General features: G+C 54.4%; 11 protein-coding genes across 23 annotated transcripts; 6 read left to right on the top strand and 5 right to left on the bottom strand.

Moving 5' to 3' along the window:
- Window positions 1-3,891: 3,891 nt before the first annotated feature.
- On the bottom strand, window positions 3,892-5,065 carry GPX1 (glutathione peroxidase 1). The gene is made up of 2 exons (XM_058845104.1): window positions 4,765-5,065; window positions 3,892-4,483 (listed from the first exon to the last, which is right to left on the bottom strand). The coding sequence occupies exons 1-2, from the start codon at window positions 5,002-5,004 to the stop codon at window positions 4,133-4,135; spliced, it is 591 nt and encodes a 196-aa protein (XP_058701087.1). The 5' UTR covers window positions 5,005-5,065; the 3' UTR covers window positions 3,892-4,132.
- A 3,441-nt stretch (window positions 5,066-8,506) lies between these two features.
- Window positions 8,507-32,016, bottom strand: RHOA (ras homolog family member A). Its single transcript, XM_058845105.1, has 5 exons — window positions 31,868-32,016; window positions 14,793-14,950; window positions 11,968-12,088; window positions 10,613-10,743; window positions 8,507-9,772 (listed from the first exon to the last, which is right to left on the bottom strand). Exons 2-5 carry the CDS (start codon window positions 14,946-14,948, stop codon window positions 9,599-9,601), a joined length of 582 nt encoding a protein of 193 aa, XP_058701088.1. The 5' UTR covers window positions 14,949-14,950; window positions 31,868-32,016; the 3' UTR covers window positions 8,507-9,598.
- Window positions 32,017-45,556: 13,540 nt separating this feature from the next.
- TEX264 (testis expressed 264, ER-phagy receptor) lies at window positions 45,557-84,687 on the top strand. Of its 2 annotated transcripts, none has more exons than XM_058845216.1 (6): window positions 45,557-45,668; window positions 46,578-46,645; window positions 47,797-48,088; window positions 53,307-53,528; window positions 76,816-76,987; window positions 83,846-84,687. In XM_058845216.1, exons 3-6 carry the CDS (start codon window positions 47,831-47,833, stop codon window positions 84,157-84,159), a joined length of 966 nt encoding a protein of 321 aa, XP_058701199.1. In that variant the 5' UTR covers window positions 45,557-45,668; window positions 46,578-46,645; window positions 47,797-47,830; the 3' UTR covers window positions 84,160-84,687. The 2 variants fall into 2 exon arrangements, with proteins under 2 accessions (XP_058701199.1, XP_058701200.1); XM_058845217.1 differs by lacking the exon at window positions 45,557-45,668 and adding an exon at window positions 46,052-46,207.
- A 5,425-nt stretch (window positions 84,688-90,112) lies between these two features.
- GRM2 (glutamate metabotropic receptor 2) lies at window positions 90,113-97,346 on the top strand. Its single transcript, XM_058845327.1, has 5 exons — window positions 90,113-90,571; window positions 92,274-93,111; window positions 93,806-94,869; window positions 95,583-95,757; window positions 96,215-97,346. Exons 1-5 carry the CDS (start codon window positions 90,113-90,115, stop codon window positions 96,286-96,288), a joined length of 2,610 nt encoding a protein of 869 aa, XP_058701310.1. The 3' UTR covers window positions 96,289-97,346.
- RRP9 (ribosomal RNA processing 9, U3 small nucleolar RNA binding protein) lies at window positions 97,282-100,845 on the bottom strand. The gene is made up of 15 exons (XM_058845328.1): window positions 100,722-100,845; window positions 100,511-100,593; window positions 100,267-100,382; window positions 100,114-100,187; window positions 99,957-99,998; window positions 99,642-99,768; window positions 99,324-99,448; window positions 99,037-99,129; window positions 98,837-98,937; window positions 98,589-98,723; window positions 98,346-98,408; window positions 98,123-98,268; window positions 97,949-98,028; window positions 97,751-97,824; window positions 97,282-97,655 (listed from the first exon to the last, which is right to left on the bottom strand). The coding sequence occupies exons 1-15, from the start codon at window positions 100,794-100,796 to the stop codon at window positions 97,550-97,552; spliced, it is 1,440 nt and encodes a 479-aa protein (XP_058701311.1). The 5' UTR covers window positions 100,797-100,845; the 3' UTR covers window positions 97,282-97,549.
- Window positions 100,846-101,821: 976 nt separating this feature from the next.
- HYAL3 (hyaluronidase 3) lies at window positions 101,822-106,907 on the top strand. Of its 2 annotated transcripts, none has more exons than XM_058845303.1 (4): window positions 101,822-101,840; window positions 105,203-106,132; window positions 106,232-106,321; window positions 106,470-106,907. In XM_058845303.1, exons 2-4 carry the CDS (start codon window positions 105,236-105,238, stop codon window positions 106,821-106,823), a joined length of 1,341 nt encoding a protein of 446 aa, XP_058701286.1. In that variant the 5' UTR covers window positions 101,822-101,840; window positions 105,203-105,235; the 3' UTR covers window positions 106,824-106,907. The 2 variants fall into 2 exon arrangements, with proteins under 2 accessions (XP_058701286.1, XP_058701285.1); XM_058845302.1 differs by lacking the exon at window positions 101,822-101,840 and adding an exon at window positions 104,887-105,005.
- Window positions 101,853-104,029, top strand: NAA80 (N-alpha-acetyltransferase 80, NatH catalytic subunit). 8 transcript variants are annotated; one of them, XM_058845310.1, is made up of 3 exons: window positions 101,857-101,922; window positions 102,325-102,410; window positions 103,294-104,029. In XM_058845310.1, exon 3 carries the CDS (start codon window positions 103,302-103,304, stop codon window positions 104,019-104,021), a length of 720 nt encoding a protein of 239 aa, XP_058701293.1. In that variant the 5' UTR covers window positions 101,857-101,922; window positions 102,325-102,410; window positions 103,294-103,301; the 3' UTR covers window positions 104,022-104,029. The 8 variants fall into 8 exon arrangements, with proteins under 8 accessions (XP_058701290.1, XP_058701293.1, XP_058701287.1 ...); XM_058845304.1 differs by having other exon boundaries at window positions 103,079-104,029; XM_058845311.1 differs by having other exon boundaries at window positions 101,910-101,944.
- A 389-nt stretch (window positions 106,908-107,296) lies between the features above and the next one.
- On the top strand, window positions 107,297-109,300 carry LSMEM2 (leucine rich single-pass membrane protein 2). The gene is made up of 4 exons (XM_058845336.1): window positions 107,297-107,375; window positions 108,539-108,679; window positions 108,763-108,972; window positions 109,068-109,300. Exons 1-4 carry the CDS (start codon window positions 107,354-107,356, stop codon window positions 109,202-109,204), a joined length of 510 nt encoding a protein of 169 aa, XP_058701319.1. The 5' UTR covers window positions 107,297-107,353; the 3' UTR covers window positions 109,205-109,300.
- Window positions 109,301-109,423: 123 nt separating this feature from the next.
- On the bottom strand, window positions 109,424-113,163 carry IFRD2 (interferon related developmental regulator 2). Of its 2 annotated transcripts, XM_058845333.1 has the most exons (12): window positions 113,092-113,163; window positions 112,867-112,983; window positions 112,690-112,774; window positions 112,434-112,558; window positions 112,201-112,358; window positions 111,926-111,976; window positions 111,414-111,583; window positions 111,195-111,300; window positions 110,829-110,966; window positions 110,560-110,688; window positions 110,390-110,485; window positions 109,424-110,245 (listed from the first exon to the last, which is right to left on the bottom strand). In XM_058845333.1, exons 1-12 carry the CDS (start codon window positions 113,117-113,119, stop codon window positions 110,165-110,167), a joined length of 1,284 nt encoding a protein of 427 aa, XP_058701316.1. In that variant the 5' UTR covers window positions 113,120-113,163; the 3' UTR covers window positions 109,424-110,164. The 2 variants fall into 2 exon arrangements, with proteins under 2 accessions (XP_058701316.1, XP_058701317.1); XM_058845334.1 differs by lacking the exon at window positions 111,195-111,300.
- A 2,153-nt stretch (window positions 113,164-115,316) lies between these two features.
- On the top strand, window positions 115,317-119,543 carry LOC131582201 (2'-5'-oligoadenylate synthase 1-like). The gene is made up of 6 exons (XM_058845127.1): window positions 115,317-116,350; window positions 116,506-116,803; window positions 116,882-117,057; window positions 117,140-117,381; window positions 117,467-117,602; window positions 117,687-119,543. The coding sequence occupies exons 1-6, from the start codon at window positions 116,156-116,158 to the stop codon at window positions 118,188-118,190; spliced, it is 1,551 nt and encodes a 516-aa protein (XP_058701110.1). The 5' UTR covers window positions 115,317-116,155; the 3' UTR covers window positions 118,191-119,543.
- Window positions 119,500-131,111, bottom strand: SEMA3B (semaphorin 3B). 3 transcript variants are annotated; one of them, XM_058845124.1, is made up of 18 exons: window positions 130,948-131,111; window positions 124,099-124,226; window positions 123,148-123,305; window positions 123,007-123,069; window positions 122,799-122,918; window positions 122,631-122,724; window positions 122,423-122,542; window positions 121,972-122,117; window positions 121,765-121,879; window positions 121,618-121,687; window positions 121,389-121,533; window positions 121,061-121,280; window positions 120,880-120,971; window positions 120,666-120,707; window positions 120,414-120,571; window positions 120,247-120,302; window positions 120,031-120,170; window positions 119,500-119,947 (listed from the first exon to the last, which is right to left on the bottom strand). In XM_058845124.1, the coding sequence occupies exons 1-18, from the start codon at window positions 131,094-131,096 to the stop codon at window positions 119,507-119,509; spliced, it is 2,457 nt and encodes an 818-aa protein (XP_058701107.1). In that variant the 5' UTR covers window positions 131,097-131,111; the 3' UTR covers window positions 119,500-119,506. The 3 variants fall into 3 exon arrangements, with proteins under 3 accessions (XP_058701107.1, XP_058701108.1, XP_058701109.1); XM_058845125.1 differs by lacking the exon at window positions 130,948-131,111 and adding an exon at window positions 130,402-130,941; XM_058845126.1 differs by lacking the exon at window positions 130,948-131,111 and adding an exon at window positions 125,800-125,866.
- Window positions 131,112-134,301: the final 3,190 nt, after the last annotated feature.

Here is a 134,301-nt window from a genome sequence, read left to right as displayed (position 1 = left end):
GGCAGTCTCTGACAAAACAGGTGGCAGAACTGTTTGGTTGGACTGTGGTTTCAGTTTCAGACGCTCCATTTTCTCACATGGAGCACACTGGCGAGGGTGTTGGACCTCAAAATGTTACAGAAATAAGCGGGAGAACGGGTGTGTGTGACCGACTGGGGAGCGCTCAGGAGTTTGGGTATTGTCTCAGGAGAGAACTGCTGGAGGGGATTTAGGCATTGATCCTCGAGTAGCATGTCCTGTGCTGTTGAGGGAGCCTGTCCTTGAGAAGGAGGCATCTTGGGAGGAATTCAGAAAATCTGCATTGAACGGATGCACCAAGGAAATCCCTTTACCTTATGTGAAGAAAAGGCAGGGGTGCTGTGACTGCCTGTGCCAGGAGTGTTCTGGCAGCACCACGGGCAGGGGGGCTCTGCCAGCCTGGCACTGCTGCTGCAACCAGGGCAACGTGATAAAAGCCTTTATCTTCCTGACAGCAGGGCAACTCCATTCAGTTAACACTGAAAGAACCATTTTCTCCTTCCAGTAAGAGTTGAGTGTTGTTACTTCAGTTTTTCTCAGAGGGCAGGGCCCCTTCGGGCTCTAACACACCCTATTATGGCAAGGCTGGGTGTGTTTTTAAAATGAGTCAGCTATTCTGAGATAACGCTTGTGTGGCTGACCTCACTCTGCTAATGAATTACTGACTGCTCATAGAAAGTGCGGTAAAAAATTAAAAGGTTTAATTCTTTCTGATTCAATGCAAGAAAATTACATTGTGACAGTTTCACTGTAGACAGAGGTGTCTGTGTTCTCCTGTCTCCTCAAGCACTTTCCTTTCAGCCATTGACTTCTGCCCTGATCTCCAGCTCAGCCCCAATGGGTGTGAAAAGTGCCACTGACAGCAGCAAAGCCCCCTCAAGGGCTCCCCTCCACAGGACTGGAGGCATGATGAGCCTGTCTTATGATGGCAATGATCAAACACAGTAACTGAAAGCTGCTGAGGAGAAAGGAAATTTAAATAGCTGAAAGAACCTTGTACAGAGTAAGAGAGGTCTCAGACTCAGGGTGATGGCACTTACGTAGAGTAGAACTTCTGAACACCACATCTCATCAGACAGGATTTCAGCAGATAGCCCAGAGTTTAGTGGGCAGAACACTAGTGAAGTAATGAAGAGAGGGAGAAAGGGCCAGGAATTATAATTTTTCTTGGAATTAGTAACACTTCTGACTGCTCCAAATATTTGAATTTGTTTAAGGATTTAAGAAGTTGGCAGCAACTATCAGCAGCTAAAGGGGGGAAGAAATAAATCACTAGGAAGGGGGACAAGTAGGGGACAAACACTTTCTAGGAAGGAGAGAATATATGAAACTTTGTTGTGCAGAAGAATGGAAAAGCAGGAACACTAACAGAGGGATTAATTGTTTGCAATTAAAGTGTGGTGTAGGAGTATATATGTGACAGATGGGAGATGTTGAACGGACAACATCCTCAAGCCACAGAAGCAACCAATTGTGATAAAGTAGTATTTATTGTAAGGTTTCCCTCTGAGTCAGTCTGTTTCTCTCTGGAATTACAGAAATTACAGAAATAGAACTGGGCTGGTTTATAATCCCTGAGGAATTCCCTGGGATTCTTCATGCCTCCTCTCAGCACAGAGCTGCTGCCTGTGGTGAAACATTCACCTCATCATAACACCAGCCAAGGTTTGTGTGTGAGATCCTGTGTGGGGACCATGCTCCACTGTCCCTGTCACTGCCAGAGAGCTGCAGCTGGTGCCTTCTGGGACACAGCCCCCTGGACCCCGGAGCCAGCTGCTCCAGGAAGTGCTGAAACCAGACCGGGAATATCAAGGCTGGGCAGCTTTCAGCCGTGCTGCAGAGCTCCTGCTGGTGTGCTTACACTGGGATTACACTCGTTTTCCTGCTGGCATGGCTCATTTTTGTCCTGGAATCACGTCACTGTACTGCTTCTGGCACGGCTGGAGCTGTTCTGGAGCTGTTGCTTTGTTTTCCTGCTAGCACAGCCCCAGCAGTCAGAAGGTAAATAAATCTCTTGGCCGTAGGCACAGAATAAGCACAGTGCAAGGTGCTCTTCTGACCAGCAGGCATGGCAAGAGACCTTTTTAGGCAGGATGGAACTCCAGCAGGTGTTTGGTTCTGCTCCCTGTAGCTGTGAGCTTTGACCAGAGCCAGAGGTTGGTTAGGAACAGAGGAGGCCCCACTCAAACGGCTCAGGTTTGGTGAGTCAGGAATAAGGAAGTGCCACAGTTTACGTTGAGAAAGATTTTTCAGTGCCCTGAGTTTCTGCAGCTCATGGTCCCCTGTACTCTCCACCTATTTCAACATCCTGCCTTAATGAGGGAAGTAGAACAACTGAAAAAATAATTCCCTACACCATGCATCATCTGCTGCAAAGCTTAAATAGCTGCTGAAAACATCCTGTTTTTTTCTATTAAGCTGTTCTGGGATTTAAGAAAATAGCCCGGTGAGGATTATGCAATCTGAGTTCAAAGCTCGATGACTCAGGGGTAGCGGCAAGCAGGGTGGTGCTGGTTGGAGAATTTACCCAGTCTCTCCTCAACCTTGAGGGATCCTTGGATATAGGTGCAATAACAGAGCAACTATGAATTTGTGAAGTGAAAAGCTACAAATAAAAAAAAAAAACCACACCAAACCCTCTAATCCTGAATGTTTTTATTATGAAAATTGTGCACTAATGCCTGAAAGCATTATGCCTTCCCTTGGAGAGACCAAGTTTCTAGTCTGGGTAGGGACTCCTCAGTCCCACACCAAGTTTATGCTCAGTGCTACAAGGCCTTGTGAGGAGTGGCTTATAATGAAAATGTGCTTACAGAGCCATTTCAGGAGTGAAAGTTTTCCTGTTGAAGACGTTGAGCTACTGGGCAGAAGGATGGAAGGTGAAATTTGGCACAGGCTCATGATTTGCCACAGGAAACCAATCACAATTCCAGCCATTTAGCAGCAGCCTGTAAAGCCAGGATTGCTGAGCAGGGCCAAATGTCAGAATTATTACTAAATCAGAGAATCATTAAGATTGGGAAAGACCTCTAAGATCATTGAGTACAATTGTAGCAACTTCCCATTAAGTACTTCTCAGCTCCATAGTTGGCAGGAGTCAAAAAAACTATTAGGGAAGAAGTGAAAAGAAAATATTTCCTGGCACATGTGCACTTGGGAGTGTCATATACAATTCCTGTGCCCAAAGGGAAACAAGGACACTTAGGCAAGGCACAGTTTCCATGTGCCAAGTGTTTGAATGGGGTGGTATTGCACTGGGAACGTGAACAAACTGGTTTGTCACATGATTCCCTGCATTGTGAGGTGCTGGGGATGCACAAAGGTGCTTCAGGTCTCATGGAGGACTGCAAAGCATGTGAGGATCTGTGCTGGGCCACCACTGATGCGAAATGGGTAGAGCCAGTGAGGGGGCAGTGGCTCTGGAGCAAGGGGAGGGACAGTGGTTGCTGCTCGTGGTCGAGGTCCCTCCGGGCTGCAGGATTGCTTATCTCCCTGCCCCAGTAGCTGTTAGCCAGTTATGGCCTGTTGCTGGTAGCCACACTTGGAACTCATCAGCCTGTGTAAAATCACCCCCTGGCCATGTGCCAGCGTGTTCCCTCTGCAGGAAGCCTTAAGGAAGGTCCAGTGAGCAGCGGGGCAAGGTCTGTTTGTTCCTCCCTCCCGTTCTGCCAGGCTTGTTACCCGTGGGGCAGGACACGGTACTGATTGACAGCTTGCAGAGCTCATGCCCTCGGTTTACTTCAGCCTGACTGCAGAGCCCTGCTCGAGTACCCCAAATCTGCCCCTGTGCACACCCACATGGGCTAATGAACAGGTAACAGACCCATCACGTTCTGCCCAACTCACCCAGATTTATCAAGCCACAGCCTTAAAGAAAGTACACATTTTTTTTTTATTCAGAGAATCACAATAAACTACTGAGACTCACAGCTGCTTGCCCTGGCATAGCTTCCCAAACATTCCTGTGCAGCTTTTGAAAACATCAAGCACACTTCAAGGATTTAGAACATGCACCATCATAAGCAAAACCTGCACGAGACATTGGGATTTCTGCCTGAGCTCCCTGCAAGAAAAATAGGCAGGTGCGCAACAAGGGGAAAGGGCAGAGAACATTCTAGGCAACCTTCTGCAGAAGCAACTCAATATCATCCTGGATCTTGATGGTTTCGAAACTCCGGCTGTAGCGTTTGAAGGGCACGCCGTCGGGGCCAATGAGAAACTTCTCGAAGTTCCAGGCGATGTCGTTGCGGCGGACCGGGGACCAGATGATGTACTGCGGGTTGGTCATCAGCGAGGAGGGGTCGTCGTGCGGGAAGGGCAGCGCCTCTTTCAGGAAAGTGAAGAGGGGGTGCTCGTCCTTCCCGTTCACCTCGCACTTCTCGAACATGATGAAATTTGGCTTGTACCCGTTGCCAGGACGAACGTGCTCGAGCATGGGAAGAATCTCATCGTTGGTGCAGTTTTCCTAAGGAAACAAAGGTAAACCCGCCCCGAGCACGGCCCGTGAGAGCCCGGCCGCGGCGGGCGGCTCCTTCCCGCTCCCCGGGCCCGCTCCCCGGGCCCGCTCCCCGGGCCCGCTCCCCGGGCCCGCTCCCCGGGCCCGCTCCCCGGGCCCGCTCCCCGGGCCCGCTCCCCGGGCCCGCTCCCCGGGCCCGCTCCCCGGGCCCGCTCCCCGGGCCCGCTCCCCGGGCCCGCTCCCCGGGCCCGCTCCCCGGGCCCGCTCCCCGGGCCCGCTCCCCGCCCTACCTGGTGACCGAACTGGTTGCAGGGGAAGCCGAGGACCTGGAGCCCACGGGGGCCATAGCGCTGCTGCAGCTCGTTGAGCTGCAGGAAGTCGCGCCTGGTCGTGCCTCAGAGCGACGCCACATTGACCACCAGCAGCACCTTGCCCCGCAGCGAGCCGAGCGACATCGGCTCGGCCGCGCCCAGGGGCCGCGCCGCCAGCCCCGCCAGCCTCGCCGCACCGCCCGCCGCCGCCGCTGCCATGCTGCACACTGCCGGGACAGCCGCCCCGCGCCCGCCGCCGCCGCGCTCCGCCCGCCCCGTCCCGCCGGGAGCCGCCTCCCACCCCGCCCCGAACCGCCCAGCGCTGCCTGCCCGGGCATCGCCCCCGCCCGCCCGCCAGCGCCTCCCGGGCCTGGCGGGGCGGTACCCGGGTCAGCTCTGAAAGGGCTCGGCGGGCTTTCATCAGTGAAATGAGCAGAGCGGGGTGGTTTTAAAACCCACGGCTAACCGGGATGTATCACCGATCCTCGGAAACGCTGTGGAAAAGCAGTAAAACAGAGTGGTCCCAGGAGTTCCACCCTTCGTAGTGACACGGCCAGCCGCGTCCAGGGGTGGCACAGTGGCACCAATGCTGCAGCATTTTCCGAGGACACCACTGCCACAGAGCATGGCTTTGGGGAGAGAAGCACCTTCAGTTTGTGCATCAGGAAGAGAAACGGGAGGGGCACAAGACAGAGGGGCAAAAAATTCCCTTCTTCAGACTCCTGTAATTTTTCCACCTCTTTGAGGCTGTTGAAGTCTACACACAGGACTACAGCTTGGTATATCCTCATTAGAAGAAGAGAAGTAGACTCCTTTTTCAGATTCAGACGTTGCTTTTCCCCATCCTTGACTTTTCCATTTCTTCTCTAATTTGCTTTGTCTAACTTGCTAACTGTTTGCAGGAGTGGTACATCAAGCAGCATTGACTGCTCTGTTCCCCACAGATTCCCCACAGCCCTAAGTGAACTGAGCTGTTTCTTGTGCTCACACCAAGCAAGTGGCCTGGCTGTCCCTGCAAGGTCTTTGTGAACCACTGCCCTCCCCCAGAGCACCCTGTGAAGAGGCAGGTCGGGGTCAGGCCTTGTGTCCATGTCCATGGGTTGGACCAAAAAGGACTGTGCAGCAGCACGGCAGGAACAAAGAGCCAGGGCCTCAGCTCCAGGGCAGCTTCCAGGGGGAAGCTGGGAGCCCCTGCTGAGGCTCCTGCCAGCATCTGCGCCAAGTGAGCTCCATTCACAACAGCCCAAGGTCAGACAGCTGCTTATCAGCCCTGGCCCCCAGCCAAGGCAGCCTGGGCCCCCGCACGGGGGGATGCGCTCAGCCCCCCCTTGCTGTCTGCTCTTTCATGCTTGGGAGCAGGGACTTGTCACGAAATGCCAGCTGTCACCAACAGGCACCACATAATGCTGCCTCTCTGGTCTGGGTGCCCAGGTGACTGCAGGATCTGGGGGGTTGCTTTGAGCTGCTCTTGGCACCTGCCCCAATGACTGGGAACTGGAATAATTCCAGTTCCCGGCTGTGGCAAGTTTTGGGGATTTTCCTGATTATTTTGCATCTTTGGGGACCTGCATGTGTTGCAGCAGTGATGGCAGGAGCCATGTCAAGTGTCCTGAGAGAGTGCTGGAGTTCAGCTGATGAGCAGAGGCACATGATCCATGTTTGCTCTTGAATAGATTGACGGTTACAGTCAACACAGACTCCTCCTCACCCACCCCTGGGCACAGCGAGACACAGTACCCGAAGAAGAGGAATTTCCCTTCAGGGTGACCTCTAGGGAGGGGCCACATCTCTGCTGCCACTTTTGACTTCAGACTGGCACCTTCACTCCTCTCTCTGGTCCCAGGAGTTACTCTGAAGTAGGGGAGTTTACTTCTGAGGCCCTGCCCTCTCCAGAGGAGCACAGGTTAGGCCTTTCCCTTCCTTGATGAGCCAGTTTTAAGGGCAGAGAATGAACTTCCTTGTTGGCTCAGAGTAAGGCCTGTGCCTGGACACAGTCTGTGCAGCCTACACAGCTGGGATTCAGTTGATCCAGTGCCAGAAGCTCCAGGGGGACCAAATGTGTTCAGGGGACCCCTTTTGGGCAGTGTGACAAGTACCAGTTGCCCTACATGGTCAAAAAAATTGCTGTTTAACAGCAAGAACAGTAAGTAATCACAAAAGCCACACAACCACATCTTCTGGCCTCCTGTTTACATCATGTACCCACTCTTGGTACTGGACTCCCACCCCTGTCCAGGGGGCTGGCACTTGGCTCCTTGCTTTTCCCCTGCCTCTTCCACAGCTCCCTGCCTGCCTGGATCACTCTCCATTAGTGCTTTCATTTCCCAGGTCAGGTCTGGCCATCTGTGTCCTCAGCTCAGTTTCATCCAGAGTAAATATGTCTTCCAGAGGTGACAGATGTGGCAGGAACCCAGAGGGAGCCAGGCTGCCAGTCCTCAAAGGCAGGAAAGCTGACTGACAACTGAGATGATGGTGTAGGTCAGCAAGAGCTTGGAGTCAGTCACTGCTGCATGGAAGAACAGCAGCAGATACTCAGCCACAGGCTTTGAGCAACAGGCAACCTGACTCCAAACCCCTGTAAGAGCTGTTCTGTAACTGTGGCCATGGCAGACTGCAACCCCACATCCCTGCAAGACTGAAAACCCCTGGATTTGCTCAACTGCAACATCCCTCCAAAAAAGGGAACTGCACATGAGCAACTCATCAACAGGCCAGAAAATTAAAACCTCTCTGGCAGCCCTACGGCTGCAGTTGAGAACTTCCTGCTCTGTTCAACCCAGTCACCCTGCAGGGGGAGGACAAACACCCAGGAGAGGAAGGAGGGAAGGGTGGGGTGGGTGACACCACTGGGCTTGTCAGACAATTCACTCTGGATGTCTGTGGCTGAAGAGGAAGGACAAGGACCAGAGGTACAGGGAACTCCTACGGCTGGGTCTGTTCCTCCTTTGCTGCAGGAAAAGCAATCAGAAACTGTCCAAAAAAAGAAAAAAAAATGACACGAGTGTTTTGTATGCTATTATGGGATGCAGCCAGGTGCTCAGACATGGACTGTCATCAGCAGCTGGACTCCCTCCAACCCAGCCCAGTGAGGAGGCTCTCAGCTCAGAGGCAGCTGCTGTAAATACCAGTGTGAACATGGAGATGCCCACTGCTGTTCCCTGGCCTTCCCTCCCCAGGAGCAGCACAATCCACTCCCCAGCATGGGTGCAGCACAGGGCCCACACCTCGAGCCCAGCCTGTACTGCAGGGCTTGAAGGCATCCCTCATGCAATGCCATGGCACACACCCTGCCACGTGCAAACTGTGCTGCTGCTCCAGCGCAGCCTGGCTGTTGCAAACCATCACATGCTCCCTCAGCAATGCTGCATCTGCTCCTCCCTTCCTCCTACACAGCCTCCTCCTGCTCCTCTAGTCCCATGCTCAGGACTGACAAATCCAAGTCAACTGATGCACTCCCATCTCGCTGAGTACCACAGGCTCCTGGGACGCTTTGCTGCTTACTGCAGGGGCCAGGTGAGATACTGCAACTCGGCTCTGCTGCAGCGTTTGGAAACCACCGCGAGCAGCAGATGGGCATCCCTTGCTGGGAAATAAAAATAAGTATTAAAGCACTTGCAACTGCTCAGCAAATTCTCTCTCAGCTTTATCAAAAATGGTATTTCTAATTCAGGCTGTGAGATGCTGGGACAAAAACCCAGAGTGAGGAATACAGACACCAGGATACAGGGAGCTTAGAAAACTGCCTTTATTCTATTAGTTCTTGGAAAAATGAGAATACAGAAAGAGTTTAGTTGGCTGCAGAACAGCAAGAAGTTCACAGGTTAGGAGTCTGATCACTACATGGTAACCAAACTTACACAAAAAGTTTCTTTTTTGTTTTTTAAAGTTTTGAAACTGGGTCCAGCAATGAATTTAAGGCAACTGAACAGTTCAGAAGCTTTGAGTGTGAGCAGGCTGTCTTTTCTCATCCCTACAGCACGTTATGGAAAAAACTCCTTCTGGGTGTACAGACCACTCAAATCATTCAAATGGGTCAGACTCTTACAAATGAACAGGGGAAGAGGATCAGCTGCTTTCCACCGGACTTTATTTTCAAATACAGTTTCTTAAAAAACCCAGAACACCTTAACGCAGAGGTTACAAGTAACAGTATTAGGAAATCCAATTATACAAAAAATACTACATCTAAGCTGGGGTAAATAGATTTATTTTTGGTAACATACATTTAAACTGGCACTAATTACACAGTAACTAAAAGGTAACTAACATGAAACCACAGAACCCTCACTTTTCTTTAGCTGAATGGGACTTGGTCATTTCAGAGTGATCACATTTTCAAACTAATGTTTTACACCAAGCCATGAAAATCAGATCTTCCTAAATGTGATAGCACTGAAGCTACTCTCGATTCCATACAGCCATGTAACGGTTGTACTCAATTAGAATAGGACGTTAGTTATAAAGTAGTTACAGACCAATCCTCTGTGTTGACAGCTTTTTCTCTTTCTAGAGAGAAGAAAGAAGATAGAGAATTGTCTTCAATTAGCGCCTGGCATATCCTGTGAGTGCAGAAAAGGTTTGTTAGAGGAATGTTGAGGTTAACCTTGGGTGCACAGATGAATTTGATGCAGATTGTTATAAAAATCATGGTTGGCTTCTAAATACTGGTAGCAAGATGACTCGATTTTTAAATCTCTTAAGTAAATTATAGATAATGAAAAAGGCCAGTAATCATACACTAAGATTAATAAACAGCACTTCAAAATTACTCAAGTGCAGGGTGCTGCTTTGGCCATCTTCCTCTGGCCACGCTTTATAAGAGAAGGCACCCGGACTTTTTCTTGCCACGCCGGGCTTGCAAAGCAGCTCTAGTGGCCATTTCAAACACCTCCCTCACACCGTCTTTGGTCTTTGCCGAACACTCCATGTACCCGAATGCACCAATGCGGTTTGCCATATCCCGGCCTTCCTCGGGTTTGACAGGCTCCTGGAACAGCACAAAAGCAGCAGGTGAGAACAGCCCAAGCCCACACTACTCTTCCCCTTCCCATCCAGCTTCCCAAAAAATGCAAAGGAATTTCTGGATTAAGTACACGTAATGAACTGGTTAGTTAAAAATCTAATGCCAGAGGACATGATCACTTTTCTCATATCTCTGAGCTTGAAAGCTGCAAGACTTTTTGAAACTTGAGCAAGTGATTGCCTATTTCTGATGAAACATTTATGCAATTCCTTGCTACCATTGCAAAAAAAGCCTATGAACAAATCACCAGATCAATGCCTCAGTCTTTGTATGAAACTCCCAAACATTATGCTACAGGTTCAAGAATTCCGGGACAGAGCAGAGCATCTGCAGTCCCATACCCAAGCTGTGGGTTTCAGGCTCAATCAGAAAATGATTGATGCTCAAGAATGAGCAAGAGCACCTGTGGTTATTACCTCAGAACACCCACCAATCAGTGTTTGCTGTCACATAGTGAACACACCAAATGAAAAACAGCTTCAGAGTGCATGCACCACTATGCTGATGACTCCTAATCAGTTCTATTCTACCTCAGGGATCCACCTCTCCAGCACTGAGAGAAGCTGGCTATTAGGAACCTAATACACCCGTTTTCATGGCTGAGAATGCCTTTTTCTAGAAGTACGTCTCCAAATATGAGAATCCCCACTCAGTTAAAGGCAATAGAGACTCCCTGGTGTCAGGGGTAGGTGTTGATCACACAGCCCACAGAAAGCAGCAGCCAGCTGTGGGTGCCTGTTCAATGCTCTGCTACAACCACCACACACTTCTGCCATTTATTGTAAGACTCGGAAAGGAACCTGCCTGCTTCATTTTGGCCAGCTCTCGTCTTGTGTGCTCGTCATTCCTCAGGTCCTTCTTGTTTCCTACCAGGATGATAGGCACGTTGGGGCAGAAATGCTTCACCTCTGGGGTCCACTTCTCTGGGATGTTTTCTGAAAAAAAGAAATAGAGGCATGATTGTACAAAACCCCACTTCTGGGGAGAGTTTTATTTTAAAGCTTTTACACTCTGCCTGAGTCATTACAGCTTGAAAATCCACACTGATGCCCTTCTGTCTACTCTCCATGAGGAAGCAAATAGGCCTGTTCTGGTGTTACCAAAAAAGACAAGCCTGTCTGTGGTAATTTGAAGGCTGAAGGACACGTAACATCTTGGCTTCTCTCAGCAGCTACCTGACAAGGGTTAGCAAAAGGGACTTTGAAGAACAGCATGCACAATTCTGGACTGGAAAGTTAAGGAATATTTTGCTTCAAGAGAAACATTTTAATTATCTCCAGAAGCTAGAGATGGGGACAACACTGAAGCCCACTGAAGCCTCACCTCTTTTCCTAAAGCAACACAAAACAACCCCTTTCACCCCTCCCCTTACTGTAACAGAACTGTACAACACACTAATTACAGATACACAGAAACAAAGGTCGGGGGTAAGTAATTTCCAATCTGTCATTTCTCCCTACATGCAGCAAAGGAATTTGTTCTCATATACAAGCAACCTCCTCCTCACATCCCTACATGACTTTATTTTTTAGTGAAAGGAGGACTTGGGGGCTTTTGAAAGCAAAACCTTGACAAATTCTATATAGCAGGAAGTGCTGAACAGCCTAAAACATCTGGCTGTGCTTTCATAAGCTCTTAGACATTTGAGATTCATCAGTGGATGTACCTGCAGGCTGCATAACCACCTTTTATCTTAATGAAATTCCATTCAGCTTTTGAAGAGACATTCACTATTAGGTATTATGGGATATTTTCTTGCTTGAAGAAACAACTTAGACAAGGATTTTAAAGCCAGTTTTTGCACTACAGCCAAAATATCAATTCTGCAGCTGCACCTGGAATGCTCAGGTGTGCTGGCCTCTAGATGCTGCACACCTGAAAAACTGCCTGGCAGTTCGCTGTTCCCAGGGACCCTAGCACCCAGATACTGGTAAGCAGGAAGGGAGGAGTGGGGAGAGAATTTTTATAATCTGGACAGAGTGCTTCTGATGCTCAGCATTGCTGGAGAGTTCCCTAATGTCTGAAAACTACACACTCAAACCAGCACCAATTCTGAAACTAGGAAAGCTCCCAAGGGAAAATATATTCTACAGTGCAATTTCTAAGGAGAATATATTGATATAGAGAAGTGGTTCTGATTCAGTTAGAGATCTACTTACCTAAACTATCAGGACTATCAATTGAAAAACACATAAGTATAACATCAGTATCTGGATAAGAAAGCGGTCTAAGTCGATCGTAGTCTTCCTGTCCTGCTGTATCCCACAAAGCCAACTCAACCTGCAAAATTAAGATAAGGGGTCAGTCAGATCACCAGGCAAGTTCTGATTCAGAAGCCAGGAACTCAACAGGAGTGAATAAAATATTTCAGTCAATACCACTCAAAAGGAGACTACCAGTTCTCCTTTGGCAGGAGAATTACTAGGAATTTTACATTCTGTAACTCCAAAAATCAACTTATTGCTGCTTATGACTCTTTTCTTTCTATCTGTAATCACTGTCAATTCTCTAAAAGGACATAAAAGCTACCAGCAGAAAGCAAGACAGAAGAATCCAAGAGAATCAGCTCCAAAGGGCTGGGAAACTCTCTGAAAAGCATCCCAGAAATACCAGTTTGAAAGTAGACTAAGTATATGCTTTTTAGGATTATGCACATTTTCAGTGGGTTTACAGTTGGAACCTGTAGTGACTAAGAAATGTCAAGATTGTACTTCTTGTGCACAAATTTAACAAAACTGATCTGTGTGTAAAGCTTCTTGTTACTAAGAAGTAAAGTACTTAATGTTCTCAGTATTTCTACTTTTGCTGGATCTAGGGGAGAACACCCCAATAGGATTGTTTAAAACTCTAGAAGGAATAGCCAGCATTTAAAGCAAAGGACTTTAAAAACTATAATTAAGCTCTTTAGGTATATATATTCTTGCTTAAGATTCTCTGATGAGTCTGCCTTCACAATGGAGTGGGTGTCTTCTTCTTTAAACTCTTGCATTCCAAAATTCCAGGAAAAAAGTCCACAGCAGCTCAGATAAAGACAGATGGGCAGAACTGGAACCCAAACGTGAGCCTGCATGTGCAGTGCAACTGTCTGTTTAAATTGTGAAGAGACAAAGCCTTAAGTTGCACACATATACAAAAATAATCTTCTGTATTTCAGTCAGAAATATTCTGAGAGAGTCACCTCTGCAGTTGCAAATGTGAATTCTGTGACAAACATTCATATTTTTAAAGAGATGCCTGTTGACAGCTCCCTCACATGACACTGGAATCAGCTCCTAAAAAACCACATCTCCTACTATCATCTCTTTGTCTTCATATGACTTCTGGACATTCCTGGTAATGCTTTTCTATGAAGACAGAGGTAAGTGGCTGTCAAACAGAATAGGCTTGAGCACTGCTCTCCTACAAACTTTTGTAATCAAACTTTCTGAAGACCAAGAGCTTAAGTAAAATATATCCTCAGTTACAAGAATAAAATCAGCTGATACTGCTCAAGCTGCTCGTGCTATTTTCCTTTAGTTACTGGCTGCATATAGCTGATAGGGCATGACTCCCTGTTCACTCATTCAGAGATGCAGAGATTCAGGCAGAAAGGAATGAGGAAGTTATCCCGGTGCTATAAGAGAGAAATGGATATCATACATATTTCAAACAATAGTCCTTAGAGCCTAAGATACAATACAGAAACTGTAGAACCTGTCACTTGGGGAAAAAACATGTCCTAATATTAGTCTAAAAGTAAATTTTCTTTTACTGATTCACATTACGGGAGAGGAAAGCTTTTTAGACTCAAATTGCATGAACTATCATGACTAAATCCATAAATAACACATCCCTGCAACACTAGGAAATCAAATTTAACATAAAGCCCAAAACTAGCTCAAAAACTCCTTTTTCTCCAGTCAGGATCAAAAAGTGAGCAATTTCAGTCCATCAGTCACTGCATCCGAACTAGAATGGACTGAAAAATGTTCTGGCTGTACATGAGCCCAGAGCAAGGGAATGTCACACAGGGACAAAGCAGGGAAGCTCAGTACCATCAGCACCATCCCTGCCACATGCCTGACCTGCAGTCCCAGGGCAGAGCCAGCTCTGTGTGCTTACAGTACCCAAACAGACACAGGCTGTGACTGCCTGAGAGGGTTTGTGGATGGCTGAGCTTTCAAGGTGCAAAGTTCCTGCTTTGTTTGCATCTGGAGTATCCTGGAAAGTGATAATATTGCACATCACCCAGCACCCTGCTGACAGAAGTGCAGAAGGCAACCCACCCAGGGATCAGCAACTACAGCTGCCCATTGGAGCAGGTGTCTGGCATGTCTGCTTGTATGATAAACAAAAGGACTCAAGAGGGCCCACTGATTAAAAACTGACTTTCAAAATATTTAGAACTAAAATGAAATCTTTTAATAATTAGTTTCCTGAAGTACAAACTACAGATGAAGCTCACTGAGCTGTGGCTACACTTGGGTGCTAAGATTTGTGTCCCTTCAGACAAGCAGGGCAGATGATGCTGATGTACACTACAAAAATCAACCCCCTTGATCAACCGTCATCTGTTCTCAGAAGGATGCTGCATGTTGCCAGGAGAGGGTATGAAAAATAAACTCTCCAGGAATTAGTTTCTGTTAATTACAATACCAGGTCCCTACCAAAACAGGGACTCTGCCAGTAGCCCCAGTGCCCTCAGCATCTTTACACTGCTCCATCCCCTCCCATCTGCTGCAACATTCTACTTAAAATGCACGGCTTTTAGAACCTCAGCTTGTGTACAGTTAGAAGCACCTTGTTAAACAGACACTGGATATGAGCATGTTCTAGCAAGACCAATATTTTCTTTTTCCCCTCAGGAACATACTCTATTTAAAAGTATACTTACAATTTAAGCACTAAGCATGTGTGCTAACCACATATTAAGGAAGTGTAGAGATGTCCATGCTATTCTGAACAAACACAGTTCATTCTGGCTCTTAGAGAAGTGTTCACATACCTGCTTTCCATCCACTTCAATATCTGCTACGTAATTTTCAAAGACGGTGGGAACATACACTTCAGGGAACTGGTCTTTGCTAAATACAATCAGCAGACAGGTCTTTCCACAGGCACCATCTCCCACTATAACCAGCTTTTTTCGAATGGCTGCCATAGCTGAAAAACAAAATGATGACTTGTTAATTCAACCACTACAGCTTTTAACCGAGAAACTAATAATTAATAAACCCCAAGTCTTCAATTAATAAGATCTTTTAAATTGATTATACATGTCCATTAGAGAGACAGACATATCTGCACTTGGGTAAGTTCAGATTCCCATCCTTTTAAGAAAAAATACTTTCCAGCAGTTAGCAACATACTGGTGAGCTCACTAGGTGCAAGAATAATAGAAAGGAGAGGAGATGGGCCTGGTTCAGCATTTATTGATCTTTTCTAAAGGCTGAGATAGCAGCACCCAGAGGTAACGAGTCATTGAACAGCACTGTCCCAGAGCACCCTCTCAGAAGTGTATTCAAGGTAATCATATACAAGATGCTTCAATTTAAGGGCAATAACATTTTCTTATCACACTGGATGTCAGTCAGTTGGACTGAGGAGCACCTGCTGCCGCCTCAGAGCAGCAACAGAAGGATGTCCAGGTAACCAGTTCCTCAGATTACAACCACCACTCTGCAAAGGATTTTGGCAGGACGCATCTCACTCCTCAAGCTGCTTTCCTGGGCACCACTGCTCCCAGGTTAACAAACCCTGCTGTCAGCTTGCAGTAAGTGAAGGGGGCACTTAGAAGTGGAGACCCCCGTGGTGCTCCACACAGATCTCTGCTGTGCAATGAACTGATCTGCATCAGGACCATACAAATCCATGACCTGCTCATAAGCAACTCTGGCCTCAAAAAGACAGCACAAAAGCTTGAAAAGGTTTAAGAAAAGCCTGGAATCAGGGTGGGGCCAAAGGAGATAGTTGTTTTGGATCTGGCAAAGCAAACAAAACCAGCACTATGTATGTGCCTGCTCTCTCTTTTTTCCCGGTGTTTATTTGTTACCAATGCAGGGACAAGCCAGAGATTTAGGGAGTGACCTGGATACACAGGAGTGCAATGAGGACAGAACCATAATGACTTTCTTCTCCATAACATAAAAGCACTCCAGGGGAAGCTGCTTAGTCATCCCATGAAGCTTCCTGGAAATGGAGCAAACAGCAACACCATCACAATACCTACAACTGCACGACCAAAATACCACAGAGGAAGCACCCTGTGAGTTAACTTTTGCCATGACAAACTCAGAACAAAGTTCTATGAGGATGACCAGGGCTGCTGGCAAGGGGAGGAGGCCTCAAAGAAGCACAGAAGAGATTTAAAGGACACAGCAAAAATGTTTTATCCTTTTTAGCTCTTCTCTTGCCTCATGAAATTAAGTAAAAAGGTAACATTACCATCTAAAAGCAAACTTTGGTACTGTTGGGTGGTGAAGAAGCAGTGGATATTACAGAGATTCTGTATTTCTGCTCCAGGTACAGAGAATGCTCCAGGTACCATTTCAACCCACCAAGCAGCAAGGATCAAGGACAGCCTTGTCAGACACCACTGCTCAAGTGATCCAAATCCATGTCTAAAGAGAGTTTCTTTCACCTTGCAAATATATATGTACACAAGTTAAAGTTATTTACCTTAGGGACTTGGGGTTATTTTTACATCTGTGTGAGGCTTTAAATGATCCAAATGATCCAAAGAAACTTACAAAAGTTTTCTTTCCATCAGTTTAGATGGTTTTGAATATTTTCTAGCAAAGGTAGTATTTGAATTTTACAGAACTGGAAATTATCTGTCTTCTGTACCAACTCAAGATCAACTACTTGTAACTTCTATTTAATGTCAGTTTTGGCTAATCTGCCCTTCAAGTCCTACAAAACCTCTGAAGTCACCTACTCATGTGCTCCACAATATTTACAATGAGAAAATTACCCTCACCCTTCTTTGATATAAGCCCATTACTGTTTATGATGTTTTTAGCGGCCATAAGGAAATGGATTATTCCCTTTCCCCGTTCAGCTGAGAATACATGCCTTCATTTAGTCTTCGGACAAAACAATGCCAGTTTATTCAAGCCTTCTCTGTAAATCATATTTCCTAGACTTTCCCATTGCTCCCTTCTGGGCAGAGTCCAATTGGCACTAATTTACCAAAGTGTAGAGCCCAAAAGCTGAATCCAGTATTTCACCTAGGGCTCTATGAAGAGTGCCCAGAGCTGAAGGATTAATTTCATTGACCTTCAGGGATATCCTGCTGCTTAAACACCAATCTGGAATTATGTGTCTTTTTCTTTCTTCTTCCCCTCCCCAGAAGACAACAATATTGATACACTTAGCTTTTAATTCCTAATAGCTCACAGACTTTTTTTCATTCAGATGTCTATACAGTGAGTAGTTCTCTCTTCACACAGCTGAATAGCCACTGCCAGACTTTTATTTATCCTTACAGTGAATGATTTATTCTACCTTCAGGTTCTAGCTCTGTCCTCCAGTTTAATCATAGTCTGTCAGATGCAAGTTTAATAGTAGTGATTCCCAGATAATTATCTAGGCCATTGATGAAACTGCCCTGGAGACACAGTGGGCGGCTGACGGAATGGGATAACCTGTCCTTCCTTGCTATCCTCCCTCCTTCTCCCTTCTGTGCTGGTGCCAGGGACTTGCCTGTGGTGCCTTGAGTTACCTGCAATATCACCCAGGGTAGGTGACCTTTTGGCATCACCTATGGATAACTGTATTTTTCAATGGATTATCAGATCAACTTTATCTTTCTCTAAATGCTTCCATCACTCTGATTATTTTTAAGTGTCCCTTGCCAGTTGAATTTTATGCTTTCTACATAGCTATGCCTAAGGTCTATAAGGAAACTACAGTTGTGTAAGAAAAACCCCAAACCCAATATTTAATGTAGATCTTTCTACAAATCCTTCCCAAAAAAAGCTTGAAAAATTTATGGATATATATATATATATCAAAATTATTTCAGGAGTTTTATCTTATCCCCTCAGTATCTTTTTCCTGAGAAAAGCCTATCATGAAACTCTCTGCCTGAATGCTTCCTGAGATGTGTTGACATCATTTGGACCCAAGATGCCTTTCAGCAGTGTGTGCTCAACCACTTCCTTCCCACTGCTCAGGACCCACCCCATGAGGCTCTCAAGCTCACAGAATTCTGTGCAGGACCATCACCAGGACATATCAAACCTGCCCAACAGTCCCTTCCATCTAGTACATTCAAAATCTAGGGAATTAAAACTCCCTTATCATCAGCTTCTAGAGGGTCCTTATGGACTGTCACAAAAAGCCTCAACCACATTATCATTTTTTGGTGGCCCATGGCATCCTTGTACTTTTAAATCTAGTTTCACCTTCCACAGTATTACCACAAAACAATTCCTTCTAGAACAAGCATGTTGTATAAAATTCAATCCAAGAGACAAAGATCATCACTCATAATCTCCAATTTTCAGAAGCAGCCCAGATTATAAATGCTGGGTAGATATAAACACCTCAGGATGTCAGCTCTGATGATCAGACAGACACCTCCATCCATCTCAGAAGGAAGTCACCAAACATCACAACCACTTCCTTCTATTTATCATGATCAATGAACCACAGAATGGTTTGGGTTGGAAGGGACCTTCAAGACTATATAATTCCAATCCCCTGCCATGGGCAGGGACACCTTTCACTAGACCAGGTTGCTCAAAGCTTCATCCAACCTTGAACACTTCCTAATTTGCGAGTTCCTTGAATTTCCTAATTTAGAGGATTCAGTGTACAGATCGGCACCTTTCAGCTAGTTATTTTTAGCTAAAATAAATACATTCCTCTCCAGTGGGCAGCTGTAAGGGGTTGTCAAGTCTGGCAAAGACTCAGAAAAACAACATCTTGGTAGCACAATAGAGAAAAAAATGGATTGTTAGAATGGAGCTCCATCTTTGTGGTGCATGTCCCAAGGACAACACTAACAGCATTCACAGCAGTGGGGTCTTTCTGCTGCATTCTGACATGCTCTGGTTTTCTTCATCAAGTGTTCTGAAACATGGAAATACATCAAATTTGTACCAGCAGTATGTGGGAATCAAAGCACTTTGCTGGCCTAAAGAGTTTCATTACACACAAATCACTATTTGCTGCAGCACAGCTTTTCACCAGTGAGTACATGCTTACATTTAGAGCTAAAAAACCTCTATGAACTACCTGAGATGGTATAACAAACAGACCAAACCCAAGCTACTACTACCTCACTGTAATTGAACACAAGTACTACACAGTCATCCCTTTACACAAAGCATAGAACAGGGAGAGCCCAATAAACCCAGAAAGCTGCTGGAACTGCATCACCGATGATGCACACAGAACACGGAGTAAGAAATATTTTATTCCAATTAGTGTAGCAGAATGGCTGCAGTGATCTTCTAGGAGAATCTGTGCTGTCTTCTGCAGCAAGGCAAGAGATCTGCAATTTTTCCTACTCTTAAATGAACCACTCCTCCCACCTTTGCATTTATAGGATTCTCAAAACCAGCTAGTCTGCTAGATTCAAAGTGGAAACTCTCACAACATGACTCAAGTGACTCATCTGGATGGGAGAGATTCAATTATGACATTTCCCCAGCCTCAGCCAGTGTCTTTCACAGGTATTACAAGAGCTTTAGACATCATTTACTCAATCCCACTAACATCACAGGAGGTTACAACACAAGGAGCTCCTGTTTGCCGAGTTGCCACACTGATATCCTTGTTACAGGAGGCTGCTGTTTCTAAGTGCAGTGACGCTCCGAGACTCCTGCAGCATAAAGCCCTGCTTGTTAAGGGAATCCACCAAGTACTCCAGAAGAATTAGAAATGGGGAAAATATTTTTTTCCCATGTTTTAAACATACTCCCCCCAAGTATTACTCTTTACTGCAAGGGAATTTGCCTCTTCAGCATGCTGTTTATTTTTCCAAGGAACAACTTTTCCAGTGCCTCCTCTCCTGCAGGTCCCAAGGCCACACAGCATGAGTGAGGATTGTGGACACACTGTTGACATTCTGAAGTTGGATAGGTTGGCAACAAACATGGCAAGTTTGTCTGTCTCAATGTGGATCTCATCCTGGAGAAAGTAACTGATGGTAGAAACAGCTCTTTACCATCACATAGGTATCACAACTACATTTAATTTCAATTACCAATTAACTACTAGTAACTATGTTGCCTGCTATGCTATACAGACAGATCCTCCGCATAATGCAAAATTTTGTAAAAAGAAATAAATTCTGGATTATTGCATGTTAACAAGAACTCAGAAGAAACAGTTCAGAAGCAGTTCAGCACGCAGTAAGGATGTTGCAGGGGATGGGGGAGAACATCCTTTAAATTCTTTCCCACCTAATCTTGCTGAAGTCGTTAAAACCAAAATGTTGGAAGGTAAAGGTTTTGAAATCTTAGAAATACTGCCTTGCTGCTGACTCCTCTACACAGCACTGAAGCAGTTTGCTGCTGAGTGAATTACAGCCTGGTACTCTTCTCACTTTATTTCCCTTCCTTCAGTCAGCCCTGCCCTGGGCAACAGGAGGAACAAGAGTAGGGCTGAGGGACCAGAAAAGGAAACCCTGCTTAATTGTCTCCCACCCTGACCAGTGAGGCCCTGCCCTCTACCTACCACAGGGGAGAACTGACTCTGTCCCAGTCCCTCAAGTGCCTCTGCCTCAGAACCTGCATTTACTCTTAAAATATACTCACTTTTGTTCACATCTGAGATGGAGGAAGAGTTTCCCAAAGACTCCAGGGATCAAGAGGGGATGAGCAGGCTTTTCTCAGTTTTCTTCTGGCCATTCAGCAAGGTCAGGCATCAACACAGAACTAGCAAAGCAGTTTGGAGTCCAAAGATGATCAACCCAGATGCAAACAGGTCTGATTTTAGGGCAGCTGTGTACAGCCAGTGAAGAAAGAGACTGAACACAGAGCATCTGAGAGGGTGAAGTGGCCCAAAGACTATGACCAGGGAAGGGGTCAGGCAAACAGGCCTGGAGTTGAATGGCAGAAGGATGTAACTACTCCTCTAGAACAGAATCCAGGATTCCCACATCTCCCGGCAGGAGACAAGCATCTCAACCTTCTCCTCCTCTGAAGTCCCAATGGAAAATGTCAGCAACTATACATTCTGTAATTCTTTTTTTGCTGCTCACTTCTCATTAGTGAAAGCAGATATAAACATGTAACAAAAATACTGCAGCTTGCTGCTGAAATTCTAATCCTGCTACCTTAAATCAGCCTCCTTCAGCATATGTAAGACTATGTGTGCTATCATGCCATTTTTCCCCACGTAACCAACACAGGATGGCCCTGCTCTTACTTAGCAATAATTGTGAAGTAAAAGAAACTGTGACCCCAATCCACCTCTTAGAGAAGCTGCAAACTGGGAAGCCAACAGCCCTGGAACTGAAATACAAGTAAGAAAAAAAATTATGGAAAAACATGACTCAATCACATAAAGGGGTCAGATACAACCCATGTTTCTGCTACAGGGTTCCTAAAAGATCCTGGAAGACGTATACACCCCAAAACATGGAAAAAGTGACCACTTATTTATTGTCTGAACTAATCTGTACAGCCACACTGACAGTAAAGCCAAACACACTGAGGTCAGAGTGATCTGCTCTTTTGACACCATAAAACCAACCTGAAATCATGCATTACTGGGATGGAAACTCAGTTCAATTCCAAGCCACCAGAATCAAAACACTAAAAACGTGAATGCGGTTATCTCTATCAAGGGGACAGTCAACACATTTCATTGCAATGACTGAGACTTTCTTAATTCTGTGCAAGTTTGTCTGTGGACACTTAGGCTCATAAACCAAAAAGCCACATTATTTAAAGTGTTGCTAACAAGGCCTTTGAGAAATAGCTATATTTATATTCCTTACTGCAGCCAGTACATAAAGCAGTTTGACAGTACTGCAAAATAGACCTATTTCTAACTACAGCGCTATGTGGGAGCAGTTGGCGAGAAAAAGCTCTCTGCTGGGGCTTTTTGGGAGGGTTACATATGAAATCTATCACTTGAAAAAAGTTTTAAAGGTGGCAAAGCATAGAGCAAGCTACTGATGTTGCACATTAAATTTAATCCACAGAGAAATGGAATTTTTCTGTCGTAAAACTGAAGTACAATTGAAAATCTGACACAGAAGGTTGGCATAGTATCCAATGGGATTAAGCACTGAACACAGGTCCTTTGGGAACGTCTTTGGACAGGGCAGTGTTCAGCTTTCTGATAACAGTTAATTCAGCCTATGTCAACCAGGCTCAAGTCTGGTAATTTTACTAGTTTGGAAAAAGTGCCGTGCAAAATATTTTTAAAACTTCCAGAGCCAGCTTTAAATCAGGAGCAGTGTAGCTGTGTTCACCCCCAGGTAATAAACCTCCCCAAGTCTCAGCTAACTCCACAAATAACCAGCTCAAGCCTCTTTGTACTACATCACCAGAACTGGGAACAGGGTCAGCTTAACTGCATTAGGTAGCCAGCCCCAGTGAACCCTTAACGACTGATTAATTTTATACAGTCATTAAGAGTTATCCGAAAGTACACAATAGGTGTTTAACAGGCATGGGCATAAAGTGCATCTTAAGGACACAGAGTGTTGTTCATGCTGCCTCTGCAATGGCTGTGATGGGGCAGGAGATTCCTCAAGCAGTATAAAGCCTGCCAGTGCAATGTTTTGGAGGAAACCTGAATCAGCTGTCAGCACTAGATCCATGTTGAGTGTCATGCGGACACAGTACGTCTAATCCGAGATATCATGTGAAGTCTCAAAGTAGGATTCATCCTATCAAATTACAGCCTTTGCCCTTGCCTTCCTCTTCAGGAAAAATCCTGTGTGACAACACACAATTCACCTTCCTCTCAGAGAAGAAAACTGTTTTGGATTCTAATAAATTTGCTTGATTTTTAAGCACCGCAGCAAAGAGCAAAACATTTGGCTTTGTTCTCCTTCCCTAAAGCACCTGCCTGTGCTTTACAGGAATGATGCCTCAGCCCTGCCAAGTGCTCCCAGAGAAACACAAACTGTCTTTTGTTAAAACACCCGAATCATGACCTGTGCAACCCTCTACACTCAGCACTGTGTCCCACAGGCAGCTCCAACATGGACACTGACCACTGGACAAACTTGTTCCTGCACCTAAACTTACACCTAGAGACTCACAGACCATCTGTTACTGTTATCTGGAAACAGGGACATTGACTTAGGAGTTAGGTCTCTCCACCTCAGTGCCTGGCATTTTGGATAAGCTCAGGAGTGGATTCTTGCACTAAAGGAGAAGAGGAAAAATGAACAAGGAGCTTCTCACTGCACGCTCGCCAGCCTTCAGCTCAGGAGCTTCTTGGGTCAGATGTGGTTCCCATGAGTTTGGTAACCTCAAACAGATTTCTCCTCCATGAGCTTGTCCAGACTCCCTTTGAACCCATGTAAACTTCCAGCACACAAAACATCCTGCGGAGGGAGTTCCCACAACTTAATTACACATTGTATTAAGCCACTTCCTTCAAATTCAAGATTGTCCCTATTAGTTTCTTTCACTGCCTCCTAATTCCGAAATGGAAAGGGAGTGAATAATTTGCCTCTGCTCACCCTCTTCCTGCTGCTCACATAACAGCCTTTCCAGACTGAAGCACCCTAACACATAGCTAGTTGTTTTTTCTTTTAAATTACCTTTACACATTTGACAGTAGCGACTGTCTATTCCTGGCAAAGGAGTAGCAAAGTGCTAGAGGTGTCACGGTGGAGTGCTTCAGGCAGCAGGGCCTTTGAGAGCCCAAGAGCAGAGCACCTTGTACCTTCCCATCCCACATTGTCCACCACAGCTCCAAATGCCCCAGGGCTGCTGCAGCACAGCTCCAAGAGCAGGAGCCTTAAACCCATTCACACAGTATCAGAGAACCACACCCTGAGAGATGCGTTTCAAGTGCAAACAAGCCACTGCTTGGTCATTCCCCAGTACATTTCACCCCGTGCATTAATTCAAGTGCAGACCATCTTGACTTTAAAACAGCAAGAATCCCACACTATGCTCCTCACTCCAGCAGTCAATTACATTTTCTGCATTATGATGAGCTTTTCCTTGTCACTTGCTCACTACTTCAGCCTCTGCAAATTTCCCATTACTGGCATTTTGCATTTCTCTTCATGGTGACCACTAAAAAACACAGCCCAAGAGTCCAATTCCTTCATGTTCTCACTACACACAGACTCACTTGAACCTCCATTTGCCTTTCACAGCTGCCCTCTTTCTACTAAATTTAATATGAACCATATTGATTTTGTTCTGGCTTAGTTTCTCACTGAAAATGACATGCAATTATTGTCGAGTACTAACTGAAAGCTAAGATGAACACTTGCACTTAAAAACCAAGCTAAAACAATTAACATTTCTTGTTTCTATTTCCCCCAGTCCCAGCTGAGTGACACTGCCTTAATTCTTTCCTGAACACTTTGATACTTATTCCATTATTGTACCTGGGATTGATGTCTTAGTCTGATGGGATTATAATCATTAAGATTGTCATGCTTCTCTTTATTATTACTGCATATTAGCATTCTTTCAAATTCAAACTGCTACAGTATGTAGAGAGCTTTCTGGAAAAAAATTACATAAATTCCCTCCGTTTTCAGGCCAGAGATATTTAGAGCTAAGATACATATCAAAACAGAGGTGTCAATTACCAAATCTGGTCAGATTAGGTGTGCAATATCATTTAACCTTTTTTTTTTTTTTAACTTAATGAGATAATCAGAATACCTGATTACACGGAAGTTCTTTGTGTATAGATAAATAACTGCCAAGAGATAGGAAAGCAGGCAGAAGGAAATAGTCAGCGCTCTCAGAAAAACACCCGTTGAACCCGCACAGCTCAACATTCATAAATGACCTGATAAAGTGAAGAAAAATGGCTATATAACAAAATTTACTGATGATGTCAAGATGTAGAGGTAATAAAGGCAAGGGCTAACTGTGATGGATTTCAAAACTTCAACAGGCTCTATGCCTTGGCAATAAAATTTGAAAGAGAGAAATGTGAAGTGATACGCAATGTAAAAACCAGATTCAACTTCCTATATGAAATGATGGACTGGGAGCTGATCACTGCCACTTAAAGACAGTATTCAAAGCTAATATAGTTAATTCCTTTAAAATACAAGCTCAATACTCTGAAATGCCACAATTTTAAAGATTCCAGTATTATGAACTCGGATAAAAGGAACAAACCAGAAACCATTAAATGATGTCAGAATCCATCGCATGACTGCATCTTCTGATGTGTGCAGCTGTGATCCTCCCATTCCATGTCAAAAGGCTATAAATGAACTGGAAATGACTCAGAGCAGGGCACGGATGATTAAACTACACAACAGTGACCATATGAGGAACAACTTCAGCAGAACTGGAAAAAGGACAGTTTGGAAGAGGTGCAACGACAGAAGAAAACAACTGGATGCTTCTTTCAGACCCTAAGGAGTGGTGAGCAAGGCTGGAGCCTGAAACAAGGACAAGAGCACACAGGACCAGCCAGCTTGAAAGCCAAGGCAGGCCTCCCAGCAGGACACATGGCAAGGCCTCACCACATTTCAACTTTTTAGATCCATAATTTCATAGTTATTTGAGCTCCTTTTTCCTCCCAGTTATTTTCCACAATTTTGAGCTTCTGTTTTCTATTTTCTACATTCAGTTACTACTTTTCTCTTATTTCATCTGTAGGGCTTTCTTGCACTGTTTTTTAAGTGTGAACAAAACAGATGCTTTCATTTCCTTTCCAAGCCAGGTTATTTAATTCACATTCAACACTTGGTAGGAAAAAAATATTGCAAAGGAAGGTTCCTGAAAGATCTTTTTTAAGCATATTTAAGTCAAATTCTTAAAAAACTAAACCAGCAATACGTGCAAGCAAAACTCTGTCTTAACATTGTCAGTGTGCATCCTGTTTTGTTAACACCAAACTTAGCAGGGTGCTTCTGATCAACTATCTGCAAAGTTCACCCCTATACTGCTCACCTCCCTACTGCTACATAATTAGTAAATTAACACCACTTCAGAACCCTGGGAAGAAGACTAATTTAAGCATTTCTCCCTTGTCTTCCTCTACCATGACAAGTCCCTCTCCAAGGCTGAAGGCAAAGTCTGGATTTTGGGGGCAGAAAGCAGGATTCTGTCTTCAGGATCCGTGGCTGCCGTTGCTGTCCTTGCCTCTCCATGGAACATTCTTGCTCATTTGCCCCCACTGACTTTATCACTGCTATCTGTAGGCACAACCACTTACGAGAGCACTTCTCTTATGCAATACCGAGTCCCAAGATTACTCTGCACAAAATGAGATTAGGGCTTAATATTGAGGTAATTATAGTAGATCTGTGGATTTCCATGCGTGTGTAATCTGCAAGATGCTTTGCATTTGGTCCAGTTTTTTCTCGGTGTCCTCTTCCCAGACACCTCCTGCATGTCAGATGGGATGTGGGGCACCTCATACTGAGCAAGGCAGACTTCTGCTTGGGTGTGGTGGCACTGGCAGTAAAGCACATACCAACAAGAAAAACTATCACAAACTTTCCCAGACAACTATCTTCTTGTACCCACAACTGAGGCTAACCTGTGTTCCTTCCTCCTCTTCTCCCACCACAAGACATCTGTTGAAACTGCACTGGTTCAGATCAAACACCCAGCAAGCCCAACACTGCCTGGCACATGCAGGTACCTCAGAGTAAAAGAAGGAGCAAATGCACTGATACCACTACAAGTGTATTTTCTCAGTTGACAGCTTGGGGGTGATTATTTTTTTTCTTTTTTTTTTTTTTTTTTTACTCTTTATGCCCAACAACCCATTTGGCAGTGTTTTCTCCAGTGATTCCACCTGTTTGGTTCTGAAGCCACGTAAATGGTTGTCATTCAAAGTACTCTGTGGTGCTGCATTCTGCGGTCTCAGTGCAGACTGAGGGAGAGGCACCATCAGTTTTGATCTAGACCAGACTGTGCTTGGTCATGTCTTTGCCAACCTGAGCAGTTCAAATCTTTTTAAGCATCCCTTGTATGGAATCCATTCCTTATCTCTGATCACTCTTTTCAGCCTCATCTTTGCTTTTCCAGTTGCGATGTATCTCAAAGCACATCTTTCTTTGTGCCAACCCACTGTAATCAGTGTGTTGAGGACTAAGAACCATGATGCTATCTATCTCTCTGTTTTCCTTTTTTTATTCCTTTCCCAAAGCCCCTCATACAAACTCATATGATCACTGTTGAACACTAAACTTCCATTTTAACAGAATTATAGCAAGCGCTTCCTTCTAATTGGCAATAATTAACTTTCACCCCATCAGTGCACAAACAAATTAAGATTACCCCCTTGCTTTGTATTTATCTGGAACAAATTTCATTTGGCATTCTGCTGCCTGTAATTCAGTGTCAGAAGGACAAGCTGCAATTCTTCCTAATCAGCTCTGGTCTTTTCTTCCCCTCTTCCTCAACAGCTTTCTCACCAGATCATTTATAAATATGCTAAACAGCAGAGATGTAACACAGATCCCTCTTCTTCTCTTGTCCCAAATTTCTCTTCTTTGTGCTTCTCAAGTCGTTCAAAACCTCCAATAGATATGAGCTGCACTATTTCCTTTGCAAAAGCCACACTAGCTTTCTGCTACTCTAAATTGTTGGTCCACCTGGTTAACTTTTTTTTGTCTGTTTAAAAAGGCACTGAACTGTGATATCCTGCTGAACTATCTTTAAGAACTGCTACCACATAACTCCTATTTATGTGGCTTCAAGGTATTGAGAAGTTACACAGTGTAATTAGTAATTCAGTCATTTCAAGTCTGTGTTTCCTTTGGAACCCTTGGGCAAGCACCATCTGGTCTTGGCATCTTGTAACTGTATTTATCACTTTGCTCTATAAATTACTTTGCTGACAATTCAAGCAGAGACGTATCTTCCAATGAGTCCTGCTCTCCATAAAGAGAATATCTGGCACAGGGAACCTCTTCGGACTCCTGGACTCCTCCACAGGAAACAGGAATGCACATAAATCATCTTTCTACTCATGGCTTCATCATCAAATATTTCTTTCACTTTTCCATCTATTGGCCCTTCAGAATCCTGCACCTTTCTCATTTCTGATGAACTTAGAAATTTTTTGGTTTTTTGCTATTAGTATGATGTTTCTCAGAGTCTCTCTGGCAGGTCCTTGTATTTTTCATTTGACATGCCGGAGTTCACGTTCTTATTTACTTTTCTGGTCAACTTCATGACTTAAACTTTCTGAAGGCTGTATTCTTATTTCGAATACTTTCTTTATCCCAAACTGCATGCTCATTCTCATCTGTCAACATTCCACAGTATAATTTAAAATCCTCCCAACAACATTTTCAATTTCAAGTGCAGAAGCCCAGCTTGCTGTGGTTTACATGGAACCCAGCCTTTCCAAACAGCTCTTGGACTGAGGTTCAAAAAATGAGCCAATTCACTTGGTCAGCACCCAGTCAAGATCCCACTGTGAGACGGACTTCTCACTTCATGCAATTTCAACAGAGCAGACAGGAGGTGAAGAATAAAGAGCCTCCAGGTGTAAAATATAAGAAAAATGAAATGCTAGCAAAGAATGCAAACAGAGATAACTGGTACTTGGACAGCTGCTACTTCTTTCAAGCCACTGACACATGCAAAGACAATCTTTTTTAAAAGTGTGAAGATGAGGAGAAGGAATCCCTTTGTACACATCCACACTAGTGACCTGCTCCAAATGAGTGACAGTTCAGGCCAGGTGAGACAGAACTATTTATGGCTGCAAAGCACTGCTAATTAACTGAGCAAAGAGACTGAACTGAGCTCTGTTTCTGATTAAAAAACAACAATAAAAAAGCAAGCAGAAAACCCACAACTGTCAGAGCCTGAGGAAAGCAAAACCTCATATTTGGTGTACTGCCCAATTTTACTGGGTATACTTGTGACTCTCCATCTGTTCGTTTTACAAGGGACCTTGGTCATGAAAAGTGGTCAGAGAAAGACAGTAAACCTTCTGATTAGTTGAATTAGATGATTCACTTAGGAAAGACTGGCTGTTAGTTGTGTGGATGGCAAGTATCTTAATTAAAAGGTGGTCTACAGATATTTTAATTCAACTTTTATAGTCTCAAATGTCCTTCCCGGATGAAAATATGGTGACAGGAAAAGGACAGAAGAGAGGATGGACAGGGCAGTGTCACTCTACCAACTCAAATTAGTTTTTGGTACTTTATCCACAGTTCAGAATGAGTGGTAACAGAGATCCCACCAAGACCAAAAGGCACCCAGACCCAGACACAGTAGTGTAAAAGCAGCAGTAACTTAACCAGTGTACCACAGACAGTATTTTGGGATATTACTGCTTATTTTTGAGATCTACCGAAAAGTAATAAGCAGCTACCTCTTTCTATTTAGCTACCCACTATTTATAGCAGGAGAGGAATTATACCAAAAGGCAAGGAGCTGAGCATTTTCATCATGCATTGAGGTGTGTGCAGGTGCATAGCTGTACCCTGGGAATGGAATGAAGGTCAGCTGTCATTTGGCACATTTATTTTGCATTGCACTGTTCTGTATTACAGAGTTTCACCCTTGTTATGTGTTTTACTAGGACAAGCTCATCATGGATTAATTTAAGATTTCAAGGGCACACTTGCTGTACTTTATCAACACGCTAACTTCCCAAACTCACCCAAATACACTTCTCCGTGTTAGTTCAAACTGCATTTAAAGACACATTGTAAGGCAACAGAGCAGAACATGAGAGAGATGAGATTTAGTATTAAAGGTAAAAGATGGAGACTTGGAAAGAACCTGACGATACTACAGCAGCAGGGAATAAAATGTTAGAGAAACTGAGAAGGTACACTAGGCTAATGAAAAGGTAGCCAAGGTCAGAAATGTGTAGCACAGACCACAGACATGATGTGAAGAAGAGCCCACAGGGTTCCTAGGCAACTTAAATACATTGAGAGAAAAAGATTAAGTGTAAAAACCAAAAAAACCAAGAATTATTATCAGAAAAATGAGGAAAGATGATGCTACTTCCAAGACCCCTCCAAAACGCTTTCATTTGGAATTTGCTTATCTGAAAAGCCATCACCAGTCCTACATCCTGGTGGCGGTTAAGATCATTTAGGATGTTTTTACTGTCAATTCCTGGCTCAGAGAACTCCCCGCCTCTGGCGCTCGGCTGCTGTGGCACTCAGCCAGAGCGTGAGCTTGGTGAACGAGGACGGATAACATGAGAGCTGCTCAGCTGAGCTCTGCTGTGACTGAATTTATTTTGCCCCTTGTGTGAAGGTGCATTTATGTCTTGAAAAATTATTTTAAAAAAATCCATGTATTCTAGTGTTAAATGATACAAATCACCCATTCAAACGAATTTATGTCAAACATTTACGCTGAATATGCTGTTAAACATTCCAGTGAACTAATTAAAGTGAAATAAGGCTAATGTTTTTCTTTTTTTAAACATACAGCCTTGGTCCAAATCAGTGCCAGAATTAGGCTCTGCATATTTGAACGAGAAATGCCAGTGCTGTGTGGCTGGAGACCTGGATACAACCAGAACAGGGCAGGAGGAAAGCACACATGTATCAGAAGAGCCTTCAACAGCAAGCAAATATTTTCACAAACAATCTTTTCAGGGAGGGAAAGACTTCATATTTCCACATTGGATCCCCAAATAAAGCCATCAGAGAACCTAATACTTTGAGTCACAAACAACATTTAGGGCACATAAAATTAACTTTTGAGATTTCTGAGTTAAAAAGAAGATTAACAGAAGTCTGCTTCTGGAGGAAGTTCACCATTTCAAAGTCACACAGATGGCAGAATTGACACTTAGGCTAAGCTCTGGGGGGAAAAAAAGCAACAACAAACTTAACATTACCAAGGGAGGTCTTACGGTTTAATTTTCTCCAAATACTGTATCACACAGAGAAAGGGTGGGTGGGAACCACTGCTCAAGAAGGGTTCCCTGCAACAAACAGGTGAACCGTACCAGGAGAAAAACAAAAGCTGGATATGAGGCAGCAACTAAAAACAAACAAACCCCCGTTCCAGACACCTCTTAAAGGCATATCAAAGTAGCTGTGGTATCATTTGACTGGGAACAATACTTCATCCTGAGTATCTGTAATAACTAACTCTCCAGACCTCTGGGAAAAGTTTTTGGGTCTTATTTTTAAAACCCAAACAGTAGTCTCGGGGTTCCTCTCGCCCACGAAGGAATGGGTTTCCTGGCAGAAAAAGTTTATGCAGGGTGTAGTTGAACACCGGGCACTTCTCAGCCCAGATGAGGCTGTCGGGGCACAGGACTCCGGCCGTGTCAAACCACCCCCCGCGTTTCCTCGGCCTGCTGCAGCCGCCTCACCAAAAAAAACGCCGCCCAAACTTTCCAGTTTCGCTCCGAAGGCCGATTCTTCCCCAAGATAAAAGTTCGACGCCGCACGAATCCCTAGCAACCCCTCGGCAGCTGCCCCAGCACGGCCGCGTGTGCTGCGGGGGGCCCGGGACGACCCCCAGGTGCGACCCGCGGGGCGCGGCCCCGGCGTTGGTGACGTCACACAACAAGCTGCCACTCACCGGGGCACCCCCGGTGCCGCCCGTGTCACCCCGCGGGGCCGGGGGGGCAGCGCCGCCTCCGCCTCCCTCCGCACCGCCCACGGCAGAGCGGCGGTACCGGGTCCCGGGCGGGGCGCGGGCGGCTCCCGCGGGGGAGCCCCGGGGCCGCGCCCCTTCCTCCCCTCCCCCGCTCCCGCGGCCCGGAAAAGGCCCCGTTACCGGCCCCGGGAACTAGCGGAGGGGCCGCCCTCGCCAGCCCTCCCCTTTTGTGCGCGGCGGTGGCGGCGAGAGGCCCAGCCGCCCCCGCCCGCAGGCCGCGGACTCCCGGCGGGGGCGGGCGGGCCCCACCCGGCGACGGCGGCGGGAAGGGGGAAGGGGAGTAGAGAAGCCGGTGATCCGCCCTCCCGCGCCACCCGGTCGGCAGAGAGCCCCCCGGTACCTGCGGCCTGCGCTGGTCCGGCTCCCGCCGCCTCCTGCTCCACAGGCCCGAGCGCGAGCGGCGGCGGCGGCGGAAACGGGCGGGGCGGGCCGTGCGCGCTCCCGGCCCCGCGCGCGGCGCGCTCCCGAGCCGCCCCGCCCAGCCGCGCGCGCCTGCCCGCCCTGTGGCCAATCGGCGCGGCCGCGCGCGGGGGCTGCCGGGAAGGGCCGCTATAAAAACGCCGGTGCTATTTACGCCGTGTGGGTTGGGGAGCGGCAGGGCTTGGGTGTGTGGCTGGTGAGGCGGAGCCGTTGATTTCTTTGCGGCCTTATCGATGCCTGCCCCGTGAGGAGCTTTTGCTGCTGGGCATGGTCCCTCCGCACCTGCTGTAGGAAAGGCAGCTGTGGCAGGGACTTGAATCGCGATGCCCAGTTCGCTTGGGGGTGGTTATTTTCCCCCTTTCTTTCGGTAGAGTCACACCTCGGGTCCCGTGCATGGTTCTGGGCCTCTCAATTCAGGAGCGACTTGGAGGGGCTGGAGTGGCTCCAGAGAAGGGCAGCGAAACTGACGAGGGGTCTGGAGCACAAGTCCTTTGAGGGTCTTTAGCCTGCAGGAAAGGAGGTTAAAGGATGGCTTTGCCACTCTGCACAACTCCCTGATAGAAAGTTATAGCCAGGTGGGGAATTGGCCTCTTCTGCCTGCTAACTAGTGATGGGGTGAGAGGATGTAGTCTTAAACTGCTCTGTGTTGGACATCAGGAAAAACTTCTTTGCAGCAGGGGTGATCAGACACTGGAATGGGCTCCCTAGGGAGGTGTGGAGTCACTGTCCCTGGAGATGTTCAAGGAAAGGCTGACTGTGGCACTCAGTGCCCTGGTCTGGCTGACATCAGGGAGTTCAGTCATAGGTTGGATTTAATTAACTCAGCCCTTGTACAACCTACTTGAGTCAGGTAAGAGAGGGCAGTGGTACCAGAGAGTCAAATAAAAAGTTTCTCTATGGGCCTGCTTGTTCCAGTACAGCAGATGAGCTCTGCTACTAGCAGGCACTGTGCTGTTGGGGCTGGAGAAAGCTGAAGGGCTCACAGGCAGCACAAGGCAGGGGCTGGAAGGGTTTGGAGTCACTGACAGCATCTCCTGAACGTGTCTGTGGTGAGCTTAATGGCAAGGATTGTCCTCATCCCAGGATGCAGAGCCCTGTGGTTGATGCACTGGAGGAAGGGTACTACTTCATCATTGTTTCCTTCCTTGCCCACCTGAGAAGGTTCAACATGTGTAACTAGCCTCGGGGGACCTGGGGGGCATCACTGCCAAGGGAATGTGTGCAAGGAGAGGGTTGATGACAAACAGCTTCTGCTGTCTCTCAGGGTTCCCTTGTGAACAGGCACAGCAGCCTTTAGCTGGCACTTGGGAATGGCCTGTTTAACCTGGGCACTGTAAGAGAAACTGGTGCTGTGCTGGTTCTGATGCATGATCAGTGTTTCTCCCCATTCCCTCATTTGACAGCATTTGCATTGCCAGCTAACTTTAGCCTGACCTTTTCATGGACTACTCTGGTGCCTGTAGAGGAAAGGTTCTGCTTAGCTCCTCTGAGTAAGCAAGTCCCTGGGACTGGCTTGTTCTGTAAAGCGTTGCAAGGAAGATGACTTTTTCTTAGCAAGCAGATATTTGATCCTACCTGGCAAATGGTTTTTATAGCTTGGTACCAGTTCTTGACAGATGACTGACAGTGTGCACAGTCAGAGGCCCATGATAGTTTATTCTGTGGCTGACCCGTACACCTCCACCTCTGATGCTGAGACAGAAGTTCATTTGCCTGAAGTCCGTAGGGAAATTACCTGTGGTTTGGACACCGGGTTGGTCGGGCTTGAACCAGAAGTCAGTTATTTCTAGGCCATAGGTTCTTTTCATGATTGTTTGATAGAGATCCTTGTCACCTACTGTTTTTTTTCATGATCCATTGGGGAATTTGGCCTTTGTGTACAAAACACTGTCAGGTGTTTTGATCACTGTGTGTGCTTCTCCTAGAAGTAGCTTGTAGCCCAAGGGAGAGCACTCATTGAATTTGGATGGGTCTGTGGCCTCAGGTCCTGCTCTGTCAGGTGGGCACTGTTTGGGCATGATGTTAATGAAAGTACTTCAGGAGCTGACTGTTACCAATTTGGTGAGTAGGCAGCTTTTAGTGGATTCAAAACTGATGTTAATCAAGGTAGCCAACAAGCTCTACTGCCAGCAATGACGATCCTCAGTCTATCTGTAAACCACACCTTCCGAAGGTATCTATAGTATGAACTTGCCACCTTCTCTTGTCTTGTGTGTGTTACTGTTCAAAACAGTCTTCATCCCGACATTCATGATGGCCAAAACCCCAGTATGTTTTCTGCATCAAGGGTGAGGAGGTGCCGCAGAAATGCAGCTCTTCTCAGACAAAATGTGGGGACTTTGTTTATGAGTTAAAGCAATGTATTCTGAAATGGTTAGTTTGGTCATAAACATAAACCCTTCCCTCTCTCCTTTCCATTTATTTTTTGCCAAGATAAGGGCCCATACAGGGGAAAAAATTGTTTATTAACTGAATGGTATGAGCAGCTAAAACACCCCATAATATCTTTTGCAGATATTTTTATTGCAGAGATACCTTTTGCAATCAATTCCACTTAAGTCAGACAGTCTTTCAAGTGTGTTTACAGCTGTCAGGAAAAAAAAAAAACCAAGAACTGAGAAAAAATAATAGGAAGCAGTAGCTGGTAATTTATTTTTTTTTTCCCTTAGGGAATATACCATGGGTTTTATTTTTGGTCAAGCTATACACTTGACTGAAGAGTGAATGTAGTTGCCATGCCAGGAAACTGAGAGTTTCTTCAAATACCACAGCATTGACATGATTTACTGAGAGTCCTTCCATAACTTACCCATTAGTTAATTGCATTATAATTTGCTTTTAAAAGCCTTGTCAGAAACTGGGAATAGTATCTAGAAATGTTTGCCAACCAACCATGATGGTATGTCAGTGTTGTCTTTGTTCTAGAGCTATAAGCTGAGTGATATAAAGCATCTATCTACCACAATAAAAACATGGGTTTGTGTTTGCTGTAAAAAAACCAAAACCAACCCAAAAATCCCCAACAACTTATCCTTCCCAACTGATTTGGATATCCAGCTCCTAATGTCAAGAATGTTTATCTGAACCCAGAAGGCTCAGATTCATAAGCAGTGAAAATTAGCAGGTCAAGCCAAATGTGCCAAGTGTCTTTCCTGTTTCCTCTTATGTGGCCTAATTAAGCAAATGGGAACTCTCCCAATGGTGCCAATATAAAAAAAAAAAAAAGTAAAACCAGCAGAGTCCAAACCAAAAGGAGATCCATTTCTTCCATGTAGGACATCTCTGCATAGTCTACACTGCATTTAGGCCAAGTGCAGGCCTTGATGAATTTAGTTTTTGATCTGCCTTACAGATAAAGAATCCTGAAGGGCAAGTCACCTGTCTGGAGTCCAAAAGGAAGTGGCCACCTTAAAAGCCGGACCTTTAGCCTCCTCCTTTCCTCTTGCTGTAGCAATTAACTCCCTTGTGTTTGTCCACAGGTGGTAGTTTGCAGCTGGGCCCATGGGTGTTTGACATGTTACTGTCATGACAGCCCTGATGAAGGGGAGAATTCCTGTTGTGACCAACAATGCTCGCTTTTAAAAATTTTAATGGCTTATTAAAAACCTTAACGAAGGGCCGAATACGGAAAAAAAACCAGCATGCTGTGAATTGGTAACCCAGCAGCCACCAGCTCATGTACAAAATGGCTGCTCCACCTTTTATAGTCCTGGGGGGCGCCTCAGGCAGCCCTGGCCCCCCCAGTGCCTGTCAGTCAACTCTTCCTCGCCGCTCATTGGTGGAGGCTGCTGCTTGCTTGCATTGTGATTGGAGGCCAGGTGTGGCTGTGCCACGCCCCCGTGCCAGCCTTGCCCATCCCAGCTGCCCCAGCCTCGGGCCCTCCCTCACGGGCCCGGCTACCAAAGCTCGCCCTGGGCAACCCTGCGGGGAAAAGGGACTGTGGGGAGAACAGGGGACATCCAAACAACAAATCACAATAATGTAACCGTACATCAATAAAGCTGCTCTTAACATACAATATTCATCCCTTAATTGTGGGAGCCAACCATCGCACCGCCCATCTATAACACTGTGCTCTGGATAGGATTTTCACAGAATGGAGGCCTGCCTGTTCACACAGATAGGGAAATCCAAAGCCTTTGATATGCAGAGGGGGAGCAGAAGCTCCAAAGGGTTTCTGGCCTCTAGCTGTGGTTGGAGAAAGGATGTCTACAAGCCCCATATCAGTGCAGCTGAAGTGTCTGATGCAGGCATGGGTTTGTGTGGAGCACAGGCACCTCCAAGGTGGTGTTGGTCAGGCATCCCTGTTGCAGAAGAAAGCAGCTTTGTATTTCTACCGAGAGAATCCCTGGTTGGAAGGCCTTGAGGCTCAGAGGAACATTGCTCTTCCAAGAACTGTGTGTCTCCAAGCCTATCCTCTGCCTCCATGGGTGCAGCAAGCATTCTTTAAAATCCTACAGCAAAGCCATCAGAACACTCTGTGGTCTGTGTTCCCTGTCCACATGTGCGTTCCTCCTGGTCTCCTCATGTAAAGGTGATTTACTGCCTGAACTGAAAGTTTATCTTGCATCCTTACCTGAGAATATGTATCCAGGAGGCTGCACCTCTCAGAGACCCTGGCTGGCTCTTGGGCACAACAGCTCCAGACTGCTGTGACTTGCACAAGCTCATCTCTTAATCCTAGTGTGACCCACCTTCCTGTCTTCCACAAATAGGGCACAAGCAGCTCCTCCTGCAGTCCTGAAAACCTTTCCTATATTTCACTAGCATTTCGTTGCAAGTCATTTATTTTTCTACACAATTCTTTAAGCTTATGTCTCAGTTGAAAGCTGAATTGTTTAGTTTATTTCACACCATCACAGCATGTGATTTGCTTTAAGCTTGCACTTGGCATTTTGCTGACTTTAAATGAGCAGTAGCTGCTGTGGCAAGAAAATGCAATGGAAATAAGTTTACTTTGTGATATGTTCAGAGAAACTTAATTGAATTAAAAGCCCTATCAGAAAATTGTAGTTTGACTAACAGGAAGCAAGCAAGACCAATTAAGTTCAGTTTATGTTCGGACCCTAAATTATTCCAGAACTTTGAGTTTGTAAATGGAGCAGAACAGAAAATTCAGAGATGTTTAGTAGAATCCAGCAATAACTCTATTAGACAAATATTAATGCTTTGTAAAACAACAGAATATAGAATAGAAAGGGAACAGAGTATTTAAATTGTACAGTAAGGCATTTAATATTAAAATCTTTCTGTGCACTTTGAGATAATTTGTTTGCTTCCTCTTTTCTGAATTGAGAAATATTTGGAAGAGCTCTAGTAAATGGTGCTAGAAATAAAACCCCTTTCCCTTTTGAAGGGTAAACAGAAGATAACACAATGAAGCAACTTGATCCTGAAATAATTAAATTTCTCCAACATTTTACAATGTCAAAACTGTTTTTTCTGTGAACTGCCCATGCTCCCTTTTTCTAGTTTGTTTCAAGAACCAAAAAACCCCTTGGCCTTAAGCATGGGGCACAAACATTCAGCACATGCAACTTCACTTAATGGCTGGCTTGTTAGCAGAGGGAACACATCAGGGATAACAGCTAAGTTCTTATATGTGATTTTAACCTGCCATTAGATGCTCAGTAAATCAAATATTTTCCTCACAGTCAGAAGTGAAGGACCAGTGGGTACCCCCTCAGTGTGAAACTGTGTGGGAAGGACAGACAGAGCTGCCAGTGACCTACAGGAGCCTGTGGTCTTGCCTGAGCAGGACACTGCCTGTGCTGTCTCCTGCTGCATCCCGGAGAAGCCAAAGCACAGAAGGACCACAGCAGGACACCTGGCATGTGCTGACACAGCTGGAAGTGCTGGCTGTGCCCTGCTGTGGTGTGAGGTTCCCTCTGATCAGCTGCAACACGGCAAGATGAGAAGTGATGTTTTAATAGTGCTGAGGAGTCCTGTACCACCGGGAAGCTACTCTGGAGACTTCCCCTGCCTGCATTTTAAAAAAATGAGAGAAAATGCATAATATCCTTGGTTATTGAAGTCCTCTGCTCCAAGGGGCACTCGGACAGACTTTTAGGCCGCTTTTATTACTTTCTGACAGAGGAGGGAGCTGTCAGCTCAGCATTGAGCTTTTCAGCAGGCAGAGGTGCCCACCTGGGAGCTGGCTAAGCTGTCTGGGAAGCCCACTGAAGGGACATGGTCGGCCTGGTGTGCAGGAGATGGAGCGAATTTGGAAGTGCTTAAATCTTCTGCTTTAAGTGCATGTATGGAGTGTTGGTGTTCCTGTACAATGAAAACCGGTGTCATGAGTCTGCAGGGAGAGTGGGAGCAGTGGGCTTGAGAAGCTGTTTGGAGGTGGAACATGTGACAGTGGGATCTTGCAGTTTTTGTTGCTGTAGCAGTGTCCCCCTTTGTTGTACCAAGAGTCCCTGGAAACCTGGACACCACCTTCCTGCCAGTCTCCAGAGCCAGAGCACCCTCCCCTGTGCCACAGCAATGCAAGCAGCCCTTTTATCTGGGAGGCCTGCCAGGCAGCAGAGGCAGGCAAGGAAACAGCTACTTTAAGCTGGTCTGAGGTTCACTCAAGCCAGCGTGGACTGGTCTGAAGTGATTCTATCTTCTGCTTCTCCTGGTACAGCCCTTCAGCAGCCTTCCCGCCTCAGCCAGTGGCAGTGTTGCAAGGTATGGCTTAATTACAACCCTGAAATAAAAAGAATTCCTTCATTAGATGTTGCTTTATAACTGCATCAGTCATCTTCTGTCCAGCTGCTGGTGGCAAAGCTCCAAGTGGGCTGAATGGGGCTGGTTTGGCAGGTATGTGGAGTGGTGGTGGTTGGAGTGTGCAGCTGGGCAGAACAGGGTTGAGTCAGAAGCTCCCAATGACGTTGCTAAATTCAGTTTGCCACAAAGATCTTTTTCTCCTTCATGCTGGAGCTGTCTTTATGCAGTCTTTCTGCCTTCAGAATGTGGCTCAGCCCCAGTTTCTGTGAGTCACACGCGTTCATTTGTTGGCTGTTGGGAAAAGGGGGGTGAGAAAATGTGGTGTCTGTGTTACATGTTTGGGGACTGGTTTCCACCGTGCTTGTCCTCTGGCAGCAGTTAGGTGACAAAGATTGAAAGCATGTCTTCCCACCCAGGGTATTGTTCCTTTATTTCTCGAGCCACAGAGATAATCCCTGTCAGATGACTCCATTTTAAATTGTAGTGAGACCCTGAACTGATGATTTAGGAGCATGCACTCTCTTTGTTGTGGTTCTGGGTTTGGTGTGTTGATTTGTGCCCAAGAAAGATGGATTGTTACTCAGCCAAGGGTAATTGTGGAGGTAATACCAAACGCTGTATGAAATGGAATCTCTTCCCAGCCCCAGTCAGCCCTCCAATACCAAATTTTTCTTTCCCCTGGGAACTGGTGGTAGAAATCAGCAGCCTCCTCTCTGCCTCAGTCAACACACCAGCATCAGCTTAGTGTTAATGTTCTGATCTGGTCTGGATTAATGGCAAACCTTGTGTGTCGTGTACAGCAGAGACTGACTCACATCAGCTGACTTGATCACTTATTCCAGGAAAAATAACACTCAAATTTGCCAGAGAACAGTCCCTGATACACTGAAATATTTATGAAGTTTATTTATGCTTTTGCAACTCAGAATGACAATTTCTGGACATTTTCCTCTAAAATTATTTATACTGAAATGTGAGGATTGTACAAAGAGTCTTGACAGACTCTTTAATTTGAGAAGTGTTTAAAATTGATCACTTGGACCAATAGGAGCCTTTGTACCAGGTAACTCAGACTAATGCAGAGTTGCACAAAAACCTCCCAAGGGAAAACCAAGACACAAACTTGGGATTTTGTCTCTCAATTCCATAGAAAGGTTTTTTAAACAATATTTTAGCCTCAGAACCCAGGAAAGGGCTGTATATATCTGGAAAATAATGGCTTTTCTCAGTGATAGACTTGATGCGGTCCTTTCATCTTGGGCATTTTTTCTCTTTTTTTTGGACAAGAGGCGAAAGTCACAGGAGCAAACACTGCACAGGCATAAAACTTCCCCTCTTCTATGCAAGGAGCAGAGGTTTCATAATTAAATGAAAAAAAGGCTTGCTTTTGAGTTTTGGCACAAGCTCCTGTGGGATTTGTGTGACTGGCACCTCCCCAGCCTCTGCACAGTGTTGCATTTCTTTACAAAAATAGGACTTTTGCTAGTACTGGAATAAAAAGAGGAAAATGTAGGGGAAATGCACCAGGCAAGGGGGAGCAAACTGGGTGTGATGTGTGGTGGATGGCTCTGAGTTAACCGCTACAGCTGAGAACTTCCATTTAATTTACTTAGTAAGGCCATATCCCAAGGCTGGAGACCCTCCTGGCACTCTCAAAGTGATTCTGTAAGGGTTTCTCAGATGTGGCTGACTGATCCTTGACTGGTAGGAAGACCAGAATCGCCTCATAAACTTCTAAAATTTTGGGAAATGGATTTACCTGCAAAACCAAAACTGACCAAACAAAAAAGGTCAAAATATACAAAGTTGAGCCTTATGGCTCCAACCTGGAGGAAAGAAAGGAGGTCACACTGAGGTGGAATAATGTCAGAAGTCACATGTTTAATAGTTTTTATTATGAATGGTGTGTCCACTACAACATGAGGTAGTAGGAAAAGAAGGGGAAATATGCAAGTATAAATAATCAGGGCTTCTGAAAGTCCTTTTGGAAGCCTTCCCCCTCCTCAGATTTACAGCAGCTCCCCACAGATGTTCTGTAGTTAGAAGAGTCTCATGAAGTATTTTTGCAAGACAGGTTTGGTTTTTTTTGCCAGAAAGGAGATGAAAATCTTATACCAAAAATATCTTTTGACTTTAAATTTGGAGTTGTTGTCGCAATGTAATCATGTGGAGAGCTGTCAGAGAGGTTTTTAAAAGCACTGTTTATACATGTGCATTAAAACCAGGAGTACAACATGGCTATAAGAAATTAATTTTCTGGTTTTGAAGCTAGAAATTAAGGTTGGAACAAATGTTCCTGCTTGTTGTTCCTTCTGCAGTCACTCTTGTAAAACTAAAGGAGAACCACTGACATGAAAGCTCTGTTGGTGTCATTACCGCTGGGCTGCTTTGCTTTGTGGAGTGTCAGACTCTGGTTAGAATGACATTGTGTAAGGCTCTTAAAATCCTGCTGAGATCCCTGAAGCCTGTTAGGGGATCCCTCATTAAAAATTCTGGAAGACAGTCTAAATTGTCACTTGCTGTAGAGAATGAGCTTGTTGACAAGCCCACATTAAACCCAGCACTTTTTGTGAGCACAATTTGCAAACCCAGAGAGACAAAGCGTGGTGTGTTCCTGATTCCCTTCTTGGTCCTGTCTGGGTGGAAAATGGAAAAACACTCTGAGTAAACTATCTCATGTTTTCAGCAAGAAAACACCCTAAACTTAATCTAGGCTTCATGTACAAGAGAGGAGGTTAAACAAAAAGACAGGAAGGCCTGGTTTGTTAATGTGTATTCTTCTGTAGCTCAAAGACAATGGAAGATAATCCTCAGGGTAAAGAAGGAAGTACACAGTTGCTGCTAAGGCAATGCAAGTGGAAGGCATGCCACAGGAGGAGAAATAAGAGAATATTTCAATGCAAATGTCCCTAAGAAATACATTTTTTCACCAGGAAAAGGTGTGGATAGTCCTGTGCTTTGTGTGTGTGTGTGTGTATGTGTGTGAGACACAGTGCAGTAGAAGGTACCAATATTCCCAGCATGGGCAAAGGGAGATACTGTCCTCTGGATCAAACACAGGTGTCTGTGAGAAGCATTGGTACCAAGGTAAGAACAGATCCTTCTGAGCACTGGTCCCTGCCTGGCACCTCGGGAGGAATTTGGCCAGACCTGTTTGGTTGTGAGTCAAAGTTGTGCACCCAAGTTCCAAGTGAGTGGAGCTTATAAACAGCTTAAAATGATTTTCAGGGGAGTTCAAAGATGAATAATGCATCTCTTCAGGCTTATAAGTGATCCTTTATTCACAGAAAATCAAAGCCATGTACAAATGTAGTACATTGGGGATGAGAATCTGAATGACTCCTCGTCATTCACAGTAGCTACCAGAGGTGATGTGACATCTGAAAGGAAGGGATGAAAGCTCCATTGTCATTTGTTAAATAAAAACCACCTCAGTATCTTGCTAAACAGCTGATAATCAGAGGTGTAGAATTCCAATCTGCCGTTTAGGGCTTTGATAGCAAAAGGAGGAGCTCATAGGCTACAACCTACAGAAGTTTTTCTTCCATAACTTTATGGAAGTTTGCTTGTAGTATCCATGGAAATTCCCCATGACAGAAATACTTATCCTGCCACTCTGTGTCTTGGCATTACTGAATGTTTTGCCTGTCACTGCCATCCATTCTGTTTGGTGGCTAGTTTTGTTTTAACCTCTAGATCCTCCAACACCCAGGTTTGTGTGGTTCAGGACTGGGACTGGAACACAAGGTGACAAGCTAAAATTGACCCTTCTGGTTTTCAGAGGTAGGAGGGAGAAAAGGTTATGTATCTGTCTGAAAAATTCCTTCATAACTTAAAAACTGCATTTAATTATGAGACCATTTTTGCTAATAGATCCTGGGGGGGCATAGTTTGCTGTTTAGCGTTTGTGACCAAAATAGTCAGTTAGCCATAAGAATAATTTGTATATTTCTTAACACTTTTACATTTTTTCTGAAAAGATGTGTGTGCCTTTTCTTACTCTGTAACACTGGAATTTTTATTCCTGTCATGAGAAAGAAACATTCCTGTCTTGCAGTGGGAAATGAATGTAAATCTGAGGGCAAAGCAATGGATCAATAGTTAATCCTTCAGTGCATCTCCTCTTTTGTGCTAGCAGAGGCACCAAAAGGTCAAGGGCTGAGGTGCTGCCGAGCTCTTCATGCTGTTTGCCTTTCACAGGCCTGGCCCTCGTGGGATGCCAGGTTGTATGTGAGCTTTTCCTTGGTCTCACCTTGAGGTTTTCCCATCGACGGCAGCTGCACTTCAACAAATGAATAATCTTCTAGAAAATGTATCAATCATACAAGATGCTCTATATTGGCAAATATTAAAAGTCTCTGTGTCATTACTGGCTGCTTAGAAGTGGAATCCGTTATGCAGAGGGGTAAACCCATGCTGTCTTGTGTAGCCTTTGTGAACGACTCCCAGAGAGAGCTTCCTGCTCCCAGCAACACTAACCCTGTGCTTAGGGAGGCCAGTGGCTAAAACCTTACTCACTTAAACGAGCCACACCCTGGTCCTGCCTCACTGGACCAAGCAGGACCTAAACAGCCCTTTGAGCCCTCACTCTGTCCACACAGCCCAGTTCTGCCCTCTGCCAGCACAGTCCCTGCCCTCTGCAGTGTCTTTCCTCTGGAGAGAACCTACCAGGCGAGCATTTCCATGTGCCTGTGCTGCCTTCATTCCAGTTTTTCCCACAACTGATGGTCTCCTTTGGTTGCAAGGAACAAAGTGCCAGTCTTGGTTCATCAACAGTAATGCAGAGTTGCTGTTATGGGTATCCAGGAAAGACTTGGGAGTGGAGCCTGTCTGTGTCTATCCTGATGGAAATTCCCCAGGGCTGTGTGATCTGTTCTGGCCTCTTGCCTGCCCCTCTAGGGAGGGTATTTCCATGCAAAGTTAGTCAGAGCCGTTTGTGTTTTGCCATGTTCCCAAGGTGATCAGTATCCTTATCACATCTATTTGCTTACTGGGCACCTGAAGTGACCTTTGCAAAGCTCAGCTTACCTTGTCCAGCAGGTAAAGGCAACTGAGAGAGGAAGGACAACAAAGCTTCTTGTCCTGGAGCAGAGGATGGAGGGTCCAGCAGGTGTGAGCAGAACTGGAAAGCCAAGGATTGGGCCAAGGCTGAGCTGAATATCCCAGCACAGGTACCCTGCTGAGACAATGTGCAGTACTGTGGGAGTGAGATGAGATGACCGTCCTATTGAGCATCATTTCTGCCTGCTAATGCTGGGATGAAGCTGGAATCCTCCACAGAGAGGCTAAAGTAGATGGAGAAATGCTGGCTGGAAGTTGAGAGGTGGGGCAGCTCGCCCACATCTGCTTTTGCTCACAACCCACCTCCACTTCTGACTGCCACTTAGGATTCAAATGAAAAGGGACTGATCTGCATCCTCTGTTAGAGATGTGAGGGGCCCAGGGCCCAAACAAATCTGCTGAGACCAAGTGCCTACCATACCCTGACACGCAGGGCCCTGCTGGAGAGCACATTTTACATCCTTCTGCCTCAGCTCTCCGCAGTGTACTGGTTCAGAGTGAAGACATGAAGCTGGTAAATTAGACCCAAATTTTAGTGTTTGCTGTTGTAATGGAGAAACATAAACGTTACGCGCTAAATGTGTACAGATTTAGAGAACTTTAAGGCTGGAGGAAGAAGTGTCTGATGGCCAGAGCTGGCAGCTACAGGGCTTTTGAGTTCTGTTCCTCTTTTTGCCAGTGATTCACTGCATGGCTCCAGGCGAGACACGTAACCAAGCTGGGATATTTTCTTCCAGCTGCAAAAGAGTTATAATGCCAAATACAAGGAGGGCCTCTGAGGTTTAACTAATTTAAGTTTATGGAAAGCCTTGAGATCCTCACTAGGAAGCTGCTGGAGAAAGGCAAGTATTGAAGTATTGCAGTATTTCACGCTGCTGTTCATAAATGAGCACATTGGTGAAAAGCAGTGCTGGGTTCCCTCTGCAAACAAAAAAACCCCACCAACCAACCCCAGTGAAGGGGGTTGGGATGTTGGGAAATGGATGTGAAACCACAGCAAGAGAGGCCGCAGCACACTCCACTGCTCCTTGTTGCTGCATCTGGAGGTGGCTCATGGACCAACATAGAGCAAACTTCCCCTGTTAAGAGGGTTGAAGAGGGAGAAGAAAGTTCAGAGAGGTGTGAAGGTTGCTTCTTAGCTATCCTCATGCTCCTCTTGTTGGCCACTGCTGTCTGAGATGTCTGGCTGGTTTTCTTCCCAGCTGGGCAGTGGGAAAGCCCGAGCACAGACAGAAGCCAAGATGTTTCTGCCAGGTTGCAACAGCCCCAGCGATGGAACCTGCAGCTCTTTAAAACCCTCTCTGGGTTTCTTGGGAAGGACTTGGGTGCTGCAGAGCAGCTTTGCCCACTGCCCTGACCGGCCGGGCCAGGCTGTGTGGTCAGGGCCGTGACGCTTGGCTGGTGCAGGGTGGCCCTGTTTGTCCAGCAGCCGAGGGAAGGGGCCGATTCACCGGGCGGCTGCCAGGGAGCCTGAGGCTCGGCTCAGCCAGCAGGGACGTGCGCCGGAATGTGCGCCAGGACGCTGCAGCCCCACAGGCTGTAGAACACAGTGTTGTTTAGAGTTCAGCAGTGCCCTGGAGAGCGCGCGGGCTGGGAGGGGAGAGTCGGGAAGCAGCCAGGAGCCAGCAGTGTGCAGCCCCGTGGAACCTCAGAGGGGATTCGAACCTGGCTCACTCACCCCGAGGCCAGGCCGTGCCGCCGCCCGTCCGCCAGGGGGCGCTCTCCCCACGGGGCGCAGCCGCGGCCCCGCAGGGAAGCGCAAACCCTGGGGATGCCCCGCCCTGGCCCCGCCCCGACTGAAACCACGCCCCCTCCGCCCTGCTACCGCGGCCCCGCGCCCCGCCCATCCCGCTGGCCCCGCCCCCAGACCCCGCGCGCAGCCGCCCCCTGGCGGCGGGGCGGGGCGGCGCCGGGATCGCTCCGGGCCGGCCGCACCGGGAGCCCCGGTGAGAGCGCGGGGGGTGCCCGGGGACCCCGCCTGGCATCGCGGCGGGGGCGGCTCTGCGGGGATCCGCGGGGCCCGGCAGGCAGCGCAGCGCCAATCCGGTGCCCCCAGGCCGCGGCCTGCTCGGAGCCGGAGGGCGCCGGCCGGCTCCCGCAGAGCTCCGGCGGCGGGCACGCCCGCGGCGGGGGCTGCACCGGTGCCGGTGCGAAGGGCGCTGCCTGCGGGGCCCAGGGCTGCGGCTCCCGGCAGGCAGGCCGGGCTGCGGGGCCGCTCGGGGCAGACCCTCACCCTCCGCCGAGCACGGGCACCGGGAGGGTCGACATCCCGGCCGGAAAGGGGAGGTGACATCCCCGGCCCGTGAGGAGGGCTGTGGGGAGCCGGCGGTGCCTCCGAGTGCCGGCGGGGAACGAGCCGCGGAAACTGGGAAGAACAGCCAAAAATACCCTGCTCTCCTCTGGGGCGGCTGCCATCAGGGCCCTGGGGCTGGGCGTGGGGCTGGCAGCTCGGGGGAATCAGCGGAGCCGTGATTGGGAGTGCCAGGTCTGTGTTGGTTACAGGGAGGAGCTGCGGGAGCGGGGCTATCCCTCCGGGAGCTCTCGGCTGCCCGGGCACCCGGGAGCAGCTCCGCGCGCGGCTCAGCTGGCCCCGGGGACGGCAGGGCTGGGACGCACCAGCAGAGGTTCCTTTCCCATTTCCATGTTTCTTGGTGCCCGTGCATTCAGCCGCAGAGTTTCGGGAAGAAGTCTTGGCCTGCGTGGTCCTGCAGGAGGAGGTTCTCCTCGGGACACCTCTCCTTTGGGGAGCCGGTCCGAGGTGACCGGGTGCCTTACGGCTGCTCGGCAGCAGCTGTTTTGCTTTTGGTCCCGTGAGTTTGAGAGGAAGCAATGATACTTATTTTTTCCTGCTGCAGCGCCACAGATCCCGCACCCCTGTGGATCAGATGTCTTGAAGCATTTCTGGGCTGAGCTGGTTTTTCAGGTGAGTGGGGTCATGGTGTGCGATGGTGCCTGGCTCAGGAGCGTGGCCCCAGTTTGGGCTCAGCAGGGCTTGGTTTTGCCATATATCTGGTTGCTGGGCTCAAGCAGAGTGGAGCTGCCTGCACTTCCTACCAGGATGTGGCTTTTCTCTTGTAAAGCTGAGTGAACAAGCAGCAGCCTTGGTGAACGACGCTTTGTGGACAAAGTATGTTTATAACAGAGGTAAAGGTGGATTGTTTACTTCACTGCTCACTTGCAAACCTATCTTCTGTGAAAGTCCCAGGGGAGCATCACAACCATTCCCTGTGCGACCAGAGCTGTGTTTCAAGGGAATATAAAACACAAACAACTCTTCTGAAATAGTTTGGGTTGCAACTCCCCAGAGTGGTTACACTTGGTGGGTGAAAACAAGCAGGAGACATTCACCAGGCTGCTGTGTCCCACAGTCAGTGCAAGAGAAAAGATGCCAAACAAAACAGGAAGCCTTTGTTGAAGTTATAAAAACTCTTTTAGTTTAAAAAAAGCCATCTAAAAGGAATACCAGTAATTCATTGTACCTGAGCGTGTTGGGAATGCTTTTTCTATCTGGGTCTTCTGCTTCCTCTGAACCTCTCAGGGTGCTTGGATCTGGATCTGAACTACTGTGGTCCTCATTTGGGTCATTGCAGGAAGGTCTGGGCTTCAAGATCTATTGACAAAGGGGCTGCCCTGGTTAGAGTGGGTTTGATTCCTATAAATGATAAATTATTTTATTATGGTTCCCTGCTCCTTAGCCCAGTGCTATGTATCTGCTATCTGTTGCATGACACAGGCTCCCAGGGTGGTTTTTGGTCTCTCCTGGGTGCAAAATTGGATTTGAACAGTTTTGAGGGGATAGAGATGATGCCTCTCTGTCCTCCCTTCAAAACCACCTCATTCCCAAGTGGCGCTGAAGCAATATAATTTGTACCTGGTGACCAATTGGAACAGGCTGATGCAATGTGACACTAATATACAGAAGGCTTCTGGGGGGTTTCCACTCTATTAAGCTTCACACATAAGAAGAATTGGAAGAGCGTGCATTTTGCTGCAGATAAATCACTTTAGAAAGCAGTTCTTTGCCCATGTGGTAGTTTGACTGCCCTTCTTTTTCTTCTCTGCTCTTGCTGCCAGTGCCTCAGGAACCGTGGTGCTCCAGGTGTCCATCATGACTGACTGGGTGCTGCTGGGGCTGATCGCGGTGCTGGCTGTGCTGCTGCTGCTGACCATCTTCGGTTTTGTCGTCTACTCGGGGCTCTTCACTGAGGTGGTTGTGAGTGCTGGCTCCCCCCCTGTCGGCAACATGACACTGGCCTACAAGTTCAGGGTGGGCCCGTATGGAGAATCCGGGCAGCTCTTCACAGATGGCTGCAGCATCTCCTCGAAGCTCTGCTCCATCGGTGTCTACTATGACAACCCTCACACGGTAAGGCGTGCCCGGAAAGGCCTGCACACTCTTGTGGTTCCCAGCTTGGGATGCTCTTTACTTGTGTTTCAGGCATGTGCACCTCATCCTCTGTAGGTGAGCACTGGGATACACAAGGACTCCCAGATCTACAGAGGACTCTGTGTGGGGAAAAGCACTAAAGCAGATGGGGTTTTGCATAATCCAGACTGAAAGGCGCTGGGCAAGCAAAGCTTGGTATCTTCTGATAGCCTCTGCTATCTATATCTATACAGGGTATCAGCAGGATAACAGAGCTGGTTATGGAACAGAAGCCAGTGTTCATGACCCCAAGGTGAGGCATTCCTTGGCATGTTCCCTGGAAGTGCAGCCAAGGCACCTTCTGGACTTGCAGCTCTGTGGTTGGAAGCAGATGGTCTCTCTTCTCAAAAGCTTGGTCTGTTCTCATCCATACTCCTTCTCTCATTTCTAGTGCTCTCATGTGTTTCTGAGCTTCCCTGTAGTTCTTCCATCCCCTGAGAGTTCTTACTGAAACCTCAGGTGCTTCGTGCTGAGGGCTCCTGTCTGATGAAACAGTTGCTCCATGATGCTCCTAATGGCAAAGCGGTGAGCAGAAAGCACGCTGCCTGATGGCTGCCAGCCAGAGCCCAGCACTCCATGGGAACAGTTGAAGGCAAGGAACAAACAAAAGTGCATCAGAATTTGCTGGGGGGGTGGAACCTGGCTGCTGATACTAAATGGCTCTGGGATTTCCAAATAATGGCATGTGGGCATTTGTCTGGGGCAGACAGCCTGGCTCCCCAGTAATTCTGCAGTAGCTAGTGTGACCGTGGAGGAATCCATGGGGAGGAGGGACAAAAGAGTGGCCAGCAGCTGTGCATGTGTGTTTGGGCTCGTGTGTTGGGGGCTGGTGCAGGGCACAGTGCTTGGGCTGATAGCTCTCACCCAGTGCTTCTGCTCTGGGGGTGTCTGGTCCTGTTTTAGAAACCTTGTTCTGTTGCTTGCAAGATGGTTCTCCCAAGGATTGGACCTGCTTTGAGGGAAGAACTTGTCCATGAAAACATAGTGCTGAGTGAGCAGTGATAGGAAGATATTGGAGGTGAGAAAGCACTGAGCTTGGCTGTGCACAGGGGAGCCTGGTGTGTTCACCTCCTTGTGTCCTGTGATGCCCTGACTTGTCTCTACCTACCTGGGTCACAGGAGGCAGAGAAGACACTGTGATGTCTTCTTGGCCTGGGAAGGATGATGGCAAGGATGACTTCTCTCCTTAGGATGAGCTGGGCAGAGGCAGGGTTTGACTAGGCATGCTTGGACACTTGTCTGGAGGAAGTGTCATATTTGGAGAAGGAGCCATGGTGCCCATGTGGTCAGAGTGGCCATTTCATTGCCACTAATTTGTATCCTTGTGTTGAGGGCCTCACCTGGAGCTGAGAATCTCAATGCTGCTGCTTGTTCTGCCGTGGTCTCTGGACACAGAGAAGGCAAACAATGCTGTGAGAAGGGCTCAGTGTCCATCCCCAGTGCTGTCCTACTCCAGGGATGTGATGTGCACATGCCTGTGGTTGCCCTGCAGCTTTTCAGCTGACATTGTATCAAGGGTGTTGTGCTTTGGCTTTTTGTTTGCCAAAGCCTGGGCTGGTAAAAGCCTGTACTGCTGAGGCCCACGGATACTGATAAGGATATTTGTGGTAACCTCTGCCCTGGCTGGCACAGGGAGTGCTTTCCCTGGTAGCAGCAAGTAAGGCTAGGAAGGAGTAACTCTGACCTGACCCTGAAAATTTGAGCTGTCAGTGCACAGTCAAACTGCCTCCCCTTCCAGGTCATGTCTTTTTTTTCTCCTTTTCCTGCACGTGCTGCATCTCTGCCTTCACTGTGTGGCTGGAGAAGGCAGTGGGGCTGCAGGCCTTGTCTCTGGTGGCCATCCAGGGATTTGGAAGCCAACTGTTCCTCCTTGTGGCAAGAGTCTAACCTGCCCTCCAAGGCTTGGCAGGCAGCCCCATGGACCTTGCTCTTCTCTGGAACATCTGTCTTTGCTCATGACATTGAGCAGGTGACATTGGCCTGATCCTCCTGTCTTTGTAGCCACTGTGGTAGCTGGGGCACAGGGGGGCTGTGAAGGATATAACTGCAGTGCCTGCAGCTCTGCATAGTGACAGGAGCCTCCCCTCATCTGCCATCCACAAACACAGTGTCAGACCTGGTCTGCTGGAGCAGCTGGAGTGCTGGTGGGACCTTCTGTGGGCTCCTGAAGTGATCCCCCCAGAGATCCACATCTCACCAACAGGCAGGTCAGGCCAGGCAGGGTGCTGGAAGTGAGAATGTGTTTGGGCAGATGGTTCTCTTGCCTGTGGGCAGGTGAAGAAAGGGCCAGTTGGGGCTTGGTTTCTGGGCTGGAGACTGCAGTGCTCATACCTGACATGCTGGCTCAGGTGCAGAGCACCCTAGGGTCCCGTGTGGCTCCCTGTGCGCTCATATCCACTGAGCCATGATGGCATGGGAGATGGTGTGCACTGCTGGCTCTTCATTCCTGGAGGTTCCACAGGGTGGGATTGGTCACCCAGGCTGCCTTTCCCCTGAGAGGAAGAGATTATTTCCTCCTCTTCCTCCTCATTCTCAGTGCTCTCCTGACCTCAGTGAAGCGCCCTCTGGCAGAGCTGGCCCGCCCAGAGCTGGCCACTTGCCACGGATGTTGACTTGTCTCCAGAAATAGACCTTTTGTCATCAGGCAGCAGAACGTGCTGGCTTTGTCCTGTGGTGTTGTGGAACACTGGAGGGCTCTGGCCAGCCAGCCATCGCCAGCCATGGCTCCTGGGGGTTTGGTGCCCCCAGCTCTGGGGCAGGAAGGGGCTGCTGGCCAGCAGGTGCCATGTGGCAGTTACTGTGCTGGTGGAGAGCTCTAGGAGAGGTGGCTAGGAGAGAGGATGGGAATGCTGAGCTGGAGAGCAGCAGCTGTATGCTGCTTTTGGCTGGGAGTGGGGCTGAGGGGAGCCCCATGGCCTGGAGCATGTGGGCTGCCTTGGGGTCATGCCAGGCCTCAGGGCAGCCACTGCCACCAGTGTCCCTGGGGCTCCCTGCTGACTCCTGGCTCTCCAACATTCACACAAGGATGCTCACCGAGTGCTGCCCAAACCCTGCCAGCAATGTTTTATGTGTTTTAATGGACAAGATTAATATTAATTTCAACTGCTTTTTTTTTTTTTTTTTTTTTTTCCTTTTTATTTAATATTTAGCAGCCCAGAGGACTTCTCCCTCCTTTTCCCACCTCTGGCAGGAACAAAAATAACTCCTCAGCGAGGACTGGATGTGGTGGGTGGGTTTGTACTCAGCACCAGCCAAGCTTCTACTCATGTATAGCTCTGGGTACATGTCAGGGCCTTTTGCTTGCAGTCCGTGTACTCAGACAAAAGCCCGTGTCCAAATGTTGGATGGATAAGGCCAAAATGCTCCATGAATGCAGAAATGGGTTTTGTTCCAATTGGTGAAGCTGATTGATAGATTAAGTAATAGTTTCCAGAACTTCTCTGTCAGGATGCTTGGAGGACTAGAGACTTTGATCAGCACCTAACCTACCGTAAAAGACAAATCTGTTAAGGGAAAGCTGGTTTTAAATGGAGTTTTTCCTCTTTTCCTTTTTCCCATTTTCTTTTTTCCTCTTTTCCTTTTTTCTTTTTCCTTTCCATGGGGAGAAGGCAAATCTGCCTTGTTGCTACCCTTGGAAAGATGTCTCTGGGGCTGCATGTTGTGAAAAGGAAAGGTAAAAGGAGAAGGGAGGAAGAAAACATGCCTGGCCGAGCATTGCTGCCCACTCCAGCAGCTCCCGTCCTTCCGACAGTTGCTTTGGGACTGGGATTGAACTATCTTTGCTCAGGACATAAATGGAGATTGAATATTTAAAGGAATTTAATCTAGATTTCCATATCTCCTTGTTTAATCTGGCTCTTTTCCCAGGGATGCCATTTTCAGCTGCCTCTTGCTGTCTTTGTGGTGGATCTGCTTCTCCTTTCCTGCCCGGAGTGCTGATGGATGCTGGGCACAGCCCTGTCTGCAGCTCCCTCTTGCAGCACAGGAGGGCAAGAGCGAGCCATGAGACGTGTCCCCAGCCTGGTGGATGCTGCTCCACAGGCTGCTTTCTTCTTTCCATTTACCTCTGCTTGTGTTCTTCCTCCTGAACGGTCCTGCCGTGCGACATCAAAAGGTGTTTAAGGGAAAGGCAGGGCAAGGAGTGCGGAGAGAGTGGTTACACTGCAGGAGGAAGCTTTGGTGAGCTTTAGAACAGCAAAGTTAGGGATGAGATCAGGAAGCACAGATCACCTTGTGGTGTTCCATTGGGATGGGAGCTGGTAAAACTCTGGCCTTGGTGCATCCTCTCTACTTCACATTGTCTGTGTGAGAGTTTTGTGACATCTTTGTGCCCTTAGTGGGCCATCACTGTGCTGGTAGCAGGGCTTTGAGCACCCCCCTTGCTGGGCTAAGAGCCCTGCACCCCCTGTCTTAATGGGAGGCATTCTCAAATCTGAAAAGAGCATGTTTTAGGTTTTTCTTATGTTGTTTGGGTTCAGGATAGAAATGAGTATGTTTCTCTTTGTGTTACTACAAGCAGCTGGGTGACTGAATGCAGGTCTTGCCTGCCTCAGTTTCCCCACCCCAAAACAGCCATAATGAGTGTGCCTATTTTGGAAAGACCTGGCAGCCCCTGAATTTTTCTTCAGCTTAGTGCAGGTGACCCATGGGGGTTGGTGGCATGTGCACATGGCTGCCAGGGGACTTCCTCAGGGGTGGGGTGGAGGCAAACTGGGAAAGCTGTGATCACATCTCTGAGCCCCCTCCCTGAGCTGCAGGGGTGTCCTGCAGAAGGGGATGGTGGTGACCAGCTATTGACAGAAAGGTGTCTGATGCAGGATCAGGAGAGATGCTTCCTGCAGTGACTGTCACCTATGACAGGTTTGAGTGAGCAGCTTGGTGGGGTTTAGCTCTTCTCTGCTGTGCGTCCCTCTGCCCTCTAAGGAGAGGAGCAGACCCTTCCCCACTGAGCTGTGCATTTGGGCCGGGGGGAGTGTAGATGATTGAGGCCTGGATCAGCCTGGGTTAGGACTGGGCTCCCGTTTTGGTGTGCTCAATCCTGCTGGGTTATTGCTTTTACTGGTTTATGATCATCTCCTGCCTCCAAGCTCAGCAAGTTGAGGTTTTGGCCAGTGTCAAGCCTCTCTCTTCTTCTGACACTGTCTCTCCCTTCAATCAGGTGTCTCCAGAGAAGTGCCGCTTTGCCATTGGCCGCATCCTGAGCGAGGGAGACGCAAAGCCATCGGAAGAGCAGATCAAGCGGTTCCAGAAGTATGGCTTTAAGATCTTCAGCTTCCCTGCTCCCAGCCACGTGGTCATGGCGACCTTCCCATTCACGACACCATTGTCCATCCATCTGGCAGTCAACCGTGTCCACCCAGCCCTTGACACTTACATCAAGGTAAGCGAGTGTGGCGTGAGGAGCATTGCATGTGTTCAGTGGGCTGTCAGAGGCTTCTCTTCCTGACAGCTGATGGGGCTGCTCTGACATGTCATGTCTTGATGTTTTCCCTTGGGCACTACCATCAAGATCTCCTCCTTTTGCAATCTGGCAGGTAGTTCCCCAGCAGGGATGTCCTTCTATTCACTCGGTAGGCACAGGGGTGTCTTCTCTGCTGTTTTGTGTTTATGAGAAACAAGTTCTCATCTAATAACTTGCTGCTTTTCTCCTTAACACAGAGATAAAAGCTGATTTCCCATTGAGTCTCTTTCTTGTTGTTAGGATCTGGCAGGTATGTGCCCTTCGGTGTAATGCTTTGTGCCATAGAACTTCTGTTTTGAGTGCCAGCCTCACCGGTGGGGCAGCTGTCTTCTTCAGGGACAGGAGGAGAAGTTAGAAACTTTCTGGCCTGTGGGCTTATGAAAACTTTCTTTCAAGCAATACATTGAAATTTGTGGATCTGGCTGGGCAGCTGGCTGCTGTGGGCTGTGTTTGCCCTTGCCCCTAGTGGCCATCCCTGCTGCTTGTGGTCTTTTTGAAGCCAGCTCTGCTGCTTTGCTCTGGCTGCCAGAGCAGCTGTGGCAAGGGTGTTCCCAGGCAGCACATCTGACACAGACACCTCCAGATGCAGGCTTTCCAGAGAGCAAGGAAGGTCCTGGCCAGCTGGATGATGGAGGGAAGGGACTGTCCTTCCCAGTGGGGGAGGATGCTGTGGAGGGGCCAGTGCTCAGCCCTTGGCTTATCTGACTGTCGAGTTCTGACGCTTTCATTTGTTCGTGTTGAAACACACTATTTATAAACTTGCTTTTCCTGGCGAAACTCCCAGCCTTGTGGGGGAACCGTGTGAATCCCTCCAGCCTGCGCTGTGCTGCAGGATGGCTGCCTGGGTGCCAATCCTGGAGCTTCAGCTGGAGGGTCTTTGCCGACCCTCTTGTCCACCCCAGCCTCAGGGAGCTGCCCACTGCTACTGGTGGAAGATGCGTTAGTGCATCACCACCTCTGTTCCTTTCCCCCATTCTGGAGAGCAGAACCCCTGTTCTCACCCTCTGGCTCCATCCTCTGTGTCTCCTCCTGGAGCTGTGCCGGTTTTGTTGTGGGGGCACCAGGCACTGCTGCCAGCCCTGTGGCGGACGCGCGGGCGGGCACGGAGGGGGCTGGCGCGGGCGGAAGCGCTCGGAGACACCAGGCTGACGCTGCCTGAGCTGGGGAAAGGTCCCGGCAGCACATCTGTCGCATGAGAGATGGAGCTGTTAGAGCTAAAAAGGGAACCACGGGTTGTTCTGGGAGCACCTGGTAGTGTTCAATGGGAGCGGTCGATTTTGATTTGCAGTAACTGAAATCATATGGGAACAGAGCACCCACAGCCACGTGCAGTGGGAGGTGACACATTTTGATCTCTGTCCCAGTCCCAGCAGCACGTGGGTCAGGGTGCCTGTGTCTGTCCAAATGTCCTGCAGCAGAGTGGGGCCCCCCTGCTGCAGGGGGGTCATCTGGCACTGACCACGGGGACACAGGCAGGAAGAGGGGTGGATTTGGCATGCTGGGTGGGGCAGAGGGGAGTGGGTGCTGCTGCTCCCTGCACACTGCACCATGGGCATGCCCTGCCTTTCTCCAGTGTGGCATGGGGGACTCAGGAGGCCGTTTGCAGCCGTGCCAGCAGCATCCCTGCTGCTTCTCCTTCAGCCTGGACTGTCTGCACCCCTGGGGCTGTGCTGGCACTTCCTGGGATGGAGGGATGGGAAGGGAAGGGGGAAACTTTCATGGAAACAGGTGACCTGTGCCCGCTCCATGGTGGGAATAGGGGTTGCCATGGAGACAGCTTCTCCAAATAGCATCCTTCATCCCACCCCCGGAGCCCAACTCCCTTAAGCAACCCGAGAGAGCAGCGAGACAGATTTGCTTTATTTATTTGTTTCCTGTGTGCCTGCTTTGGGAAGGGTGCTGTTAATGAGAGCTGGGGGTTAGGCCTGCCAAGAGCAGGTCCCTCCACAGCTCTCCCAACTCAGGAGGTTCGAAGGCAAAAGCCATGAGTCATGAAAGGGGACTCAGCAGCAGGGATGAAACACTGGCTCTCATGGAGAGAGGGAATTAGCTGAAGTGGAGGGAGGATGACATGGCTGCCTAGTCCTAGAAAGAAGGTGTGGGAGAGTGGGGAATGGAGAGGGAGCTGAAGGAGGCAGGAAGAGGGTTGCAAGGTGAGGAGGGAGGGTGGAGAAAGCTTTGGAGATGCTGAAAAATAGAGAAAAAGAATGGGAGGGAAAGGGGACTGGAGTGGGGCATATAGGGCAAAGGAGCTGAGGGTTTGGGGTCCAGCTGAGGGAACAGGACAGCGAGAGGTGGGGGGAAAGTCTGGGCCAGAGTTGAAAGAAGCCTTACCACAGCTGGCACTCCAGTGGCCTTCCCACGGCATCCCCTGAGGTTAACTTGGGGACATGTAGTCCCAAAGGTCGGTGGATGTGGATGAAACGTGTGGTTCCCTCTGGGCTTGCTGGTGCTGTGCAGAAGTTAGCAGGAATGCTTGTGGCTCATGTTTCCCAAGCAGTGAGGATGCAATGGTGCTGGCTTTCAGCAGTCTGGACTTTACCCAGTCTGCTGTGGCTTTGGAGGGACAGGAAAAGTTAAAAACAAATTTATAACAGGAATTAAAAAAAGAGTGGTCGGGTGACAGGCTCCTTTCATTAAGGGTGGAAGGGAGATGAGCTGGCATGGAGCAGGAGGTCTCATGTCCAGACAGTCCTTGCAGCATACATCTTTGCCTCCTGGCTCTTGTGAGCTCAGGAACTGGCATTTCTGTGAGACTTTTGCTGCAAGCCTGGCTTTTGGGAGCTGTGGGGAAATGGCTGCAGCCATCCTTGGCAGGTAAGAGGACATCCTTCCCCTGGGATGGCAGGCTGGCATTGACTTACTGGCTAGAATCGCCTTCTGAGGAGGCGAGGAGAGGCTGCTAGCTCATTATTCTGAACATGGGTTATTTAGGGCATAGGCTGGGGTTATTTAGTGTCCCTTAAGAACATTTCTTCCCTAATAACCTCTGATGTTGCTTCTCCCTGCCTCCAGGCAGGTATGTCCTGCTTTCCTGGGATGTGGACTCCTGGCCTACAACACAGTGCTTGTCAGACCTGGCACTCCCAGCTCTTGGGAGCAAAGGAAAAAGCTCTTCGCTGGTGGAGACCCTTTCTGACAGCTCTGGGAGCAGGTGATTCCCCTGTAACCTGCCATTTCAAGAAGTGTTTCTCCTGGTTTAGGTATAGTGAGCTCTCTGTGGTGGGCTGTGTCCCTGCATCTCTCTGCATCCATTCTGGCATCTAGTGGGCATTGCCTGGTGGGTGGGCTTGGACCTGCTGGCTGTTGGTCTCCTCTGGAAGCTCTAGAGGTAGCTAAGGGCATCCAAGGCAGAGCTGGCAGGTGTCTCCCACTGCAGCCCGAGAAGTGCCTGCTTTAACATGGCCTCTTTTTGTGTTTTTTTTTGTGTCAGTTTTGTGCTCTCTTCAGCCAAGGAGAATGTGGAAGTAAATGTCAGTATCATCCTGACCGCTTGCACTCTCCAGAGCACCAGCTGCCTGACCTCAGACTCTGACTCTGCCTAACTTGGAAAACTGGGGTTTTATCTCTTTACATGGTCTTGTAAAAGTATTCTCCAACTTCAGCTAAACTCCCAGCTTTTTTTCCTTTCCCTGGGTTCTGTAATCACAAGTTTCCCACTTCCATGGGCTTGTGAGTCACTCCTTTACAATGCAGATCTCGGGCAAGAATGGCTGGTGTGGACTCTGTGATGCAAGGAAAGATTTGGGAGACTATCAGGTTGGCTTCTGCCTGACAGAGACTGTCATGTTCCTCCACACCCCAGCTCCCCGTAAAAGGCGCTCCACGAGGTGCTAGAAAGATGTGGCTTGTTCCTGTTTACAGCAAGGGAAATGTGTAATTCCTCGGACCATTAGCTTGGAGCAAGCTTTGCTCCCCTTGTCAGCTATGGCAGTTTAGGGTGCAGTCACCTCTTGCCTCTCTCTTTGCTAAGCTAAATACACAAAGCTGTACTTTCCAACATTTTCCGTATGTTCTGGCCTTAATTTCTGTTTTCTTTTTCAGACCTGTTTTCAACTTAGAAAGTTCTGTGGCTTGTCAGTAGCTCAAACAAATGCTTAATTTCAGCAATGGTTGTACTGCAGCATGTGGATCTCAGGTGGAGATCTTGTCCCCTGCCACAGACCCCCCAGTCCTGGGTTTGATCTGAGCCAGCTAATAGCAGTTTCAAACACGTGCCTCTGCCCTTTGATGGAGTTGTAGTTTCTCGATTAAAGATGGGAAATGATGCCAAGCCCTATGTCTTCTCTGAGCTTGATTGAATGGCACGAGTGCTGGTTTGTTTATCAGTCAAGTCCACCCTCCCCACAAAAATAAATCATGTTTGCCAACAGGATCTGACAGCTGTAAATGAGTGTTGGTTGGCATTAATTACGCCGATCTCCTTTGCTTCCTGGTGATCTGGCCCAGTTGCAGCCATCCGTATATTTTGTCTTGGCTGGCTTTGCCTGGCCAGTCTCTGCTTGTTCAAGTCAGTTATTTCCCCATTGGATGTTGGCAGGTACAGGCTGCTGTCTCTCCTGGGTTAGCATCTCCAGCTGGCCAGAGATCACCCTTTGACATGTGGACAGCTTGTCAGCGGGGACTTCAGCATGTTAAAATGTGTGTTATCTGGGTCTGCGAGCCACGTGTTTTATCTTGTCATGGAAGAACAAACATTTCACCCTCATCCTCTGCCCATGTCATCTGACTGTCCTAAATTCAGTGCAGAAATTCTCAATGAACACTCCTCCCTTCTCATTAGTGCTGCTGAGGCTTCCCCCGGCTGACCTATCCAGGATTTGTGCCATCCTTCAGACTCTTCTCCTCTACCTAGTGCCCCAAATCGCTCCATAACATGGATGCCTCTGCCTGGGGGGAGTTCGGAGCTTAAGTGGTCCTTTATGGCAGCTGAGCCTCAGCACCTTTGTGAGGCTGCACCTCATCTTTCCCCTCTGGCTCTCCTGACCATGCTGCTGAGCCTACTGCCATTGCTTAGATCTGTTGAAAATCCTTTTCTCCCAGCTGTTCTAAGTGAAGGTCTGTGGAGCTGTGTTGCCATCCCAGGTGGTTGGTGTTTTAAAGGCCATCCTTTTGCTTGGCTGTGTTTGGAGGCTGGGATTGGGGGTTGGGAGCTGATAAAACATTTGCAAAAAGGACTCAATTATTGGGATGTTTTTCCACTTAAATTCTTTCTCCTGGATGATTTAGTTTATTTATTCCGGGCTCTGTGCATGAAGCATTTTTAAATGCCAACTTGTCGTGTGTGAGCAGCTCAGGCTTCAGTCTGCACGTGCGTGAGAGCTCATCACAGTGGCAGCTTCAGCCAATCAACTGCTGCCCGAATTTTCCTCCAGAGGTCTAGGAATTACTAACAGATGCTCAGTCCTGTGTTCCTCAGCCACAGCTTCATTTGTCTTCATGAACTCCTTTGCTCTGCTGCAAGCCTTGGGGACCAGAGGCTAGAGAGGTGGAGCCCTTGCTGAGCAGGGCCAATCAAAGCCATATAGCCATCTCTATAGAGAGAAGGAGAAACAGGATACCTTTATCTAGAGCTTATCGCTACTAACCTGAGACTTTGCTGCCCTCAGTGTCTGTCTGTCATGTGGGTCTGGCAAGACTCATCCAGTTGATGTTCTTCCTGTTTGCATCAATGGGTTACCCTGCAGAATATGCCAGTGGCTTTCTGGGAATTTGAATTCTTGATCCTTCTCCTGCCTTTTTCCCGTGCCCCAGTGTGACTGTGGGAATTAATTTGCTTAAAGGAGGTGCTGAGGTTAGGGGTGGGATGACCTTCAGTTTAAGCCCATGTGTTCTCGGGTATAGGTCTGTAGGGCTCCCAGGAAGACAGGAGGTTACCTGACACTGCTGGAAAGTGATCCTCACACATCAAATAATAACGGGGGAAAACGTCATAGAGGATTTGGTGTGTCAGTCTTATATCGATGGCAAGGATGAGACCAGAGCTGACAGTGTGACAGGCTGCTTGGCCATGGGCTGTCAGATGTTTGGAGTAAGGATTCAGGCTCCAGGGAAACAGTCCCTAGCTGGGCTGTAGGTCATGTCACATGTGGCTGGTACACTATTCATGGACCTTTCCTGGTTGTCCACCAGCCTGGTTGATGTTGAGGACAAGGAAGGACCAGAGTGGCTTGGTCACTGTGCTGAAGAGCACCCTTGGCTGGTGTGTGCTCTCTGCCAGGAGCCAGTGAAGCTCTGGATCTCAGACTGGGGAGGATGAGCAGGCGAGGGGTGGGCACTGTGATGCTCCAGCTCGAGCCTGTCTGAAAGGTGACATGCAACAGCAGGAAGTGGAGAGGGAGCCCGAGGTGCCTGTGCCTTTGCAGACACGTTCATCTCTCGCTGACCTGCACTGACAGCTGGTTTTCCGTGGGCTCTCTGCAGCGAGGACACCCGCTCACTGCTGGTTGGCACCCCCCAGCTGGATGTCACATCACATCAGTTTGCACGTTCACAGCGACTTGTAGTGATTAAATATTTTTAGCGACAAAACCATCCAAAGATGTTTTGGTCCTACGAGTGTGAGTGACCTCGCCTTCAGCGTGGAGCAGGCAGGGGAGGGCAGGATGCCCACGAGGTCAGGCTGTGGAGCTGAGGCAGATGGAAGGGGGTTTGGTGGGAAGTGTTGTTTGATGCCATGGGGGCCTTGGGCGCGGGGTGGGCTCGTGCGGCAGAACAGGTCCATTTAACCTGTGTCTGCAGGGAACGCGCTCCTCCTGTGTGGCTGATGGAACATATGGGGATCCGGGGCTCTGCGTCACGTCTCCTGCCACTCGCAGCAGGCATCCCCACTTCCCGTGTCCCCAGAGGAATGTGGCAGCCTCAGGCCACTGGTCATCTGCTGTCACCTTCTCCCTGGTCCTTGCGGGCCGGCAGTGAATTAACACTGACGGTGCTTCATGTTCAGTGCTGCCTGTGCCAGGCACATTGGTGTGCACCGGTCAGTGTGTGCTAGTTTCCCAGCCTGTGCTGGTGCCATTCCTGCTGCTCTGCTGCCTGTGCCTGCACACACCTTTCCTCTTGCAAGCAAACTGTGCAGCTTCTGTTTTGGCTTGGCTATTCAGCTCTTACACGGGGGCAGGTGTGAAACTGCAGCTCTGATAGCATTGCTGCTTTGAGCAGGAAAGGTTCGCTGACCAGCTTTGAGCTTAGGTAAGTTACAAAGACTCCTTGCCTGCCTCTGCAGCTTGTGCCATGTGTGAAATCACCCAGGTTTTCCTCAGCTTTCTGTTGACTCTGTGCAGGAGTCTGTCTTAGCAGCAGGCAGGGGAGTCCAGGTTCTAGGGAAGCAGCTAGTGTGGGATGCAGGCTCCTGCCACTGTGGCCTCCCAGTTCTAATTGATCACAAAATGGGAGCAGACAAGGTTGGAAGGGGCATGCAAAGAGAGCACAACCTTTCATGGGAAAGGGAACGTGGTTATCTAGCACACAATTGTATCTTGAAAGCCTCCGGGCCTCCACCACATTCCTGTGGAGGCTGTTCCAGCTGACAAATCAGCCCCGGGTCTCTGCTGCAATGGGAGGTTTCCTGTGACATCCAGCATTTTGATCCTATTGCTATTCCAGCTCTTTTTTTCAGGAACATTTCCAAAGGCTTTTCTCTTGAAAGAAGAGTGAACTTCAGGTGCCTGCCCTTCTATGCATGCCAAACTGTGTGGGCATCCCTGATGGCCTGGCAGCCAAAAGCCTGGACCAATGTTGGCTGCCAGTCAGTGGTCCTGTTTGGGGGCATTTTTGTCCCAGGAGGGAGTACGAAGCCACCTCACCTTCCTGAGCTGCTGCTTTGGAAAGTTGGCCATGCAGCCTTGTAATGACTTGCCCAACCTTACAAAATTATCACAGAGATGAATCTTCTCAGACAAAAGATTTGCTTCCCCCTCTTCTTTGCAGCGAGAATTAATGATCACTGGAGAAGCCGAGGATATTTCATACAGCTGTCCAAGGAAGAGAAAGAACTGAAATGGTTTGCCTTGGGCAAGGAGGGAGAGTGAAATACTACAGTGCTTTTCTGTCAGATCTCTTTATCGACTTGATCTGTACATACACTCTCCCCAGATGTATTTATAGAGAATCCCAGAGGATGCAATCAGTTCAAAAGGTTTTCTTTGTCAGGCATTGGAGACGTGTCCAGCTCTTTCCAGCAGGGAGAGTGTCCCGAACCTTGGGGTCTTCCCTTCTTGACAGCTAGTCAATTAATTTAAGGATGAGATTGATCTGCCTCTCTGCAATTATTTTAGCTGAGTCCTAATGAGTTTTGTCTGGACAGGTTCTTCCCCACAGCCCTCTGAGCCAGACCTTGCCAGCTGTACCAGGTTTAAGAAACAGTAAAATGAACCTAATAAAGTGCGAAACAGCTTCATAGAAATATTTCTTTTTCCAACAAAGGCTGTTGGCCCAGTTTCCCTGGCTGTGAAGCTTCCACTTTGAAACCTGTGGAGCAGGCAGATAATACACTTGAAAGTGGTGGCATTTTTACCTCCAGAAAAGGGACCATTGTGCTATGACTAACTTGCACTTTTTCAATCCTAGTTAGGTATAAAATGGTAGGAAAGGCCCTGCTGGGGGGGGCGGGGGCAGGAGAGTGAAAACATTTCTCTTCTGCATAGAGTCAAAATATGGATGGATGAGTCGTGAGGTTGAGTGGTGATCAGATCACAGGGATGAAAGAACAAAATCAGTTCTTGCTCCTCCTCTTGCCTAGAGCGTGTGTGCCATAGGCAAGGCACAGCTCTGGGGCTGCAGTGGTGGCTGGGGCACCAGTGAGGTGGCCAAGCCCAGCTGTTTGCGCTGAAGCAAAGGATCACACTGGAAGTCCCTTGGGGTTTTTTTGTTTGATAGGGAGATATGCACACACACACAACTCTCTCAATTCCGCCTGCCTGCAGCACCTGCTGCCCTGTGGGTGCTGTTTGAGTTGATGGTGCTGTGTGCTGGTGGCCCTGGGCAGAGGCAGCAGGCTGGATGTGTCCAGAGCGGCCAGTCCTCATGACTAGGACAGGTGTGGAGGTCTGTGGAGCTGCTCACATCTTGGGCAGGCTTTCATGGGCTCAGCATGTGTTTTTCCTCTCTTTATGCAGTTGCTTGGTGGCTGTCACTCTCTCTGGACCCACAGGGCCTCATAGCCTTTGGGGAGTGGGTGCAGGGTATTGAAAGGTGCAATGTTCAATGCAGACCTACACACAGCCAGCACATCCCATCCTGCTTTGAGGAGCAAATACCCACTGCCTGTTTATTGTCAGGACAACTTGGATTGTCCTGATAGGCTGCCAAATCCTGGCCCTCTGAACTCCTCTGGATTTGCCAGGACTAGGTTCGTGTTCATACCAAACTGCCTCAGCTGTTGCAGGGCTCCAGAGCAGCTTGCAGACTGGTCTGTGAGCTCCTTGAAAGAGGAAGGTTGAACTGTGCTTAATTATTGGCTTGCAGGCTTTTGGAGAGTGCCTGTGAGCCCTCAGTTCCAGGACTCCTTTTGTGTCTTCTCTTTTCCAGCATGTGGCAGCTTATTCCAGCCTATGCTTCAGCCATACCAGGGAAAATCAGAGCCTGTAATAGAAATGTTGGCAGTTTCTAATTGCCCTGAGGCAGCTGATAGAGGTCTGAAGCATGGCAGGAGTTCAGGCTTCCTGTGCTGCTTCCTCTGCTCCATCCCAAGCGAGCAACAAGTCATGGCAATTCTCTTCACCTTTGTGGCCATTGTGCTAGGTAGGTCACCTGGCACCTCTCAGATTGCATGGGAACAAGGAAAGGTATTTGTTCCCCTGCTGTCAAACCACAGTGGGCGGAGGGGCCAATCTCCCTGGGGAGCATAAGCCAGTTCTTGTCTTCTGTCACTCTTCAGCTGATTTCTGTCAGGATCTAGTGCAGTGCCTGGTGTTGGTAAGAGATGGAAGGTACCCATTACCCTCAAGAGTGGATCAGCACCTGATGGTCGCTCTTGTCCAACAGCCCAGCCAGTATTCACCTTTTGTGGGCTCCTCAATGCTGTGGTAAGTGTGAGGACGCAGAGGCTCTTGCCTGGCTTGAGCAGATGCATTTCTGCTGGGTTTGTTGGAGATAAACTCTCCCTTAGATAGGATGCCTCTGCCCTGCCAGGTCTGCTAGGCTGGGTCCATAGTCTGAAAAAGAATGTGCTTCCAGTATGGAAGAAAGGAACAAACCTTCCTAAGAGGGGAGATGATGATAGGGAGTCATCTCTCCTGGGTACCAGAGAGAAACTAGTACTGATTTGGAGCAGAGGCTCAATACAGCTTTTGTGACAGAATCAGCCTCCTCTGGCACTGGGATGCCAAAAGAGAGATACTGGGGCCATGAAATGGTGAGGCTTGGGGTATGCTTGTCTTCCAGGCCACTGACATCTGAATTTTGCACATGTCTGTTTTGCATGACTGCCTCCTCCTAAAGCTCAGCGAGGCTCTGCTGATCTGAGGCTGAGCTCCAAATTAAATGATACCAAGCAGCGCAGCTTTACATTTCAAAGGCTCAGAGCAGAAGGATGCCTGGGACTTTCTGTCACTATGGAGTAATTGGAATGATATTTTTTTTATTTTGGCGGCTTATACAATGACCACCAGGTGCTCGCTCCACGGACAGATGGTTTTACCTGCATCCTCTGCTAATGTGAGGAATTATAACAACCCTGCAGGGATGAAGAGGGGTAAGAGTACAGTGGGCAGAGCAAGTTAGTAAGTGCTCTGTGTCCCTGGCTCTGGCTGCTTATCACAGTGGTAACTTGTGGATGGGCACATTTGCATCACAGAACCCCTGGAAATTTCTGCTTCTGTTCCCCCATTCCACACACCATCAACCAGAAAATCTGGTACATTTAAAGTTGCTACTGTGTCTCTTTTCCTTATCTTCACAGGGATAGACTCTAAGGCAAGGGTGCTTCTTGAAGGTTAAAGATGGAGTTCTAAGGCAGCTGGGAGAGCGATTGATCTGGGAGCCCCAAGCCCAGCAGGGCACTGGAGGCTGTTGCCTTTCAAACGAAACCTGAAGGGGTGACCTGGCCCTGGGGGATGAAGAGAATGTGCCATGGCTGATCACAGAGTGGCCCTGTGTGCAGCTGCCTGTTGGCTTCATGCATTTGCTGACAGTCTCTGTTCCCACTCTGTAAGGTTGTAAGGCACTCTGGGAAGGCTGAAGGGAGGGAAACAATGGCCTCATTCCCATTGTGGACACCTGCATTTTTTCCCTGCTACTGGATGGCCGATTACTCTAATTTACTCAGGGGTTTATTTCTGCCTGGAGCTGATGGCAGGTCCTTGACATGCAGGAAGGTAGATATCTATCATCTGCTGGGGCCAGCTGCTCTGCTCTTCACGCTGTGCAGATTCACAGCTTGGGGTAAGGTCCTCCCAGTGATTCAGTAACCAGACCGTGAGTTGGCAAAAGCTTATCAAGAGGTCAGTGTGGAGAAAGACTTGCTCAGGTACTTCTCTACCGAGCAGTACAGGAATGAGCAAAGCAGAAGTGGCTGCTGTGGCTGCAGGAGCTGCCAGATGTTGTGGGCTTGCAGTGGAGGAGCACAGCCATCCACTCCTCTCTGTTCCTGCATCTTCCTCCTCCTCTCTCACATGCATCTCTAGGTGCCAAGTTCACTTGTCCTGCACAGGTCCTGCCACCCCAAGAAGCCACTGCCTTCACCTCCCAGCAGTTCCCCTGCAAAGCTGTGTCTCCTGTGGGCACTACTTTGGGACCCATAGCATTGGCTCAGCTCTGGCTTTCTCCTGTGCCCTGGGGCATAGGACCAACATCCAAATCCCTCCCCTCTTGCTATCCAAGACCCAGCAGCCTTCCTGGGACAGACTTGCAGCAGTCAGAGTATTCTTCCTGTCCATGGCAAGCTGTGGCTGCTTGGGGAAGGGCATGTGGGGACAGAGGTGTAGATATGCTTCCCCAAAGTCCTCCCCATCCTCCAGGTACCCAGGGTTTGGGGGGGGACATCAGCACTGGGAAGAGAAGGAATGTCCTCCAGGTATCAGGGCACTAATGAGGATCTGGAGCAGCTGATGTGCTGTTGTCAGTGGTGTTACACAGAGCTATGTATTGTTTGGGGTAGCTGGGAGGGCAGAGCAGTGGTACAGATAGAGAGCTGGCTCCCCAGGAGGGAAAGATCTGGGAAGCTGAGTGGCATGATGCATCTTCAGAGCATTACCAGCTCATGGAGCACATCTGGGAATGTATGGGATCCTTGTGGAAGGGCAGTCAGGCCAGTCTGTCCTTGCCTAACTGCTTTGATATCTCCTCCTGATTGATCTGCACAGTCAAACTCATGATCCTGTGCTGGCAGAGGAGCACTTGCCAGACTGCAAAGGTCGCTGAAAGCAGCTGCTCCCCTCCCCTGCTGCCTCTGTTGCCAGCAGAAGAGCCCAGCTTTGGAGGCACTCAGCTCGTGTCCCTGCTGGCACCGCCAGCCGCTGGCTCTGCACGCCCGGCACACCGCGGTGGCTGCTCAGCGGCTGCGCTGCTCTCCAGACCGAGGTAATGAGCGCCCTGGGACCTGTCCCTGGTGGGCCGGGGAGGAGGAGGAGGAGGTGAGAGTTGCAGAGGAAAGGCAGCCTCACCTCGCCTTGCCGTGCCTGCTGTCAGCAGGGCCGATGGAGAAGTCGGCCAGCACGTGCGGCCGCTGAAATGGCATGTCCTGGCTCGAGGACACCTGGAGCTGTCCCTGATAAACCTGCCTGGTGCTACTGGTTCTCCTCCCTTACCCCCTGCTCGCCCAGCCTGTGTTCCAGCTGCTCCTGCACTGCAGGCAGCCTGCCCGGCTGTGCCGTTTGCTCTGTGCCCGCCAGCGCTGTTTGAGTGCGCCGGGGATTTCCTCGGGCGAGTCGTTATCGCCAGCGGCTGCAGTGGCTGCGGGCTCTGGGGGCTTCATTAGCCGAGCTCACCGGGGGGAATTGTCATCACGCAGGAGCCCGCCAGAGCTGCTGTCTCTTTGCCCTTTGCCAGGTTTCTGCGGAAGAGAGATGCAAGCTCTTGGATGTGGAGGTTTGAAGGTGGTTTTGCTGGAAGCCTGTGGGGAAATGCCTCTTGTTCATTTATAAGCGCTCAGGAGGGAACTTGTCCCAGGCCCTGGCTTGTTTTTAAAACATGGGGATATCTGTCCCTGGGGCAAGGGAAGGAGGAGCAGGAGGAGCAGTGAACCAAAGATGACCAGTGGTCCATGGGTGTCTGCCCTACAGAGAGGCTGGTTGGGATTCCTAACACCCAAGTGAGCCTGTGAGTGCAGGGTTTCCCTGAGCGGGAGCTCAGACAATCTTTCTCCACTGTTGGCTGCACTTGGCTGATAGCTTTGAAGATCCTCCTGTCCTGGAAACTTGCTTTCTGACATCAAATTTGCCAACGTGTTGTACTTGAGATGTGCTTATGGATGTCGTGATCAGCTTGCCTGTTCCTCCTCAGCAAACCAGGCTGAAACCCACTTGATCTCTTCCTCTGGATCTTGCTTGCCTTCCAAATGAGGCCAATAAGCCTGACAGTAAGTCGCCGTGGGTGGGGAGGGAGGACTATTTTGTCTGGGAATCAGGCAGTTGCATCGTGGCTTTGCCCTGGGCTGCTGGTGGCTTTATCTGTGCAAGTTCAGCGAGGTTAAGTTCTTCAGCTTCCCTTTTTGGCTTTCTCAGCTGTGAAGGGATGGTGTGAGGCTGAGCTTAGCTCATCGTGAAATATATTCCATGAAGCCTGGGAACTGGGGGCGTTGCAGAAAGACAAGGTTGTTCAAGGAGGTAGGAAGGGATGGGGAGGGTATTTATTCCACTCCTCCATTTTCCTCCTGGGGCCATTGATGTGCCACCTGAGTTTGTCCTGGTGATTGACAGTCTGTGGAAGAACAACTAGAGATGCCTGCAATCCAAAGAGCAAGAGGAAGGGGCAGCTCAGACCTTGTCTCAGGAGACTGAGAGCTCCCATGTGCTGTGGGCACCAGGCACTGCTGCTCCTGCTCCATCCCTGTTGCTTTGGCTTTGCTGCAAGAAGATTTCATGACAGGACTCGTTGCATGTGAGGACGTGTGTGAGAAGGCTGTGCACCACAAGCCTCCAGCTTGTCTGGACATTTTTGTTGCAGAAGGGCAGGTACTCAAGTGAGTGGTGGCCCAGGAGAGAAAGCCATCAAGATGGGTTGGGAATGTCCTCCTGGATGAGGAGCTGTCCAAGTTATCCATGGAGGAAGATCTGTCACAAGAGTCTCATGGTAGGGTGGAGCAGGTCACTTTGGGTTAGGTCTTACTCTCCCTGTGAGAAACATGACAAAGCCACAAGTTTCAAAGAGGCTCTTTTTACCTGTGTGGTGTCCCATGCAGGGTCGGAGGCTGCAGTGCAATGAGCTGCCTGGCTGAGGCAGAACAACAGGAGATGATCTGGGATGATGATCCCTTTCCTGAAAGGCCCTGCCTTGACAGGAGACAGAGAAATTGCCACAGCTGCTGCTCCTGGCAGCCTTGCCAAGGCAACAGAGCAGGCAAAGCGATTTAGCATTGCTCCAGTCATCCGTGATGGCAGAGATCATTGCATCAACCCCTTCAGCATTGTGATTAATGCTGAAGAAGCATCCTCTGAAGCTGGGAGGAGTGTGTTGGTCCCTGGAGATCTGCTCTCTGAAGCAGAGGCAGCCCTCTCCAGCTGTGGTCTTCCTCTCCCGCAGTCTCATCCGCCTCCTTTCGTGTGCAGCTGTTGACCTGTGTGCTCCCAAAGTGATGGAGTTCCAAGGAACTGGGACAGGAACTCAGGACTGGTTCCTCAGGAGAGGAGAGATGATGTGTATTTACACAGATTCCTTGTCTTATGATGAAAATATGGTGTTTGAGCTTTCAGAATGGTTAAAACCAAAGTCCCCTTCAGAGAGCTCGTGTGTGACTGTGATGGGGAGGAAGGAGAAAATGGGATGTGGTGGGGTCGGGTAGGAGGAAGAGTGTGAAAACATATTATGGAGCTCTGGGAAGCTGGTGAGTACTGTCTCCCCAGCTGGCATTTTATCCATGGTGAGTACAGGAGCAAGGCAGAACTTGGGAAAGTGGAAAGCACTGAGTCTTTAGGAAAATGAATCCTTTTTAATGCAAAAGTTTCCTTCACTTTTGCAATTCTTTGCTCCAGGACTAATTACTACCAAATAACTGCAACACCAGGGGGGACCCAAGGCCCGTGAATTACGTTTGTTTGCACCATCTGCTCCTTTTTCTGCAGGTGACATTCCTGTAGTTGGGGCAGTATGATACCCTGGAAGCACTCGGCTTAATGTACCTGAACATGTCTGGGCTGGCAGTTTTGTCCAAGGCTTGTCCTACTCCCGCACTGGGGGCTCTGGCTGCCTGTGGCTACTTTCTGAGAGGTTTCATCTTGCTGGGACTTGCTACCTGGATCGTCTCTGAAGATGATGGATGCTCCTTTGTGTGCTGCAGCATTTCTCTTGCAGCTCAGACGGGTGCTGGAAGAGGAGAAGGTCCAGGGTGTGTCACGGCCTCTAGCGAGGCAGGGCTGGAGCTTACTCCCTTTTGCCGGAGAACAGGATGGAATCTCCATCCCAGGGAAAGTGTTCATGACTGACAGAAGCTGTCAGCCATGACCTGGGAGCCTGTGCCTGGTCCCTGCCAGCCCTCTCAGGGCTCTGGGGTCTCTTGAACCCACCAACTCCCGCGGGCTCTTCTCTTTACCCCTCAGTTTGTCCATGCCTGGCAGCTGCCAGTCTGCAGCTCCTGCCCTGGAGGAGCCCTGGGAGCAGCTGGGTGATTCGGCCCAGGGAAGCGCAGGCGGGCAGGGTGTAAATTGCATGGCAGGCTGCCTTCACTGAGGTGAAAATGAAAAACCCTCCCAAGCTATCAAGCCCGGTGTTTTACAGCTCCCACGGTCCAAACACACTCCCACTCCCTGTCACTGCTGTGGAGAGAGTCTCGGGGGCTGGTGTTCTCCTCCTGCCTGTCCTGGAGCCGTGGCACTGCCACGTCAGCAGGGCCATGTGTCCTGTTTGCAGGCAGGACGGGAGCCTGCCATGGGAAAGGTAGGTGTGCTGAGGGCAGGCAAGGATGCTGATGGCGTGGGAGGTGCTAATTGCCAGGCTCTGTATTCTTCTACCTGGAGGATTCGTTATCCTTTGGCGAGACTTTGTTTTCCACTGCCGTAGTGCTGGTGGTGCCACTCGTTTTTCCTGCTGGCTGACGGAAACGGCCTTTTATTGATTGCAATAATATCACCTTCTGTTTCTGAAACACCTCACAGCCCAGAGGATTTGAAAGTAAAGTGCACGTGCGTGGGAACAGTCTCACCACCTCTGAAATGTGAGTTTCTCCAGGCTGGGAAGCAGCAGCTGTTCCCCAGCCCTTGGCAGCCTGGTGCTGGTGGCTGTGCCAGAGCTGGCTCCGGGTGCCGTCGCCCTGGGAGGCAGGGCCTGCCTGGCTCCATGTGCACCCTGCTGGAGCTGCAAGCTGAGATGTTGGGGTTTCCTTCATGATTGAGGTATTACTGGTGTAAAGCATGTCTGCCTGCCTCTCCCTCTAGCAATTTGTCTTCCCTTCTGCCCAGCTGTCTCCCATTGCTGGGCTGTGGCTCAGCAGAGAGGACCAGAATCAGGGTTGAGTTTGGAAGGGGCATTTCAAGGTCATCCCGTCCAGCCCCCCTGCTGTGGGCAGGGATATCTTTCACTAGAGCAGGTTGCTTAAAGCCCCATCCAGCCTGGGCTTGAACACCTGGCTATGTCCTGGGATGGGACATCCACAGCTTCTCTGGGCAACCTGTTCCAGTGCTTAACAACCTTCAGCACAAGGCATTTTATGTCCGGTGTAGCCTGCTAGCTTTTGCTTTAAAACCACTGTCCCTTGCCCTGTCACCACAGGCCCTGATGAAAAATCTCCATTTCTCACAAGCACACTTTAGGGCTCCTCAAAGGCTTCTCATCTCCACGCTGAACTACCACAGCTCTCTCAGCCTGTCTCCTTAGCAGAGTTGTTCCAGCCCTTGGACTGTTTCTGTGGCCTCCTCTGGACCTGCCCTGGCATGTCCATGACTGTGTCATGCTGGGAACCCTAGAGATGGAGGCAATATTCCAGGTGGGGTCTTACAGAGCAGAACTGAGGAGACACATCCCCCTCAGGCTGCTGTCCACACCACTTGTAGTGCAGCCCAGGAGATGCTTGGCCCTGGGAGGAAGAGGTGCCTCTATTTTTTTGCTTTCATCAGCTCAGATGGGTGACTTAAAGTGGTGTCTAAACTCAAGCTGCTATCTGAGCAAAGAGGAATGGACACGGGGTCATAGCCAGTCTGGGCCTGGGACAGGGGGATGGCCCAGCAAGGAGTCTGTCTCCTGGCTGAACTGGGAGAACACCAAAGGGTGCTGGGTGCTGTGCAAATGAATTGCAAAGCCTCTCAGGACTACCTAGCACCCGTGTTCTAAGATAAGCGGGGATGACACACCGAGCATGGAGCGTGTGAGGAAGCGAGGAGGATGTGGCACACAGCACGCTCCCCCCAGTCCTAGCTGGTGGCTCAGTTTCAGCTTTTAATTTTAGCAACTGATTTAGGGCCGTTCAGCTCCACGCAGTTTTGTTGTCCCTTTAAAATTGCTGGGACTGAAGTGTCCAACCCCGTCATTGAGGGATGGAGAGGATGGATGCCTCCAGCTGGAAGGAGGGTGTGGGGGAGTTGTGTTGTCTGGGCAGGTGGGAGCTGCTGGCATGTGAGGACAGGGCTGGTGGATCACCCAGGGGTCTCCCCACACTCTCCCAGTGCCAGCTGACTTGCTGGCACTACCTGGAGCAGCCCCAGTACTGGCAGCACAGGCAGGGGGAGGCTCATGGCAGTGAGACTGTGGTGGTGCCCTAGTTGTCTGGGGAGATGCTGGTGAGCCCCCCCGACAGGCAGCAATCCCCAACAATGGTCACAAGCCCCCTGTGTGTTTGCACCCTCCATCTATTCCTTCTTCAGGTACGGCAGCATAATAAACAGAAGGGACTGACCCTAACTGCCTGTGGAAAAGCTTCTCATGTGGTTGGTGTTGCTCCAGTGTCACAGCAGGATGTGGATGGAAGCAGCTCCATGTGCCCTTCTGCTTCCCTGCAATGGCAACAGCACATCCTGTCACAATGAGAGCAAGGGTGAGCAGCAGTCCCAGGCACACTGTGCCAAACCAATATTGAGACAATCCCACAGCCCACAGCTTCTCCTTGAGTCTGGGCCCTCCTGGCCAGATTTGGGCCAGGTGTCCATTGGCCCCTCTGTGCTGGGAAGTTGTTCTCTTGATTGTCACTGTGCAGAGAGCAGTTGATTCTTAGGCTGGACCCTGCACTGTCAGCTTTCCCAGTGGCTCTGGGAAGGCTCCAGTCTGTCCCAGCTTTTCAGCAGTGCCCAGTGGCAGATCACTAGAGGGTTCATCCCTGGCTGGTGACCAGGAGGGCAGCTTGGGGCTGCCTGGTTCCCCTAGGGGAGAAGAGTGTTTACATCTACTGGGTGACCAGTTGCTTGCTCCCCATGGTTTTTCCAGTCCTGGCTGGGTTTAACAGGCACATTTTTCACGTGTTGCAGGCAGAAAGTGCTCTGGCAGGGATGGGTGACAGGCACAAGCAATGGCTGTGTTCCCATGGTACACAGGTGGCTGGAGCATGAAGTGGACATCTCTTGTGTGTGCAGTGGAGCCAGGAGCTGCTGGGCAGCGTGAGCAGCTCAGCCTCCAGCTCTGCTGCAGCAGGAAGCTTGGTAGTGGCATGAAAAACCTCTCCTCAACTGCTCCTACAGCATCAGTCCTGAAACAGGGACTCAGTGGGCTGGTGTGACTTTACCATCACATTGTAAGACATTCCAGGAGGCCACAGTAAGGAGTCAAGGGTGGCAGGGAGCTTGTGGGGTGAGGACAGAGCTGCCTCCCCACTGCCTTCCTGGCAAGACTAGAAGTGTTCTGGGTTCAGCCGGAGCCTGATTGCCAACATGCCTGTGCATGGCAAGGATCCAGAGAGCATCCACAAGGCTCATTTGTGGTCTCCTAACAAGATGAATTCTTGCAGCAGTGGGAGATGAAGCAGATCCAGTTGGTGACATTTGAATTCCTGAGCAGATGAACCTGACAGAGTGACAAAGACAGTCCCCGCAGTGCCCCAGCTCATCTTCTGCTTGCCAGCAGGTGCTGAGGGCCATGGTGTGACATGAGCACCCTGCCACCTCCTTCCGCCTTTGCACAATTCCACTGGGATTTTAATGACTGCAGGTCATGTGTCGGACACCTTGTCATGTCCTCTGTAGCCCTGGGACTGCTCTTGTGCTCACCTAGGAAAGTGAGGGCATCTTCCTTCTGGGAGGCTGTGCCCAAGCCATTTCATGGGCAGACATTGTGACCTCGTGGACAAGTAAGGGGCAAAAGATTTGTGCTGATGAATAGCTGGCACCTCCTGCTGCTGGGGAAGGTCTCCCAAAATGCTGGTCGTTGCATAATCCTGTTGTACTTTCTGATGCACGAGTCTAGGGGATGCTCCATTCCTAGCAGGCTGAGAGTGACCTTGGGGAAATCCTACAGTCAGTACATGGTGGTAGGTGATATGGAACCCGAGGTTAAAGATGGGGTGAGGTGCTGTTCCATCTGGGAGAGAGGAGTGCGGGAGTCTTCCCTTCCATAACGCCTTGCTCCCAAGAAGGTGGTGGGAAGCACCCCACCACATTCCTCAGATGGGCTGAGAAGGAGTTGGCTTCACGGGAAGCAGCGGGTCTGACGTGGAACTGCTGTTCTGTCAGAACTGAACTTGCAGACTCTAGATGCATTTATGTGTGTAGATGGGCTCTATGGATTATGTGCAATGAATCCCCTGTTTCAGGTGCCCAGAGGAGAGTCCTGGATAGAAGTCAGTCCTGCACACTGCCCTGCTGCCTCCACCTTTGCTTGTCATAGGAAGAGAGAGCTCCCAGCAGAGGCTGAAGAGGGAGGTGGCAATGCACGACCTTGCAAAGGGACAAGTCCCCTTCCCTGCCCCACTTACTGGTCCTGTTGTCACAGCCAGCAGCCTGACGCTGACAGTGTCCCACTGCTCACCTCTCGCTGAGCTCCTCCGCCCGTGTGAGAATGCATTGGATTTGACTGGAGGGCTCTGCCTTGCAAGCTCCACCTTGCCCTTGCTGCTCCATCTGTTGGCTTGGTGGCACAGCCAGCCAGGGGCTCCCTCCTCAGTGGCAGTGCAACACTGCCTGTTGAGCCTTTCTGTTGTTTTGCCATGTTGTTGAACCTTTGCTAATTCATTCTCTTCCACACCTTTGCCTTTGGGCTCTGCTCTCCAGTCTCTCCAGGTTTCTTTTCATTGCAGTGTTTCTCTCCACGGGGATAATCCCAAACTCACTGTGTCACCAGCCTCTTGTGCACTTTGCTGCACTGTTCTTGCCTGGCCTCTGCCTGCTTCCTAATCTCCTTTGGTATGATCAAAAGGCTGATCTCTCAGCCCCTGCAGATGATCCCCTTATCCATTTCTGTTGTCATGGCTCCCCACCTCATTGCCTCTGCCCATTTCTCAAGTCTTTATGCAGCCTCATCCCTTTGTCCCAGGCTGCACAGGACAACATTCCCAGCTGCAACTCCCTGCTCCTTCTTGGGGACATTGTCCTTTCCTGAGCCCACCTGCCAGTGCTGAGCACTGCAGCAGCCCCGTCAGATGCTGGGTGTCTCTGGGAAGAAGCATAGAAGCAGAGGCCAGTTCACTAGCCTGGCTTCCAGCTTAATTTGTACAGACCTAAATTAGCACCCCCAGGCTCTGGTTTCCCTCCATTTCGTTTTGGGAAAATCCCTGGAGGAACTGGGAAGAAGTCAAGTATTGTAGCTGTCCCTAATGAGGCAGGCATGGGTATTGACAGTGAGTGTCCAGCCACTTCTGTGTGATCCTGCCGACCTGGTCCCCAGACATAGGCTTTGGCTGCTGGATACCTGGGCTTTTCTGGCTTCAGGGACACAGAGCTGCTCCTGGCAGGGTGGAACATCATTGTCTCTCTTACAGGATAATCTTGAGTGTAAAGCAGCATTTGGCTCAAGAGCTAGTCCTGCTCTTCATTCAGGTGTGCATTTTTATTCCTTAAAAAGCCAAGATTCCCACATTCTGTATGGGCAGAGGGGTGCCACTTCTATGCCTGTGTAATTGGATGTTGTAGCAGCCTAGAGTAGATTGTAGGGAGAGGGTAGGTCCCAGATCCACTCTTTTGGAACCTTAGGAGGGGCTTTGGAAAGTCAGCTTGGGATGGCTTGAAGGCCAGACTGGATCCCTGAGGATTTAGACTGGTTGGAGACCTCACATGAAGTTAATGAAGGTGTCTTTGCACTAAGATCCTTTGAGTTGTCTTTGTCTGCATGAAGTGTTGGTGGGCCAGCTGGATTTATCCAAAGAGCCCTGCAAATCCTGGAGATACCCATCTCTGGTGTGTGTTGCAGTAACCTAAAATAACGAGCTGAGCTGGAGGTTGGTGGATGGGCTTGTGGTTGGTAGAGCAAGGGGCAGAGCAGCGGGGAGGGCTCCTGTCTGCTTTGTTGCTGAAAAAGCAGGAGTGATATGAGCCGCCTCTGCTCTGCTGCTAAAAACAGCCCAGCTTGTTTTTATTTAATTTAGTTTTGATCTGCAGGCCTCAGTGTTTCACCTGCCCATGAGTGGGAACTCCAAACTCCAAGTGCCTTGGAAGCCCGCCTGCGTCCCTGTGTGTCCCTGCAGCACTGGGATAGGAAATGTAGTTCCTCCTTGGCTGGAGGAGGGACTGCTGAAATTGAGGCTGGAAGGCATTGGGATGGGATAGGTGAAGCTTCTGCTGGGGTCATGTTCCTGCCACTGTGGTGTTTCTGGGTAAACTGGGCCTCTGCATTGCCAGATCCTGCAGACTTTCCCAGGAAAATGAACCCAAAAACTGCTGATGTGGGATTTCTGCCTGTATTTCTTGTGCAGCATCCTGGCAGCATGGAGGTAGCTCTCCAGGTGGTCCAGCTGCCCAGCAACGGGGAGAGGGTCAGTGTTGGCTCATGTCTGTTGTGGATCTTGCCTGGTGCCAGCATTACTCTGGGAAATAAATGATTCTTAAATCACATTGGTCCATCCCCAGGGCTGAAGGAAGTCAGGCTTTTGTAAGGTCATGATTGATGTGTCCATAGAGCTCATTCTTGGTGTGGGGCCAGCTCTGGCTACAGAGAGCCCCAGAGGAACAAGGACCCTGCTGGAGGATGTGCAAACAAACCACACCAGCAGGCCATGACAGAGGAGAATAGTTGAGGCGGGGAGGAAAATCACTGGGTCAGGGAAGAAGAAGAGGACAATCAGGGTGAGAGGAAGAGAATAGCTGGGGCAGGGAGGAGGAGGATGATAATCAAGGTGGTTGCAGGGTTAAATAAAAGCTGTCAGTGATTTGAAAAGGGGAAAGAAAGAAAAAGAAAACCCGCTGAAGACACTCTCCTTTCTCACCCGGCTTGTAATCAGCCGCCCCCTCTGCCAACGAGCAGCTGGCGGGCGGGCGGGTGAGGAGGGGGTGGCAGGAGGGGTCCAGCTGCTCCTCGGCCCGGCCTCGGCACCCCAAGAGTCCCCACACCCCCAGCTCAGCATGGGCTGCACGGCCCAGGGGACATGCCCCTGGCATGGGCCCCTGACAGGCTGGGGGTCTGAGGTCTGCCAGGGGGAGGTGGGGTGAGGAAAAGGAGGAGGGGGACTTGTCTGAAATGCCAAGGATTCATCTCCCATTCCCCCTGCCCTTGTGGTTCTGAAAGGAGCTGCTTGAGCTGTTGGCTCTGGATTATATTAATTAGCAGAGAGATGCTATGCCTGCTCACGGGGCTTTGCTGCTCATGGGGCTGTGGTGTTTGTGGGGCTGTGCTACTGGGAGGAACCAGACATCTGGCAAGTCTGTGTGAAGCAGCTGCCTGGCTCCCCAAAACCCCTCACTCCAGTCCAAAATAACAACATCAAAAACAAGGCTGAGCTGGGGGGTCTTCAGCATCTCCTCCTGGAGCCCAGCTGGCTGCTTACCTCCAGGGACAAACCTGCCTGCTCTGGTGCATGGAGCTGGTGTGGTAGGGAAAGCAGCACCGTGGCTTTGGGATGGCACCCTCTGCTCCTCACTAGGCCTCCACGCCTGTGGGCAGAGAGGACCAGTCTGACCTGGCCAGGCTGGCAGGTCAATGTGGTGGGGGGCTGCTGGGCTGGGGGGTGAGGGCACATCCCTGCCCATGGCTACTTTGTGTCTTCCAGGAGAGGAAGTTGTGTGCCCACCCCCGGATCGAGATCTACAAGCAGGACCGCATCTACTTCGTGTGTCCCCTTGCCCGCCAAGGGGACTTCTATGTGCCTGAAATGAAAGAACTGGAGAGGAAGAGCAGGGCTGCTGCAGCTGTGGCAGAGGATGCCCAGACAGACATCACAGGTATCTGTGGCTTGTGCACGGTCTCTGTCTTTGATTGGCATTAGCCCTCACAGAGGGGGTCCTGGTATCCCCAGTCCTGCTGCCTGTGCCCACCTAGTACCCAACCACCAAGTCTAGTCCTCTTCACCTCACCCTGGGCTGATCCCCAAGGGTCTGAGATGACATCCCCTGAGATACCATGCCGTGCCTTGGGGAGCACCCAGGAACCCTTGCACTTTTGGGTTAAGCCAGTGGCCCACTGTTGTCAGTGCAGAGCTGGATCTCACAGCTTTTAGTTGCAGCTGGGCTTGTTTTTCTCTTTGTCATATACATCTTCCTTGATCTCATCTTCATCTGTTACATATTGGGATTGCAAAGAGCTTAAATACCAGGTTGCCGTAGCTGGTGGTGGAGTTGCCTGAGAGCATCTGCTCAGCAAGATTTGTTGGAGCCTGGATGTATTCATACAGGAAGGGACCACAATGGCTGTAGGCGCAGAACAGCAGTGCTATAGTAACCCAAAATGCTAGTTGCCTTCAGCAGCCCACATGCTCCCATGCCTGCGAGATGTAGGAGCCGGCTATCCAAGCATTCCCAGGCACTGGACAGCACATCAGAGCTGGCTGCTGGCAGGGGCAGGCGCCTCCCCCACCCCACAGTCGCCCACGCTTGTGTAACGGGCATGAAAAAACCATGAGGGCTGTGCTCGCCTCCCGGGCAGTTGGGTCATTTGCTTTAACACATCTTCAGGTTTGGGTCGCTTTAATTCTTAATCACATAAAAGCAAGCCTGGGAATTGCTTTCTGGGAGCTCTGTCCATTTAGTGTTGCAATGAGGAGTCTAATTGGAGCTGTTTCCCAGCATTTCCAGGTCCCGTGTTGGCACGGTGCTCACTCAGTTCTTCTCCTCCTTGTCTGCCTTGTGTGGGGGCAGCTGTCGGGGGCACCAGCCCGGCTTGGCCAGAGGTGCCCCAAAGCCCACTCGCTCTGACATCTTCCTATGGTCACCCCTTGGTTTTGGAGAGGGATGGCAGGATCCATGGGAGCAAAAGCAGCTTGAGGGTGGTGCCTTGATAGCTGTGTGCACTCCCTCGTCCTGCTCAGGGGGTGCATGATCCCACAGCACAGCCAGGGAAGCTTGGAGCAACCACTGCCCTGTGCCCTGCTGTCTTGGTGTTTTCTCTGGGGTGCCACTGCCAGCATGCCCACAGAGGGGGAGTCCCCTGCCAAGCTGGAGGAAGGGCTAGGAAGGTCTTCCCAGTTTTAGAAGGCAAATGACGTTGGACTTTCTCGTTCTGGGCTCAGCTCCCCACGAGCAGTTCTGGGCTAACTCCTCCACCACCCCTGTCCTTCCAGGCATGTAGATGAGCTTTTGTCAGTGCAATCTGATGCAGTGCCATCTGCTGAGTCTGCACAAAACCAACTTAAAATAATAGTAACTGTGAGGTTGGCCCTGCCTGTGAGACTAAAGAGTTGGGCTTGGATGTTGCACTGTGATTGTCACTGCTGGGCACAGTGGCAAAACCACATCTGATGGGGTGTCACATCCTTGCTCTGGCTGAGGATGTTGCAAACCTATGGGTTGCTTGTGTAGCTCCTGCCTGAAGGCTTTGGTGGTCCCATGAAGATTACACCTTATGGAATGAGACTGGTCCTCCCTTCCCAACAATTTTATGTGTTGGGGTCTGTGCAACCACCTCTGAGTTGGACAAAGAAAAACCTCTTTTCCCATCCTTTTTATCCGTCTTCCCTGGGCAGTCCCTCTAGAAGCAAGCTCCAGTTAGTCACAGCCCCTTCATTGGGGTGATGGACATGAGATCTTGATGACCCAGCAGATCCCAGGATGTCTGTGACAGTTCTCAAGCTCTCCTCTGCCAGCTGGAGGGTGGGCACAGCAGTGTCCCCATCTGCCTGTCAGCATGCATGATCTCCACTCAACCCCAGTTGCTTGTACTTGGGTTATTTCTTGATCCTTCTCAGCTTTGTGTGGATGTTTCAAGTGGTCCTGCCCTGCTGGAGGCTCAGGCAGTGCTTCTGGGTCAGTGGGGGCAGGTGGTGGTCCCTGATGGTGGCTGCCAGCTCCTCTGGCTATGCCTGAGATGCACAAATCCAGGTGTAGGGCTTTGATACCCACTTGTCTCAATGGATAAGTGGAGATTGGGAAGGTGCTGAGCCCCATTTCCCTTCCCAAAGGCAGCTGAGAATGCTCTATGCACAGAAGTTTTGGGTTGTCTGTCCTGACGTGGCAGCAGAAGAACCCCTGTCTTTCCCCTCCCAAAATACTGAGCTAAGAGCATTGAGTGCAATTTCAGAGTGGACATTATGTTGAGTGTGAACATAACACTGTGTGAACACACCACCGGTCAGTCACAGTTCATAAAAGTCCCCACCAGCAGACAGATTATGCTTTCTTTGAATTAAAGATTTGAGAAGTTCCAAGTGGAAGGTGTTGCCATTTCTCCTCACCTGACATTGTGGCTGGTGCCAGACAGTACCAAGCAACTTGAAAGTGTAAGAAAGGCTTGCATTTGTTTTCTCAAGCCTGCTGACCTCGGAGCACATCTCTCCATTTAGGCTGTCATCTGCTGTCCTTGCTCCTGAGCTCACCCTGGGAGGTGCCGGGTGCCTGTGGCTGTGAGCGAAGCCAATGACCACAGAGGCTGTGGGGCATGGTCCAGGGTCTGTGCTTTCTGCTGCTGCTCTGCACAGAGCAGGGTGCTGGCAGCTCTGCACAGAGCAGGGTGCTGGCAGCTCTGCACAGAGCAGGGTGCTGGCAGCTCTGCTGAGGATGGACACACTCAACACACAAGGAAGGGGCCGGGGGCTGTGGCTGTCTCTGCACCAATTCCGTCCCTTCTTTGCCATCGTCAGGGTCATCAGAAAGACAGGAAGCATTTTAGGAAGGCGGCTGATGGGTCTCCAGGGGGCCAGTGTCAATCACAATTATTTGTTTTGTACTTAATTGTTTTCTGGGGCTTTGGCATCAGCGTGGCGCTCAGCGGGTCCTCGCTCCCGGCTCCCTCCCAGCAGCGCGCTCTGCAGTGTGACCCCGCTGCTGCGCATGGAAGGTGAAAGCAAACAAAAGCAGCCTCTCCACACGGGCTTGCTGGCAGGAGCACAGATGATTCCCGAGCATGTGGCTCTGCCCAGAATCTCAGGGGCCCATTTTCCTGGAGCAGAATCTGTCCCATAACGTTCAGGTACAACTGACGGCATCACATGCTGAGCTCCAGTGCCACAGAGGAGCAACTTTCCTGGTGTGTTCTGCCTCGTCCTTGCTTGCTTCCATCCTCCAAAGAACCCTGCCTGTTCCTGCCTGCCTCTACATTCTGGGAAGGGTCCCAGCCCCTCTTCTGGTGGCTTATGTGTGAGCTTCAGCAATCACAGAGGAGCTGTGCCCCCTGGCAGCACATTGTATTTAGTGATGAATATTTGATGGAATGAGGGGAAGGAAAGGGCCCAGGAGCACCAGGAGTGGAGCACTGCTCAGGCATCAGTGTGACACAGGGGTGACACAGGAGGAAAGCCTGCCCTCATTCTGGGTTTGGAAATACCAGTACCTGGTATGGCACAGGGCTGAGCTGTCTGGGGAGCCAGCTCCCCACCAGGCTCATTGGCAGTGTGGGATGAGTGGTTCCTGTTGCACCCTCCCTGGCTGGTCCTGTGGGGTTGGCTGATTGATATCCCTTCTTCCTAGGTGGCCCTGGCTTTTGGGGGACTCCTCAACACTCTATCATGCCTTCACCCCAGGCTGTGCCTCTGTTTCCCAAATTAAAACTCCTGGGTTCTGTGTTCCTACTGGGTGAGAGTGCAGTGGGATGCCTGTGCCATCCTTGAGCAAGCAAGGTCAAGGGCGAGTTTCAACAGCATGGCTGCTACCTCACAGTGTGCCAGAGGGAAAAGCCATGCTGGATCAGGGTGTTGGACTGGCTCCTGGTGTAAGGACCAGCCTTGGGAAGGTGGATGCAAGGAATGGGCAGTGGTGCATGGGCGGACCAAAGTTTGTGGAGGATGGACAAGTGGGTGTAACAGCTGCTGGAAGCCTATGCATATGAGATAAGAGCTGAATCCCTGCTTGCCCTCCCACAGGGCTTTGGTTGCCCTCTTGGAGCACCTTGCACTGACTTCCCAGCCTCCCTATTTGGACAGCTGGATGTTCCTGCCACATCCCCCCATCAGAGCTGACCCCACACGGTCCCAGAGCAGCAGCTCTCCTGCCCTGCCCACCCCAGACATTTATCCTTGCCAGGCTGAGTGGCCATGCCAGAGCCAGCCTTCTCCTGTGGAGAGGAGAGCAAGGCTACTGAAATGGGCAAATTTGCCTGCTGAGACTGCTCGAACGTGATCAGAAGTGACAGAGCAGTGACAAAGTGCCTGGCTGAAGGGAAACAGGACTCGATTTATTGTTGCCCTTGGAGCAAGGGAGAGGAAGGTGGCTATGAGAGTGAGGACAGCAGTGCTTTCCTACAGTGGTGGCTTGGAGCAGTGTGTAGGTCAGCTTCATCCCTGTCTTGTTCCTGAGCTGCTGCTCCTCTCCTCAGGAGCTTCTTTGCTTTGTGTCATGGGGTTACATGACAGCTTCTGAGCCAAAACATTTCCTGGGGTGCCAGGGGAAAAGTGCTGACCAGGAAGGGCACTGCTTGAGGGGTTGGTGTCACTCCTGTCCCCTCGGGTCTTAGAGGGACACAAGATGACCGCAGATGACATGAGCTGTCATGAAGCCATGGTGGAACATGTCCGTGTCACCTCAGGCCACCAATGTGGCCAAATCAGATTATTTCTTCTTTTCAGATCACCACTGAATACCTTGCAAACCCTAATTTGTCTTCAAGGCTCAGGGTCTGCCCACTCCCTTTCATCCCCTGCAGCTCTCAATCTTCCCTGAGGTTCCCTGCTGACCCACTGCCCTGCCGAGGTCCTGTCAGGTGGGACAGCATCTCCCGCCTTCCTGCCGCCCACTCGGTGGCTGCTGTCCCCTTCAGCGAGCACCTCGCTGCAGCGTGCACAACATCCTTTTTAACTTAGAGTAAATGTAGTTTCCATGTCGAGGTGCTCCCTGATGCTGCAGCAAAGGCAGTGCATGTTAGTGGGCAGTGGTTCTTTCCTGCTTTCCATGGGAGGGGTCACCTGGGGAGGGACCGAGCTGTGCCAGCTGCCAAAAGGGTTGCCAAGGTGAGAGGGTGGAGGCTCAGGTTCTTTTCCTGGATTAAGCCAATATGCCATCCAGGTGGGATGAAGCAGTGGGTGCACTGTGTCTGTGGATCCTTTCTGGCTACCCCTCATCCTGCTACCACTGCTCGATCCTCCCGGAACAGCCGTCACTCAGCCGGCAGGACCGTGGGATGATGCTGCTCAGGAGGCAGAGGACTGCCATTTACAAGCAGTTCTGCTGGCAGCTGCCCAGGCCGGGAAGAAAAACAGCACAGAAAAAGGATTTAAGGATGTTTGGAAGGAAAGTTCCCTCCTTGGTGGATCTCCTTCAGATCAGTGACTGTGACACAGCTGGAGGAGAGCAAGCAGCCCAGCCTTGGGCACCGTGGCTGCAGGAGCTGTAGGAGGCTGGAAATGCCTGTGGAAGCCCAAGGCAGCACCTTGCCAGCAGCTGAGGATGGAGCTGCAGCAGCAGGAGACAATGTGGAGAAGAGGGCTCTCCTCTCCCACCTAGGATAGTGATGACTGCAGAGAGGCTCCCATTTGCCACTTCCCAGCCCTGTTGGTGGCAAGCCTCAGTTCTCCACTGAGGACTCCTCCTGGTTTCCCTCCTGGTGTGGGGCATGATCCTCAGCAGGGGTGTTCAGTCCAGCATGGATGGAGGTGCTGGGACATGACAGAGCCTGGCACTCACTTCCCACTGGTACAAGGCAGACGGGGAGGAGATAGAGCAGGGAGGGCCATGATGAAAGAGCCTGCCCAATATTTTCTGAAGTATTGTAATTAACAGTGTGGAGATGTGATGTCATAATTAACCACATGGATCTGTGATGTCATAATTAACAATGATTAATGTTTAACAGGAGGGGTTTGTCTCCTGGCTGGTTGCTCTGGCAACAGCACTGAGCTGCTGGTCTCAATCTGACACGTTCTTCTCCTTGTCGACTCCTTAATTGTATTGTCGATTGAGCTAATGAGGCAGGGATCTGGGGAGGGGGAGGTGGGCCAAGGGATCCACCTGGGGGTCTGATCATGAGATGGGATGTGGCTGGCAGCCAGGTCATGTGGAGAAGCACAGAATGAGCTGGAAGGCTCCCCCTATCCTCTGGGACCCTGAGACCTGTCTGCTGCTCCCCTGCCTGTCTTCACACTGCTGCCAGAGCTGCTGGCTGTGGGGGAGCTGTGGAGGGAGTGGGAGCAGGCTGTCAGGTGCTGAAGGCACCAGGATGCCCTGGCATGAGGCTGGACATACATACCTGCTTCTGACAGCAGAACATCTGATGACTTGCACTTGTGCCATCATCCCCTTGGGTGCTTAAACAATGCTGCAGCTCTACATAACCCTCACAGCACAGTGTTCTTCCTGCTCTTTGTCTCATTCCTGGTGCCATCCAGAGACAGGCATGCATTCTCCCTTAGGAAGGGCTTGGCCAGTCCTTGGTGTGTGCATGGGGAGCAGCCGTGGGGCCAGGGTGTGGCCAGGAGCTCAGGGTGTGGCTGGAAGCTGGTGCTTGTGTTGGCTTGGGGGTTCCCAGTTTCAGGGAGCAGTTTGAGCCCATTCTTGACCTGGTCACATCTCAAAGGCATAGGAGGTGACAAGAGGTAGGAGCTGGTCTCCACCGTGGCCTGATATCTCAGAGGCTTCTGGTGGCTTTGAAGGCTGTGGCACCCCATCCCCATTGCCTCCTTCCCACAACATTCACTCTTTCTCATTCTCTCTCCCTCCCAGGGGGTGACACCATGAGTGAGACGAGTTCCATCAGCATGGAGGCCACAACTGACAGCAGAGACACCTCGGTGGCCACCTCCATCCTGCTGCCCTTCCCAGCCAGCCGTGGCCGGGAGGAGGCGGACAACCGCAGTGAGCACAGCTACAGCGAGTCGGGAGCCAGCGGCTCCTCCTTCGAGGAGCTGGACCTGGAGGTGGCAGGGGATGGGGAGGGAGCCCCGGGCCTGCTGCCTGATGTGGGCTATGCAGGCAACCAGGAGGTCACAGACAAGTGGACCAAGGAGCCCATCGCTGCTGAGAGAGGAGAGGAGTAAAGAGAGACCTGGCTGCCTCACCTCCCACCGGGGTCTGAGTTACTGGGAACCAGTTGCCTTTCCCATCTCCTTCCTCTCCAGCCAAGAGATTTTGGTTGCTGATTCCCCCCAGGACCTGCTCTCCCTCTTTGCAGAAAGGGTGTTTGACCGTTTTTGGGGGTGCTGGGAGGTGGGGGGATTTCTGTGGTGCTTGGTGGCGCAGGGTTAGGTGCCGGCTGGGGGGACAGCGAAATGCATTTGCAGTTTGTGTGTCCAGGCACATCACAGGCTCCTTGCAGGTGTCTGGGGGATGGTGGTGGATGTCAGAGATGTCCCCCCTCGTCTCTGCTGGTGCCCCTCTCACCCACAGCTTCTCTCTGCTCCACCACCATGTTTTCTAGCACCAAAGAGCCGTGAGTTGGGTCAGTTGGGTTTGTTCCCCTCTTCTCTTCCCTTTGCTGAACAGTGGAAACATCCTGTGTACATGTGGTCCTCCTGGCACTGCCACGGGCGCTTCAGGGTCTGTAATAAATTGGATGCTTTTCCTCACTGATGGCTGGTGCATTGCTGACTTGTCCTTTGGCCGATTGTGCCATCCTGCCCCATGGTGAGGAGTGGGCTGTGGATGAGAGCTGCCCCCACAGCCCTCCACTGAGCCAAGGAGCTGCCCAGGGGCTCTGCATCCCTGCTGCTCAGGCTTTCTCCCTGCCTGGGCAACCCAGCAGAGCACAGGGTCTGTCCCCAGCTTGTGCAAGCTGCAGGGGAGGTGGGGAAGGAAGGGTCCCAGCCTCTGTGCTGAGCTGGGCAGAGCTGGAGGGAGGTGGCATCTCCACACCTCCTGGGAACCTGTGGAGAGTAAAACCAGTATAAAGCCAGGTACAAAGTTGCTGCTGGGCCTCCTCTTGTGGCAGGGGACACTAGACTGCCTGCACTGTGCCTTCCTGATTCTGTCTGTCCTGCTGCTGTGGAATGCAGGCAGGGAGGGCTGCCTATACTGGTCCCAGTTCCCTGCCTTTCAGTATGGGACAAGGGAGCAGCCTGGACATCATGGCCATGGTGCCACGGAGCAATTCCAGCTGCCAGAGCACCTGCTGACTGCCCTTGGTGCCTCCAGCAGCCCAGGGATTGTTTCCTGGTGGTAAAAGGTGGCAGCCCAAAACTGGGACTTGGGGGGGGGGTACCAGGGGCAGAGGAGGTCTGTCTGTCTCTCCATGGTAGGAATGTGTCCTCCCTGGCTTGGAAAGGTCATGATTAGTCCTCAGCCAGTGATTGACATAAGATTGTTCATAAATATTTTGTGCTCTGAGTGATAAAATATTAAACTCCTCCAGCCCACATGGAAAAATATTGCTCTTCCCGGTGTTTATCTTTGTTGCTAGTTATTACAAACCTGCCAAGCCCCCTGAAATATTTATGCTTGGCTGAGGCTCCCAGGGGGTTGGAGCCAGGCAGTGGATATTAACGGTGCTTGTCCCCTAACCCCACTGAACCTGGGCACCAGGGGGGCTTTGCCATCATTCTCCTGCTGTCGGCAGCGCTGGAGCAGCAGCCAGGATGATGCCAGGGTGTGTGTGAGGCTGGAGCCAGGACCCACCTGCTGGGGGAAGCAGGACCACGGCAGTGCCAGCATCCCTTGGCACAACACACCTCCAGTCCTCCTCAGCTCTGGCCATGCCGGCCAGCTCCCCCAGCCCAGGCACCCTCCTCTCCCCAGTGTCTCACTCTGTCTGTGCCAAGAGTCTTGAAAAGAGAGGGGCTGGTGGGGTCTTGGGTTCTGCTGCTGTGTGACTCCAGGGGGGACCCTGGGGACTTTCTGAGTTTTCCCTCTCCAAACCAGGATTGCCGGGGGGACGGGAACCCAGCAGAGTGCGTCTGACTCACTTCAGTGCCCTTAACCCGCAGCCTGCAAGTGCAGCAGCTGGCAGGGAGGAAACTGAGTCACACGGCGGTGAGGTGGTTACTCGGGGCAGTGCCCCAGAAGCACCCTTGTCCCCTGGGTCATCCCCTGTCCTGTTCTTGTCTCTGAGTGATGGAGCTCTAGGAATGCAATGCCGCAGGACCCTGGGCAGCCAAATGGCTCTAGGAGGAATTTGGGCAATTGGTAGAGATCTGGAGCAGATCTGGAGATGCTGGTGCCTCTGTTATTCGTATGGTCCAAAGTTTTCCCCAGCTTGGTGCTCGGGCTGCTGGTGAGTGCTGGGGCTGCATGGGGTGCAGGTGGTCAGTGGGGTAATGCTGGCTGCCTGAACTCCTCCCAAGGACTTGGGGAGCAGGGTGCAGGCCAGGCAAGGGGAGAACAAACCCTGGGGCAACAGTTTGTGGCTGTAAAGCTTGGTCTGGGGCCGGGACCCCTCTCACTGGGCTGGGAATGAGCTGGGGGCTCTGGGGCCAGGGGACAAGGTGTTGAGCTGTGCCCTGCCAGGTCTGCCAGGTCCTGCCTGCTCTGGCTGTGTCCTGCCTCTGCCAAAGTTGCATCTGACCATTCCTCGCTTGCATCTAGCCATGTCTTCCCTGTGTCCTGCCTAGATCTGGTTGTGTCCTGCCTTCTCTGACCATGTCCTGCTTGCATCCTGCCGGTGCTCTGGCTCAGTCTGCCCGTCCCTTGCATAGATCTGGCTGTGTCTTGCCTGTATTCCACCTTCTCCATCCATGTCCTGCCCGTGCCCGGCCTGGACCTGGCCATCTAATCCCGGCTTTGCCCCAGTCCCGGCAGTGCCCTGCCCGGCTCAGCCGGTGCCGGAGCGAGCGGGGGGCAGTCGGGGCGGCCCCGGGGGTTCTGCTGCTCACCGGGCCGGGCCGGACCGGGGCGGGGGCCGGGCCGGGCCGGGCGGGGGGCGGAGCGGCTCCGCTCTGCTGGGGCTGGCGGAGTGTCAGAGGCGGCGGCGGGAGGCGGTGGCAGCCGCAGCTCCGAGGCAGCCGCGGCACCGGCACCGGCACCGGCTCCCGGCACAGTCCGCCGGGCCCAGGTAAGGGCTGCGGTCCCAGCCCGGCGCTCCCATCGCCGTGACCTCGGTTCGCGCCGTGCCCCGGCAGCGCGGCGCCGTCTCCAGAGCCCCGGTGCCGGCGGTGGAGAGGCACGGAGACCCGCGATCCCCCGCAGCCGTCGGGGCCGCGCCACGGCGGGGCTCGGGGACAGGTGCCCGGTACCGGGGCTCCCGGAGCTGCGGGACGAGAGCAGAGCGTGGGCACGGGCACCAGCACAGGAGGGGCCGGGGATGCGGGCGGTCAGGGTGGCACCGGGGCTGCTCCCGCCGCTTCCACTCGCCCGGCGCAAGACACGGGGCTCCGGGAGAACGGCTTGGGGGGTTCTCGTCTCCCCCGTGATCCCGCAGCCCCGAGCCCCGCAGCGGGCACTCAGCGGGACCCGCCGCCGCAGCCCCCGGCCGGGGCTGCCCGCCGGCACCGGAGCAGGGAAGCGGGGTCACCGCCCGGCCGGCGGGGACAGACCCCCGCCCTTGCTGCTCCCCCGGCTCTCCCGTCCGGCTGTCCGGGCTGCGGAGAGCCGGGGCTTTGAGGGGGCCGGGGCAGCCGCGTCTCGGGGCGCGTTCGGGACGGGATATGGGGTGGCCGCCGGGGCGGGGGCCCCGGGGGAGCGCCCCGGGGAGGCGCCTCGGCCCCGCGGGGCACCGGGGCTGGCAGCCCTTGTGCAGGAGAGAGCTGGGGGCTCCTGTCAGAGCTCGGTAGCGGTGGGACCTCCGGGACCTCCGCGGGAGGTGACACGGTCCCCGCTCCCCCGCAGCACTGCCGCTCTCGCACACGCCCCGGGTGTCACACACCCCCAGGGATGCTGGTGTCGCAGGGGTCAGGGTTGGCAGGGGGTGGGAAGCGCTCCAGGCACGGAGGATTCACGGCCCCTTCTCACCCACCCCACTCGCGATGCGGCCGGGCGGAGAGGCTGCCGGCAGCTGGCAGGAGCTTCCCGCCGTACCGTGGCCGTCGGGCTGGAATTGGCTCTGCCCTACCGGTGCTTCACTTCCCCAGATGTTCTCCAGAGGTTCTCCGCCGTCTGTCATCCCCCCCGGCACTAAACCAGTCCAGCTGAGCTGCTGCGGGAATGGTGGCAGCCCTGCTCACAGTCCATCGTGGCTCGCTGCCGGGTGGGTGATGGTTTGCCCTTCAGAGGAGCTTGGCCTGAAGGTGCCTTTCATTTGGTGGCTCCTGTCAGCTGCCCCAAAAGACTTGGACCACAGGGACCCGGGTTCCAAGTGCCACTGGACCCCTGTGCCAGGCTCAGCCTGCTGCTGATGGGGTCCGTCAATAATCTGTGTGCCTGTGGCCTCTTTCCTGCTTGAGGAAACCCTGGGTCCCTTAGAAGCATTTATTCCTGAAATAAGGCTAGGACCCTTCCTTCTCTCATCTCTAAAGCCCTTCTCACTGGAGGGTCAGGTAGGAGATGCCCTGAGACAGCTGTGGCTCAGCAGCAGAAGACAGCACCTGAGAACAGGCACTTAGGGGCATGGAGGAACAGGAGGAGGTCTGCATGTGCCACCCCACCCCATTACACTCTGTGCCACACTGCTGCCTGCATCCCCCTGGGCATCACTGCCAGCTCTGGCTGCTTGCTGGAGGGCTCCTCCAGCACAGTCATCACCTGTCTGGGAGCAGCATGGGGGCATCAAGGGGTCCCCTCCTCCTTCCCAGGGAGAGTAGCCTCAGTATGGGCTGCAGGAAACTGCAGGGGGGGCAGCGCTCTGTGGCATCCTCCTCCCGCCCTCTGTGCCCCCACAAGCACTGCTGGGCTGTGGGAGAGGCTGTGGTCCAGCCACAGCATCAGCAGCTTCCAGTTCCAGAGCAGCCTGAGGCTTCTGGACTGCCAAGGGGTCTCCTTCTCCCACGGTCCCTGAAATGCCAGCCCCATGGGATTTCAGCAGTCAGCTTCAAATGGGAAACAAATCTCTCCTGTGATTTGGGAAAAGACAACCAATCTCAGAGGGGACTGCATCTTCTGCCAAAACAAGGCCTGCCTGCTGCAAAAGCCTTTGATTCCCCCGCGCCTCCGTGCTTTCTGCAGAGGGAGTCAGCAAACCTGGCTCTTACTTTTACTGAAATCTCTGAATTTAGTATACAGGGAAGGAAGGGGCGGTGGTGAGAGAACAGACTCTAAAGCACCGTGACTGCCAGAACCCTGTGTTGCTGTGTGAGGGTGAAGCCAGTGGCGAGTCCCTGCTCCAGCCCTGATGCCACGGACAGCCCTGGGGGCAGCAGCAGGATGGGTGGGCTCCATGGCTATGGGATGAAGATTAAAATTCTGTGGGCACTGGGTGCTGTGGGCACGATGGGCTCATGGGTGGCTGCTTTTGGCAGTGCTCTTGGCTGGAGGTTGGGATCTGTCATCACCCCTGATGCTGCTGTGTGGGCTGGGGGCTCAGCTTGGAGCTGGCCTTGGCTCTATCTGCCCAGCTCAGTCTCTCTATGCCAGGTGACATCCCTGGCTCTTTCCCCCTCCATGGTATTTTAGGGCTGTCAAGCTGTTCCCCTGCAGGCTGTTCTGGACCGATGCTGCCAGAGGGGCCAGCCCTGTGCCCATCCCAATGCCAGTGTGTCCCTGGGAGTGCTGTAGGGAGAGCAGTCCCTGTGCCTCTCCTTGTGCCCTGGGATCTGTGTCACTTGTGTGTGTCCTGAGGGTTCTGGGTCACTGTGGGAGATATTGCACCTGTTCACTTTGCCTTGCTCAGGGGATTTCTTCCTAAGGGCATCCCGGCTGGGGGGCACAGGCAGGCTCATGCCCCTTCCCCTCTGCAGCACTGACTGCCCCGTCCCTGTCGTGCCTTGCGTCCTGCAGACCCATCGGCTTTTCCCTTTGCTTTTCCAGGTGCTGAGGGCTCTGCCGGGGTGGCACGACCTCTCTCCCACCGACACCACGCCGTGCCACCCCCCACCACCCAATGCCTGGGGACTGCCTGCCCTCACCTTGACGGGTGGCAGCGGGTGACACGGGGTGGTGTGGGTCCCCCGGCCAGCACCAGCACACCCCATGGCGGTCCCCTTGGCCGCCTGGCTGGGGCTGATGCACCTGGCCACCTGTCTGGCTGCTGGGCACGGCATGGCTGGCAAGAAGGAGATCAGCATGGATGGGGACCTGGTGATTGGGGGCCTCTTCCCCGTCCATGAGAAAGGAGTGGGGAGTGAAGACTGCGGCAAGATCAACGAACACCGGGGCATCCAGCGCCTGGAGGCCATGCTCTTCGCCCTGGATGAGATCAACAAGGACGGGAGCATCCTGCCAGGGGTGAAGCTGGGTGCTCACATCCTCGACACCTGTTCCAAGGACACCTATGCCCTAGAGCAGTCCCTTGACTTCGTCCGTGCCTCCCTTACCAGGGTGGACGGTTCTGAGCACATCTGCCCTGATGGCTCCTACGCCGTCCACGATGATATTCCCACTGCCATCACCGGTGTCATCGGGGGCTCCTACAGTGACGTTTCCATCCAGGTACCTCCCAGGCAAGATGGGCTTGGATAGAGCCAGGGGCTGAAGTGGGGGAAGGGGATAAAACCTTGGCAGCAGTGCAGTGATGCCATTGCCAGTGTGGCTCAGGGAAGCTCACTCATCCTTCATGGTGATGCTCTGCCCCTTTCTCCAGTGGGAAGGGAATGCCAGGTGGGCACATGAGTGAGCCATCTCTCTATGACTGTGGGGCATGTGGTTAGGATCCCTTGGGGGCTGTGAGGGTCCCCCAACACTCCATAAGCCATCGGAGCCAAGCCTCACATGGGGACAGGCGTTTATTCCTCTCCTGGGGTCAAGGGGGGTGCAGCTCCTCAGCTTAGCTCACGTCTGGACTGTGCCAGGCAGATCTGTGTGAGGGGACACTGTCCCCCTTGCCCCTCTAAATCGCAGCCTGTGAGGTGCTGCAAGGGACATGCACCTGTGAGGGGCTCAGCCACAGGGCTGCCTGGCCTAAGGCAGGGTGAGCTCCGAGGACAAGTGTCCCCCCTGTCCCAAATGATCCCATAGGAATAGGCACCTCAGACTTCAGACCTGGCTGTGACCCTGGGTGGGGTGCATCTCAGACCCCAAAACCACAGCTCTGTGCACCTGGAGGCTGGTTTCAGCAGGGAGAAGAGCATCCCCTGAGGACGCAGGCAGCCAGCAGCATCAGCTGAGTCACAGGGGTGGCCGGTGGGCCACATGCTTGCTGAGATTTAATGAGTCCCCAGGGTGTGTCAAACTGTGTGTCCTGCTCCCTGGGGTCCCTGCATCCTCCAGCTACGGGGCAGAAGCTGGGACTGCATCATGGAGGCAGCATCCCAGCCCACCCTGGCACTTGTCCCTTCCCTTGCTAGGAACCCAACATGTCCCTATGTCCCAACCCTGGGCAGGCAGGTGTCAGCAGGGGCAGAATGTGGGCCAGCTGGGGAGCTCAGGGGGCACTGGAGGGACATGGCAGGCTGGCAGCTCCCATGAATGGTGAGGACAGGCAGCAGCATCACTGCGCTCAGGGACATTCTTGCTATTAGGGGAATTTATCGTCAAGATCATTTGTCCACGTTAATTAAGCCACGTCTCCTGCCTGGGGAGAAGTGAGATGTGGGCAGGCTTGGCAGCCCCACTGGCCCACTCGAGACCCAGAGCCTGGGTTTTAACAGTCTCATTAGTGGGGCTTTTTTACCCTTTGAAGCTCAGGAGGGATTCTGCTGAGTGGCTGGAAGGTGCCAGTCCCACTGAGCTCCCAGTGCAGGATGCACAGGCACCATCCCCTGACCCAGCTCTGCAGCATCCCCCAGCCTGGTGGGGAACTCTGTCCTGGCTCCCAGCCCCTAGAATTCCCCCTGTGCTGTAGGGCTGCCAGGCATCCTGGCTTTCTCCTTGCCATCAAGCATCTCCCACAGGTCACCTATGTCAGACTTTCTGCTTTTGTCCCCTCCTGAGCCCCAAATTTCAGAGGGAAGCGCTTGAAATACTAAAAAAAACCCCCAAGAAACAAAGAACGTCTGAGGGCTCAGGCACTCTGTGAATGTGCCATCCATTCTTCTCCAGTCCCTCCACAGATCAGGATGCTCTGGATTGGGATGGGTTGCTCATCAGCCCAAGGGTTGTGCTTGGGAGAATTGTGCAACACTGGGTGTTGGACAGGGGTCCCCCATAGGAATGTCCCTTGCTGGCCACCACTCATCTCTCCTCCTCCGTGCAGGTGGCCAACCTGCTGCGGCTCTTCCAGATCCCACAGATCAGCTATGCCTCCACCAGTGCCAAGCTCAGTGACAAGTCCCGCTATGACTACTTTGCCCGCACTGTCCCACCGGACTTCTACCAAGCCAAAGCCATGGCAGAGATCCTCCGCTTCTTCAACTGGACCTACGTCTCCACTGTGGCCTCAGAGGGTGACTATGGGGAGACGGGGATCGAGGCCTTTGAGCAAGAAGCCCGCATGCGCAACATCTGCATCGCCACCTCGGAGAAGGTGGGGCGCTCCATGAACAAGAAGACCTACGATGGAGTGGTCCGGGCTCTGCTGCAGAAGCCCAATGCCAGAGTGGTCGTGCTATTCACCCGAAGTGAAGACGCCCGGGAGCTGCTGACAGCCGCCCAGAGAGCCAATGTGTCCTTCATGTGGGTGGCCAGTGACGGGTGGGGAGCCCTGGAGAGCGTGGTGGCCGGGAGCGAAGCAGTGGCAGAGGGAGCCATCACCATTGAACTGGCAGCCTACCCCATTAAGGAGTTTGCTTCTTACTTCCGGAACCTCCACCCCTACAATAACAGCCGAAATCCCTGGTTTCGGGAGTTTTGGGAGCAGAAGTTTAGGTGCAGCTTCCACACACAGGACTGCAGCCGGTACTCCCTCAAGACAGGCAAGTTTGAGCCAGAGTCCAAGATCACGTTTGTGGTCAATGCAGTCTATGCCATGGCTCACTCTCTTCACAACATGCACCGGACCTTGTGCCCCAACTCCACCAAGCTCTGTGATGCCATGAAGCCTGTCAATGGCAAGAGGTTTTACAAGGACTTTATACTCAATGTTAATTTTGATGGTGAGTCCAAAATGGAGATGGGGTTTGGCTGCCAAACTGGAAAGGGACAGGTGGAGGATAGGAAAGAAGGAGGCCCAAATTTGACCCTAAACCCTCTAATTCCTCTAGCCTGCCCATGTCCAGGGCTGTGGTTGTCCTGAGGTGCCAACAGCCCTCCATCATCCTTGGGAGGCAACCCAAGCCTTCTGTCCCCAGTGGAAATGTATGGGTGGAGAAGCTGGCCACCAACACCATCCTGCTACAGCTGGGTGGGACCAGCCCCACAAGAGTCCCTCAAGAACACAGGTCCTTGCAAGCATCATGATTTATTCACATTTCAGGGATTAACTTGGAGGGATCCCTGTGATCAGGGACCCATGTAGATTGGGGTGAATTAGAAGCATGTTCTCTGTGACTTGGGTTGAGGGTGTCTTGGCTACCAGGAGTCACTGAGAGCCGTGGAGGCTGCACAAATCCCCTCTGTCCCTGCAGAGCTGGCTGGGGCTGACAGCCTGTCGGGCAGGTGGGTAGCTCTCCACCTTTGCTTTCCTGCTCCTAACATGTGCATAGGCAGCAAGGATGGGAGTGAAGGCAGGAAACAGGATGGACATTTACCTGTGACCATGGTGGGATGTGATCCTTTGGAAGAGCCCTGCCTGGAGGGAGTGTTCTCCTGCCCTAAGGCAGTGACTGTCTCCCCTTCTCCTCCCCGCAGCTCCATTCAGGCCAGCGGATACCGAGAGTGTTGTTCGATTTGACCGCTACGGCGATGGGATCGGGCGCTACAACATCTTCAATTACCACTATGTGGACGGGCGGTATCGGTACCAGAAAGTGGGCTACTGGGCAGAGGGGCTCGTCCTCGACACCAGCCTCATCCCCTGGGCTGAGACCTCCACTCCTGTGTCCCAGTGCAGCGATCCCTGCAAGAAGAATGAGATCAAGAGCATGCAGCCTGGCGACATTTGCTGCTGGATCTGCATCCCCTGCCAGCCCTACGAGTACCTGCTGGATGAGTTCACCTGCATGGACTGTGGTCTTGGTTACTGGCCCAACGAGACCCTGAATGGCTGCTACGAGCTGCCCCAAGAGTACATCCGCTGGAAAGATGTCTGGGCCATTGGTCCCGTCACTATCTCTTGCCTGGGTTTTATCTCCACCCTCTTCGTTATCGGAGTCTTCGTGAAGAACAACGACACTCCCATAGTGAAGGCCTCTGGACGAGAGCTGTGCTACATTCTGCTGACTGGGGTCCTCATGTGCTACAGCATGACCTTCATCTTCATCGCAAAGCCCTCCACTGGGGTGTGCACGCTGCGGCGCCTGGGGCTGGGCACGTCCTTCGCTGTCTGCTACTCGGCCCTCTTGACCAAGACGAACCGCATCGCCAGGATCTTCAGCGGGGTGAAGGAGGGGGTCCAGCGCCCCCGCTTCATAAGCCCAACGTCGCAGGTGGTCATCTGCATGGCCCTCATCTCTTGCCAGCTGATCATCGTCATCATCTGGCTGCTGGTGGAGACCCCTGGCACGGGCAAGGAAACTGAGCCTGACAAGAGGTACATTGTCACCCTCAAGTGCAACAACCGTGACTCCAACATGCTCATTTCGCTCACCTATAATGTCCTCTTGATTGTCCTCTGCACGGTCTACGCCTTCAAGACACGGAAATGTCCAGAAAACTTCAATGAGGCCAAGTTCATTGGGTTCACCATGTACACGACCTGCATCATCTGGCTGGCCTTCCTGCCCATCTTCTACGTGACCTCCAGCGACTACCGTGTAAGAGCTGGAGCTCTGAGGGGGCTCTGACAGGGTTTGATCTAAGTGGTCCTGGAGATCTGGGCCATGCATGGTCCATGATTAGGAGATGCGTGGGCCTGGGGAAGGGTCTTCATCCACATACCTGGTGATGGTCACTTCTGCACTGGGTAATTCAGGACCAGGTGAAGGGTCCTGAGGGGCTGTGACTGATGGGGCAATGAGTCCTGGAGAGAGGACCTGCCCCCCTCCCTCCTTTGCTAGGATGAGGATGGGAAATGGCCCTGAGACCTACAGAGATTCCCCATAGCCAGACCATGGAGGTATGATAGTCATCCTTCAGCCAGGTGACACAAAAGCATGAGACAGCCCCAGTCAGGGGCTTCCAGAGAGGACCTGCACCTCCAGAGGGAGTGGACACCAGGATGGGGGAGTGCAGGTTCTGGCCCCAGGCAATGCCACAAAGCAGCATGTAGGCAGGGCTGGGGTTTGCTGCTCAGGGTGTACCTGCTCTGCAGGGGCAACCTGTCCCCATCAGAGCAGTGTCCATACCCTGCCCATGGGTTTCCTGCAGGACCACCCTGAGAGTGGGATGTGGTGTGGGGTGGGCTGTCCCTGCAGGGTGCAGGCTGTGCCCAGTGGGGGCGGCCAGTGCCACAGCATGGGCTTCATCCTGCCCTGCTTGGGGCAGAGGGCTGATGGGTGGAGCACCTGATGCCCACCCCTGTCTCCAGGTCCAGACCACCACCATGTGCATCTCGGTGAGCCTCAGCGGCACTGTGGTCCTCGGCTGCCTCTTCACCCCCAAGCTCCACATCATACTCTTCCAGCCGCAGAAGAACGTGGCCAGTCACCGCGTGGGCACCGCTCGGTTCAGCGTGGCAGCAGCCAGCTCCAGCCAGTCCCATGGTGAGCATGGTGGGGCTGGGAAAGGGCTGGGGGACAGCACCCCTTTCCTGGGGGGGGGGGTGTGTGTGGGCACCCCAGCACGGGTTCCTGAAGAAAAGTGGGGTGTGTGGTAGGGCAAAGTGGGAAAGGGGGGAGAATGGAAGATGCAGTATCCCGAGTGGCTCTTCCCTGTCCTCTGTCCCAGTGCCTTATCAGGACAGCACAGCTGCCAGAGGGGTACTGCTCCTGGGGGGCCATCACTGCTCTGAGTGGACAAGGCCTCTCTCCACCCCAACACAGGGGATTCAGCTGCCCCGAGGTGCCTGTCACTACCTAAGGCACTCTTCACTTTAGATCCAGGGAACATGACCACCCTGGGCACCCTCCACCCCAGCTCCCTGGGCATCACTGCCATGGCATGCTTGGGGGTGCTGCTGCCAGACCCCAACGCAGCCCTGACTGCTGCCTTCCTGTCCAGGCTCAGCCTCGCCATACGTGCCCACGGTGTGCAACGGGCGTGAGGTGGTGGATTCCACAACGTCATCCTTGTGAAGGACGGAGGCCAGGCTGTGGTGCTGCCACATGGCACCCCCACTGCTTCCCCAGGGAGAACAGTGCTCACAGCACGGCCCACTGAGGTGCCAGGTGCAGCTGGGAGGCTCAGTCCCTGCCCCAGCACAAGCTGCACATCCCACATGTCGGGTCATGGTACGTGTCACCCTTCCCTTGCACTAAGCCACGTTACATGTACCCTGTCCTCCACCCATGAGCCATGGTGAACATCCCCACTCTGAGCTGAGCCACGGCGCACGTCCCCCGCCCTCGCACTGAGCCACGGCACACGTCCCTCTGCATCACCCGCACTGAGCCATTGTGCACCTCACCCCCTGCACTGAGCCATGGAGAATGTCCCCCCATCCCTTGCACTGAGCCGTAGTGCACATCGCACGGACCTCGCACTGAGCTGTGGCACAAATACCCTCTCCTTGTCCCTTGCACTGAGCCCTGGTGCAGACCTGCCTGCACCGAGCCATGGGGCGCATCCTCTGCCCCTTGTCCCCAGCCCCAGCGCACAACTCGACTCCCTCTCGCCAAGCCACGTTCCACCTCTTGCTTTTCGCTTGTGCCAATCGCTGCGCCTCCCACTCCCTCGCTGTGGTGCCTCACACTGCCCTCTCCCCATCGCCCACCCCACCTTCCCAGGGCCATGCCTTTCCCATCACCCTCTGTGCCAAGCCTTGCACCACATCACCCTTTCCCTAGTGCTTTGCCTTTTCCCCTTTTCCTCCTGGTTTTGGCCTCAGGAGAGCCACTGAGCGTGGCTGGGCCGGGCCCAAGCCCCCACATCACTTCCCTCACTGTGTGTGGCGCTTCTCATCCCTTTGTGGGAGACAGGGCAGAAGCAGGGGCAGACAAATGCCCGCTGACCCCAGCCCCTGCAGAGCCCTGGGGGGCGTTGGAGGCTCAGGGCAAGCACCTGGACCCAGGTATTTGAGCCCAACCAAGTTTTTAAGAGTAGACTTCTTTCTGTGAATGAAAGTGTGATTCTTTTTTTTTTTTTTTGTAATTTATGTAAATAAAGTGGTTTTGGTGTTGTTTTTTTTACAAAATGGATTGTTCCAGAGCTCAGGTACAGCCAAACCTGAGAGAAGGGGACAGACCCTCGCAGAGGGCAGAGCCACATCAAGACATGGGGGCAATGTGACAACCCCCACTCACATCCTGCTGACCTCAGGGTGGTGGCTGCACCAAGGATGGGGGGCACAGCTCCAGGGACAGAAGAACCTGCTCCAGTGGCTCCAGGGACAGGGGCCTAGGAGCTGCCAGGGGATTCAGGACCAGAGGCTGTGTTCTTCTGCTTCAGGGGGATGATGCAGATACTGTTTTTTGCTTCTTTGATTCTCCACCACCGTCCGAGTCTGTGGATAAGAGAGATGGGGGGGTCACCCTCCAACAAGACCCAGAGGAGGGGGAAGCTGCACGCCCAGGCAGCAGCAGGGAGTGGGGGCAGTACCGGTGTTCCTGCCCAATGCCAGCCACCAGGAAGTCACCAGCTGCTGAGAACTTGAGGCTGTTGACAAAACCCACCTGGAGGGGACAGAGCAGGGTGAGGGGCTCCCACAGGCTTTTCAAGCTTCCCAAGGAGGGGAGCCCCTGCTGAGAGACCCTCCAGCCCAGCTCCAGAATTCCCAACCTGCCCATCCATCCATACCAAGGGGATGTCCAAGAGGTGCTCCAGCTTCCGAAATCCTTCACCACATTTCCATAGCTTCACACTGCCGCTGTGGGACCCTGGGGCACAGAGAGGAGACTGTCATGCACCCCAGCCCAGGGATGGGAACAGGACAATTTTCCCCACAGGCTGCCAAAAGCAGCTGTCACACACCTGTGGCCAGGAGGTCACTGTTGCGCAGGGCAGCCACCGCCACGACCCAGAAGGGCTGCTGCAGGCCCTGGGTGTCCTGCTCACCGTGCGCCTGCCGTGCCAGTGCCAACGGCTTCTTCTTCGTCAGCCCCCACAGGGCTAAAGACCTGCGGGGGATGTGAGGGATGAGGGGGCTGAGGGGACACCCTGCCCACCCCAGGCATCATCCTGGCCCCGTGCTCACCCATCATCAGCACCAGACGCCATGTGTTCCTCGTTGATGAGCTGGATACAGTCGATGGAGCCCCTGTGAAGAGAAGAGGCAACTGCCAGAAGCTGCAAGTGTGCTCTGGGATCCTGCTTAGGGGACAAGGGCTCACCAGGGCATCAGCATCCCCAGGGTGCTTCTGGTGATGCCTGACAGACACAGCCCACTGCCCCAGCTGGACACACCTGCCCACAGCCCCCTCTTCCATCCCAGACCTACTGGTGCCCAGAAAACACGAGCTGTGATTCCTCAGGGATCTTCCAGAGCCGCACGGTGCCATCCCGTCCCCCTGCTGTCACACAGCACTCCCGGCTCAGGCAGTCCAGCCCTGTGATGATGTCCTGGTGTCCGAACCTGGAGAAGGAGATGACAAAGAGCTGTGGCAAGCATGGCTCTCTGCCCCCTCACCTCCTCAGGGCTTCTGGCGCAGCCCTTGGAAGGATCAGTGGGATTCCCCCAGGTCTTACAGAGTCTCCACGTATGCGTTCTCCGCCACATCCCAGACCTTGACACAGCGGTCGTGGGAAGCGCTGTACAGCTGGTGTGTGCCCTTTCGGAAGGACAGACCCTGGGGACAGATGGACAGACACGGTACAGCAGTGAGGGATGCTGAGGAGGACACAGCTGCCTGACCCCACAGGCATCTTGCCCAATGCCCCCAACTCACTGAGACGGCGTCACGGTGCCCTGTGAAGATGTGCAGGCGCTTGCAGGTGGCTGCATCCCAGATCATGATCAGCTTGTTCCTGTCTCCCGTAGCCTGGCAGACAGCAGGGGATGCCTGAGATCTGCACCTTGGAGACCAACAGCCCTGTCCTGCCTCCACTCCATGGGCTTTGGGTAGGGGGGTAGGGGCTACTTTAACCCAGCAAGGCACATCTGGGCATGAGACTCTACCCCCAGGACCCTGGGAGAACACTTCCCATGGCCACCTCTCCAGCCCTGTCCCCGTACCAGGTACTTGCCGTCCGATGAAATGGCCATGCAAAGGACATGGGATGCGTGCCCCATGTGCCGCTCCTCCGTGCCCTTCTTCCCACCGGGCACCACACACAGCCTCTTCCCACTATCCACCTCCCCTGCGGGAAAGTCATCACAATCAGCCTCTGGGAGCCTCCCACCACTCCCAGAAGGGTCAATTAGCCTTCCACAGAGCCTGGAATTATCCACAATCCAAGAACAGCCAAGACCCAAGCCACCTCAGTGGGCACCTGGGTCCCTGCAGGGCTTGGGCTTGGGAATAGCCAGTGGCAGCCCCAGGTGAACACTTGCATTTGATGAGGGAGCCGTCCTTGGAAGCAGAAAAAATGAATTTGTCATCAGGAGAGATGACGAGGCAGGTAACAGGCAGCTGGTGTCCCCTCAGCACACGGATCCTGGCTGGATCTGGAGGCTGTACCTGCAGGAAGAGCAGGATTTGAGCTGGGCTGCCCAGGACCCTTCCCCAGGCACGGGAGCACTCCAGCACAGCACCCTGCCTTCTCCAGGATGCCAGCAGCAGGGAGAAAGGCTGCAGCATGCTGGCTGTGCCTCAGTGTCCCCTAAGCTGGCTCTTGCAGTCTGGCACCCCCAGCACCGGGCACTTACATCTTTGGCGACGAGGCGCTGTAGCCGGCCTTTCTGCTCCAACTGGGGAAGAAGGGAGAGGTTCAGCAGAGGTGGCCTCAGCCCCAGTCCCGCGGGAAGGGCACCGAGCCCGCTGCCGTCAACGGGACCGAGACGCCACGCCCGCCCCCCCGCTCACCACGTCCTCCTTCAGCCGGTCGCCGATGAGATCCGCCGGCTCGAGTTCCTCTTCCTCCTCCGCCCGCTCCTCCTCTGCGGCGGGACAGTGCGTGAGGCTCGGGCTCAGCGCCCGGGGCCGCCCCGCGGGGCTCGGGCGCCGGGCGGGACTCACCGAGCTGGCGGAGCTCCTCCAGGTACTGCTTGGCCAAGCGCAGCTTCTTCTCCTGCGGCGTCTCCTCCACCTCCTCCTCCGCTGCCTCTCGCCGCCGCCGCCGCTCCAATAACGGGCTGCAAGGACACGCGTGCGTGAGCGTCGATACCGGCACCCCACAGGTACCGGCACCCTCTCCGGTACACGCATCCCCCGGTATCGGCGCCCCACTACGGTACCGGCACTCCCCAGGCGCAGTCCTTACCTCTCTGTCTCGGAGTCGCTAGACACTTCCTCGTCGGCGGGCCGACCGGCCGTCGCCCGCGGTCTTCCATCGGCGGCCGGTGCCTGCGGAACAAAATGGGGCGATTGACGAGACGGGACGGGCGCAGCGAAAGCATCACGGCGGCGGCCGCGGCGACACAGCCCTTCTTCACCCGCCTCCCTCTCTCCCTCCGGCCCGGTCCGGCCCCTACCACCGGCCGCGGCCGCCGCCGTGCCGCCGCCCCGCGCGGAGCCTTGGCCCTCCTGCCGCCCGCCGCCGCCGCCATGCTGCCGCCGCACGTGGGCCCCCCCGCCGCCGGCAAGGCTCAGGCCACGCCCCCGACAGCGCCTATTGGCTGTGGGCGGCTGGATCCCGCCTCCTATTGGCCCTGCGGCACCGCCTCCCGGTCCCGGAAGCGCGCCCTGCCCCGCCCCCGTTCGGCGGCCGCGCTGTCACTCGGTGTGACGTCACGAGGCAGTAGCCCCGCCCCTGCCGCTGGCCCCGCCCCGCCGGTCCGTGTGCCGGGGGGTCTCTGCCGCAGGGACCGGGCGCTCGTCAGGGCCCCCAGCGCTGCCTCCTCTGCCCCTCATGGCCCTTCGGGCCCAGTCCTGCAGCTGGCAGCCCCCCGTGGTGACAGTGACGGTGGTTGCTACTTCTGAAATTACGATCAACTCCTTCTGCCCCTCAGGGACCCTTAACCAGCCTCCACTGTCGGGCATGGCCTCTGGTCCTTTCCCATGTCCTTTGTGGAGTTCCAGGGACCCGTCCTTGGCCATGCTGGGGTAGTGTCTGTCTGTCTGGGACAGGTGATGCTCTAAAGAGCTAACATCTGCTTTTGTGCAGAAATTTTATTACGTGCAATCTCTTTGGCACAGGAGTCAGGGAAGAACAGTGTTCTGGTCATGCAGGTGAAAAAGCTGTCCTGCACCTCCTGCTTCATCATCTTCTTTGTGGTGCCCTCTGTAAGCCCCATCACGACTTGAAAGAGACGGATGGAGAGCTCCCGCACGGTGTCTCACTCCCTGGGGAGGAGGGGAGGGCGTGAAGGTGGACATCCCCAAAACAGCCTTGGGCAGCCCAGCACCAGAAGGGAGGAGAGCTGCAGCACTGCAGCTCTGCGCAGTAGGGCTCGGTGTCCCTGGCACTGGAGGCGCTGCGGAGGGCTGGGCAGGTCAGGGTGGGGTGTGCCTGCCACGGCGGGTCCCTGCGGGAATTTGGGGGGGCAGCGCGAGGCTCCGGGGGCGCGGGCGGTGCGTCCTCCGGCCGCCAGAGGGCGCGGGCGGGCCGGGCGGGCCGGAGGAAGTGACGGCGGCGGCGGGGCCGAGGAACGGTACGGGCGGGACCGGGCTGGGGCAGGGCAGCGCCACGGGGAGGAGGGCAGGGAGAGGGGCGCGGTGGTGGCCCAGTGATGGGTCAGTTATTGGTCAATAATGGGTCAATGCTGGGGCCAGTGATAGGGTCAATGATGGGCTGGTGGGCAGGGTCAGGGATGGGGTCAGTGATGGGTGAGCAGTAGGGTCACTGATGGGGTCAATGGCAGGTCAGACGGCAGGTCAGTGATGAGGTGAGTATTGGGTCAGTGGTGGTCAGTGAGGGTCGGTGGTGGGGTCGGGACCTGTTCAGGAGGTGCAGCCATGAGGTGGGGGCAGCGATCAGCTGGGTGATGCTGTTTCAGTCTGTGTGTGTGTGCTGGTTTGTGGTTTGGAGCAATCGGGGTACAGGCAGGGTGAGTGGCCTGTGTGGGGGTGCAGCGTGGGAAGCGGGGTGTGCTGTCTGGGGCCCTGACAGATGTGTCATTCACACCGGGGAAGCAGAACCAGGCGCTGTGGTTGGTCATGAGCCGGGGCTGCTTCCTGCTGAGTTGGCATCCGGGACAAAGGAGCCAGCAGCAGCGGGCAGGGTGAGTGAGCAGGGTGGGTGTGAGCAGGTACAGGTGTGTGAGCAAGGTACAGGTGTGAGCAGGGTGCCTGTGGGCTGGGTGTGTGCAGACAGGGTTGGTAGCAGCAGAGTGAACACAGGGAAGGTGGGTGGCAGGCAAATGCTGTGGGAGTCCTGGTGTGGCTTTTCTGGGCAGATGGAAGGAAACCATCACCCACTCAGGAGTGTTGGTAGGGTCTGGCCTCTGAAGGGGACACTGCAGGCTGGGCTGTGAGTCAGGAGTCTTGGAGCTAGGGGGGTGACCCCACCATGCTTCTTGGCGGCACTTGGGGTGTGGGACAGCAGGCTCAGGCCATCCCCAACCCCCAGAGGGGAAGTGGGGCAGTTTGCTTAATCCTAGTTAATCAACTGGCATGGTGGTTCCTCCTGCCTTCTGCCTGTGGCTTCTCCTTCGCAAGGGGAACGGCCGGTCTGAGATGGCACCTCATGGCATGCAGTAGGATAGGGATTTTCTGACCTCTCAGAGGCTATTTGGGCTCCTCAGAGTCCTGACTCTGAGGACATGAGTGATGAGCTGGCTGGTCTCATGGGTTCTGAGGTGGCAGGAGCTAATGGCAGGGGAGGCAAGGCCAGCACCGTGCCGTGCCTCCTGGCCCTCAGCTGGTTTGGCAGTGCTAAACCTTTCTGCAGGTCTCATGGCATAATTTCCTGGAGCTGGCACCATATGCCACTTCCCTCCCATGAATCTGTTGTTTGCCCTTGGACCCACCAAAGCTCCGTGAACTCATCTGGCTGTGCCGCTGGGGAACCGCACCTGTACTGGGGCCGGTGTCAGGCTGGGGGGAACACACGCATGGTCTGTGCCTTACTGCCTCTAAGCTGTGACCTGCTTGGTTTCCTGTCAGTGAGAAGAATGGGTTCCGTGTCAGAGGAGCTCAGCTTGGTCCCCTTGCACCAGAGGCCGGAGCTGCTGGAAGCCTGTGCCAAGCTGCTGGGCGAGGAGTGGGGGAAGAGCCGGGCGTCGCGGCTCCACACACTCCAGCGCTCCTCGGACGCCTTTCCCACCTGCCTGGTGCTGCTGCGGAGCCAGGGCCCCAGCGAGACCCCTGCTGCCCAGGAGGGACCCTGCGAGCTCGTGGGCCACGTCCGACTCTCCCGTGTGGTCGGCTGTCCCCATGACCTCTTCGTGGAGAGCGTGGTGGTGGCCCGGGCGCTGCGGGGCCGGGGCTATGGGCGGCGCCTGATGGAGGCCACTGAGCAGTGGGCCCGGGCCCGGGGTTTTCGCTGCCTGCACCTCACCACCCACGACAAGCAGCATTTCTATGCCCACCTGGGCTATGTCCTGGGTGAGCCGGTGCAGAACGTGGCCTTTCTCAGCCCAGCTATATCCTCTGAGGTGCTGCGGCTCTTCTCCGCCTCTTCTGGGGCTGCCACTGCCACCACCGCCAGGCCGTGGGAACCTGCTGCCCCCCTGCCTCCCCCCCAGCCCGTCACTGTCCCCCCACCACCTCCCCCACCAACTGTGATCTGGGCAAGGGGTGTCCTGGCTGAGAGCAGCGAGCAGAGCCTCCTGGAATCCCCACACCGTGATGCCAAAGGGCTCCCCATCTTCTGGATGAAGAAGGACATCTGAGGGGCTGGGGCCCCAAGCTGGTGATTAAAAGCAGTGTGGGTGGGAGCTGCCCGCTGTAGCACTGCCTGACTGCCTGCCATTCTTCAGGGCTGGCACCAGCTCCCCCAGCCTCCATGGTTCACCCTGGCCCCAGTGCTGAGGGAGTGGTGCTGGCAGGGAGGTGGTTCCCATACCCTGCCCTACCTGGGCATGCTACCTCTGCTCCTGCCTGACCCCCAGCTTGCCTGGCTGGGCCTCTGGGATCACCAGCATGGTGGGTAGCCAGGCCCAGCCCAGGCTGAGAGGTTGGCACTAGTCCCCGGGAGCACTGCCCAGTGCCACCAGTGTCTCCTCCACTCAGGATTTGCTGTGGGGCAGCTGGGGCTGATGGCATGTGGTGGCCTCCAGCATGGTCACAGCTGTCCTCACTGAGCAGCCTGGGGAAACTGAGACACAGGATGGCTGGGGTGGCACTGTGGGAGTAGGGCATGGTGGTGGGGCTGCAGAATTGGGTGCCCTGCACTGCACAGCGAGGGGGGCAGGTGGCCAAGCCCCCCTAAGGCAGCCGGCGTCAGTGAGGGCCAGAGGCACAGGAGCGGGAAGGTCAGAGGGAGCGTCCAGCCTCGCAACGAGGGATTAGCACTGCCCTTGCTGTATCACGCGGCCCTGGGCCCATTCCCTGCCTAATCCCCTCATTCTGGGCAGCTGGCCAGCACCGGGCAGGGGCACCAGACCCCTCTGGCCCTGCCTGTACTGTGAGGGACAGAGCTGCCCCTTTGGCTCCACCATGCCTCTCGGGGGGACTGAGTCCTTCAGTAGGTCACCCAGCCTGGCTCAGCACTGTGCTGAAAACGGGGACCAGGGAGTCTCGGTGCCTCCACTACAGGCAGGACTGGAAGCTAGCAGGGAAACTGAGGCACCAGCGGCTTGCAGTGCCACTCCGGAGCTGTGCCACGGCTGTGGTGGTGCAAGCAGGATCTCAGCAGCAGAGAGCAGCAGGCAGAGGTAACACTGGCTGTGCTGAGGCAGGAGCGGTCTCAAACCCCCAAGTCATGTTAGGTTTTGGGGTGGATAGCATGTGCTTGCAGGACATCCCAGCCCCTGTGGCCAGTCCTAGCCCACTGTGTGCCAGGGTCAAGTGCACTGCTGGAATGCCCACTGCATCCCACAGCCTCACTCCCATGGCTCTCCTTTCCTCGCAGGGTGCTGGCCCCGCAAGCAGCTGGTGAGGCGGGATGGTGCTGGTGCTGGCACTGTGGGCCTGCCTGGCACTGGGCACAGCCAGCGAGGAGAGCCCGGCACCCGCGCCCCTGGCAGGCGGGCAGCCCTTTGCCGTGGTGTGGAACATCCCCACCAGCCGCTGCCAGCACCGCTTTGGTGTGGGGCTGCCACTCAGCGACTACGGCATCGTGGAGAACCAGGGTGGCTACTTTGCCGGCCAGAACATCACCATCTTCTACAAGAACAAGTTTGGGCTGTACCCCTACCTGTCACAGCAGGGTGTCCCCCACAATGGGGGCATCCCCCAGCGTGTTTCACTCGAGGCCCACATCAACAGGGTGGCCGAGGACATCCGCCTCCTCCTGCGACCTACTTTCCGTGGCTTGGCCGTGGTGGACTGGGAGGAGTGGAGGCCCCTATGGGCCCAAAACTGGGGGGCCAAAAAGATGTACCGGACAGCCTCAGAGCAGTGGGTGCGGAGCCAGCACGGCATCCTGCCGGCACGGCGGCAGCTCCAACTGGCCCAGTTGGAGTTTGAGCAGGCGGCACAGGCTCTAATGGAGGAGACACTCCTGGTGGGCCGAGCCCTGCGCCCTGGGGGGCTCTGGGGTTTCTACCGCTTTCCCGACTGCCTCAACACCAACTGGGCCAAGGAGGCAAACTACACCGGGCAGTGCCAGCCGGCAGAGGTGCAGCGTAACAACGATCTGGGCTGGCTCTGGGCCGCCTCTTCCGCCCTGTACCCCAGCATCTACCTGCCGCTGGCGCTGCCGCCCACCCTGCGCCACCGCTATGTGCACCACCGGTTGCGCGAGGCCCTGCGCGTGGCCGCCTTTGGGCCCGACGGCCTCCTGCCCGTGATCGCCTACTCCCGCCTCTCCTACCGCCGCTCGTCCCGCTTCCTGCAGCTGGTAAGCACCGTGGGGCCGGAGCTGGCCGTGGGGGCGATGCGGTTGGCACAGGGACAGAGGTTGTGTCCCCCAGACCGGTCATGTCTGTGTTCCTGGCAGGCTGACCTGGTGCACACCATCGGGGAGAGCGCGGCACTGGGAGCGGCGGGACTCGTGCTCTGGGGGGACATGTCGTACTCGCACTCGGCTGTGAGTATGGCCCCTGGCAGCACTGGAGGCAGTGGGCAGCAGGAGATGGCATGGGACGTACAGGATGGCCACATCTGCTGTGCCCACCAGGTAGGGCTGGCCAGGTCTCTGTTGCTGGGGTGAGTTCTCACTGATGCTTCCTCCCCAGGAAAGCTGTGCCAGCCTGCACCACTACCTCGTGTCCACCCTGGGTCCCTACGTGGTCAACGTGACAGCAGCAGCCCGAGAATGCAGCTATGGGCAGTGCCATGGACATGGGCGCTGTGTGCGCCGGCAGCCCCACGACCTGGGCAGCCTCCTGCACCTTGGCCCCGGTGCCAGCCCGCGGGCTGCTTTCCGCTGCCACTGCTACCGTGGCTGGGCAGGTGAAGGCTGTGCCCAGCCAGTACGACTCAACCCTGCCACCTCCTGCCAGGTGCCCACCCACGCTCACAGCCTCTATGGGCACAAGGATCTCACATCCTCTGACACCTGCCTGCCACAGGGCGTGTGGGGCTGGTGACAAGGGCCGGGGACTGCCACGGTCCCCTACCCCAGTAGTGCTGCTGTTGGCACTTCCTGTGGTCTCACTAATCTAAATAAATTCTCCTGGCACAGCTAGCATGGTCTCTGTGGGCAAAACTGGGGGACTTTGTGGTGCCCCCAGGCTGGGCACAGTTGCCATTGCTGCTGAGAGGCAGCACAGACCCCAGTTTGGCTTTGGATGGATCCAACAGCGGTGGTGCCTCAGTTTTCCTGCATGGGCTCTGCCCTGATCCCATGAGCTGGCAGCCCCTTTACCCTGGGAAAGGGGGCATGGGCCACTGCTACAACCTGCTGTTCCTTTGCTGCTGGCACTGTGCTGCCAGCAGCCCTGACCACGCCACCAGGCCCCCCTCCCCATAGCTATTTTTATCGCCCCCCAACCGTGTTTCTCACTGTCCTATTTTAAGCGGCGCAGTTGGCGCACCGGGAACCCAGTGCCCAGCTCCTGGGGGCCCTGCACCACCTCACTGCCTGCTCACGCTGCCCGGGTGCAGGGCACAGGGAGCCATGCCCAGGGAGGCTGCAGAAGGTACACTGGGGAGTGGGCTTGGGGATGGCGGGGGCTCTAGCATCCCAGGGGACACTGGGCGATGCGAGGCTCTGGGGTTGGGATGGAAGCAGATGGACAGATGGTGCCCTCTGCCATGGGGGCTGTGGGCAGAGATGCCTGCCCAGGGAAGAAGGGGGTCCTGGAGGGCTGCAGGTGTAGGGCAGCAGGGTTTGGGGAGGGTGCAGGCAGCTGTTGGGCACAGCCCCCTGCACCAAACCTATGCGACCAGCTGTGCCCCCTCCACCGGGGGCAAGTGGGTGCAGGGGTGATGTGGGTACCTGTGGAGCAGTCCCTGGCCATGGGGAGGGTCTGAGGGGACCCTGGGTACCAGCTGAGGCCCCCCAGCCCTGACGCCTGCCAGCGCTGTGGGTGACACACAGTGTGGACAGCAGCAGCACAGCGCCACGCTGCCCTGCGACACGCCACTGACCCCGGGAGGGATTGGGAGTGGGCACAGCGCCAGCCTGCCCTGCTCTGCCAAGGGCACAGTGCGTGGGCCCTGCCCACTGCTCAAAAGCACACAAACACCTAGAAAATAATCTTTTTCCTCTACCCCAGTGCAGGCATGGTTGCTTCCCAAAACAGTGCTGGAGCAATGCCTACTTCCAAAAAGCCCTCTCAGTCCCAAGTGACGTGTTCACTAGGGCAATGGGCACCAGGGGCCCCTGGCACAGCATACACCCCACATCTCCATCTGTGCACTCCCAAGCAGCACAGTACCTGCAGGGCAAGCCGGGCCACACCGCAGACTGGCACTGCCCTGCACCTGCCCACCAGCTTCCAGCTGGCCCTTGCAGCCTCAGCCAGTCCCATAGTGCCTGGGCTATCCTGCCTGGGGGGTGCCACATTCCTGCCCCCAAGCCAGGGCCAGATTCCAGCCCCACTAACAAGGCTCTGGGATCATGGCCACCAGGCACCCGCTAACTGCTCCGATGACAGCGGTGTGGCCAGGGGGGCACAGCCATTGCTTGCCCACTGTGGCTGCAGGGCTGTGCCAAAGAGACACCAACCTCAGCTGCCTGCCCTGGTGCAGCACCGGGCTGCCAAGGCTGAGACCCCCCCCTGGCAGGGCTCTGGTCCCACAGGGGTGCCCGGGACCGGTGGGCAGGGCACAGACTGACCCTTTGCCTCTGCTCCAGCAGACAGCATGGGAAGGGCCGAGGGTGCTGCGCCAGCAGAGCCTGGGGACCCCGACAGCAGCGAGTCTGGAGCCATCAGCCTGCGTCCCGTGGAGTCCATCAGCGACCTGTACTGGGCCTCGGGCGGGCACAAGGGCACAGAGGGTGAGAGCATTGCTGGGGGGAGCTGTGCAAGCCCCGGCTGTGTCCGTGGCCAGGCTCTGATCCCTTCTCTTCCCTGCCTGCAGGCAATGGCCCAGCTCCCTCCAGCAGCCTGCACCGGCCCCCACCTCGGCCCGTGTCCCCCGTGCCCCCGCCGCTCCTGCCCACCCTGCGCCCTGTGCCCCCCACCAGCCCCTGCCCCTGCCTCGGCCCTGGCCAACCCCTGCTGCTGGCCCTGCTGGCGCTCCTGGCACTGTCGAGCCTGGTCCTGGCCACACTGGCCATCTACCTGAGTGGTATGTGGCACTGGGCAGGGTGGGGAGATGGGGAACTGTGGTGGGCCAAACTGCCCACCCTCAGCACGTCCCCCATCCTCTCCTCTCATCCTCAGTCCTGCAGAGCCAGTCGGTGAGGGCGCTGGCCCAGTGGCTGGAGAGCCAGGAGGACGCCGTGCACCAGCTGCGGGCAGCCAGCAGGCAGCTCTGGGCTCGCCTCAATGCCAGTGCCCAGCCTGGTGGGCACCGCTGAGCTGCCCCTGGTCCCACCATGGGCTCCAGGCCACCACAGGAAGGGGCACCGAAGGGCAGGAGGGGGGAGTGAGCAGGCTTACCTGCTGAGACCTGGCAGCATCGCCCCTTGGGGCACAGGGGCAATCCTGGCCCCTGTCCCAGGCTGTGAAAGAAACTGGGCTGTAAGGACCTGCATCCGCCCCAGTGACAGCCCTTCCTCTTAACAAGGCAGAAGGCATACTTCAATTAGCCTTTTAATTACCTCTTACAATCAAAGTCTTAGAAAATCACCATGATAGATACATTCCCAGGCAGGCACTGCCACCTGGCATGGCCTCATGCCTGCCTGGGCAGTGCCCCACCCCCCCCATAATTAATTTCCCACAATATTACTATTTCATATAAAGCATTTGGCTGGAAAAGGACTGAGGGTGGGCAGCTGGCAGGGCTGGGCAGAGCTCACCACTCCACACCGCTCTGCCACCATCGCTGATGCCAGCCTGGCTGGGGAGGCAGGGGCTATACCCAGCATGGCAGGGCAGGGAGAATGCTCCTGCCACAGGCACAGACACCAGGACCAGCTGCTCCACAGCCCTGCACAGCTTTGCCCTCCCACCCACACTTCAGGCTGTGCCAGGCCACCCTAGTGCACCTGCAGGACTGGGGAGGATGTACATAAGCCCTGCCACTGAAAAGGGCTGCAGGAACCTGGGTGAGACCCCCTCCCACCATGCCACATGGATCCCCAGCCACAGAGCAGGCACACAGCAGCACGACACCACCTCCCTCTGCTCTTCTTTTATCCTTCCTATTTTTTTGGTTAAAAAAATAAAAGAGGGGGCAGCCCCCCCTTGGGGCAGCTCCAGGCATTAAATACTCTGCTGTACATGAATAAAAGCCCGAGGGCTGGGGGCACTTTCCCCTCACAGTGCTGGGTCTGCAGTCCAGGTGGGCTGGGGGCTCTGCCCCCCTCTGCCCATCACAGCACATCTGCCCGTTTGTCCCGCACGCGGCTCCGGGCTTTCGTGCGGGCTTTGAAGGCAGCTGAGTTGTAGAGGTGCTGGAAGGAGAGGGAAGGAGAGGTAAGTTAGGGATGCCCCTCTGCCCACCTCCCCAGCAGTGCCCACCACACTCTGGCACTCAGCTGGAGCCCACAGTGACAGAGGAGGGGACTGAGGGCACAAATCTGGGAGGTGGCACTCACCTTCTCAAAGCGGGAGACCTTGCTGGCTTTCAGAGCAGCTGCGTCCAGCACCAAGGGGGGCCCAAGGCCAAAGATCTCCCGTAGCAGTTCATTGTTCTGTGAAAGCAGGGCTCTGTCAACACCCATCAGCTCCAGCCCAGCACTCCCTGGTGCACCTGCCTAGCCCCTACCTGGAGGTGGTGGCAGATGCCAGAGCCCAGCACCTCCTTAAAGGCTTGGTAGGTGCGCTGGCGTGCCCAGCTGTCCAGGTACATGCACTCCAGGCCAAATCGGATGGTCTCCTCCTGGTACTCCCCACTCTGAGCAAAGAGAGGGGCATCAGCGATAACCTGGGCAGCAGTCCAGTGTGTCCCCTGGCTCTCCAGAGAGGAATCATCGGGCAGCTGGGAAGCAGCCACACAGTGGCAGGGCAGGGCAGGGCATCACCAGGCTCTGGTACCTCAATGAAACGCAGGATGTCCCGGAAAATGGATCGCTGCCTCCGTCGGTCTGTCTTGGCTCGGTACTTGTTGCTCTCAGTAGCCAGGACCTTGAGCTGGGTACACAGGAACTCTGTATCTTGGTGACACAAGTCCTCCTGCCAAAAAGTAAGGGGTTTAGAAGGATGAGCTCTGGGCACTGCCCACTGCCATGGCCAGAACAGAGCTGTGGGATCACTGGGACCAGCCCCTCTGCTTGGGCACCTGCTGGTGATGCCGGTGAATGCCAGCTTGGCTGGGGCTTGGGCAGGGTGTCACAGCAGCTCCCTCCCTGCTGCCTGGTTATTGCCCACCCACTGCTCCCATTGCCACAGCCCATGCCTTACCTCCAGGTCCTGGGCCAGCTCAAAGAGCAGCGCAATGGTTTCCCCAGCCAGGATGCGCAGGGCAACACTGCTGCTGGTCAGCAGTGGGGGCAGCTGCAGCCAGTGACTGGGACAGGGAGGCAAGAGGGCAGTCAGGGAGGCCAAGCACGGCCCCAGGGGCTCCCTGCTCCACACCTGGCTGCCCCACACCAGCCTCCACTCACTCCACACCCCACTCACTTGTCCAAAATGCTCCTGAGGTGGGAGGGGGGGCAGATGGTGAGGAGCAGGGACCATGACTGGAGCGCACTGCAGTGCAGAGGCCCATGCTGGGCAGGTGCTGAGCCCCCTTCGCCTGTGCTGGGGGGGCTGAAGATGCCCTCCAAGCAGGACAGGCATGAAACCAGGTCCTAGAGGAGAGAAACTTGATAGTCAGACCAGAGCTGCAATGAAGATGCCACAGTGAACTGTGCACTGGGGACCAAAGTGACCCACCATGCCAATGGGTGCCAGGAGCCCCCTGGAGCAGGAGAGGCTACTCTACGCACAACACCACATCTCTGCAACACAGGCCTCCCCCCAGTTCAGCTCCAAGCTGCTCAGGGAAGGGGCCTGGGCTGTCACTGATGCCCCTGTACCCCTACTCCAGCTCAGCTCCAGGCTGCCCTGGCACTGTGGGCTGAGGGCAGGTGGCATGGCAGCCCCTGGGTGCCCTCTTGCAGGGGGTATCGACAACACCCAGGTGCAGTTACCTCGAGGTCAGCAGCAGCAATGTAGCAGCACATGCCCAGGGCCATGGCACACTGGCAAGGGAAATGAGGGAAATGCAGTCAGATCAGCCTGGCTGGATCATGCCGGGCTTGATCCAGCCAAAGGGCAGCCACGTTGGGCTGCTCCTGCTTTAGCCAACCACACTCCATAGCACCCAATCCTGCCACCCTCCCGGGACTGCAGGGGCTCCCAAAGGCATTGCCCTGGCTCTCCCCACTATGGAGGTGTCCCGAGGAGGAAAAGGGCCAGGCCTTACGCTCTGCCGGGCGCTGGGGCTGGCTGTGCTGTCTGTCAGGACGCTGACGAGCAGGGACTTCAGGCTGTGGAACACCTCTTCTCCCTCCGGGCCAGAGCCCATCTGGAGGCAGAGGAGGGTGAGGACGGTGCCCGCCAGCGCCTGTTCTTCCCCTTTACCTGTGGGCAGCACGAAAGACCTCCCTCAGACACGGGTCACCGGCCCCGCCGCCCCCCGCCCGCCTGCACCCTGACCTTTCTTGAGACACTTCTCCAGGGAGTCGGTGAGCGTGAGGCGGCGCTCCAGCAGGAACTCGGACAGGGTCTTGGAGGCCAGGGCCAGGCGCAGGCTCCGCAGTGCCGCCTGCCGCACCTTGGCGCTGCGAGAGACCGTGGGACGTCACGGGCTGGGGTATCCCGGGACGGGGCACATCCCTGCCCCTGGCTGGCAGCGCTGGCAGGGGCGGGCAGCGTGCCCGGAGCGCCCGCGGGGGTGACAGCCGCTCCTCACCTCTTGTCCTGGAGGTTGTCCATGTGCTCTTTCAGCCTGTCCTCTACCTCCTCCTCCTGGCCTTGCTCACTCGCCGCCTCGCTCCCTGCCCGGGCGGCACCACGTGAAGCCGGGGAGCCCGAGGGCGGGGGACACGGCGACCCACGTGGGGGTCACCATGGGGTCCGCGTGGCTCACCTGGTCCCTCGTCGGCGGGGCTGGCGCTCTCGCTGGCACTGCTGCAGTGGCTCAGCACCTCGCTGCCGGCCTCCTCCTCGCTGCAGGGCGAGCTCGCCCGGGCGCTGCCGGTGCCGCCTGCGAGGGTGCGGAGCAGACTCGTGTGAGCCCGGCGCTGCCAGTCCGGCCATGCCACGCGCGATCCCGGCCCCCGCTCCCCTCACCCGAGCCCCCCCCCCGACTCACGGCGCGCGGCGCGGCGGGAGCGCGGCATGGCCGGCGCGCGCGCACCCCGCGCCCCGCCCCTCCGGGGGCCCCGCCCCCGCCCCGCCCCCGGGAGCGCCCCCCACAATCTGCGCATGCGCCGTGGGACCTGCCCGAGCCCCTGTCCCTGTCCCTGTTCTTGTTCTTGTTCTTGTTCTTGCCGGTCTCCCTGCCCGTTTCTCTGACCCTCTCTCTGCACTTCTCCCTGTCCAGGCGCTGTTTGCACCCCCGGTTCCTCAGTATCCCTGCCCGTATCTGTGCCTCTCTCCCTGTCCTGACGCTATCTTCATCCCTGATAGGAAAGATGTGTACTGATGTATTTACAAACAATTCGATGGGTGAGGGTCTTTAGGAGAAATGAGGGTTCATGTCTTTGAAATGGGTCTTAATGTCTCTACTAACCTCAAGCCACACATGTTTGGTACAGAGCCCAGACATTTTGACTACAGTTTGAATTCCTGAACTTTAAGGCAATAGGCAAATGAGTCGGCACAAAGTCTATTGCAGAACTCAGATAGCCTGAACTTCTGAACTTCAGGGGAAAATGACATGTTGAAGGGCGGAACATGTGATAGGCGGTTCGGGAAGGCTGTACCTTCCTAGTACCTCAGGCAATGGGGAAAGGAAGAGGGCAACGTGTGGCTGGGAGTTAGGATAAAAGGAGGCTGCGTCGTCCAAAAGTCGGGAGAGAAACTCTATGGGGGTACGGACCAGTGGGGTCTCTTCCTTTGTTTGAATAAAGTTGCAGGACTTCTCTGTCTCATTTATGGATACTGGCTTTTCCTAATGTGATTTTCTGCATATCCCTGCCCCTCTCCCTGCCCCTGTCTGTTTCCTGGCTCCATCTCACTATCCCTGCCCATATCCCTTCTTCTGTCCCTGCCCCTGCCTGCATCTCATTAGGAAAATCTCATTCCCTAAGTAAAGTACCAACTAGCCTTTCTAGTATGAAATTATTTGGCCTTTACTAAGATCTATCCCTGTTACACTGTACAGTGCATTGCTGTGGTTGGGGAGGCAGGCAGATAAGGCCTGCAGCCTGGGCCCTCCAACACCTCACTGAGACCCTCCTATCATCTGGCCTCACAGATAAGTACCCCTTGAGGCAGTGAAACCGACTCCAGAACGAGGAGAGAAGGATGCCAAAGCAAAATAATTGCACTGGCTTTACAAAGCCATGGGGACAGCAGGGAATTGGTGGAGCCTTCCTGTACCCCGACACTTGAACGGTACAAGAGCCATATTTTAACCACATATGCCTCGATTTGGCTGGGACAACCCCCAGGTGTGAATAAAGAATGCCTCTTGTCATGCTCATCTTTGTGTCCTGGTCTTGCTCTTCAGGCTGCACCGGCCAGGTGTGAAATGCTCATGACACCTGTCCCTGCCTACAGCTCTGCCCCTGTCTCTAACCCTGTCCCCAGTGCTTCTCCCCTCCCTGCCTCTCCTGATATCCCTGGCCCTGCCTGTACCCCTGCCTTGTTGTCACCCAGCACCAAGGGGACACCTACCCCTGCTCCTGCCTGCATCCTTGACCTGGCCATTTGCTGCTGCTGCTGACAATCACAGAATCACTGGGTTGGAAGAGACGTCTAAGATCATGGAGTCCAACCCATGCCCTAACACCTCAACTAGACCATGCCACCGAGTGCCACATCCAGTCTTTTCTTAAACACATCCAGGGATGTTTTTAACCTAACCCTAACTCCACCACCTCCCAAGGCAGATGATTCCAGTACTTTATCACCCTTTCCATAAAAAACTTTTTCCTAATATCCACTATCTCTGCTTCTGTCCTTGTCCCTGCTCCTGACTATATCCCTGTCCCTGACCATGTCTCCTCTGCCCAGTCTGTATCTCTGTCCCTGACCCCAAATGGACCCTATCTCCCTTCTACTCCTATCCCTGCCCCTGCTGCTGATCTTTGCCTGCCCCATCCTTGTCCCTATCCCTGTCCCTCCCTCTCTTCCTCCCTCTCCCCAGCCCCTGCCTGTCTCCTTCCCCTTTTTCCTCCTGTCCCTATTCCCTATCCTCTTCCTCTTCCCATTCTTGCCAGCCCCTGCTCCCAGGAGCACACTCCCCTTCTGCCTACAGAAGCCCCAGCCCATCCTCCTGGCCCTGCGCCGAGTTCCCGAGTGTGACTTTCTGTTATTTGGCTCTTCCCACTTTATTCGGGCCAGGAGGGCAGTAGCGGGATCGATCCTTTGCAGTTTCGTTTCCAGCTCGGCAGAGCCAGAAACTGAACTTGCGTCCGAAACAGAAACTGAAACTCTCATTTTCCCATCTTAAGGCAGCACGGACCTCAACACGCTACGGATCCTACCCGCTGCCTCCTGCTCCCGGGAGCAAGGGGCACCGAGGGCTCTGGTGATGCTGGCACCGGCTGCATCGCACGGCAAGGGAGGGCACCAGCCTCCTTGGTGATGCTGGGCTGGCATCAGCTGTGTCCCACTGACGGTGTTGACACCAGGACCCACGGTGAAACTGGTTATGTCTGCATCTCACTGCCTACAGTGATGCCAGGGCATCTGCTGACACTGGTGACAGCCTCATCCCATTGCCCGTGATGGCACCATGGCACAGCATGTCCCAGATGTCCCAGCACCGCCTGTGCCCCAGCCCGGACACTTGAGCCCCCAGCAGGGGACTGGTGCCGGCGGTGGGGCTCTGCCTTTGTCAGGCTGGGCACCAGCGAGAGACCCTGTGTCACCGAAAGCACCGGGGCCATGAGGTCCCACAGCACCCCAGAGCCTGGCCAGCTGCCTGTCTGCCACCACCACCCCAGCTGGATGCCAGGGTGACGCGCAGCCACTCCTGCCCCCTCCCAGCCCCCGCAGTGGTGGCACCAGAGACACCCGGGGGATCTCGTGGGAACCACCTGGAACCACCTTAAGTTCCCAGCGGTGACGCATCGGGGCGGTGGCCCGGGAAGGTTTAAAAGCTGCTGCAGACAGGAGCAGGCTGTGGGAGGAGAGAGCTGCAGGCAGGGATAGACGTAGGAAGCAGCAAGTCAGAAAAGGGCAAAGGAAGAGACACACCTGTCAGCATGGAATGGAGCCAGGTGCTATCCGGGGATGGACTGAGAACAGTTACCACCAAGAACCTGGATAGCTGGATCATGGACAACCTGCAGCCCAGCACAGCTTTCTCCAAGCAGGTGAAGGACACAGTGGGGCGAATATGTGAATTCCTGAAAACGACCTGCTTTGGGGGTAAAATCAGCGTCCAAAAGACCGTCAAGGTGAGTGCTGCCTGGCTTGGGGGCCAGCTGCCACCCCTGCTGCCACCCTTTCCACTGTCCCATGCTCCAGCTCCCGCCCTGCCTCAGTTTCCCTTGGCAGCTCCAGGAGTGGTGGCAACCAAGTGGTGCTGAGCAGGCAGGGTCTCTCTCTGCAGGGTGGATCAACAGGAAAGGGTACAGCTCTGAAGAAAAACTCTGATGCTGATGTGGTGCTCTTCCTCAGCTGCTTCCTCAGCTATGAGGATCAGAAAATGAACCGAAAGGATATCCTGGATTTGATCAAGGAAAGGCTGAAGGCCTGCAGGGAGAGCTTGCGGTTTGATGTGTTCATCAGTGAGCCCAGGTACAAGGGTCCTGACAACATGCCGCGCTCCCTCAGCCTTACTCTGTCCTCCAAGGAGACAGAAGAAGAGTCCACTGATATGGACATCCTGCCTGCCTATGATGCTTTGGGTAAGGGCTGCAGGCTGGCACAGGGACAGGCAGTGATGTCAGTGATGGATGGCTCTCACCCTCCTTTTCACTCCACAGGGCAGGTGACCCAGGATGCCCCACCAAATCCAGAAGTGTATGTGAGGCTCCTGTATGCCTCCAGACACCCCGGGGAGTTTTCCCCCTGCTTCACTGAGCTGCAGAAGAAGTTTGTGAAACGTTGCCCTGCCAAGCTGAAGAACCTCCTGCGCCTGGTCAAGCACTGGTACAAAGAGGTGAGAGGCTGCCCAGATTTCCCAGGTCCAAATAGACACCCATCCCAGCCAGCTCTCACCCCCATCTCTGTCTTCTCTCCAGCTGCTGAATCCACAGTACCCCGATGTGGACCTGCCCCCTAAATATGCCCTGGAGCTGCTGACCATCTATGCCTGGGAGGAAGGCACAGAATCCTGTGACTACTTTGACACAGCTCAGGGCTTCCGCACGGTGCTGGAACTGCTGTGCCGGCACCGGGAGATCTGCATCTACTGGGAGAAGTACTACTCGCTCCAGCACAGAGAGATTGGTGCCCATGTCAAGGGGTTGCTATGCAGATCCCGGTGAGGACCGTGCCCAGTAGGGTTGTCCCTGCTGGCCCCATGGTACTGCCATGGACTGACAGCAATGCCCACTCTGTGTTTGCAGCCCTGTCATCCTGGACCCTGCTGACCCCACGGGGATCCTGGGCCAAGACAAGAACTGGAACGTGATGGCAGAGGCAGCTGCCAGCTACTGCTACTCACTGCCCTGCCTTGCAAATGTCCAGCCCTGGAATGTGCAGGTAAGGCTGCCTGAGCCTGTGAGCATCACACTCCCCCAGCCCTACCCCTGCTGTCTTTGCCCATTCGCTCTCCTGTCCCTGCAGCCAGCCCGGCCCGTGACCATCGAGGTGGTGCAACTGTCAGGCATCAAACTGACGAGGTGTGTCAGCCCCTACACCACCATCGGGCAGCTGAAAGAGATGATCCAGCAGAATTGGGGCATCCCAACATACACACAGCGCCTGGCACAGCAAGAGTCAGGCAGAAGCAGCATCATCCTACAGGACTGCGATACCCTGGCCACATACGGCATCTTCTACAACACCACGCTGGTGCTGCTGCAGACTGAGCCCCAGAAGATGCAGGTCTTGGTCAAGGATGATAAGAATCGGACCACTACCTACACGGTGCTGCCCACCGACACAGTCCGACAGCTGAAGGAGCAGATCCAGGCTCGGCAAGGGCCTTCTGCCACAGAGCAGCGCCTGACCTATGGCTCCAGGGAGCTGGAGGACCAGCACACGCTGGCACACTACGACGTCAAGCCCATGAGCACCATCTTCATGCTCCTGCGGCTCCGGGGGGGTGCAGACCCCCAGCTCCCCTAGTTCCCTGCCTGCTTGCACTCCTGAGCATTTCCCTCAGCACCAGCCCATGCCCCTGTGTGCCCTCCTGTCATGCTGGAAATAAATACGTTGTAGATCCTTGTGCTGCTTGCTCTGTTGGGGACAGTGACAGGTGTCACATGGTGTGGTCAAAGGGGTTGGGGTCATCAAGCCTTTGGAATGAGGGGGGACCTCAATGCCACAAGCTGCTGGGATGGCACAGGGACATAGAGGTGCAGTGAAGTAGTGCTCCTTGAGCCCAGGGTGCTTGGTGGGATCAGGGATGCCAGCCTGCTGCCAGCTGGACCTGAGGAGAAAAAACCAGCTCCTTTCTCTGCCTGCTCCTGCCTGCACCACTGCCTGCCTGTGCTCGTACCGGGGGCTCAAGTGTCCAGGCTGGGGTGCAGCCAGTGCTGGGACATGGTTTGTGCTGGTAGCATGGTGTCACGAGAGGCTGTGGGATGTGGCCAGTGCCACCAAGGGTCCTGATGCCAACGCAGACAGCAGGAGGCAGCAGACTCCGAGGTCACCTTCGGTCACTGCCTCAACTGCTGCCTGTTGGCACTGGGGAAGTTTGGTTTTCATCTTCCAGAAATCAAAGTGGAGCTGAAAGCACAGGGAGCTGGAAGCCTGGGGGAAACCCGTCAACCTTGGCAATGTCCCTGCAAGTCTTGTTTCCCCTCAGCCCTCCAGTGTTGCTGAACATCCCACCCCTCTAGGCTTGGGATGCCAGCGTGGTGGCACATCAGGCTGCCCCCCAAGTGCTTCCTGGGGCTCTGGGTCAGATGCACGACCCTGGGCGGCTGAATCTGCTTTATTGTGCTCAATTAGTACAAGGTCCCCTGTGCCACTCTTCTACACCCAGGGCGGTGGGTGCCACCTTTATGCCCCCCCCTCTTTGTGCCCCCCTCCTCCTGCTGGGCCCCTGTGTCCCACCAGTGCCTGTCCTGCCCCTCCGTGCTCCCACTCCTGCCTGTAGCCCTTTTGGGACCCGAGCGTGACCCTGCCGTGCCGTCCTCCCGCAGTGCCATGCTGGGGTGGGGGCACTGCCTGGCCCTGCAGGTTTACATTCATCGTAACAGTCGTTAATAAATATTTCGGTGACTCTGCGATGCCGGCAGCCGGCTGGGTCCCCACCGGTGTTGGAGCCGGTGGCAAGGGCAGTCGGCAGACCCTCGGGGGGCTGCTCAGCCCGGCTGCCCTCCTGCGGCCCCGGAGCCTCAGTGCCCCCGCAGTGCTGCCGGCAGAGCGGCCGAGGCTGTGCCCCACCTGCGGCCCCGCTCCGAGGCAGAGCCCGGCGCCCGGGGCCGACCCCCGGGTCACCAGGGGGATGCGCTGCGGGGGCCGCGCTCGGCCCGCGGCCCCTCGTGGGTTCGCCGCCGGCGGGCTCTGCGCGCCTCCTCACCCTGCCCGCGGCCGGGGGGCCCAGCGGGAGCGCGGGGCGGTGCAGGGGATCTTCCCCGGCTCCACAGCCTCTGGCAGACCTTGTCCGTGGCTGCCAGCGACGGGCGCTCCACTAGCTGGAGGAAGTCCCGGTACCAGACCTTGCGTCCGGGGATGCCGGCGGCGAGCTGGGGGTCTCCGGCAGATGCCACGCCCGTGGCCTGCCAGGCGCCGATCACCTCGAGGGAGAGCCGCAGCAGGGGCTGGGTGAAGCCGTGCTCGGTGGCGTGGCAGAGGTAGAGGCCGGCGTCGGCGCGCTGCACGCTGCGCAGCAGGACACCCCGCTCCGTCCGCACCACACGCTCGTCCATCCGCACCTGCAGCAGCCGTGGGGACGGGCGGTCAGCTCGGCATGGCACGGCACAGTCCCACCGGCACTACCTACCTAGGGAGAGCCTACCTCACGCTGGGGATCATTCGGGGTGCGCTGGTGTGTCCAGAGGATGTGGGCTTGCAGGGATTTGGGGATGCACTCCAGAAAGACGGTGCTTCCCTCCACCCCGTAGAGTTGCTTCTGGGGGACGGTGTCCCGCCTGGGATCTGCGGGACACAGCCTGGCTCTCAGCGCCCCACCATGGCAGGGTTGTCCCCAGACTCTAGCTGGGTCCCAGCTCACCTTCAGAGCAAAGCACGTTGGGGTCCCCATTGCGGACGTCCTGCCGGCGGAAACGCCTGAGGGAAGGTGATGGAGGAGCAGGGGCTGCAGCAGCGTCATCTGTGCTCCTCACAATGGCCTCGGGGCAGGCTGCCTGCCCCAGCACTACACCCTGGCACGGCACCTACCTCTTGGTGTTGGGCACGTAGCGGGTGCAAGTGTTGCCATCCCAGGCGCAGTATGGGTCCCGGGCCAGGCAGCACTCGGCACAGGCTTTGCCGTAGGCACCGCAGCGGTGCAGGGGCAGCTGGGCCAGCGCTGTGGCTGAGCCAGCATAGAGCTGATGCTGGGGAAAGAGCAGAGCTGAGCACTCCCGTGCTGTGGCACAGGGCTAGGCAGAGCCACGGTGGACATGGGAATGCCCAGAGATCCCCCCTTACCCGCTTGGAGGAGAGCTGCAGGCTGGTGATGGGGGAGGCATCCTGTGGGCAGAGCATGGGCAGGAGTTAAGGGCACAAGGGGGAACCCGGGTATGCAGCCTCCTGGCTCCACAGCCTGGCGGCTGGAGTGCCCTGGCACAACCCAGAGCATGGACAGCACATGGGGGTGCTGTGGGGAAATCTGACTGGTGGGATGCAGAACCCTGACCCTCACCTGGAAGACCTGCAGCTCCTCCAGCAGCAGTGGCTCCATGCGGTGCCAGCTCTCCTTGGGCACTGAGACCACCTTCAGCACTGTGCCCACATCTGCAGGCAGGGAGGGGTGAGGCCACGGGTCCCAGCCCCAGCATCCCCCTGCTTTCCCTCACTGGCCCATCCCTGGGGTCACTACATGCCTGTGCCAATGAAGAGGACATCGTACTGGCCGTCAGCAGCAGTGACACGGTCCACAGCGATGCGGGTGAAAGTGTAGGGCACGGTGGCTTGCAGGAAGAGGGGACGCTGGCCATGGGGCAAGACAGGGTTATACATCAGCGGGTGGTGACGGGCAAACTGGATCACCTCGTCTGGGAAGTCCTTGGTGGAGCCAAAGGTGCCAAAGGTTTTGCTGGGGCACTGCGGGGAGACAGCACTGGCTAAGCAGGGTCTCACACCCCACTGCCCCAACCCCAGGCAGTAGCATCCCACTGGTGGCACCAGCCAGGACAGCCCCACACCACGTACCATGCCTGGGCGGGGGTACGGCACACGCCCCTGGTATGACACCCACTGGTAGTTGGGACCTTCCTTGTGTGCAAAGGGGCCCAGGAAAGCCCGGCGGATGTCAGCCATGGTGTAGACACAGACAGCTGAGCCTTGGAAAACAGAGCTGGTGGGAGAGAGAGGGCAAAGATGTGAGGAGGCAAGGGGGGCACCACTGGATATGTGCAGGGTACTGGGGAGGGGGCTTGACCTGGAAGTGGAGAAGATGGCATAGACCAGAGGGTTGCGCTTGTCTCTTGTCTGCAACAGGAAAACATCCCCTGCAAGCAGGGAAGGTGTCAGTGCTGCCAGTGTTGCCCACAGCTACACTGGTGGGGTCGCATCCCCGTTTACTCACGGAGCTCATCAAAGTGGGTGTCTGCCCCGTCAGGTCCTGGCACGGCACAGACGAGCCGAGCCTTCAGGAATGTCGTCCACTTGTTCACCAGGCTGCGCTGCCCGCCCATGTCATTCTGCCAGGGAAAGGAGGACACCGGTGTCAGCAGCAGCAGGTGGCACCCTGGGCACCCCGACCCCCAGCCCACCTGCCCATGGATGCTCTCACCCGGCAGATTTGGCCGATGCGGGCAAAGCTGATCTTGCCCAGCCCCTGCTGCCGTTCAACTGCCATCTCACGGAAGAAGAAGTAGATCTTGTCATCGTCGGGGTCCTCACTCTCTGGCACCCAAAAAACGGCCACGAACTTGGGCTCTGGGGACAGAGAGGGGTGGTGCTTCCAATGCCTCCACTAACTCTGCTCCCCAGCGACTGTTGGAGTCCCAGGGGAGGGTGCAGAACCAACCCTGCCCAGCTGCAGAGCAGAGTGAGGATGGGATTCCCTCCAGACATCGGTGGGGACACAGGAACCCCTGAAATCACCCTCTGGAGGCAGTGAAGGACAATGTACATCTGAGCCTGAGAGAATCATTGCCCTGATACCTCCAGGCAGCAGCACTGCTGTGCCAGGGTGCCAGTGGTCCCCCCCGCCCCCTACCCTCCCAGTCCCCAGCACTGACCATTGAGCCAGCGAGAGTCATGCTGCTCCGTGCGGATGGAGGGACGTCGGCCCAGGCTGCGGAAGATGGTAAAGTCACGGCCCATCAGATCGGTGGCCACCCCAGAGTAGAGCTCCTCGCCTGGCAGGCACCGAGGGAAGCGTTATAGGGGACCCTCCGGCACCCCTGTGCCACGCTGCACCCAGTAGCAGGCTCAGAATGCCCTTACCCACAAGGACAGAGGCGGCTGTATGCCGGGGGTCATACGGGCTCTTCCCCTTGCCATCCTCAATGTGGCGTGGGTCCAGCTTGAAAACAGGCTCCTGGAGAGGGGTAAGGATGGGAGATGGGCAAGTGGCAGCAGCTGGGGGCTGTGGTGGTGCCAGGGGAAGCTCACTTCTGCATGCTGGCCAGCCTCGACGAAGGCACAGACTGGGTGGAAGGCACCAGTGCCACAGGCGTACAGGTGGGTCCGGTTGTAGGGGTGCAGGATCTTCACAAAGTTCATGCACTCAGCCTGGGGATGGAGGGAATGAAGGGTGAGGTAGTGCTGGGGCAGGTCCCTGGCACAGTCCAGCCATCCCACAACACGCCCCCTCGCTCACAGTGATGTCCTTGCCGGCCCAGTTGCATTCTTCCCTCCACTCCACGGGAGCTGGCCAGTAGATCTGCAAGTGGAAAAGGGGATTCTCACAGCACCTGGTGCATGGGCACTGCCCCACCAGCATGTCCCCCCGCCCCATTACCTTCCTATCCCGCCGGCTGATGTCATCCAAGGCCAAAGACAGGAGGTGGTTCTGGGCGCCCACAAAGAGACGGCCGCGCTCCTCGTCCAGCAGCAGGGCCTCGTAGCAGCAGGAGTGCTCCAGCGAGAAAAGGCGCAGCCCATGGCGAGCCCGCAGCTCTGCCGGGACCCACCAGCACTGCTCAGCCCGGCCCCGCCACTGCCTGTCCATCTCCACCGCCTGGGACACGCTCCGAGGCTGCCCGGGTCAGGCCACGGCCCCCTGCCATGCCATCCCCTCCCCCAAACCTGTCCCACTGGCTTGACTAGGTTCACCAAGCCCTTGTGTGTCCAGCATTCATCCCCATGCCAGCCCCACACCCACCCCTGTGTCCCCCGAGACTCACCCCCAAACCACTCAGCAATGATTCCCGTGCCACTCGGCACCCATCTCTGCACCGCTCACCCGGCAGCCGGGGAGAAGGGGCCATTCCCTGCCCCGCAGAGCTAATCCCACCGTGGCGGGAACAAACAGCTCTTTGTCAGGCTGGGAGGAGAGCTCTTGCTGAGACCTGCCGCTGGACAAAGCCCCCTGCACCGTGCTGGAGCCCGTGGAGCGGCCACTCAGGGCTCAGCTCCCCAGCTGGCACGACATTCCCGACAGGTATGGCACAGCTGTGGCTAGGGAGTGCCACCATGGTGCACACAGGATAGGGGCACCTGAGCCAGCACATGCCGGGAGTGAGGTCCCAAGGACAGGCAGGTGGCCCCGGAGGGACTGGAATATGGCAGCCAGTCCAAGACCTGATAGCCCGTGGGGAGGGCAGCAGCAGTGCTGGGGATGTGCCGGTGCTGGGGTTTTGCACCCCTCCCACCCTGCTGCGCCCCAGGATACTCCCATCCCTCGGGATGATGCTGGGTGCTGCTGACACGTAACCAGTGCACCCCCACCCTGCCCGTGTCCCATGCTCACCGGGGAAGGACAGCTTGAGGCGGGGGGTGGCAGCAGGTGGGGGGCGGCCAGCGCCGAGGCCGCGCAGCAGAAGCAGGAGCAGGAGCAGCGTGCGGCTCATGGCCGGGGTCTGGCTGGTGGCGCCGCGGCTGGGGCAGAGAAACAAGACCTCAGCTCGGGTTACAGCCCCCTCCCCACAGCCCCCAGACCAAGAGCCCTCCCCGATGCCGCCAACGGTGTCTGGAGAGCCCTGAGCATCGGCATAGGGCAACTCCAGGCATGGCATGAGGGGATTCCCCACTGGGCTCAACCTGGCAGTTGGAGGGGATGTGAGCCAGGCACATCCCTCCCTATTTTTAAGCCCCCATTAATCCAACCTCAAACATAATGGGCTTCGGAAACACCCCTCCTGCTCCTGCCCGTGGGGAAAGAGAGGCAGCCCAGCCAAGCAGCATCCAGCCCTGCCCATGCCTGTCTGAGCCCACCAGCAGGATTGTACTGGGCTCTGCCATTCCTGCCTGCAAGCACAGAGCTGTCCTATAGGAATGGGGACAAGGACAGAGCAAACACCGAAGTGGTGACAACCATGTAATAGGGCACCGTGGGTAGTCAGTGGACTCCTGAGCACTGGGCAAGCTGTCCATGATGGTAGTCATGGGGTCATATGCCTCAGTTTTCCCCACTGCTAGAGCCCCACCGTTAGCCCCTGGCCTTTCTTGTATCACCAGGCAAATGGGAGCAGGATTTTGGGGGGCTCTGGCTAAGCAGGTGCCCACAATACCCGGAGGGGCCCATGATGGTGTGTTTGCCACACTGATGGTTGCCCACCACGAGGTAGGGAAGTCCTCCTCTGGCAACAGCATGCTCTCCCTTGGGGAGAGGGAGGTGATGGTTATCAGGGCACCGTGCCAGAACACAGATCCCACCGTGCCCCCTGGCCGTGCTGCAGTGCCCTGTGCAAGGCACAAACTGAGATATGCCGGTCATCAGCCCCTGTGGGTCTCACCCGTGGCACAGCCACTGGGGCCTCACCAGGACACCGGTGACAACCAAAGCCCCACCACAGCCCTGGGGCTCGGTGCAATCGCCGCAGGCTCTCTACCCTGCCTGAGCTGGGAGGGTCACATATCCATGGCATGGACTGGGGCTCCTGCGGGCAGGGCAGCCTCTCCAGGCTGGCCGGTGGAGGTGAGCCCGGGGCAGGCAGCGGGCAGCGCACGGGGCCCGGCTGGGCGCAGTGCCGGGTAAGGCTGCCCGGTGTCCCGGCACGAAGGCGGTCGGCGCTAATGGCATTTACAGAGGCGCCGGGATGAGGCGCGGGACCCGCCGGGCTCTGGCAGCCCCGACGGCTGCCGCCAGCCAGGGCCGTGCCGGGGCACGGGGGCTGCCCCCTGCCCTCGGCTGCCGAGCGGCCGGGACAGACCCCCCGGGCGCGGACCCGCGTGGCTCTGGTTCGGCTGGCACGGGCAGCCGGCCGGGGGGCGGGCGGGCAGCAGCGGCAGCACCACAGACCCTCGGTGCCAACCCTGGCAGCTCCGGATCCAGCCCGCGAAACTCCCCGGGCGAACCCCGACGCCAGCCCTCCGGTGCCAGAGGGGACACGAACCCCACCGCGAGCCCCCCCGCTACCAGCACGGGCAGCCCCCCCGACGGCAGCGCACAGACCCCATCCCGGGACACTCCCCGGCCACCCCCGTACCCTGCCGGGCCCCCGACACCCACCTGTGTCCCGGCTCGGCTCGGCTCGGTCCGGCCCCGCCCGCCGCGTCCGCCGGGAGGGAGCGGGGCGGCCCCGCGGGGCGGGGCGGGGCGGGGTCGGGGGCGCGCACAGGGACACGCACACGTGTGTACGAACACACGAGCGGACACGCGGGCACCCTCGCACATACACACACCCACGGCCACTCACGCACCCCCCGTGCTGCCACCCCCGTGACTCGCGGTGACACTCATGGGGACACCCACGGTGACCCCGCTGCCCCCGGGGCAGAGCTGAGGATGCCAAGCTCGGAGCACGTCTGGCTCAGCGCAGGAGTGGTGGCGGGGCTCCCTCCTCGCCGGGACAGGCACTTGCCCGTCCGGGTGTGGGGGCCGTGCCGGAGGGTGCCGAGGCCGTACCGGGGGTACGGGGGGCCGGTCCCGCGCCCCGTTCAGCTGCAGCCCAGATGTCTGGCCCAAGCCCAGCCCGGAGCAAACAAAATTCCTCCGCTGCCTCCCATTTTCCAGCTGCCGCTGCCAAGAATAGCAAGTGCCGAGTGGTGCCGGCAGCGGGGCCACGCGTGCCTCGGCGGGCAGGGCTCGGGGCGGGGGGAACACGAGCTGCCTTGGGGACCACACCTGCCTTGTTCTCCCCGTGCTCCTCACTGTCCCTACCTGCGGGTGCAGGAGTCCAGGAAGGCAGGTCCAGAACGAGTGGGGAGGCAGAGCTGCAGGCAGCAGAGTGTGCAGGCAGGTGCAGGGTGAGAGGAGAGGCAGGAGTGCGGGCAGAGGCGGGTGCGGGCAGGTGCAGGCAGTGGGTGCCAGCAGGCAGCGAGCGCAGGTGGGCTGGCAGTGAGCGCCAGCAGCGGGTGCAGGCAGGTCAGGTGCAGGTGCAGACAGGCAGCTGGCAGAGGCAGGCAATGATTTCAGCAGGAAGCCAGAGCCGGGCAGGCAGGCCAGCAGTAGGCAGAAGCTGTGCCAGGCAGGGTGCCCGGGAAATGCCCTTTTATCCTTCTGCCAGTAACCCTCGTGCTGCCAGCCCTGGTACTCTGGCACGCTGGCACGCTCTGTTCCAGCACCACCACTTGCTCTTCTAACTGCGCCACATTGCTGAGTGGCATCCAGCCCAGCCCAGCCCAGCTTTGTGGGCAGCAAGGAGAACAGAGATAGCCAAGGGACGGGTGGGGCAGCAGAGGAGGAGCTGGCACCGGTACTGCAGGGGTTACTCTGCTGTGAGACTTTGTCCAGCCACCAGCAGGACTTTGCGCTGGCTGGCCCCCACACGGGCATGGCCCCTGTGCCTACTGTCCCTGGATGGCGCTGAGACGGTGGGACAGGGATATCGTGCCCAGCCCTGCTCAGTGGGCACCTTCCTGTGCTATTCCAGCACCGTGCCTTAGTTTCCCTTCACCCAGTTGGGACTTTTCCAACTACCGCCACTCCCGGCAAGCGTGGCGAGGTGACCAGGTGACGTCACCACCACCCCAGCCCTGGAGCCCTGAGGGGACCTTGCTGGCAGCGGCTCCGCCTGGAGAAACCATCAAGCGTCAGAAGGGCCGGGCTTCCATCCCGGAAAAACCAGCGCGGGAGGGATGCGCCACGTCGGCCGCCGGCCACCCCTTCCTGCCCCACGGGGTGCTCCTGGCAGGCACCGGAGCCGCTGGGGACGATGGTGATTCCCATCTGGAATGGGCACCGCCAGTAGCATCCCTCATCCCGCACCCTGTACCAGCCCGCGGGAGGTTTCACAGCCAGGTACCGGTGGCCTGGCTCCCCGCCAGGGCGGGGGTGTCACTGCCGACGGCACCAGCAGGTGCTGGCGCTTTCGCTCTTTGATCCCGTCCCTGCCGCTGCCAGATCCGCACCCAGGGATCGCTGCCTCGGCCAAATCCCTCCCGGCGGTTCCGGCTCCGGCAAGCATCTGTAGCTCCGCCGGCAGCGCCCGAGCCCCCAGCGGTGTTAGCGGTAGGAAGCGGCTCCTCTCCACCTCCGCAGGGCTCCGGGGCGGAGCGGCAGCGGGCAACGGGCAAAGCTCCTGCATCTCCTGTGCCGGGGCTGAGCCAGCGGGGCATGGGATGTATCCGTGCCATCATGGAATGCGTGCCCAGCACCACCGGCTGCTGGATACCCTGCATTACAGAGAAGGACTGGCATCCGCTCGCCCTCAGCATGGGTACAAATCTCGCATCCCAAATGGGAATGGTACCTCACCAGAAGAAACGCTCGTGATTCTGTGGGGACCTGTGGGGTGACTCCCCCAAGGGTGTTACTGGGTGGTCCCCCATGTCCCTGGGGCCTAGAGAGCTTCCCTCTGCCCTGATGGAGCTATCATGGCTGAGGACATGGAAAACGCAAGGATCAAGGCGAGCTGCGTCATGACAGCTGGTGCCATAGGCATCCCTGTGACACATGGGCGTGGCACGGCACTGCTCCCCAGCCAAGGGATGGGTTTGTGCAGCACGGTGGCCTTTGCCAGCGCTGCCAGTGACACTGCCAACTTGTCAGCAGGGGAGGAGTGTGGCATCCTCACCCCTGCCTACATGCATGACCCGGGCATGGGGATATACTGCTCAAACTAGTATCTCCTGGGTCTGGACACCCCAAAAAGCTGTTGGTGGTTTGTGATGGCACTGAAGATGTGACTTTAGGACTTCTGTGGGAATCCATCTGTGGTGCATCCAAAATGTTGGGTCATGGGATGGCATCAGGCCTTGTGTGGATGCCACATTCCCGGTACAGGGGAAGGATACGCCGGGCAGGGGACAGAGCCCATGGCATCCCAAGTGTGCCAGTGTGAGGGCTTGGCTGGCAGCAAGGAAACATGCCTGAGATGGCTGCATCCTTGTGGCACGGCATGATGGCAGTGTCCCAGAGGGACACCAGCTCTAGTTTCATACCCTATCTGTAGATACACCTACCCTGACCCTGTGCCCACCCCCCACCATAGCACGCTGGTGAGACCCCAGCACCAGGGACCCCTGCGGCCCCAGTGCATTCCTGCCGGGATTAGGTACCGGCTCCCGGCACTGCCATGCTGGTGTAGCCCAGCTAATCCCTTTTTAATTGTCCCTACCCTGTGCTGGACTGATCTGGGCTGTCCAGGGGATGGAGGGATGGAGGTACTGTGTGCAGCTCAGTGCCTGAGCACCTGTGGGGTGCTGCCATCATGTGTCCCTTCTGTGGAACCAAGCCATGGGGTACATGGTGACCCTTTGGGGGAGTGATGGAGAAGAGGATGTCCATCCTCCAGGTGCAGAACAGTGCCTTTTTGGAAAGGGAAAGGGAGGGACCCTTGTCTTATAGGATCCTATCCTCCTGACTCAAGGTAACCATTTGCCCTTGGCTTTGTGTCTGCCAGCAGCCAAGTTCTGAGACAGGCAGAGGGGCCATGTGCCTTGCACTGAAAACCACCAAAGCTTCTCAAAACCATACATGGGGCAGGAGCAGGACACCCAGGCTTTCTGCCACCATCCAAGGACTCTCCCCACGCCAGCAGGAGGGCCGTAGGAGATGCTGGCTGAGCCCCTCTGCCTGCTGTCCAGCCCATGTCCTTTTGGCCCTGCCCTGAGCCACACCAACCAGAGGCATCTAGCTCTTTAGGCTTTAAAAATAGGCTGGTGTCCCTGCCATGGGGTCAGTAATTTTAGCCAGGGTGTGTCTTGTCAGGAAGCACGCGGTTCCATTCATCTCCTGCTGGCCTGGCTGCATCCACACCCAGGGCTGATGTCAGCCCCTCACTGCCCACTTGCTCATCCCTGCCCCAGGGCAAAGCAGTACAGCCATGGCCACCTTGGGCCCAGGCAATGTCTGGTGGGACGGTGAGGGTGGGGAAATGAGGACACGGGTGTCCAGCTGCTCCCCCTGACCTTTCCTGCTTCGTATCTTGGGCATCTTGCCCCCAAAGCTGGTGGCACCTGAGAGCACCCAGACCAGGCACTGGTGGAGTCCCGGCACCCTGCCCTCTTCTCTCACCCTTCTCCTCTCACCCTGGCCCCCCAACACAACAGCCACTTCAGATTGCCTCCCACGGTGCTCCCGGGGGGCTGTGCCGGCTGGGAAGGCTGCGGGGGCCGCCGCCGAGCATAATGGGGCTATTGATGGCCGAGCCAGCGGCCCCGGCACGGCACAATGGGGCCTTGTCTGCTGGCCCAGCTCCCGCTCCTGCCCAGCCCCGTGCCCAGCCTCAGGATACCCCCTTTCCCGATCGCCTCGGAGCTCACCAGGTGCCAGCCAGGGCAAACCCTGCCTTGACCGAGTCAGTGAGTACTGTGAAGGAGCAGCAGGTGGGAGGCCACCAGGTGAGCCCCCTTCCCATAAACCAGTGCCCAGGGAAGGAGCATTGCCTGGGAAACTTCCCAGCATGGTGGTGCTCATCCCTGCCACCCCTGCTGGGACAGGGCTGAGGGGTTCCTGCTCAGCTGTGGGGTGACAAGAGCAAGAAGGTGGTACATGCCCAATGATGCATTCATTTCCCTCTCCGGACCACGTCCGAGCCCACTGGCACCCGGTACCCACTGCGGGGAGGCAGGGAGCTCACTGCTTCCCAGGGACCTCCATCGTCCCAGCCCCCCAACGCCACGGCCCCCCTCAATGGGCCAGCCCGGTGCCCCAAATCCACCTTCTCACCTGCTGTGGTGCGTGGGCTCTGCCGGAGCTCGCCTGCCTCCTCGCCCGGCGGGTAAGCTGGGGCTCTGGCTGCCGCCTGCTCTTTAAACCCCAAATCCCCGGTGCTGGGCGCCAGTCCCGCCAGCGGCGGGGGTGGAGGGAGGGGATGCAAAGCCCCGGTCCCTGCTCCCGGGGCCGGCACCAACAAAAGGCAACTGTGTCGTGTGTCCTCCCTCTGCACCCAACGACCTGGCTGACCGCTTGGGAACAGCCCCTCGGGACCCCAGGGCTTTCTGGGGTGCTGCCGCCCCCTCTGCCTGCGCTGGAAAGGGAAGAGAGGTGCGAGCGAGCCTAGGAATCCCGATCGCAGTCGCGGTACATCCCGATGTCCCCAAGCACCCGTTCCTGCCTGCTCGGTCCTGTTCCTGCCTTGGAGGAGTGCCAGGGTGAAGGCGCTCATCACCGTCCCAGTGCCTCATCTGCTCCTGCAAAGCCCAGCCCAGCAGGGCTGGAGGGGGAGGAAGGGGATGTGGCTGCTGCCATGGTGCCCGTTCTGGGGGGACTCACCCCATGGTACCCCCATAGCTGCCGTGGGGCCGGGTGGCTGCCCGTGGAACATCCCTGCGGTCCGAAGGCCGAGCAGCCGGTGACGCCTCATTAATGTGGGGTAAATGTGTAACAAGTTCTCGGCTGGGCTGCGGCGGTTTGAGCCGCATGACTTCTCTCGCCTGCCCGGCATCCTGGGAACTGGGGATTTAGCGGCTCTATCGCAGTAAAAGCCGCTCAGCCAGGGCAGGAGGGAGAAGGAAAGTCCATCTTGTGGCTGGACACGCTGGGGTGTCCAGTGGTAGCTGGATGGAACAGAGTGGACAGTGTGCTAGGCTGGGCTGGGCACAAGCCCAGGGAGGGAGAGGATGATCTCAGCCCATCTACCCTCCAAGAGGGCATGAGGCGAGCGAGCCAGGGGAGCAAGGCTCTGTTCAGCAGTGCCTGCCAGCATGGGAAGCAATGGGCACCATTTTAATAAAAAAACAAAACAGGAAATTCCATCTGGAGGCAAGGGAATGTGTTTTTCTTCTGTGACAGTGGCCAGGTGCTGACACGGCTGTGCCAGAGGCTGCAGAGCATCCAGACACGAGGATCTGTGCCCAAGCAGCCGGCACCAGCAGAGCCACTCCTGCCGTGGGGTGGGCTCTGGACATCCAGGGACCCTGCCTATGCTGTGCCAGGCCCCAGACTCCGTCCTGGCAGCTGTGACCATGCAGATGGAGAGGGGCTGGAACATGATCCTGGGATGTCAGTGGCAGCACAGAGCTGGGCTCTTAGCGTGTTGTCCCAGAACAGACAGTGGATCACTGTGCCATGCCGTGCGGTGCCATGTGAAGCCCCAGGGCAGCTCCCAGTGTTGAGCTCCATGGAAAGCACTGGGGTGGCCAGAGGCCTCAGGAAACAGGTGACACCCTGGAGAGGTGCCAGGCAGCATGGCCATCACTTCCCATGGAATAGATTGAGGGACTGGATCTGTCCCACAGAGGGGCAGGCAGAGTTCTGGGGTGCAAGTAGGGGGAGAGGGCTTGTTGGGACACAGATCTGGGGGGATGTGGGCTGGAGTCACACGGGCGTGACAAAGCAGTGGGTGCTGGGGAAGCCCCAGTGGGGCCAGGCTGGATTCAGGCACGGGGCAGGCAGGCGTGGGCAGGGTCCGGGCCGTGGGCAAGCAGGGGGTGTGAGGGGGCGGGCAGTGGGCGGGCAGTGGGCAGTGGGCAGTGGGTGGGCAGTGGGCGGGCAGTGGGCAGTGGGTGGGCAGTGGGCGGGCAGTGGGCGGGCAGTGGGCAGGGTGTGGGCAGTGGGCAGTGGGCAGTGGGCAGTGGGTGGGTAGTGGGCGGGTAGTGGTCAGTGGCAGTGGGCAGGGTGTGGGCAGTGGGCAGTGGGAGGGCAGTGGGCAGGGTATGGGCAGTGGGCAGTGGCAGCGGACAGGCACGGGGCGGGGAGGGTGTGGGGAGCGGGCGGAGCGTGGGCAGTGGGCGGGGTGTGGGCGGCGGGCAGTGTGCTGCGGGCAAGGGCAGTGGTCAGTGGAAGTGGGTAGCAGTGGTCAGTAGTGGTCAGTAGTGGTCAGTGTCAGTAGCAGTGGTCAGCAGTGGTCAGTGGCAGTGGCAGTGGTCAGTGGCAGTAGCAGTGATCAGCAGTGGTCAGTGGCAGTAACAGTGGTCAGTGGCAGTGGTCAGTGGCAGTAGCAGTGATCAGCAGTGGTCAGTGGCAGTAACAGTGGTCAGTGGCAGTGGTCAGTGGCAGTAGCAGTGGTGAGTGGCAGTGGCAGCGGGCAGTGGTCAGTGTCAGTGGTCAGTGTCAGTGGTCAGTGTCAGTGGTCAGTGCCAGTGGTCAGCAGTGGTCAGCAGTGGCAGTGTCAGTAGCAGTGGTCAGAAGTAGCAGTGGTCAGCAGTGGTCAGCAGTGGTCAGCAGTAGCAGTGGTCAGCAGTGGTCAGCAGTGGTCAGCAGTGGTCAGCAGTGGTCAGCAGTAGCAGTGGTCAGCAGTGGTCAGCAGTGGCAGTAGCAGTGGTCAGCAGTGGTCAGTGTCAGTAGCAGTGGTCAGCAGTGGTCAGCAGTGATCAGTGGCAGTAGCAGTGGTCAGCAGTGGTCAGCAGTGGTCAGCAGTGGTCAGTAGCAGCGGCAGGGGCGGGCAGGGGCAGGGCTGTGCCGCCGGCTGCCGGCAGAGGGTGCGCGGGGAGCGGCGCCGCCGCCGCCGGTGCCCGCAGCGCTGCCGGGGCTCCGGGCAGGGCCATCGCCAGCCCGCAGTCACGGCCGGCGATGCCCAGCGGGTGGTGTGGTGTCACCAAGGCCACGCCCGTCCCTCCAGCCGGTGGGAACCGGGAGCGGCTGGCCGGCGGCGGGGGCACGGCGGGGACCGGTGCTGCCGTGGCTCCGCGCTGACCTTGCCGGCGGCAGAACGGGAACGGGCAGCGCTCTGGGCAGAACCGGCGGAGCTGGAGCAGCCGCCCGTGGCCTGGTACCCACGGCCTGACCTTCCCAGGGACAGCTGTAGTGCCGGGAGGGCAGCTGGGGGCCCGTATCATGGTGTCACCATCGTGCCACGGTGTCCGCTGCTGCTGGTGATGGCATTTCCCATACCCATTCCAGCCCTCGTCTGTGCTTCCTGCAGCCCAGCAAGCCCAGTGCTGGTGGTGGGTCACAGGCAGGGCGGGAGTCCCAGGAGTGCCACGGAGCGGGTGGTAGGACTTTGGGTGGTGTGGGGTGTGCTCAGGAAGGATGGGACTGGAGCTGGCCTCTGCTATCCCCCTGGCATCTGGTGGGACTGGGGGGGCTGTCCAACAGGGGAGCTCTGGGAAGGGTGCCGGGGGGATTTCTGTGAAGCACCATGCTTCGCTGGTGGGAAAAGGTTTCAGGGAATTGGGCTGTGGGGGAAACATGTGAGGTGGCTAGGCAAGGCCATGGCACGTGCCCTGGGCTTGTGCTGGCCTCCTGCCACTAACCAGCTGGCCCCAGCCAGCCTGCAGCCCCAGGGACTGGCCCAGCCCCATGGCAAACAGGGCTGAATTGGGCGAGCTGACCCTTGCACTGGGCAGGGAGGGACAACCCCACAGCCAGGGCCAGTGGTCTCAGTGCCATCCTGGCCATGCCTCACTCCTCCCATTGAGGGCAGCCTCTCTGCCAGCACAGTGGGTGTTCATCCTGGTTCCTGTTTCCTCCTCCCGGCTCAGCCCGGCAGCCCCTGGGCTCACTCCTGGCTGTGGAGCAGGTGGGTCAGTACCACTGGACCCCTGGCAGCACCAGGCAGAGCGGTGCTGCCAGCTCTGCTGGGCGGCAGAGGTCCCAGGGACAGGAGCACTGGGGTGCTGGGGGCTGGCTGCATGCTGGCAGTGGCAGGAGCTGGCTGGGGCTGTTTTCCTCTCTGTTTGCTTGGCC

Source organism: Poecile atricapillus, chromosome 9, assembly GCF_030490865.1.
Source record: "Poecile atricapillus isolate bPoeAtr1 chromosome 9, bPoeAtr1.hap1, whole genome shotgun sequence".
In the NCBI taxonomy this organism is placed as follows: domain Eukaryota; kingdom Metazoa; phylum Chordata; class Aves; order Passeriformes; family Paridae; genus Poecile; species Poecile atricapillus.
Note: the sequence above shows the minus strand (reverse complement) of the source record. Positions and strands in the feature narration are given on the sequence as shown.

Bases quoted from the DNA above. Each gene is read 5' to 3' on its own strand.
- LSMEM2 (XM_058845336.1), top strand. From the start codon at position 107,354: ATGCCCAGGGAGGCTGCAGAAG. The intron at 107,376-108,538 runs GTACACTGGGGA...CTGCTCCAGCAG, and splicing joins GCCCAGGGAGGCTGCAGAAG to ACAGCATGGGAAGGGCCGAG. The intron at 108,680-108,762 runs GTGAGAGCATTG...CCCTGCCTGCAG, and splicing joins CGGGCACAAGGGCACAGAGG to GCAATGGCCCAGCTCCCTCC.
- RHOA (XM_058845105.1), bottom strand. From the start codon at position 14,948: ATGGCAGCCATTCGAAAAAAGCTGGTTATAGTGGGAGATGGTGCCTGT. The intron at 12,089-14,792 runs GTATGTGAACAC...TTAATTTTGCAG, and splicing joins TTGAAGTGGATGGAAAGCAG to GTTGAGTTGGCTTTGTGGGA. The intron at 10,744-11,967 runs GTAAGTAGATCT...TCTTTTTTTCAG, and splicing joins TGATAGTCCTGATAGTTTAG to AAAACATCCCAGAGAAGTGG.
- LOC131582201 (XM_058845127.1), top strand. From the start codon at position 116,156: ATGGAATGGAGCCAGGTGCTATCCGGGGATGGACTGAGAACAGTTACC. The intron at 116,351-116,505 runs GTGAGTGCTGCC...CTCTCTCTGCAG, and splicing joins GCGTCCAAAAGACCGTCAAG to GGTGGATCAACAGGAAAGGG. The intron at 116,804-116,881 runs GTAAGGGCTGCA...TTCACTCCACAG, and splicing joins GCCTGCCTATGATGCTTTGG to GGCAGGTGACCCAGGATGCC.
- TEX264 (XM_058845216.1), top strand. From the start codon at position 47,831: ATGACTGACTGGGTGCTGCTGGGGCTGATCGCGGTGCTGGCTGTGCTG. The intron at 48,089-53,306 runs GTAAGGCGTGCC...CCCTTCAATCAG, and splicing joins ACTATGACAACCCTCACACG to GTGTCTCCAGAGAAGTGCCG. The intron at 53,529-76,815 runs GTAAGCGAGTGT...TGTGTCTTCCAG, and splicing joins CCCTTGACACTTACATCAAG to GAGAGGAAGTTGTGTGCCCA.
- HYAL3 (XM_058845303.1), top strand. From the start codon at position 105,236: ATGGTGCTGGTGCTGGCACTGTGGGCCTGCCTGGCACTGGGCACAGCC. The intron at 106,133-106,231 runs GTAAGCACCGTG...TGTTCCTGGCAG, and splicing joins CGTCCCGCTTCCTGCAGCTG to GCTGACCTGGTGCACACCAT. The intron at 106,322-106,469 runs GTGAGTATGGCC...CTTCCTCCCCAG, and splicing joins TGTCGTACTCGCACTCGGCT to GAAAGCTGTGCCAGCCTGCA.
- RRP9 (XM_058845328.1), bottom strand. From the start codon at position 100,796: ATGGCGGCGGCGGCGGGCGGCAGGAGGGCCAAGGCTCCGCGCGGGGCG. The intron at 100,188-100,266 runs GTGAGTCCCGCC...GTCCCGCCGCAG, and splicing joins GGAGGAGCTCCGCCAGCTCG to AGGAGGAGCGGGCGGAGGAG. The intron at 98,409-98,588 runs GTAGGTCTGGGA...TTCTCTTCACAG, and splicing joins CTCGTGTTTTCTGGGCACCA to GGGCTCCATCGACTGTATCC.
- NAA80 (XM_058845304.1), top strand. From the start codon at position 102,346: ATGAGCCGGGGCTGCTTCCTGCTGAGTTGGCATCCGGGACAAAGGAGC. The intron at 102,411-103,078 runs GTGAGTGAGCAG...ACCTTTCTGCAG, and splicing joins AGCCAGCAGCAGCGGGCAGG to GTCTCATGGCATAATTTCCT.
- SEMA3B (XM_058845124.1), bottom strand. From the start codon at position 131,096: ATGCGGCTCAAACCGCCGCAGCCCAGCCGAGAACTTGTTACACATTTA. The intron at 121,688-121,764 runs GTGAGTAAACGG...CCCTGCTTGCAG, and splicing joins CACCCACTTTGATGAGCTCC to GGGATGTTTTCCTGTTGCAG. The intron at 121,534-121,617 runs GTCAAGCCCCCT...CTCTCCCACCAG, and splicing joins GCCATCTTCTCCACTTCCAG to CTCTGTTTTCCAAGGCTCAG.
- IFRD2 (XM_058845333.1), bottom strand. From the start codon at position 113,119: ATGCCGCGCTCCCGCCGCGCCGCGCGCC. The intron at 112,359-112,433 runs GTCAGGGTGCAG...TGCTGCCCACAG, and splicing joins GGAGAAGTGTCTCAAGAAAG to GTAAAGGGGAAGAACAGGCG. The intron at 110,689-110,828 runs GTACCAGAGCCT...CTCTTTGCTCAG, and splicing joins ACATCCTGCGTTTCATTGAG to AGTGGGGAGTACCAGGAGGA.
- GRM2 (XM_058845327.1), top strand. From the start codon at position 90,113: ATGGCGGTCCCCTTGGCCGCCTGGCTGGGGCTGATGCACCTGGCCACC. The intron at 90,572-92,273 runs GTACCTCCCAGG...TCCTCCGTGCAG, and splicing joins ACAGTGACGTTTCCATCCAG to GTGGCCAACCTGCTGCGGCT. The intron at 93,112-93,805 runs GTGAGTCCAAAA...TCCTCCCCGCAG, and splicing joins ACTCAATGTTAATTTTGATG to CTCCATTCAGGCCAGCGGAT.